At 43.3% G+C, this 131,482-nt stretch overlaps 1 protein-coding gene and 1 non-coding gene across 2 annotated transcripts; both read right to left on the bottom strand.

Annotated features, from left to right (window-relative positions):
- Positions 1-12,391: 12,391 nt before the first annotated feature.
- On the bottom strand, positions 12,392-79,175 carry CLIC4 (chloride intracellular channel 4). Its single transcript, XM_056123391.1, has 7 exons — positions 78,917-79,175; positions 34,698-34,807; positions 30,963-31,088; positions 22,601-22,707; positions 16,546-16,727; positions 13,460-15,568; positions 12,392-13,232 (listed from the first exon to the last, which is right to left on the bottom strand). Exons 1-6 carry the CDS (start codon positions 78,986-78,988, stop codon positions 15,404-15,406), a joined length of 762 nt encoding a protein of 253 aa, XP_055979366.1. The 5' UTR covers positions 78,989-79,175; the 3' UTR covers positions 12,392-13,232; positions 13,460-15,403.
- Positions 20,683-20,789, bottom strand: LOC130032281 (U6 spliceosomal RNA). The gene has a single exon (XR_008793818.1). It is a non-coding gene; the product is annotated as a U6 spliceosomal RNA (small nuclear RNA).
- Positions 79,176-131,482: the final 52,307 nt, after the last annotated feature.

Genomic DNA, 131,482 nt, shown 5'->3' with positions numbered 1-131,482 from the left:
GATGCGATCCTGAAAATCCTCCTCCTCACCTTCCAAGGAGACGTCACTAGTGACAGTTGTAGCTTCTGCCTCTGGCTCCCAATCACTCACTCCAAGGGATGCCAGTCACCTTGTCCAGAAGAAGTCCAAGCTCTTTTCCAAGTATCAGGAGCAGAGAGCGGGGCAGCTCCCACCACAGCCACGTATGTGGGCACGTCACCCTGCAAGCAGGCGGCCTCCAGCTCAACCTGACCCTCAGAGGCTGTAGCCCTGGCCCTGACCATCAAGTGCAGCGTCACACCCAGAATCGCCTGACTCTGTGGCTCCTACTATATTACTTATTTATTTCACAGGGCTGGAGCGATAGCACAGCGGTAGGGCATTTGCCTTGCATGCAGCCAACATGGCCGACCCGAGTTTGATTCCTCCGCCCCTCTCGGAGAGCCCGGCAAGCTACTGAGAGTATCTCGCCCGCCCGCACGGCAGAGCCTGGCAAGCTACCCGGGATGTATCCGATATGCCAAACACAGTAACAACAAAGTCTCCAATGGAGACGTTACTGGGCCCGCTCGAGCCAAATCGATGGACAACAGGAGGACAGTGACAGGGACAGTGACAGTATTTCACAGTGCCTGGGATTGAATCCAGGACCTTATCCTTAGTGCATGTGCTCTACTGTTCACACATCCACAGTCCTTATCCCTAGAAACCATGACAAAGAATAAATAGTTTCTTAGCTCACCAGATTCTGGAGCCGTTTACTCCACAGTCATAGAAACCCCATGCCCTGTACTATGGAGCGCCATAGAATAAGGAGTGGGTATGAACTATGGCTCACATGAATGTGGAAGTGATTTCCACAGATGAAATGCGAAGCGACTGAGGCCAGCTACCAAGGAGGACATTCATGGTGTGTTCTTTGACACGAACAGCCCAAATTAATCTCTGCTGTTGAGGTCACTGGAGTTGGTACCTTGTGGGAGAGGATATGGAGAGACCCCTAGCCAGGGGGTCTCCAGATTCTATCCAGGCTCTCATCCATGGCGGGTGGGGGTGGAGGGTGCTGTTTAGTTTGCAAACTTCATCAGTCATTACAGGTATGATTTGTGCCCTCATCTGGATACACCAGAGTCCAACAGAAAAAGATTTGCAATGAGCCTCGGTAGACAGTATGCGACGGAGACCTCCGCTCCAGCTCTGCTAAGCGGAACGGATAGACCTGCCGGGACCTGAGTGCTGATTTGCAGCCCTGAGAAATGCACACACGCAGGAGGGCAAAAATGGAGCGTTTGTGTTGGGAGACAGGCATTCTGAGTAATGTAAAAACCCATTTTTTTCCCACTGAAGAATATATGAGACTGTCCTGTCAAGGAGAATGAAAAAAGGGGCTAGGAGGTATAATACATCTCCACAGGGTGTCTAACCAGAAGCTGAAACACAGTCCTCTGAGAGGTATGCTTAGTCTGAAAGTTTAACCCCCTGAGTCACTCGTTTCCAGAGCTCTTACAAGTCCTCCAGGTGCACTTTCTCAGGTGGAGCCAGTGACTGAGAAAGGTGGAGCAGGCAGCCCACTCCAGAGGTCCCTGCTCCAGGGACCCAGGGAGGAGCTGTAGGGGGCAGAGAGGTAGTGATGGGGCCTGTGAGAGGGGAGCAGAATCCTAGGGTAAGAGGAAATCTGAGGCCTGGGTGAGTCTTTCAGGAGCTGATAGGATAGCATCAGAGAAAAATCTCACTTCCCAAGACCCAAAAGAAGAAAACAAAGAGAATGGTCCGTGTCACTGAGCTCCGACTAGATTTCCCTTAACTGATTTTCAAAATAGGGTCTAAACGCTTTGCACAGAAATCAGACATGCCGACATTCAAGGGTTGTCCTGAAGAATTATTTTGTTTTGCAGCTGCCCCCCTAACCCCACCCCATCTCAAAACCAGTGACTGCTCCACCTATGATCCCCACAGCTCAGTATTACGAGACATTTCTGGGGCTGGAGGATCACACAGCGGTTAAGGCGTTTGTCTTGCACGCAGTCACCCCGATGAGATCCCTAGCTCCACAAATGGTACCCTGAACTGCCAGAAGTGACTCCCAAGCACAGAACCAAGAGTAATAAGCTCTGAGCACCATCAGATGCAGCTCAACACCTCCACCTTGCCAAAACAAACAAACAAACAAACAAAAAAAGGTGTCTCTAATCTCGCCCCCAAACACAAATCCAACCCACAAACTCAACACTATCCTGCTGACCTCCAGCCTAGACTCCATTGTACTCAACCTGGAAACTCCCCAAGCAAATGCCCCTCACATGGGGTAAGACTTTCACATTTCAGAGTGGGGGAAGAAGCCACAAAGAAAATATTGGACAGATCTACGCTATAGGAAAAAAAAATTCCAGTGTGATCAAAAAAGCACACACCAGATTAAAAGATAAACAACTAGGAAAGTGTTTGCTGCACAGGCAGATGGCTGGAACCCTGTTTATAAGAGCCACATACACACAGAAGCTCATGTGCCCGTGGATGAAAGGGCAAAGGACATCATAAAAAATGAATCTAAGGGGCCAGAGAAACAACAGAAATCAGAGTATACATACATACACAGAATCCTGGTTAGATCCTTAACACCTCATCTCCCGCCCTCCTGCCCATTGGGTGTGGTGTAATAGCACCTTTTGAGCATCCAGGGCAGCCCAGTGTAATAGCACCCCCTGAGCACCCAGGGCAGCCGAGTAGTCCTGGCACAGCATCCTTGGGCCCTAGCACTGAACCAGCCAGCCAGGGTGACCAAGTATTGCTGGAGTGACCCCAGGGCTCCATGAACACTGCCTGGGAGAAGCCACCCCACTCTGGAAAAAGAGCCAAGAGGCACTGGAGGCCGGTGCTCAGTGTGAGAACATGGGTGTCAGGGCAAAACCATCGAAGCAGTTGGAGTGCAGGGAGGGAGAGCAAAGGGGCCACCGAGGAAGCAGTCAGAGTGCAGTGCAGCTACCCAAAATCTGGAAAATGTTCCTGCTTTTTGTTCTCATTTTGTCAGACCCTTTCCTGAGAAACTTTCTGGCAAATAACCCGCTGAGATTTTTCAATCTTAAAACAGCCACACTGGAGCTAGAGCCCAGTGAGTCAGTGGGGCGGACTTTTGCCTTTTAAGCAGGCGACCTGCGGATTCGATCCCCAGTATCCCGTATAGTCCCCTAAGCACAATTTTACTCTGCCAGGAGTAATTTCTGAGTGCAGAGCCAGGAGTAACCCCAAAGCATCTCAAGTCTCTGATCTCTGAGTCTCTCTCTTGCTCTCTTTCCTCGCTCTCTCTCTCTCCTCTCTCTCTCTCTCTCTCTCTCTCTCTCTCTCTCTCTCTCTCTCTCTCACACACACACACACACACACACACAGACGGCCACACTTCTGGCTTACTTTTCTGTTGTTTCCTTGGTAACTTTAGGACTGAAACACAGTGAGAGATGGAGAGATGTCTGTACCGATGTCCCCACAGAGCAGAGCCTAATGAACTACCACAAACACCCGCATCATCCAGCAGAGGCTGAGTGAGGTGACTGAGAAGTGTCCATGGGACTAAAAGTAGTCTTCTAAGAGTCAAGTTTCAGATACTTTGGGAAATATTTATGATAAATAGATTTGTAGAGTGAACTCAAAAATTCTTTTTTTTAAAAATTTTTATTAGTGAAACACCATGAGGTACAGTTGTAGACTTACAAATTTTTGTGCTTGGGTTTCAGTTATTAAACTCGAAAATTCTTTATGAAAAAAAAAAAAACTTAAGCAAAGGCCAGAAAACACACCACAAATGGGTCACAGTGGTGACTTTGGGGGAAATTTGTGCCTGTGCTACTTTATTCTTTTTTGTACTTTCCAAAATTTCTACAATGAGCAGAATCATTTCAATAATAATTTTAACTGGAGAGTTCTGCTGAAGTTTAATTCAATGTATGTTATAGATTCTGTTATAATCTTGAGATCTTTGATACAACTTGAGTTTACCTCTATTTGAGTTTTTCATATTTTCTTTATGTTGATTGTTCATGGAATTTAAGATTTCAATTTTGGTACTAACCTACAAAATTTGTATTAACCACTTTAGAATGTATGATGACACTTGGGAAAAAAATCTTGTTTCTTTTGCAATAGGAGTTTTGATATATATATTAAGTTCAACTCATTGATTATTTCTTTAATGCCATTTTATTTTCTTGTTTATTTGAATAATCTGTTCATTGCTATCAGTGCTTTATTTTGATCTTCTACAAGTATATTTCTACAAATTTTTATCTTGATGTATGTTAATAATTATTTTGTATATTTGGGTGAACCCACTTCATGCATATAATTATGTTTACAAGTAAATATATTGACCGTTATGTTTCATGGCAGCTTAAACCCTTCATTAATATTTTTCATAAAATTCTAATATTTCAAATATTAAAAAAATAATAATTTTAAGAAGGTTAAAATAAAAGACTTAAAACAGTTATTCTCAGGGGGCCAGAGCAGTTGTGCAGCTAACACACTTGCCTTGCATCCAGCCAACTCAGGCTTAATCCCAGGCACCCTTGTGTTCCCTTGAGCCCCACCAGGAGTGATACCTAAATACAGAGCCAGAAGTAAGCCCTAAGCACTGTTGAGTGCGGCACCCAAACAAACAAAAATTATTCTCAGGGCTGGAAACAACACAAGTTGTAAAGCGCTTGCCTTGTATGTGGCTGACTCCAGTTCAGTTCTCCAGAATTGCTTAAAGTCCGCCCAGCACCAACAGGAATGCTCCATGAGCAGAGAGCCAGGGATAAGCCCTAGTACAAGTAGGGTGCGGCCTTACCTCCCTTCCCAAATATTCTCTTTGATACACTGTTGATTTTCCTAGTGAAAAGTCAGTCCCTTTAAGAATCCACACAAGGTAAGGTCAATAAATATTCGTGAGTGGACAGTTGAAGAGTACTCTAGTAAGTCTCCTGTGAATTGTTTCTCGCCTGCTTTTATTGCCTGGTTATTTGTGCTTGTGTATTTTCTCTCTTGTGATCCTGGACACTACTGGGAAGCAGAGATCACGTGTCTCCATCCATCCGCACAAGCAGTGCCTGGCACCTAGGAGGTGCTCATCATGTTATTTTTAATGATACACAACTCAGATTGTGCATCATTAAACTCAACTCAGACTGTATTTCAATGAGAGATTTTTTTCAGTTCTTGGGTTACACCCGGAAATTTTCAGGGGTTACTCCCTGTGCTCAGTAATTACTCCAGAGAGTACTCAGAGGACAGTATAGGACGTCAGGGATTGAATCCGGGTCCACTGTGTGCAAGGTAAATGCTGTACCCACTGCACCATCATGAGAGAAAGATATTTTAGGGGCTGGAGAGATGGGACAGGGGCTAAACACTTTCCTTGCGTGTGACTGTCCCCAATCCTTGGCATGGCATGATCCCCTAAGCACTGAGGAACAGCTCTGAGCACAGAAGTAGGAGTAGCCCCTGAGCATCACCAAGTGTAGTGCAACACCAAGGATATTTTAATTTTGTCTTTTTGTTTTAGTGAAGTAAAAATCTTATTTGGAAAAATGTAAGGGGCGTGGAGGGAGGGGGAGGGGAGAGAAAGGGAGAAGAAGAGAGACAGAGAAGAGGGAGAGGGAGAGAGGGAGAGAAGAGAGAGAGAAGGAAAGGGAGAGAGAGGAGAGAGAGAGAGGGAGAAGAAGAGAGGAAAAAACACATCACAGGTAGCAATGTGGGCAGCAGGGATTGCATCAGAAGGACATTTCAAAATGTGATACAGATTCCGGATGTCAAGGATTATTTAGCACTAGTGGTAGCATTTTTGTTTGAAGGTCACACCTGGCTCTGTGTTCAGGGGTCGCTTTTGGCAGTACTCAGGATAGAACCTGGGCCTCCCGCACATATCACATACTCCAGACTTTGCACAGAGACCTGAATTTGATTCTTAGAACTGCACGGTTTTCTGGTGCTAACAAGTGTGACCCAATGGCCCACCAGGCTGAGTCACACCACAATGTCATGCCCTGCATGAAACTATTTCCAGGAGTGGCCTCTGGGCCCCTGAGTACTTTGTGGAAAGCCTTCCCCCCCGCAACACACACACATACAGACACAAAAAATACTATTAAGAAATCAGTACTGGGACTGGAGCAATAGCACAGCGGGTAGGACATTTGTCTTGTATGCAGCCGACCCGGGTTCAATTCCCAGCATCCCATATGCTCCCCCAAGAACCACAAGGAGCAATTCCTGAGTGCATGAGCCAGGAAAAACCCCTGTGCAACGCTGAGTGTGACCCCCCCCCCCAAAAAAAATCAGTACTGTGCATCCAAGAGTTGGGCTTAACCTCATTTTAGATAGTTTTGCCTTTATTTCCCATTTTAAAATAATTAAACTGAAAAAGTCAATCTCAAGATTGGAACAAGAGCCATAATACTCTTGGAATATTTGGAGAGATGCGGACTGATTCCTGTGCCATAAACTCCCCAAAAGAATGAGACAAAAATCAGTGAAAAAAAAATTCTAAGAGAAAAGACTGAGGCAGGGGGAGAGGTCTGACTCTCCTCCCTCTCCTTCCCCTTCCTTGAAAGGAAACCCTCCCTGTAGCTAGCTGCAGGAGGCGCACTGGCAGCTCCCAGACCTCTGCAGACCACAGGGAGCTACACCTGCATCTCAGAGCCAAGGAGGGAAACAGGCATCCTCTGCCCCCCTGGCCTCCAGAATCCACCTCCCTAGCCAGACCCCTGCCTCTTAGGGGCTGTGTAACTGTCACGAGCCCTTTAGTTCCGCTAACTTTCCCATCCCTGGCCAAGAGTGGTGGAAGCCAGAGCTGGACATGGCTCACCGCTGTCCTCCCGAGCTTCACACCACTGAGTGTTCTTGGGTCACCCTGCAGCTCCTCCCCTGCACTGAGACATCAGCCTCCCACTCATGTGGAATTGAATGGAGGGCACCGAGTTCAGTGAAATAAGTCAGAGGGAGAAGGCACAAACCAGATGATCTCACTTCTCTGTGATCTGCAGAGAACCAACAGGAGGGGCAGACAGCATCCATGACAAACTTTGGGCCCTGGACTACAAAGGGGGGGGCTGGGGGGAGATGAGGAGGGAGCTGGGAAAAAGAAGTCAGACTAGAAGTGATGTAAGGACAGTGTGGAGGGTCGGGGTGCTTTGGGGGTGGCAAAGGTGCAGTGATTGTCTACGTTAAAATCATAAATGTTAACACTATTATAACCTTATTACTTCAACTGCAATTTCAATAAATAATAAAATTAATAGAAAATAAGCAAAAGAAAATAAGACAAGAAAGTAAAAAAAGAAAGTCTCCCCCCAAAATGTTTTTTAAATTTTAACTGCAGGGCCAAAGTTACAGTACAGCAGATAGGGTGCTTGTCTTACATACAGGTGAAGCAGGTTCAAGCCTTAGTACCCCCATAGGATTCTGGAGCCCCAACAGGAGTGACTCCTGAACCAGGAGTGAGCTCTGAACACCACCAGGTGTGGCCCCAAAACAAAAAAAAAAAACCTGCTTTCAATCCAGGGATGCAGTTCATCCTGGGGTCATGCCCAGGTAGAGCTCATGCCTTGTGTGTGTGCACCCCTGCGTGCCTGTGTGTGTGTGTGGCCCTAAGTTTGATCCCTGGCACTGTATGATCCCAAGCACCACTTGGTGTGACCACTCACCTCAAATAAAAAAAGAGAGAAGAGAGGAGACAGGAGAGGAAAGCGGGGGGAGGGGAGGGAATGAGAAAAGAAGGGAAGCGGGGAGGAGAGGGGTGGAGGGGTGAAGAGCGGAGGATTCAGTTTGCTGAGCCTCCACTGTTCAACGTGTCTCCTAGTGCCTAGGAGAGCTCTGGAGCCAAAGTTGTATCACCAGATCCTCACTTGGTGACACCAGGCACTTCTCTCTGTGCATGTTATCTAAGAAAATAATTGTAAAACGTGATCATCACTACCACAGCAGACGGGGAGGAAAGGTGAAAGGGAAACCTTTGGGAGGCTGAGGTCATTCCCTTCTGGCCTTCTCGGACGGACGCTGTCACCTCCGGGTCCCCAATGCGTCTCCCTTCCCGCAGGCAATGGTCTTTCCGCGGAGCCGGGCCCGCCCGCGCCGCCCGCGCCGGCAGGGGCACTCACAACCCCTTGGGCCAACGCCTACAGGGACCGGGCGTTAAAAGGACTCTCTGTGCCCTGGGGTGGGGGGAGGGAGGACCTCCAGGACTAACCACAGCAAAGTCCCTCGCCCTCGCCTCGACTCAACTGCCACCAGACCTGCTAGTTTTGCTTGCGAAGCGCTTCCTGCGGACGCGCCACGGCTCTGCAAAGCTGATCTGCTGGAGGCGCGCGCTTGTTTTTGGATCTCAAGGCAGCCAAAGCCCAAGGGCATACTGACCTCAAAACGGGGGCGCACCTCCAAAGAAAAGAGGGGTGGAGCCGGGGCTAATGGGACCTCAGGCCCGGCCTCCAGCGGGCGATAGAGGGGGAGGCGTAGGTAAGTGGCTGAGTCTGCGAGCCTCTGTGCGACACAGGAAGAAGGGAAGAAGGTTGGAGCCGCCTTCGCAAAGCGCTGCAGCAGCTCAGGCAGATCTGATAAAGAGGAAGGAAGCCCAGGACGCTGCTGAAGGGAGCTGACAGCTCGCCAAACTGGTGGGCTTCTGCAGCGGCCACCACGGTGCTTTGCAATAGCGGGATTTCAAAAGCAGGGAGCCAGCGCCCCCTTCCGGTCACGTTAGGACTTGACCCATCTGTTGTGAGGGAGGGCTAATTTAGGGACCAATTTAGGGACGAGTTAGGCTCCTGCTTCCTCCTTGAGGGATGAACAGTCTTGGGGGGTGCCTGAGTAATCTGGGACCTAGACCCCTTCATTCTTGTTTTGTTTGGTTTTGGGCCACACCCGCGGTACTTAGTGCTTACTCCTGGCTTTGCGCGCAGGGATCACTCTTTTTTCAGTGTTCGGGGTATCCTAGTGGGTGCAAGGCAAGCGCCCTACCAGTTGTACTATCGCCTCACCCTCCTCCCTCATTTTCTTCCCTACTGTCCTCATTTCTACAATCTAGGGCCAAAGATAACATATCTAAATTCTTAATTTCAGATTTGTATTTTTTGTTTCAAAAATGTTATTGGTATAATTTACAAACTATAAATTTCAGTCATTTCAGGTGGATTAAATCAACTCTATAGAGTTGTACCACCAATAACATATTTTCTCCTTTTTAAGTATGTATCTCAGGGGCTGGAGCAACAGTGCAGGGCTTAACAGGTGCTTGCCTTGCACATGGCTGACACCTGTTCCACCCCTGGCACCACATGCAGACTTCCAGCAACTCCAGGAGTGGCTCCATGGCCAGGATTAAACCCTATGCACTGCCAGGTGTGGTCCTCAGACACATGTATATATACTAAGTATATTTAATACATTATATATACATGATGCTAGGTAAATTTAACTTTTGTCCAAACACAAAGGAACACAAACATTACTTTGCCAATCACCTGTCAATACATTATTCAAAACTCCAGCAAGTCAGAATTTTTCCCTTTAGTTTCTGAAAATTGGGACGTAAATTTACATGCCATTAAATTTTTAATGTATTTACAAATCTGTATGATGTTCACTGTTATTTAATTTCAGGACATTTCATCATTCCAAAAAGTACTCATAGCAGTTACTTCTTTCATGTACTATCGCTTTGCCCTCTTGTCACTTCAGAGAAACAGAATCCTCTGGCTGTTTGTGCCTGGTTGTCCTTGCTACGCATTTTCTGCATGCGTGTTGTAGCATGTTGTGAAGCACATAGCTATCAGTGGGCTGCATATACAGCAGCAATCCCAGCAGCAACCATAGCTGAGGTGTTGAATTGGCTGTGCTATCTTTGTGTAATTACACTCAGATATTCACACAATGAAATTGCCTCATGATGCACTTCTCAGAATGCATTGTCATCATGGGGAAAGAGAGACAGTACAGCAAGCTGGACATTCCCCTTGTATGCAGCAGACAACTAGGATTCTTTACCCAGAACAATATACAGTCTCCCCACCAAGGACAGGAGTGATCCCTGAGCAGAATCTGGAGTAAGATCTGAACACTGTGGGTGTGGGCCCCACTACACACACACACACACACACACACACACACACACACACTCCATTTTCTATTAGATTGAGCCAAATAAATAGCCCTATACTTTATTTTACAACACTTTTTAAAAATAAGCAACAATTTATTACAAGTTTCTAAAAATTCATAGTGTTGGAGTGATAGCACAGCTGGTAAGGACATTTGCCTTGCATGCGGCCGACCCGGGTTCGACTACCAGCATCCCATATGGTTCCCTGAGCACCGCCAGGAGTAATTCTTGAGTGCATGAGCCAGGAGTAACCCCTGTGCATTGCCAGGTGTGACTCAAAAAAGCAAAAACTGAAAACTCATATACATGTCAACAATTTCCTATTTTTTACTCTATTTTCCTCTAGAGGTAACCAATATTACTAGCTTTTTAAATTTTAGTTAATATCGCATGTAATATTATTAGTCTCTATTCCTCAATCTTGTATTCAATGGGCTGGAACGATAGCACAGCGGGTAGGGCGTGGCCAACCTGGGTTCGATTTCTCTGCCCCTCTCAGAGAGCCCGGCAAGCTACCAAGAGTATCTCGGCCACATGGCAAAGCCTGGCACGCTACCCATGATGTATTCAATATGCCAACCACAGTAACAAGTCTCACAATGGAGACGTTACTGGGCCCCTTCGAGCAAATCGATGATGAACGGGAGGACAGTGCTACAGTGTATTCAATAATTCTATTAAACTTTCTCTTTTCTAATAGGTTATTTTGAGTATCTTCAATACATGTAGATCATCTTCAAAGAACCATCAACTGGGCCAGAGTGCTAGTACAGTAGGTAGGGCACTTGCCTTGCACGTGGTTGACCAGGGTCTGATCCCCAGCACTCCATTTGATCCCCTGAAGAAATAAGCCCTGAGCACTGCTGGGTGTGACCCCAAAACAAAAAGCTGTCACTGTCCTCCCGTTGTTCATTGATTTTCTCGAGCAGGCCCAGTAAGTGTCCATTTTGAGACTTTGTTGTTACTGTGTTTGGCATATCGAATACGTCACGGGGAGCTTGCCAGGCTCTGCCGTCTGGGCGAGATACTCTCAGTAGCTTGCCGGGCTCTCCGAGAGGGGCGGAGGAATCGAAGTCGGGTCAGCCATGTTGGCTGCGTGCAAGGCAAACGCCCTACCCGCTGTGCTATCACTCCAGCCCAAAACAAAAAGCAAACAACCAAAACAAAAAAACCCACGGTGAGCACCTGAAGGGAGCACCAAATAAAGGGTGTTTGGAAGATCCTCCCAGGAGGGGAGATGCATGTTGAAAGTAGACTATGGACTGAACATGTCTGCCACTCAATGCCTCTTTTGCAGACCACAACACCCAAAAGGAGAGAGAGAACAAAAGGGAATGCCCTGCCACAGAGGCAGGGTGGGATGGGGGGGATGGGGGTGGGAGGGATATTATCCATGGTGGTGGAAAATGGGCACTGGTGGAGGGATGGGTATTTGATCATTGTATAATCAAAACCCAAGCACAAAAAATTGTAAATCTACAACTGTACCTCATGGTGTTTCACTAATAAAAAAAAAATACGCAGGGTGGTTCTGTCCTCTGGGAAAACAAAGAGCAGTCAACTATTCACTTTCTTTTCCATACAAAGTTCTTCAAAATAGAATTTCAGATGTACAAGTGTTCCCATTTCCAAACCCAACACCCTATGAGCCATCCCTCCACCAATGACCCCTGGTCCCCCGCACCCAAACAGTCCTTACTTTTATTGATACTTTACTGCATTGACAAGGAGGCTTTTTAATAAATTAGCAATGGAAAGTACCTGAGTAACAGCTGCCATAGACGATAATTCTTTTTCCTGACCAATGAGAGCTTCTATTTCATATTCATACATGAAAATTGGTGTAGGTTCTTAACAGGCTTTTTTTTTTTTTGAGGGCAGACTGGTGTTCTGGCCCATACCGGGTGGTAATCAGGGCTTATTGATGGCTCTGCGCTTAGGGATCATTTCTGGCAATGTTTGAGGAAACATAATGGGATGCCAGGTATGAAATCGGGGTCAACCGTATGCAAGGTACTTACTTGTTGTACTATCTCTCCAGCACCCTTAACAAGTATCTTTATTAAAGTTTTTACTGCTGATCCTATTTTGATAAGGATGAATATCATGAACATTTTAATCAAAGTATGTTCATGAACATTTTAATCAAATTATTTTATGCACCTATGGAGATGATCATGATTTTTGTTCATTATTTACTAAATCACCCAAAGGGAAAAAAACAGTCTCACGCAAAACTTTTACCTCAATTTATTTATTTTCATGAAGAAGAAACCAAAGAACCTTCTATGGTAGTGAAAATATACTTTATTTTTAATACAACAGCTGCCAGCAACATACTGGTTCCAGAGAGAAAAAAAAAGGTTTTTTTTTTCCAAATAATTCTAAAGAAAATACTCCAATTCTGTCCAAAACTAGGATTTGGGAAAAGTTAAAAGCTTCTCATGACAAAAATACAATTGTGATGACCAACATTAATCTGTAAATTATCAATGCAATCTTTTAAAAGTTCACATCAGTAATGAACGCTTTTGTCTCTTTTAATCAAATACAAATTATAGCCAGTGTAAAAAAATCAATAAACTTGATGAAATGTGTATGAAAATTATCATGAAAAAATACATTTTCATTTCTTCTCATTTTTTTACCTTGTAAATATTTTCTAAATGGGTATTTTTTAATGCAGAGTTAAAAGCTATCTACATGAACTTTGATTCAAAACTCAACAAAAATAAAGTCAAAATGTCTAAATTCTAGAAGAATCAACTAATCCTAATTCTAAATGTCAGGAAACTCTCAATTGTATACAAATTGCTCAAGGGTTTAAGATAAGTTATGCAAGCCAAAGTTACTAACAAATAAAATATCATCTGCATTTTACTGTAAGTCAGAAATCCTATCAAAAGGAGGTAACATAACTGTACAGAAAATCTACATCTATATAAAAAAGTTATATCAACTGAAATAACAGAGCTTTCCAATTGTTTAATACAAAAATCTCTCAAAGTCCCCCACGAAACAGTGAGCATTTTCATTTAATATCCAATCTCCTTACTGAAGTGGAATAGAAATGAAGCAGGGAGGAAAAGATTCAGTAGCTGAAAAAATATCATGATTTCAATTATGTCAACTATACTAAAATATGGGCTGGAGCGATAGCACAGCAGGTAGGGCGTTCGCCTTACAAGCGGCCAACATGGCTGACCCGAGTTCGATTCCTCCGCCCCTCTCGGAGAGCCCGGCAAGCTACCGAGAGTATTGGATATGCCAGACACAGTAACAACAAAGTCTCCAATGGAGACGTTACTGGGCCCGCTCGAGCAAATCGACGATCAACGGGAGGGCCTTTACCTTTACCTTTACTAAAATATGAATGACTGTGATAAGGCAAAATACTACATGAACTGCCACGAAAACTTTTGTGCCCCAAGTCTCCCAAGATTTTAAACTATGATCCTGCAACCAATTATGAGGGAAGATGCCTATCATAGAATCATCCTTTTTACCACTTCTGTCCATTTGTCAATCTTAATTCCATTTGGCTGACTTTCCTGATAAAACTATGACTTGTCTTTCTATAGAGTTCTGTCTTCATCAAAATCATCAAACAAACCTGCCTTCCTAGGATATCCTGAGATAGCTAAGTCTAACCTTTTGATGAAGTGGAAAACAAAAGAAATTTTGAGAGAGAGAATTCAAAGGGGAAATATTCACAAGCGAGTTTCAGACTGGTTTTTTTATCACTCCATTTTGAGCTACATGACTTTTTTTTTTCATTAACCCTCTGCTCTGTACCACTTAGTCCACTTGAAAGAACAGATGCCAACATCTCTTGACTCTTTTTTTTTTTTAATCTTTTAAACTATGAAGCAAGGTTCAGTAAACACCAAGTTGTCACTACTTTAAAAGCAGGGAAAAAAAGCAGGGGAAAAAAATGATGGCTCCCAGTGTACTGTACTGGTGCAGATGTGACATTTGTACCCACTGAAGCAACTGTTACAGTATTTCTCAATAACCTCATAATGCTTCTTGCTAGAGCCAAATAAATCATCATCCAATATTTAATTATAAAAGGGAGTTTGATCTATAAAAAGAAGTTCTAAGAAAGATTAGTTTCTTAGAAGTTAGGGCTGGAGTGATAGCATAGTGGTAGGGCGTTTGCCTTACAAGCGGCCAACATGGCTGACCCGAGTTCGATTCCTCCGCCCCTCTTGGAGAGCCCGGCAAGCTACTGAGAGTATCTCGCCCCGCACAGCAGAGCCTGGCAAGCTACACAGTAACAAGTCTCATGATGGAGACGTTACTGGGCCCGCTCGAGCAAATCGATGAACAACGGGAGGACCGTGACTGGACCGTGACCAGAAGAAAGATTAGTTAAAGAAATCTCCCTGAGCCAAGTGGATACAATATGGAGCTCTTCTTATCTTTCTATACCAAGCTAGTTTCTTCCATAAAGCCAGGGCTTACTAACAGTTAAGATATCAAAAGGGGAAAAACTTTGCCATTTTAAAGCAATATACTTGAAATTTCAAAAAACATTCTATAAGAAATAGCACTTCTTAAACAAGCTAGGTATAAAAAAAATTACCAAAATATATCTTAAGAATATATCCCTCCCTCTAAACTTTCAGCTGCTATCTGATGTCAGTGTTCTAATTGGTTTAAAGGCTTATTACATGCTTTTAAGTAAATTAAAATCCACATAGAGTGAAGTAGCAAAATGTGTTGTGACTTTCTGTAGATTTCCTCCGCTGGCCCTAATATCCTTTTAGTACATATCCAGGACAGACTAAGTTGAAAAAGATTTTAATACAGTAGCGATCGTTTCATACTCTTACTAAATAATATAAAATTCCCCCAATACATAAATATTCCTTGTACCATGTATTATGCACCAGTTTGGGATTAACTGATGAGTACATGGCTACTATTTTAGCAGTTAACAGTTAAACATTACACCTCAAAAAGTTCTGCCATCTATACATAAGGAATGGACTGAGCGGTGAGAGCTCCAAAGAGGGCAAACTACCTCTAAAGTGAAAAGTTTGTGATGGAGTGTCTCCAAATGATAGGAGAGGCGGATAAAGATGAGGCGAAATAGGTAAAAGAAATTTGAAATAATACTGCTTAGGAGTGTATATTTCAAGACAGCTACTATACCTTGTCTATCCTTTGTCCTAATCTCGATTAACTGCATGATCATGCAAAATAAAATTCAGACTTCATAGGAAGGAGCAGTCTGTTAAGAAAAGCCATGTTCTTAGGGGAAGATGAGAAGATATCTCTCTTACAAGTGCTATTTTACTTGGTAAGTCTTTTGGCTACATCGCTATATGCTATTTCGACCTCCTTATCACTGGGGCAGGTATTGGTAAACTCATCTCTACTATAAGCATTAGTTAAGTATCTCCAGATGCCAGTCATTCCTTTTGGAATATCAAAGTTGCGATATTTTTTGGCCACCACCTGAAACACAAAGGGATAAGACATCAACATTTATTTTCCATGTAATACAGACCAGACATAGTTCCAACATTTGGGTAAATTATTGATTTTGTGGAAAAAAGACTGCCACTTTCATTCTAACTAGAAGTGAAATAATGACAAGATCTGTAAACTATACCAGACTCAGAAGTATGACAGTGATTACAAAAGCCAGCCTTAGCTATCCAGAGACACAGTCAAGTATAACCCACTGGATAAATACTTTAGACACTGGTCTAGGGATGGAGAGGCAGCTCAAAGACTAATGGTCATGCTTGCATATTAGAGCCCTGGGATCAACCCTCAGCACTGCACAGTCCCCTAAAAAAGTACCAGAGAATATGACTTTCAACACTGAGTTAGGAATAAATAGCACCTGAGCACTGTTTGTGTGACCCAAAAGAAAACCACTACTTTTTAGAGGATTTCTTTGTTTTCTGTTTGAATCAAGTATGTGCCTCCAATATGTGCTCAGCACAATGACTATCTCTCCAGCCCCCCAGGTTTATTTTCAAATCTGCTGAGTTTTTTCTTGATCTTTATTTTACCACGCAAGTACTATTTATAACTTCTACTTAGCACAGTATTTCACAATCAATGCTCAATTTTTTTTTTTTACCATGAATGGAAAAAGATCACAGAACCTGACTAAGTCGGTGTGGCAAATTCCAATTCAAAGTCATCTACTTCATCTTTAAATTTATGTAGAAAACAAAAAAGTACCTTCCTTTTCAAATGTCCCAATTTTAAGACATCTGCATTTTTTCTACTTCATTTAACTCTACGGTGTCTCAACTGCTGTCTAAATAGCATTAGTTAGACTATTTGGGGTTCCTAGGTGTACTCAGGGAAATCAGAGAAGTCTTGTGTACAAAGGAAAAACTTAGTAGATAGAATGTTAGCAAGCAGAAAACTAGACTTGAAGTCCACCCACAAGTCACCACATCCTATTGACCTACCTTGACAATATGCAGTTTGGGCAGCAGATTACAATCGGCTAGTGTCATCTCGTTGCCATCTAGGAATTTCCGTGTAGAAAACTTGATGTCCTCCATACTATTCTCATCAATTTCATCAGGGAGGGGAGAATTCAGATATTCATCCAGTTTCTGGAGTGTTTTCAAAAGACCCCTCTCCAAAGCTGAAAGATAGATCACATTCCAGAAGATCTATCACATACCGTTCACACTTATTAAGAATGTCAGAATAGGGGCTGAACTGATAGTACATTTATATAGCATAACCAACCTGGGTTCAATCCCCGGCATCCCATATGCTGCCCCAAGTACCACCAGGAATGATTCCTGAGTACAAAACCTAGCGTAACCCCTGAACATTGCCAGATGTGAGCCCCACACCCCAAAAAGAATTTTTTAAGAGTATCAGAATAACAGGTATAGTGTCAAAAACAAAACATAATTAATTATCTGATATAAAGTTTATCATCTCCATATGGAAAAGCAAACAACAAAGATACCAAGAAGTACTGAAAAAGAAAAATCATTCAGGGCCAGAGCAATAGAACAGGAGATAGGTCACTTTCCTTGCATGCAACAGACCCGGGTTCGAGTCCCATATGGTCTTCTGAACACTAACAGGAGTAATTCTGGATGTGGCTTCCCACAACTTTAAAAGCCAAAAATAAACCAACATTAAACAATAAAAATAAAGAAAATGTCAAGATTCACCACTAGAAGGCAGTAAGAGGCCAGCAGAAAGTAATTCCTTGTCCTATGAGTAGTTTCAGTGCTATTCTTTAATACTTTTATGCTGGCATGTCAAAGAAGATACATCAAAAGCGCTCAAAAAAAATTGTAATAAAGGCCATATAATCAACTTGAAATTGCATGAATTTAAAATTTCTCATGAAAACCAAATCACCGTTTTGGGCCTCTGAGAAGAGAGCAAAATTCAAATGATTAATATTCTCCATTTCTTTCAAAGATAATCATTCTGTCTCTCACTCAGAAGTGTGAGAAACAAATACTCTCACATTAATGTAAATATAAACTGGCATATATTTTTCAAGAATAACTGGGAAAAACTTATTTAAACTCCAAATTTATATTTATACCATTGATTTTGACTAGATACTCATACAAACTTTTTAAAGAAATGAGTGCTGGCTAAGCCTTATTTCTAAATTTTGAATTTATAGTTTCTTGCCATGTACGAAACCATTTTTTCCCTACAAAATAAAATGACAAAACTATTTATAAGAACATTCACTAGCAGTATTATCAGTTGTAATAAAATACACTCAAGAAATCTAAATATCTGCAAGATAATGTATAAATAAAAATCCACATGGAATATTAAGCAGTACTTCTAAAATATTGAGTTGATTTATATTTTTACATGGAAGGAATTCTATCACACAATACACAAAAAGGCAACTGCAGAATATAATTACATGAATAAATTTACATACTTTTGCAAAATTACATTTAAATGAAAAGGTTAAATGATGTGATTTAAGAGGGGCACTGAGATTTCATTGATTTTATTTCTATTTTAATTATTTCAATAAGCACACATTACCCTATAATATAATCTAAATGAGTTAATGCAGCAGAAAAGGGTTACTCTAATAAGACCACATCTATTTGTAGAAAACAGTAATAATTCACGATGAAGACAACAAAAATTATGATTATTTACCTGGCTAAAACTATATTTTACAGTTGCTATTAGTTTTACTAAGGGTTAATCTTATACAACCATTTTTTAAAATTTGAGGTATCACAGTTTAGAAATAGTATTAAAGTCAATATTTTATGGTTGCAGAGCACTACACATAACCGATTTTTAAAAGGACGGATAGGTATACTATGCCTCTTCCTACCTAAAATGAAAAACAATCATCAATCACCATCTGGTTACAAATGCTTTCCCAGAAAGGAAGAGGAACAAAGGGTGGGAGGAAAAAAGATATTAAGAGGGAGGAATAAGAAATCTGGAATAAAAAAAATAAACTGCTTCTGCTTAAAGATATAAATCATAATATTATGACCTATGTCTCAGAACACATAATGGCAGATCTTTACCACTGCTCAATTCACTAATTCCTTAAGAATATTCATAGCTAACAGCTAATGAAGTACATACTAGTTAACAGCTGAGCACTTAGTTACTATTATATAAATTAGCAAATTACAATACTATCAAAACTCAGATCTAGGACAAGTTATTCCCTATCCTTCACCATAAAAGGAATTAACCACTTGTTTTTCTTTTAATGCTTCAAAAGCTAACATTCTTACTCCCAATAAACTTAAATATTTTACCAAAATATTTTCTATTGTATCTATCATCAGTGTTTTCCTTTACAGTAATCTTTGAATCTTATTTGTTGACTTGTCCCAAAATCTAAGCACCACATTTGGTTTCACTTTCACTAGCCCAGCACTGTGACATGGAGTCTTAAATCTGTGCTAAAATCGGGTTCTTAAAATTGCGCTAACAAACTGAAGTTTGTAAAACACTTAACAGTTACTACTCAAAGGCCAAGCTATTCCCATTTATGTGAAAATGACGACTCCATCTCTATGTGAGTTATTTACTGTTTAGATTAAAACAACAAGTTGAATCACTACTTTTCAGACTGTTAAGATTTTTAATTGCACTAAACAGACAGATAAAAGAACTGCAGAACTGTAACCAAAAAAAACACATAAGGGAAACCGATTAAGTTCCTAAAATAACTAAAAACAGTGTTCTGAAGTCTCATGGCAATGACAGGCCCCTGTGGGGGGGACACTGCTTGGCAACTGGAATTTTATTTACTAGTAGGTAATTTAATATAAAGTGTCCTAAAATGGACGATCTGTCACCCATTATATTATTTTTGTTCTTATTTGTTTGAAGAAGTGTTTCCCAGAGAAGGCTATACAGTTTTCCTTGACTAAGAAGCTAAAATTGCAAAGTTTTTTTTTTTGGGGTGGGGGGATAGGATGGACAGACACAATGTGGATGAGGGGGTGCATGCATGCGACACACACACACACACACACACACACACACACACACACACACACACACAGCCTCAAGTGTAATGGAGGGGTAAGGATTTCTGTTTGTTCACATTACCAGGGAGGCATGAAGTGATTATCAATTTTTCTGTCAAGGAAGTGGCAGGCCAATTAAGTTTGGGAGTCTCTGTTTAACAGCATTCTAAGGACAGTTAAGAGTAGGTGGCTACTTAAGACAGTACTCAATTGATAGGAAAAAATAGAACACAAACTTATACTTATGTGAGTCACTTTCTCCCTACCCCACCCATCCCCCAAACCAATTGGTCTGTTTTAGGCAAAGATATTTTATTCCCCTTTTCCTCACCACCAAGTGGCAAAAGAAATTTAGCCACCCTCCAGCTTCCAAAAGCCACATAGAGAAATAAGAACATTATGATTTAAACTAAGAGTTCAAAGAACAATGCAGCAAGAGCATCTGGGTATAAAAGGAAACAATGAAAAGAACCAAGGCAGCCTGCACTGAGGAAGGGTAGAACAGGAAAGAGTCTATGGATAGGAGGAGCTTCAATGGAATTGTTTACTTGTTATAGAAAAGTGCGTAGACAAGAAACATTAGTTAAGAAAAAGGCCAATTACTAGGGAAAATTATTCCCATACAAAGGAAGAAACTGGAACACATTTAATAGTGTAATCCAGGCTTGGCAACTAAGAACTTCCCCTTTTCTCCTTCACAAGAGAACAACATTTCTTGGTTGAGTATTATTCCAAAAGTGATTAAAATTCAATGCTAAATTATAAAATACTACAATTTAAAAACTTGATAAAAATATAATAGCCTGAATTGCTTGGATATCTGCCTACTGAAACACCACAAGGGAACTAGCAAATGTTCTTTTAAGATGTTTGTTATTGCCTAACCAAGACTCTAGTATTTTTTCCCCTTTGGTATTTTTGTTCATTTACTGCCACAAATTTCTGTCCAAAGAACTCCACCCAAAAATAAAAATAAAAAGGGGTGAGGGGCAGTGAGAGACAGAGAACAACAACAGAAAAGAATTCCACCTAAATTATTCAACTATTCAAACCAATGATGAATCAAAGTATCTTTTTTTTTTTTTAAAAAAAGATGTGGAACGCTTCACGAATTTGCGTGTCATCCTTGTGCAGGGGCCATGCTAATCTTCTCTGTATCGTTCCAATTTTAGTATATGTGCTGCCGAAGCGAGCACTGAATCAAAGTATCTTTAGATAGCACTCCACGGCTTAGAAGCTGGCCTCACATGCTGCGGGAAAAGGCAGCTGGAATAGAGAAGGGACCGCTAAGTGACTGATGCTTGGAGGCTCGCTCGGGATGGGAGATGCGTGCGGAAAATAAGACTATAGACCAAACATGTTGGCCACTTACTACCTGCATTGCAAACCATAACACCCAAAAGGAGAGAGAGAGAGAGAAAGAGAAAGGGAATGTGCCTGCCACAGAGGCAGGTGGGGGAGGATAGGGTGGGGATGGCGGGAGGGATACTGGGAACATTGGTGGGGGGAAATGTGTACTGGTGAAGGGATGGGTACTCGATCCTTTTATGACTGAAACGCAATCACAAAAGTTTGTAAATCTGTAACTGCACATCATGGTGGCTCACTAAAAAATGTTTAAAAATTTAAAAAATTAAAGAGACTATATCTTTGCCCTAACAAAAATTGCAGACCACATGAAGTCATAATGTAAACAAAAATACAATAAAGACTATTTATGAATAATAAAAAAAAGAAAAAGAAAGTGTCTTTAGAGCTGTCTTTCTGGATACTGCTGTAACTTTTAACATATCACAGCAGTAGGGCATTTGCCTTGCACCAGGCCGGCTCAGCTGAGCTGGGTTCGATTTCTCCGCCCCTATTGGAAAGTCCGGCAAGCTACCGAGAGTATCTCGCCCACATGGCAAAGCCTGGCAAGCTACCCGTGACGTATTCGATATGCCAAACAGAGTAACAACAAGTCTCACAATGGAGACGTTACTGGGCCCACTTGAGCAAATCGATGAACAACGGGAGGACAGTGCTACAGTGCAGTGCTATCTCTATATACAGTTTTCCCCAAAGAAAACAATGCTTAAAGAAGAAAAAAAAAAAGGAAATTAAATAAGTTTCATTAAATGGGACCTCCTTCAAAGTTTACCTTAGCTATACGTAAGCTTGATAGACTAACACAGGCATTCCCTAAACATATTTTGGCAAGGTTGGGTTTTTTGGTTTTTGTCTGTTTTGGGGCACATCCAGATGTGCTCAGGGTTTACTCCTAGCTATGATGCACTCAGGAATCACTCCTAGCACGCTCAGGGAACCATATAGAATGCCAGGGATTGAACCCAGGTTGGTCTATGTTTCCAGCCCCTAGAAGTGTACTTTAATTTTTAAAAAGTGTGAATCTATATTCATCTACCTAAACAATTCTTACCAAATAATGACTTAGCTCTAAGTCTTAGTTATAGGAGATGCAGAGAAACCTGGAAAGTTTGAGAATCTAACTGATACTCAAAAAATTCACCAAGTTGAATTTAGTCTGCTGACACCCAACAGTACATAGAAGATTTAGTAACCATTTAAGTTAGACTACATCAATAATCTATTTTAGCCACTCAATCCATTACTTTCAATACACCATTAGCTAGTTCTTTGTATAGCTATAGCTCCCTTCATCGCAGAAGACTATGAAAACTAATTCAATTCAATAATCATTTTATCACATATATATCCTAAGCATTCTCACTTTTAGATAACACACACACACATACACACACACACACACACACACACACACACACACACACACACACCCCTCCCAGCAATTTAAGGATTTACCCTGGTTTGTCATCAAACCTCTAACAAACTTTTTAAATCGGGTTTTAATACTCATATAAGTATCTGGATTCCAAATTATTCATTTACAATCACTTTCATCATATAAGGAATTTTGAGGTAATGTGGGGGCATCATAGCGTGATGTTGAAAAAAAAAGCAAACAAACAAACAAAAAACCCTTTACCTTCATTAGCCTCTGGCCTTGAATTCTTGATATAGGCAGAGAATTTAGCAAAGATATCCATTCCAGCCGTATTTGATTCTGGGTGCTTTGGTGAAAGCTTTAAGTACCTAGATAGAAAAAGTGATGATAATTTATAGTTTCTCAAAGATAAATTAGCATAAATTTGCTCAATAAATAAACTATTACACTAACAGTTATGGCCAACTCTCTAACAAATACCATTATCTGCTATCCATGACATTCCAAAGATGTGTTTTTCCTTAGGAAACCAAGTTATACAGTGGTTTTTTTTTTCAAATATCAATATTCTTGGCAACCAAAGAGCATCCACACTCCACCTCCACTTTGTGTTATAAGTTAAAATGGTGGGCAAACAAATCTACTTGCTCAGAGATTTGTGCAAAAAAAAAAACAAACCTAAGGGTCAGAGAAATAGTACAGTGAGTAAGTTGTTTGCCTTGCATGCATGTGACCCAAGTTGCACCCCTAACACCCAATAAAGGTTCCTTAAGCCTGCCACGCATGATTCCTGAGCGCAGAGCCAGGAGTAACCCCAGAGCACTGCCAGTTGTAAAAGAGTAAAAGGAAGGAACTCTAGCACAGCCAACCTTTCTTTGACTATGGCCCCTTCTGTCCTTATTTACTTCATGTGTCACCCTGTCATACTAATTGGTCCCCAGGTCTCATGCTGTACTCCCTGCCCCCACCATAACTGATACGATGTTCACCAGCGGGAGTCGGGGGGAGGGGTCAAGCGCGGGCACAAATATGGCCCCTGGTTGAGAAACGCTGCTGCAGAGTAGTGCTGTTGAAAGGAACTTTTTGTGAAAAAGGAATTATTCTCTACTAAATTGTTCGATATGGAAGCAATTAGTGGTATGTGGCCATTTGAATATGAATTTAAATAAACCACAAATCAAGTTAAAAATACATTTCCTCATTTGCCCTAGTCAGCATTTAAACAATGGGACATTCTCAATTAGCAATGCCAAGCAGTATGTTGGTGTGCCATGCCCTGTACAAACTCTGTGCAGGGATCTCCTCTGGAGCATTCTGATTGTCCATAACAAGTTAAGGACAAAAACAGCAGGAGGCAGAGCATAATTACCAATCCTATTGTCAGGACTCTTAAGAAACCTCCCACGTATTAAAACTGTACAGATGACACCAGGAAACAGAAAGATGTCAGAAATTGTTAACAAGTACTCTGTTGTGTTGGCACAATTTTTCTAGTTTGAAAACAGACATTCGTGACCTGTCTGCTTTCTTAAAAAATAAACCACAAATAATACATTTTACACATTTAGATTTCAAACACACATGATCTGGATATTTCACCCTCAAATTGGAAATACATGTGAAAAAGCTCTTTTCTTCACTCTTCCTTTCAACAATTCCAGTGGAGCTAGAGTTAGAAAGATTCACACTTAGAATTTCTTTAGGGGAAATTCGTCAGCATAAAAGCCCTGTAAAATGTAAGACTTTGGAAAAAGTCTTACATTAATGATTTAGATTTATCCTCTTTTACCTCCTGGCAGGGTGTGTGTGTGTGTGTGTGTGTGTGTGTGTGTGTGTGTTTTCAATAAGGGCATACCTGGCTTTGCTCAGGGAATCAACTCCTGGTTGTGCTTGGTGGACCAGAGTTGTTAAGAATCAAACTTGGATCAGCAGCATGCAAGGAAAGTGCCCTTCCTGCTGTACTCTCTCTACAGCCAATAATTTTTGTTTTGAGGGCCACACCTGGTGCTTAGGGCAACATATGGGGGGCTGGTAATGGAAGGCAGTACATGCAAGCCACTGTACAATCTCTCTGGCCATCAGCCAAGATTCATCATATTTCTTAAAGATGCTGTTATGTGCTTTTTTTTAAATTAAGAGTGAAAATGAGCCACTTTGGGGAGGAGATTAGTTTAATTGCAGTTTTATATTTCTATTTCGCACATTTACTATTTTAAATTCAAAGGAGATAGTCTTTTTTTTATGAGGATATTCACAAACATTTCTATTTATTCCCAAACTAATTTTCTTTTTTTTTTAATTTTTTTTTTTAGTGAAACACCATGAGGTACAGTTGTAGATTTACAATTTTTTGTGCTTGGGTTTGATTATACAATGATCAGATACCCATCCCTCCACCAGTGCCCATTTTCCACCACCATGGATAATATCCCCCCCCCCATCCCCCCCCCCCCCCTCCCCCCCCCCCCCCCCGCCTCTGTGGCAGGGCAATCCCCTGTGTTCTCTCTCTCCTTTTGGGTGTTGTGGTCTGCAAAAGAGGCCTTGAGTGGCAAACATGTTCAGTCCATAGTCCACTTTCGACATACATCTCCCCTCCTGGGAAGATCCTCCAAACACCCAAAGGAGATAGTCTTTAAAATTGGACACGGCACTCTATTTGTAAGAATATAAAACATCTATTGTTCAGCTATACTCAAGTTACCCTTCTAAAAGCTCTCATTTCTATGCATAACAATTTCCTCTACAAATGAAAGGTTTACACAGCAAGTTTTTTCAATGAGAAATTATAGCTAAAAAAAAAAAAAAAAAAGAAAGAAAATTAGGGGCTGGGGCGATAGCACAGCGGGTAGGGCATTTGCCTTGCACATGGCCGACCCAGGTTCGATTCCCAGCATCCCATATGGTACCCTGAGTACTGCCAGGGGTAATTCCTGAGTGCGGAGCCAGGACTGAGCATTGCCAGGTGTGACCCAAAATGCAAAAAAAAAAGAAAATTATAGTAAATTAATTTCACCTATTTTGTATTCAATAAGTATCTTTCTCATACTAATTACAGAAAACTTATCCTCTCCATTTTTCTCTTGCCTGGGCTGAAACAGTTAATCCCAGGTTTAACATTCTTGAGCTTTCCTTAACTATAAAAACAACCACATTCCAGTTTAAATGTTTTCATGGCTTATAACACCGTACCTTCACTAACTCATTCCAAACAGAAAACAGAGCAAAGAACATAAACGACTATTCTGCACATTCAGTCTTCCACTAGACAAGTTTTTTTTTCAAAATTATCCTTCTCCCCAATCAATATCTAGCTGCACCTATCTTTTTCTAATGAAGCTTCAGAATTCTCAAAATAACTCGGCAAAATAGGCTTGAATTCCAAATATTTTGCATATTTGTTATCTGTGTATATAACCGTTATCCTATTAAAAACCTACTATGTGTCAGGCTTTGTACTAAGTAATGAGGGGGTATACTGATTATATAAAGCAAACTTACTAGAGATAGATAAGAATGAAGAACTTGCATCAACAATTCCTTATATTCATAGGCAAATACATACTATAAAAATTCATAAAAGATATTGCTCACTAAAGCAAGTTATTCATTCCTTCCTTATGCAGAGACTTTCAATGGACTGAACACACTCTTTCCATGAGAACTGAGTTTGATTCCTGCACCAGATGTTTCCTAGAGCACAACCCTCGGGACCCAGCACAAACCCCCAGCAATCCCCCAGTTTTTAAATAGCCCAAAAAGCAAAACAAATACACACAAGACCCTATTTTTCCCCTTCCAAGACAAAATAAACTGTTAAATTTATACTATTAATTTAATGCATACAGTACAACAGCTACAAGAGACCATTTACTTTAATCTTTCCTTTTGTCCAAAAGGAAATTATATTCCAGAAAGTTTACATACTTGGATCCCATTGGGGCCATTAAAAGTGTTGATGAAATGAAACTGAAGATTTCTGTTCCCAAATACAAAGTTGTTTTAGCTTTTCACTACAGATCAAGTTTTCTACAAAAGGACACACAAAAGAATGTCGGACCCCTTCAGCTTGATGCAGAAATGCCTCTGGACTTTGCGCCTGGTCAATTTCACTACATCTCCCCGCCCCCATGGGACCCTGATGTCACGCCCACAAGCTGCCCCTGAGGACTATTTAAGCTCATTAAGCCTCATGATCCAGAGACACAAAGATCCAGAGACACACAAAAGAATCTCAGAACCAAGCAGCTGGCTGTAGAGAGATCTCCAGACCCCAATTATCTAAAATTTTAGATTTCTAGGACACCCTATGTTATTTATAGCGGGTAATACAAGTAAATTATCTAGTATCTGCCTGTTCGGCAGGTTTGAATGGTGGTGGGAAATTCAAAATAAATGGTGGTGAGAAGGTGTGGTGGTGGTGGGACGGAATATTTCAATTTCAAATTATTGAATATAATCCATCATTGTAGAACAACCTTATGAAAATTTTTTTAAAAGTTCTCTACAAAAGATGATATATATTCTAAACCAACAGGGCTCAAATCCTTTGCCAACTTTTTTGCATTTCCACAAACATGGGATTTGAATAATTCAATTATTATTATTAGTCTAAGCACACAATGACAAAGAAATGATTTCCCATTATTGTGAACATTCATTTTAACATTTAATGAAAGAAAGGAAACCTCTTAAGAAACTACCAGAGCTTGGGACACAGCTGAGCATGCAGGGGCCCTGGGATCAAATAACAACACCAGGGTCAGAGCAATAATATACTGGGTAGGGCAACCGCCTTGCATGATCCCAACCTGGGTTCAATCTGCTACATCACATATGGCCCTAGAGCACTGCCAGGAGTAATTCCTGAGTGCAAAGCCATCAGTTACCCCTGAACATCACTGGCTGTGGTCCTAAACAAAACAAAAACAAATAAAAATATCAAATAACAACACTGGGGACTGGAGCAATTAGTATAGTGGCTGACCTGGGTTCAATCCCCAGCACCATATATAGTCTTCCAAATTCCACCAGGAATGATCCCTGAGCACAGGGCCAGGAGTTAGCACTGAGCTGAGGTGTGGTCCAAATGATAATGAGACTGCCCAGTGCTACATGGACCACAAAGCATTAAGCTGGCAATAGTCCCTTGGGTTCAAATCAACCTTTATTCCACATTAAATGAGTTGATGACAGTAGACTACCGAAGACTATATCCAACTTTTAGTACAGAACTGTTAGTAGATAACTGGGACATCTCCTTTCGTACTAATAATGGAATGAACACTAGTTAGTCTAATAAATTATCCTTGTACATTCAGCTCACACTGTATTTCTCATTTTAAAAAAGAGAAATAACATTTTACAGAATTATCCTTCAAAATTATCTAACGTCCTTCTATCCTTTTATCAGTTAAGCAACCACATATACAGGCCTAGTACAATCAAAAATCCTTGTTTAAAGTTTTGAGAACTTTTTTCTGAAGCAAAATGGCTCATTCAAATAAGGGAACTTTAAAAACAAAGAAAAAAATACCCATAACCCTCAGAAGAAAACCCGCAGCTAACACAGACCAGCATAAGTTCCTTGATCTAAGCATTCCATTAGTTTTCAATTCTAAACTCTAGACAGTTGCCTACATTATAGTCATTGTGATTCAACCAGGAAGTGCTCACATAAAAAGCACTTTGTTCTCAGAATCCACAAATGCTAAAAACATGTTATTAAAAATGCTAGATTCAAAAGTCCATCAGTTCGTACAACTCTTCTGCCTTTTCTCCTTATCCAATGCAGGCAAGAAAAACAGAGCAGAAGGATTAGCAATTCTTAAGGACTCAAAGACCAGCATGACCTCCAAGGAAAAGGCAATAAACCAGGGTAGTCCCTGAATTCCCTAGTACAATAGAGAAAAGGAAAAGGAATGCCTAGTGGGGGTCTCAGAAACACTTCCTTCTCCAGAAAAAAATGGTTAGTAGGTAGTCCTGTTGGGTCAGCATTTCATGTTAATGGTAAGAAAAAGCACACCTGAATGTAAACATGCTGCTCCAAAGGATATAAAAGAAAATTCATCACAAGTTTTACCTTGTGGGGTTGGAGCGATAGCACAGCAGGTAAGGCGTTTGCCTTGCACGTGGCCAACCCTGGTTCGATCCCCAGCATCCTATATGGTCCCCTGAGCACCGCCAGGAGTAATTCCTAAGTGTAGAGAGAGCCAGGAGTATCCTTGTGCATTGCCAGGTGTGACCCAAATAGCAAAAAAAAAACAAAAACAAATCTAAACACAAATTTGACCTTGCCCCTTCTTGAAAGGAGTCACTGAATTAAACTCAGGGTCAAGTAAACTGTCTTTGATTTTTTTTCTTTCCCTTCTTCTAAGCTCCAGCTAGCCTTCAATTTGGTGCTGACTAAAGTACAATTACAGACTTACATTCTAGCTCTTTTATAGAAACCAAACAACAAAATGAGGAACAGAAAGAGACTACACAAAACATAGGTTTTTGAAGTCATGTAAACCTGGTTATGAAAATTAAGCATTCCTGCTTTGCCACCATTAATTGTGAAACCTTGGACAAATTATTTGGATTACTCACCTTCAATTTCTTCATCAAGTCTTTGAAAGGATTAACTGAAATAATCCACAAAGCCCAGTACACTGCACATAATTGCTAGTTAATAAAAGCAATGGCATTTGCAACATCAAAAATAATCTCTTCGACCTAAAGTGAAATTTTAAAACCTTTTTTAGAAACTCTCCCTTTTTTCTTGGGTTGGTTGGGGGTGGAGGGGAAGGCGGCGATGGAGAGGCTAGGTTGGGGCCATACCCAGAGATGCTCAGGGGTTACTCCTGGCTCTGCACTCAGAAACTATTTCCTACGGTGCTCAGGACTCTATGAGATACTGGTGACTAAACCCAGGTCAGCCACATGGCAAGGAAAGCTCCCTATACCTGTACTATCTCTCCAGCCCTAGAAACTCTATTTGAAATATAAAAATAAAAACAAGGAAAACAGGCCGAAAGAGAATTAAACCTTCCGTAACAGAAACAAACTTTAAATTATTAAAACTAAAAGAAAAGACTATCATCTATATGAATAAATATACCGAAGCAAAGTGGAGCTAAAATTTCTCTATGATATAAAAATCAATAGAGACTACAGCCAGAGGTAGAACACTCACCTTGCATGCAGTCAACCTAAATTCAATCCCAGGACCACATGGTCCCCTGAGCCCTGCCATAGTGGTCCCTAATGCAATATATATGGGCTAGAGAGATAATACAGGGGTCATACATTGCTTGCATAAAGGAGGTCCAGGTTTGATCTCCAGCACTACACAGTTGTCTGGGAACCCCAAGAAGCAACCTCCAAGAACAGAGCCCTAAGTAACACTGTGTGGTTGAACTCCCCATGCCTCCCTCGAAAAAATAAGAAAAAAACCTTTCCTGATTTCATTTTCTTTCTCACACTGTAACACCTCTTCATCCATATTTAACTATACTTTCTGATAACAAAGTCTTATTCACTACTGCAACCACAGGGTTTTGTTTTCAGTAAACTACTTACTGAATATTAAATAATTGCTTTATAACTGTAACCCAATAATGTCATTCCTGGGATGTTTATCTGGATACAGAGCATACTAGTCAAGTTAGCTAACAAGAGAGGCATGGACCAGAAGCATTTTCACTTTCAGCATAATAGAACTAGAAAATCTAAAAGAAACCAATAGTTTTAAACCTATTGCAGTACGGTATAAAATTGCATAGTTGCAAACTAGGAAATAGGACAGCATACCTATTATTGGAGCATATAATGTAGCTATTACTCCTTAGCTGTAATGCACATTATAGGAAGAAGTTGAGTAATATAAAACTAAACCCAAGAACAAGACATAACAAACTAAAACACCTCCAGGAAATAGAGAAATGAAAATTGGATCATAGGGAAACATTCTAAAAAACCAATTTTCTTGGGAAGTAGCTTTAGAAAGTTACCTTTAAAATCCCTAGCAGTACTATACTACTGAGTAGATATTCTAGCTGATCCCATTTAAACTTTTCTTTCCTCATTTCTTCACCTCCCAAAACTTGTATTTGGGACTCGTATCCCTCAAATAGTCTATTACACATGCCACAAACCCATTTGTACCATCCATATACTCTATTGCTTAGTCACAATCATACCTTTCTTTAGTATGTCTTAGTGGTTTTAGCTGGAAACCATTTCTGACATCCGTGTAACATTTATTAAAATGAATGGAGAGAAAGAAGCCAATCATTTTGGCTTAATTTTTATGTGAAAGGGTTGGAGCGATAGCACAGTGGGTAGGGCGCTTGCCTTGCTCGCAGCCAACCTGGGCCGACCTGGGTTTGATTCCTCCATCCCTCTCAGAGAGTCCGGCAAGCTACCGAGAGTATCGTGCCCGCACAGCAAAGCCTGGCAAGCTACCCGTAACGTATTCAATATGCCAAAAGCAGTAACAAGTCTCACAATGGAGATGTTACCGGTGCAAATAGATGAACAATGGGAGGACAGTGATTTTATGTGAACAGAAAAATAAAGCTTTTAAGAGATGGCAGTATTTCCATCTATATTTTCTTTTTTCTTTTTTTCCTTTGATACTCACTTGGGAGGGCATAAGACTTCTTCAAGAAATTCTTCAATCTTATTTACATCCGTTTTGACTTCATTGTTGAAAGTTATAAATGGTGGGTGGGTCCCTGGAGCCAAGTTCTGCAAGTCTGCAGGCTTCCTGTTAAGCAAAATAGTGGTCAAAATATGCTCATTTAAAAAATTTTAACCAAGAAGACAAGAATACATTACATTTTGAGTGGTCGTAAATAGGATAACAGACAATAGTAGTTTTTCCACTAAATATAACAGCTACAATAGTACTCTAAGAAAATCTCCCCAAAGCATACTTTGTGAATATATAATTAAAAGTTTTATTTTAATGAAAAGAAAAAGATCACTCTCACTCCAAATTTAACTGAGGAGCTCATGAAAAATGGTAGGAAAGAGTGAGGCAGGAGAGTTAGGGAAATAAATTTCTTGTAGGCCAGGATTGAGCTCAGCAGTAGAGCATATTGTTTGTGTGTAAAATGCCCTGGGTTTGATCCCTGGTATCTGTCCCCTAAAAAGAGACTAATTCCAGTCTCCAGAGGAGTAACAGTGTAACAGGTTAGTTGTCTGCCTTTCAAATGTGTAACACCAATCTGAAGAATTAGAGGACAAAGCTAAATTAAACAACAACAAAACAATCAGCCAAAAGCAAAATTCGGGGCAATCTAGAGTCAACCAGATTAGATTTTTACCAATCAACAATTGGATGGAGAAGCCATATGTTTGAGTTAGATGGAACTGCTGTGGATTAGGAAAAATGTTAAGAGTCAATGCTTATATAACATGGTGCTCTTGCTCAAATGGATATTGACAGAAATTTAAATGTAGTCTGGGTCCTGGCACCTTTTTTTAAATTTGAAAATTCTCTAATACAATTGCAGCAAGAACCAAAAATTAGGTTTAGAATTAAGGCTGCAATGGCAGGCACACAACGGGAGACTGTTTTGAGCCTCTCAAGGGTATATGAATACCACCAGCATAGTGATTAACTCCAACTGAGCGTCAAAAAGAAAGTGTTACATGTGGTAGCAGAGCCAGGAATTGATGTCTTTTCACAGAAAGAAATGTCATGTAACAATCATTTTTTCAAAGCTTAGAGTGGGTTTCTAAATGGTTCTCAGGAGAGTTCTACTGCTCTCCATGGATTTGTTCTAAAATCAGTACTTTTCACAAAGGAATTATGCAATTATCAGAGAAAGCAAGAAAATAAGGATTATGAAATTGGCATTTGTTCACAGCTTTTTAAAAGTTCTATTTAAAGCTTTTGTATTAAGAATATATTATGAGAGGTACTTTTTACTTCAAGATATTCTGTTCTTCATTAACCTTGGTTTGTTTGTGTGTGTGTGTGTGTGTGTGTGTGTGTGTGTGGACAAAGAGGTTTTGGGCCACATCTAGTGGTGCTCAGGGCTTACTCCAGGCTCAGTGCTTAAGGATCACTCCTGGAGGGAGTCCAGGTCCCATATGTGGTGTTGGGTGTAAACCCAGGTCAGCCATGTACAAGACAGTTGCCTTAACCCCTATATTAACTCTCCTGTGTAACATTTATTTTGTACTGAATTTTTAATAGAGCCAATATTCAGACTTCTGGATTAACTTCTCTTTGAAATCTTATAAGACTACTCACTAAAAAAAAGGTTTTTAATAAAAAAAAAAGACTGCAAGCATTTACAAGTATGTAAAATCACTGGAAAGGTCTGGAAGAACAAAGAGCAAACCTAAATGCAACAATCTCTATGAGGGAAAGCCAATTACTAGGGGATGAGGATGGAGGAAATTTGTTATGTACAACTTATATACTTTTAATTACCCTTAAAAAGCATTTGTTAACATGTACTGCAGACGTAAGAAAACTAAAAATATATATATTCCAATTTTTAGTGTTCTCTCCAGTTGATTTTAAGTAAAGCTCGAGGAATATAATTTTTGAGAGATAATTTTCTCATTAGAAGGCTAGGCCCTAAATTTTTCATCTTACTTTTTATCTGGCACTTCTTACAAATAGGACACATTTACCTTTAAACATAAATCTTCAAACATTAAGGAACTTATAGAAGAGCAATTTCTTTAAAACTTTGTGAATATAGAGTGAAATGAAGAATTTTAAAATAGTCATTATGCATTCCTTTTCTGAACCAGATTCCCATCACTTATGGCACTATTACTGCTGTGTAATACAATCAAGCACTGTACTGAGCTGTTCAAAGGTTTCTCTGAAACAGGGCGTCAACTCACTTTCACTAAGCCAAAAACGGACATTGAGGAATGCATGTATTTTAAGACATTGTAAGGGTGTGTGCCTGGTGGCATGGTCTATTTTTAGAAGTTTAATAGGGGAACTCTGAATGTATTCAGGGAGGAAAAAAACTGTAATGAGTGATAGCTACATATTTAAATTTGTTTTTACAACAGCTCTGCCCAACATAACATAGGAATGCTTCCATAAGAACTTGTCTGTTTTTTATTTTTTGTTACAGCCTGGCCATGCTTGGGGAACCATGTGGTGCCAGGGATCAAACCTGGGTTGGCAATATGCAATGCACTCTAACACCTGTAACTTATTCTTTCCAACCCTTAGAGGAGTAGTTTTGACTATTAACTATTCTCCACGGTTTATCTCCACATTCACATACATGACTTCCTAGAGTACTTCTTGGCATGTTTTCAATAAATACATTTTTAAGTTTGCAACCTCTCAAATAAGCACACTAGCAGTAAAGAACAAATTTTAAGTACGCTAATTTAAAACTAGAGGTGAGAATACAGCTGACAGATAACTCTTATGTGATATCACGTAGCATAACATAAATAACCTTACCATCAAGCAACGTGATGTCCATATTTACTACTGAACACTGTTCATGTCTTAGCTGCTTAAAACTATGTTGTTAAAAAAAAAACTATGTTGTAGCATTTGGGTCAAAAGGAAAACATTTTCATTGACAAATCCTTGATTTCATGTTGGCATATAAAATAGTTCTTTAACTTTGGTATAAAAAGGAAAACAAAAAATTAAGTATGAATAATCTTAGACTGGCTTGCTAAGGAAATAGTCCTTGACTAAAAAATGACTCTTTTTGTAATAATTAAATGAACCAAACATGACAAAGTTTTTATTATACAAAATTCCTGAAAAGTTAATTAAATGAAATAGACCACAGCAGTTTTCAGCCTCCTAAAATCCCATTCCTCTCTAATCAAGTTCCAGATTATGGAGTCCAATTATTTAGCATATGAGACTAAGAAATTATCTGTCTAGAAAATTTCTTATAGTTTCATGTTTAACTATGGGATCAGAGGTAGGTAGTACAGCAGTTAAGGATACTTGCCTTATATGTGGCTGACCCAAGTTCAATACCCAGCACTGCATACGGCCCCCCAGAACAGGAGTGATCCCTCAGCACAAAGCCAGGAGAAAGCTCTGAGAACCATCAGGTGTGATCCCCCCAAAAAACAAAACATAGTCCCATATTTAACTAGAAAATCAAGTTTCACTGTATCCACACTACAACTGAGATAATGGTGCTCTCTTAAAATTTCAGGTAAGGTGAGTTTGTTTTTTTTAAGAAGAATGAATGGCTACATGCAATTGACATTATGATATTCATGACGCTGAAGTTAAATTTGTACATAAATAAGCTGAAGTTTCACACAATGCATTTCCTTTAGAAAACAAAGGAATGAGAAAAGATCATGAAGAATTTATTTAAGTGATCCTAAAGAGCAAAACAAGTCTTACCTTTTCAGATCAACAGTTGTAACACTGAAAACAACTCCTTTGAGCCAAAGGATCATGAAAAGCCTCTGGGAAAAGGGACAGTTTCCTATGCTTTCACCATCACTGCCAGCCTAGAAAACAAAATAAACATTAAAAAACATGGTCAAGTTGAGAGTACTTATAAAGATGAAGCTTTTTCTGAATTATAATCAAGAGTGTAAAATAATGGGAAAAAGTTGCACTGTTAAGGGTGGAAACACAACTTTTAAATATTTTCCTGTTTTATTTATGTCTGTCTTCTTTAAAAGAGCCAGTCAATTCTAAAAAACTAGAAACTGAGCTCCCATTTGACCCAGCAATACCACTCCTGGGAATATATCCCGGAGAGGCAAAAAAAAAAGTATAGTCGAAATGACATCTGCACTTGTATTTTCATTGCTGCACTGTTCACAATAGCCAAAATCTAGAAAAAAAACCCGAGTGCCCAAGAACAGATGACTGATTAAAGAAACTTTGGTACATCTACACAATGGAATACTATGCAGCTGTTAGAAATGATGAAGTCATGAAATTTACAAACAAGTGGTACTACATGGAAAGTATCATGCTAAGAGAAATGAGTCAGAAAAAGAGGGACAGACATAGAAAGACTACTCTAATCTGGGGAATATAAAGTAACAGAAGGGGAGACGAACACCCAAGAATAGTATAAGTACCAGGAGGTCTGCTCCATGGCTTGGAAGCCGGCAGCACATGCTGGGGGAAAAGGCAGCTAAGACAGAGAAGGGAACGCCAAGTAAAGGGTGTTTGGAGGACTCGCCCAGGATGTGAGATGCGTGCTGAAAGTAGACTATAGACCGAACACGATGGCCACTCAGTACCTCTATTGCAAACCACAACACCCTAAAGGAAAGACAGAGCAAAAGGGAATGCCCTGCCACAGAGGTGGGGCAGGGTGGGGGGATGGGGATGGGAAGGCCACTAGGTTTATTGGTGGTGGAGAGTGGGCACTGGTGGAGGGATGGGTACTTGATCATTGTATAACTGAAACCCAAGCACGGAAGTTTGTAAGTCTACAACTGTACCTCATGGTGTTTCATTAATTAAAAAAATAAATTAAATAAAAGAGCCAGTCAAGTACATAGGTGCCCAAAAATATTTTCTGCAATGATATAAATTATATTACTACTAACCATCTGTGACATATATATGAAATTACTTTAAAAAGTGGCCAGTTTGGGGCTGGAGCAATAGCACAGTGGGTAGAGCGTTTGCCTTGCATGCGGCCGACCCAGGTTCGATTCCCAGCATCCCATATGGTCCCCTGAGCACCACCAGGAGTGACTCCTGAGTGTAGAACCAGGAGTCAGCCCTGAGCACCGCCAGGAGTGATTCCTGAGTGCAGAACCAGGAGTCAGCCCTGAGCATCGCCAGGTGCCAGGTGTGACCCAAAAAGCAAAAAAAAAAAAAAAAAAGTGGCCAGTTTGATCAAACTTGAATTCTTTATTTTGTTTACCTTTAATTAATGTGAATTTAAATAGCTACATGGCATTAATGGTTACCAAACGGGACTAATATGGCCTAATAATCCCCAACCAGATATATGTATCCTTGTCTTAGGACAAAGACAAAGTCACCTATGGGGTTTATAAAACATTCTCATTCTATAAGGCAACATAAAAAATGGACTCCTTCAAACATATATGTTCTTTTAATTCTGTTAAACACACTAAACATATTGTAGATAAGTCCCTTGTTCAATAGCATTATTTTTCCACGAAAAGTCTGAAAAGTAATAAATAATTCTCAGGTGGAAAAAAAGGGAATCTTGGATATATGCATGTCTCCAAAGAGTTCAATAATTACCAACAACCTCACTCCCATTTTTAAAAATATTCATTATAAAAAGGCCCATGTCCTGTTTTACATGTTACTTAGAGTGCAAGAAAATAACAAAAGCTAGCCATATAATAAGCTACTTGTAATCATAATGAATGAAGCTGCTGACTTCCTTGAGTTCAATGATGAAGTAGAACTTTCCTAAATATCAAAGTGGCCCAAGTATTTAATTCCATCAAGTCTGTGCCAGATTTTAAAAGAAGGGAGAGTGAAGAAAAACCCCAGATGGAAGTAGAGAGCAGCACGCTAGAATAGAAAAGCTTTCCAGGGGGCAGCACTGCACCTCTTTACCATGTATGTGATCATAAAGACTGTAGAGTCAAAAATAACTTTCAACAAATCACCCAACGATGCTACTAAAGAACTGCTCATTATCTTCAAGGAATCTCAGAAACTCAGAAGCCATTTCAGAAAAAGGCTGTATTATGTATTAGTGAAGTCATTAATTCTTTTTTTTTTCTTGCTCTTTGGGTCACACCCAGCAATGCTCAGGGGTTACTCCTGGTTCTGCACTCAGGAATTACTTCTGGCAGTGCTTTGGGGGACCATATGGGATGCTGGAGATCGAACCCAGGTTGGCCGCGTGCAAGGCAAACGCCCTACCCGCTGTGCCCTACTCCGGCCCTGAAGTCATTAATTCTTACATGAACAGGAATCTTGGGGGGTAAGGCAAAAATTGAGTTACCTGATTTGGGACCAAAGAGAAAGTACTGTGGGCAAGAATCCTGTCTGCATGCAGCCAAGCCAGGTTCAATCCCTGGCATTTCATATGGTCCCCTGAGCCTGCCATGAGTGACTGCTAAGTACAGAGCCAGGGGTAAGCCCAAAAAACCCAAATAAATAAATAGATAAACAAATAAGGATATCTAGGTTTTATGGTAAGTCTGATATGAAAGAATTCCTGAGACTGAAGGTCATGGAAATTTCATTTCAGGTATAGGTCCCCAAGATGATGACAGGGTAAAAGCTGGCCATACCAAGAAACTCTGGTACGAACAGGCAGAATTCCTTCTTCAGAGACAAGGAAGTTTACAGGAAAAAGTTGTCCTCTACCCACCGCTGCCTTTTTGATCATCCAAATACAATATGGAACATCAATACTATAGAAGTTTTACAGGTAAAAACATTGTTTGAGTCTGGGCCAGAAATATAGTACAGGAGTTAAGGTACCTTCTTTCTTGACCCAGTTCAATCCCAGCACCACAAGGTTTCCTCCAAGACTGCCAGGGAAGTCCCTAAGGCAATAGAATTGGAAGCTGCCCCTGAGCACTGTGGTCCCAGAACACCCCTTCAAAACATTTTTACAAATTGCCTTTCTATATAGTTTGAGAATTAATATTCTACACAGAGTTGTGGGGCTTATTTGTGTGTAATTGGTGGTGGGGTAGGGATGGGGATGGGCCACACCTGATAATGCTCAGGGGTTGCTACAGGTGGTGCGTAAAAGAATATGTAGTGCCATGGATAAATCCAGGCTTCCTGCACAAAAGCTTGCACTCAGCCACGTTAAGCCGTTTCTAGCCCCTAGGTTGTAGAGTCAGATACCTATTTTTTTTATCATCATTGTTGTTTTGATTTATTCCACCCCTGGTTTTAACATGCTTAACAGTAAAAGTATAAATACAAGAACAAGTATACCAAGTTTGAGAACTGCTTAAAAAAGGTTAAGTTTGGTAGATAAGAAGTCTGACTCAAGGCCTTCGTTACAGCGTTTAATCTATACAGTTAATTATAATTTCCCAAGCTGTCAGAGCTGTGCTAAAATAATTAAATTGGTTTTTAAAAAAGATGTTTTAAAGACACTGCCTAAAGGCTCTTGGAAGAACATTAAACTAAAGGCATCTTGGAGATATACTGTGGCAGGCTGCAGATCAAAACCACAATTCCCTCCAATAGTCTGTAGAGCCACCCTGAGGACAGACAAGACAGCCTGGGAACATGGACTGCTTTCTTAAACTGGTCACAATGCAAAATATTTTGTTTTCAGAGCTGACCATCCCCTTGTCTACAATTTTCTAGGAAACTACCAAGCTACTCCTCTTTGAGATGGATCAGAAATTTTACACATCTCATCTCACTCGTCTATCAAACTCATGACAATTCAATTTCGCACTGCCATGTGCAAAATTTACCAACATTTTAATAGTTGGTAAATTAATAGTGTTAGAAATAGTGTTAGAAAGTGTTAGAAAATTGGAAACTACTAACTGATATTTCATAAAGAATAGGGAAATATGTTAAAAATTCAGATTTTTAGAAGTTGAATTCAAAAATTTCTTCCTTTGGGCCGTAGAGATAGTATAGTAGGTAGGGTGCTGGCCTTGTATGCAGCCAATTTGGGTTTCACACTTGCCACAGCATACGGTCTCATGAGCAGAGAATCAAAAATAAAACCTGAGCACTGCTGGGTGTGCTCCCTGGCCACCCTCCCCCAAAATAATAATTTTTCTTTTAATCCAAGTTATACTAGTAAAATTCCATTTCAACAAAGTTAAAGGAACTTTAGTTTGAAGAATGTTGAATGCAATCTACTGGTGCAAATGACAAAGGAGAGTATTATTGGGCTGGGGATGTGGTTGGGGTAGTGTACCCTGCAGGTGTAAGGACAGGGGCTTAATTCCTGTCACTGGTCCCCACACACCCAAAAGAGAGAGACAGAGACAAAGAGGGAGAGAGGGAGAAGGTCTTATGGCAAAGTTACTGCTAGAAGTAGTAAAGCACAGATGGGTATGGTTTATACAGCGCGCACACACCACACCCCCACCCCCGCCCCTGAAAAAAGTAATACAATTGAACAACAGCATCTAAAAAATGTGCACTTAAACTTCTTCACTGCATCAAACAGTAATATGTAGTCAGTCTAGGCGGGGAGAGAGAGGACAGAAGGTAAGGCACATGTCTTGCATTAGGTGCTTTGGCAACAAACCTGGTTCAAACCTTGGCACTCCTGAACATAGCCAGGAACAGCCTCTGAGCAACACTGAATATGGTCCAAATACCCAAAAATAAATAAAAACTGAAACACTACAGAAACTGAGTTTCCCCATCCCTGCACCTTTTGCCATTGAGTTGATTATCCTCTAGAATGTGTTTTTCTAAATATACTGTTTTTTCTTTTTAAAAAAATCTGACTGGGGCCTAGAAGGCAGGGTGAAGGCACCTGCTTGCCTAGCACATAGCTGATCCCAGTTCAATCCCCAATGCCGCATGTGGTCCCCAAGGACTACCAGGAGTGACCCCTAGGCAGTATCAAAATTAAGCCCAAGCAACACCAGGTATGACCCAAAAAACAAAAGGGAAAAAAAATCACGGGTGTAGCGCAGCATTAGAACCTCAATGTGTGACATCTTGAGCTCAAGCCTGCCATTACAAATGCAAAGTTCTGGGTGTAAGCCTTGCACTCACTGGGCCCTCAATTCATCTGTGGCACTACATCGACCCCTCAAGCACTACTAGGAAAAACTCCCAAGTACACAGTTGGGGAGACGACTCTGAGCACAGACAGGTGTAGCCCAACAAAACAAAACAAAAAATCCTGTGAACAACTAGTATGAATAGCTTCAAACAAATTTTTAAAAAAATTGCACACCTCAGCAAAGAATAGTGGAGAAACAGAAATTTAAAAACTGAAAAATGTAACTGAAATAAAAAGCTCAGAAGATGGGCTCAACAGTCAATTGGAGGAAACAGAAGGAGAAAAGTAATGTACAACCACTGAAACTACCAAATCTATACCACAGCAAAAACAAACTGAAAATTTAATACCTCTTATCATTTCATATTCTGGTGTCATCTTTAAGTTCAGTGATCCTTATCTCATTGACTAGGGGGGAAACTTTTATTGAATCCTTTTTTTGGTCTGTGCCTGTTGGGTGTTCTGAAGTTGGTGGGTTCTATAGTTTCAAGTCTGAGATGTATGAAGCAATTAAAATTTAAAAATTAACCAGTCCCATCTTTCAGAAGCAGAATCTAAGAACTATTAAATTTTCAAATGAGGGTCCAGGGTTTTTATTACAGGTGTTAAGGTGCTTGCCTTACATTCCACCAACCCAAGTTCAAATCTCTGGCACCACACACAGTCCAAAAAGCACCACCAGAGGTGACTCCTCAGCCTAGAGCCAGGAATAGCCCCTGAGCACCACAAAGCACAGCCCCAAACCAAATTAATAATAATCACAAAATAAAAGCAAAAGAAATAAGATATGGATATATGTTAGAATCTGAACTTTGAAAATTATGCTAAATGAACAGAGTCAGTCACCAAAGTCACAAATGTGATCCCACTTATGTCTAAAACAGGCAAATGCATAGAGACAGAAAGTAGCCCAGCAGCTACCTGGAGATTGAGGGTAGGGAGAAAGGACAAGAGGGCTGGTGGAGGCCTGCTGGTAAGTACAGGGTTTCTCTTAGGAGTATTAAAAAAATATTCAAGAATGACTCTGGTGATGGTTGCAAACTCTATCGTTATACTAAAAACAACGGCACTACATGCACTTCAAATAGGTGAAGTATATGATATAAAAATTGTATCTCAATAGAGCTGTTTTAAAAATACATAGATGAGGGCCAGATAAATAGAACAGCTTGTAGGGCACTTGCCTTGCACTGTCTGACCCAGATTTGAACCCCAGTACCCCACAAGGTCCCCTGAACCTGCCAGGAGTAAGCCTTGAATCCATGGCTTTGGGGTATAGCCCCAAAATCAAAAATAAAACACAGAGGCATAGATTACAAGTATAAATATACACACATTGGGCAACACTTTACTGTGGAACACATGATTTTTAAATTATGAATCCACATTACAAGAAGATGAATATATATATAATGTTTTAATATTATAAATAAAAAAAAAACCTTAAATAAACCAGTGACTCGAGGAAAAAATACCATTTCCAAGTAAAGAATGAGCCTGAACATTCATTTCAGTTTTGTTTTTATGAAAAGGGTAGTTTTTGTCTTATTTGCTATCTGGGGTTCTTCACACACTCACTATTTATCATACTACTCCCTCCAGACCTCTTTTGTAATTCTTGCATTGCCTAACACCAGTATTTCAACAGAAACTGCTGGATTAACTCCTACACTGCAGAACAGGGTTCAACAGTAGATGCCATAAATATTTTAATGTTTTACTAAGCTAAGGTTAAGGAATTGCTCACTTAGAAAACTCAGATTAATCAGTTTTTAAAATAGTCAGAATAGTCAGAATTTAAATCATCCAAGAAGAACTTTAACTTCATTCCTCTCTATTTTTCTGTTTATGGGACTAGGGATAAGAGATAATGATGACATGGGGAAGAAAAGAGAAGCTGGGATCTAAGGGTAAGAATGGACCACTAACCATTAAATCATTTCCCTTGACACTATTTCTAGCGAATGTGTAGACAATATGTCATCAAAAAAAATGCACTGAAAGATTTTAAGGCCCATTTATCTTTTGTGTGCCCAAATTAACTGTCTGGATACATAAATGGCTTGTTTTGATATAGATTAAATTAAAAGTCACAGAACAACTAAATAAATGGACAAAGTTCCCTGGCCTCTATTTCTTTAGGAGTTTTGGTAGAACCATGGTATATGCGGGAATTAATAAGATTTTTAATCAGATCTGGAGGCTAAAAATTAATAAGATTTTTAATCAGGGCTGGAGCGATAGCACAGCGGGTAGGGCGTTCGCCTTACACGCGGCCAACATGGCCGACCCGAGTTCGATTCCTCCGCCCCTCTTGGAGAGCCCTGCAAGCTACTGAGAGTATTCGATATGCCAGACACAGTAACAACAAAGTCTCCAATGGAGACGTTACTGGGCCCGCTCGAGCAAATCGACGATCAACGGGAGGGCCTTTACCTTTACCTTACCTTAATCAGATCTACCTGAATTTGAACTGTGACTTCACTATCTACCTATCTGCTGTGCAATTTTCAGTAAATTACTTAAAACTGTAAACTTGACTTCCTACAACACAATTTTATGGGAATCAAAAAATTTAGGGCACACACAGTTCCTGGCAATACATGGTAAGAGTTTTGTAAATGTTACCTGACTTCAGGCACACAACTCAAGTCCTAACAATAGGTTCTTCAGCTCAAGTGCTTAGTTATTAAACTCCTACATTATTCTTTCAGGAAATGAGAAGTAAAACAAATCTAAGTATCTTCTACATAATGTTCTTCTAAATGACATATTATGATCCCATGCTTTAAGAAAAATAGCAAATGTGAAGTTCTAATTCTCAGTCTGCAAATGAAACAGAATTACACTGATCTATATTCTCAGTCAAGATAATATTTTTTTGAATGTCAAAAAAAAAATCTCTGGTCATGCAAAGAATGTATCACTGCTTCCTGGCCACAATTATATCATAAACTTAATTAATAAAGTCAAAGAAAATATAATAGAAGAATGACCATATCACAAATTCTGCCAATATTAGACAGTTGATAACAGGATATGGAAAAGACTTCAGTTGCTACCACTTTCTTCAGGATAACCAACTCACAAAGTCTACCTTACAATTAAGTGTCTGTACAATTATAGAGAGGAATTGTTAGTTTGAAACTACATGGGGAGACCCAACTACTAGGCTCGGAGGGAACTCCAGACAGAACTGTTCAAGAACTCACATGAAGCAGACTGATGATGCAGATCAGCAGTACGGCACTTGCCTTGCATTTGCCCCGTGTCCCCCATTTCCACCAAAAAAAAATAAGAATCAATTCAACAGTTTACACAGAGGGTGAGAAAGTAACAGGGGCTATGCATGCAGCCAAACCTGGCTCCATCCCTGTTCCATGGTCCTGAGCACTAACAAGTGCGACCCCTTTATTCCTAAGCAAGAGTCGGGAGGAGGCTCCAAGCACTGAAGGGTGTGGCCCAATAATAAAAAGAATTCATATGGAACATTTCTTTGCCTCATTGAAAAAGAATTCTCTACTCTCCCAAAGCAAGTTCCTGACATGTACTAACCTAGTTAATCTTTATATACTCTCTCTGAGGAGAGGATGGTGGTTAAGAGTCAGACTGCTGACAACTCCACCAGTTCCTAGCTATGACTTTGAAAAATCAATTTAGTCTCTCTGGGTCTATTTTCCTCTTTAATAAAAAAATAAAGGGGGGGCTGTAATGATTGTTGGGGAGAAGTGAATGAATACATTAAAAGGCTTGGAACAGGATACTGCTTAACCAGGTAATAGGGAAGGTATTATTTATCATAAGCCCTTTCATACTCTTGGATATTTGCACTATGGACATGACTCTGATTCAAAAATTTCTGAAAGCAAAAACCTTCCTATCCTAACCATATGAAGATTAAATAAACCACAGGTTATAGAGCGAATGTGAAAGAGTTCTGAAGATGAAAATATCTATATAACAGAAGCAGCATTCTCAAATCTCAGGATACATAAAACTCCAGAAGGAAGTGGGTTTAAAATAACCAAAAATAAATAAATAAATAAAATTACCAGTTCTCACCTCCAGAAACTCCGATTCGGTACGCCTGTTGATGGTATCCAGGAATCTGACTTGTTTTATTTTTGGGGGGTTATACCCTACTGTATTCCGGCCTACTTCTAGCTCTGCACTCCAGCTCACTCCTGAAAGCACTCAGGGAACCATATACTGTGCCAGGACTGAACCAAGACCACCTGTGTGCAAGGCAAGTGCCTAATCCACTACACTATTATTCCCAGCTCTGGAATCTGAATATTTTAAGTAGCACTGCACTGTAGCACTGTCCTCCCGTTGTTCATCAATTTTCTCAAGCAGGCACCAGTAATGTCTCCATTGTGAGACTTGTTGTTACTGTTTTTGGCATATCGAATATGCCATGGGGAACATGCCAGGCTCTGCTGTGCAGGCGGGATACTCTTGGTTGCTTGCCGGGCTCTCCAAGAGGGACAGCCGCATGCAAGGCAAACGCCCTACCCACTGTGCTATCGTTCCAGCCCAAACATTTTAAGTCTTCAAGAAATTCAAATTCTAATGCATCTAGTCAGCAAGCCATACTTTAGTAAAATGACATAGAAAGTATGCCCCCCCCCCAAAAAAAAACAGAAAAGAAGTGTACTCCATGGTTAAACTTTTAATTTCCTGGGATGCCTTTTGGACTCTGCTCTTTGCAGGCTAACAACCTGATCACTGTTAGTCAAATCTGGTAAATAACTGTCTCCTCCCACAGTTTAATGCCACCCTACTTGCAAGACTTAAACCAAACACCCTAAAGTCCCTTAAAAGCCTAGACAACGGCATTCAAGAACATTTTTATTTTACACAAATTACAAAGGAGAGACAATTCTCTTTTAAAAAGTGAAAACAGGGGCCGGAGTGATAGCACATCGGGTAGGGCATTTGCCTTGCACACTGCTGACCTGGGTTCGATCCCCGGCATCCCAAACGGTTCCCCAAGCACCGCCAGGAGTAATTCCTGAGTGCAGAGCCAGGAATAACCCCTGAGCATCGCTGGGTGTGACCCAAAAAAGCAAAAAAAAGAAAAAAAGTAAAAACAATATAATTAATCTGACTTGATTTAGGACCAATAATAAAAAAATAGTTAACAATTATGGTGATCCAGAGATCAAATTCTTAATGGTATGAAATACAGTATTGGAGCAATTAAATTTTCCATCACTGTACTGTACTTATCAGGAGGAAGGAAAAAGAAACAAAGATTCTTGACTTATAAAATAGACTAGATTTTCCACTTAGAAGCCACTTTCACTCTCTGGGTCTTGGTTTTCTAGTCTGAACAGGGGAAGTTAAGGAAGGTGGAGAGTGACCTATTGAAGCAGATGTAACTATAATGTTGTTACAGAAGTCATATGCCTAATCTTTAGGAAATATACACTTAGGCATTTAAGGGAAAAGGACTACAATACATGCAACTTACTGGAGAAGGACCAAACAATAAAGCAAATGCATGCAGTAAAATGTTAAAAGATAAACTTGATTCTATTCTTGTATCTTGTCTGTAACTAAACTGTAGCTCACTTTTATCATACTATAATCTCTAGGGGCAGATAAAAATCAGTTTTTCAGAATTAAATATATATTCACCTATCAACCATGTGAGAAACTACACTACATACTGGAGGCTCCAGCAATGAACAAATAAATGAATAGTTCTGCCTTTTTATTACGTGTGGTCTGTAAAATAAAATCTTAATAATTTAAAATTTGCAAACACATTATAATCAAAATCTCAGGGGCAGAACCTGAGAGACTGAACAGCAGGTAGAGTGTTCGCCTTGCACGTGTGGATCCAGATTCAATCCCATATGGTCCCCACTGAGTGCAGAGTCAGAAGTAACCCCTCAACACCGCTGGGTGTGGTCCCAAAACAAAAACAAATAAAAAAATCTCTGGGATTAAAGCATCTGCCGAGGACAAAAACCAGTTAACCAGTTCAATTCTTGGCACAACGTATAGTCCCCCAAGCACATACCTCATAGAATTATCTTTTTTCAATAATATTTGTTGAGATACATGTTTGTTTTCAATAGTGTTTTACAAAGTTATTCATAATAGAGTTGTTTTAGGCATAAAATGTTCCAACAACAATCCCACCACCAATTTCCCTTTTCCTCCACCAATGTCCCAGGTTCCCTCCCAACCCAGAATTCCCCCTTGTAAGAAATCTGATAACTTTGTTTCATATTATGTGGCCCAATAAAACCTAAAGGAATGGCCAACAGAATTATCAGAAAATTAATCAACAAGGGGCTGGAGCAATAGAACAGCAGGTAGGGTGTTTGCCTTGCAAACAGCCGACCCAGGTTCAATTCCCAGCATCCCATATGATCTCCAGAGCACTGCCAGGGGTGATTCCTGAGTGCAGAGCCAGGAGTAACCCCTGTGGATCGCTGGGTGTGACCCAAAAAAAAAAAAAAAGAAAAAAATCAATGAAAATCCATTTGTGATGATTACTGCTATATGTTTTTAATCTTTCTTAACAGAGTACAGGATAACCATTTGCACCATTAGAGAGTGCCATACTCAATGCCACATGATGGGAAGTTTCTCCTCCTTTAAAGGAGCTCTTTTAATGCTTCTTGCAAAACTGGTTTCAGGGCTATGAATTCCCTAAGCTGTTGCCTATCCATGAAGCACTGTATAGTTCCCCATGAAGCACTGTATAGTTCCTTGAAATCTAAATGGTAATCTAGATAGATTAGAGCATTGCTGGTCTTCCGCCCCAGCGAGGCCAAGAGATGCCCCCTATGAGCGGCTCTCCAGCACGGCCATGGCCTGAGAGGCACACGAACCTAATTTGGAGCCCAGTAGCTTTAGGCAGAAATGTGAATGGACTATGCATTGAACTATGCCCCCGTGCTCCCCTGGGAGGGAAGGGGTGTCTGTCTCTTCCACCTCTCCCTGCCAACACGGTCTTATTGGACAGCCAGGTATGAGCCGGAGGTGAAGGAGCAACTGTAACCTCAAGGAATGGGGGGTGGAACCGGCACGTCCTTTCTGCCCCACCAAGGCCGAGAGAGTTTGTCCCCCAAGAGCGGCTCCAGCACGGCCATGGCCCCAGAGGCACACAAACCAATCTTGTAACTATACGGCTTTTGGCAGAAATCCCCCCAGACTTAACTAGTAAAATATCAGAAATCCAAAATCGCTATTGCCTCCATGCAACACCATATGGTCTTCATAACCAGCAATAGAAAAAAAAAATTATTTCACAATGCCTTTTCAGCATGTCTGATTGTTGGAAAAATTCCAAATAATAATGGTGCATCTTTTGTCAAAATAATGAATGTAATCAAAGTAGAGAGAGAGTTAAGTGGAAATCACCTGCCTCACAGGCATTGGGAGAGGTGGGATGGGGGTATATTAGGGTTCTTGGTGGTAGAAAATATGCACTGGTGAAGGGATGGGTGTTTGATCATTGTATGACCAAGACTTAAACCTGAAAGCTTTGTAACTTTTTTCACGGTGATTCAACAAATAAATTAATTTTAAAAAACGTATTGCTGGTGGTGTTCATTTCGTAGAGTGTTTATACTATGTCACTGTCACTGTCCTCCCGTTGTTCATCGATTTGCTCGAGCGGGCCCAGTAACGTCTCCATCGTGAGACTTTGTTGTTACTGTGTTTGGCATATCGAATACACCATGGGTAGCTTGCCTGGCTCTGCCGTGGGGGCGAGATACTCTCAGTAGCTTGCCGGGCTCTCCGAGAGGGGCGGAGGAATTGAACTCGGGTTGGCCATGTTGGCTGCATGCAAGGCGAACATCCTTCCATATTCTTCTGGTTCTGGCTCTTATCTCTCTCATCTTATAGATCTGCCATTTATCTTACAGGCTTTCCTTTGTATACAAGCTCCTTTTTAAATCTTGCTACATTCAATATTCTGTCTCTATCTTTAGATCTTGTCATTTTGAGTATAATGTGTCTTGGAATTTTCCTAATTGAGTCTATTTCTCTGAAACCCTTCAGGTACAAATCCCAAATCTTGGATCTCGGTGCCTGTAATCCTCAACTCTGGGAAATCCTTATTGATGAGTTATTTAACTCTGTTTCTTCCTCACATTTGCCTTCCTGTTTTTCAGGGACTACAATGATTCTGATATTGTTCCTCTTAAACTCATCCCATAGTTCTCTGGAATGCTGTTCATTTCTTTTCAGACTTTTGTTGTCCACCATCTATTGCTTTTAGAAGTTTCCTCCACCTCTTCTTGGAGGCCCTTGATCCGTTGCTTGATTTCTGTTATTCTGCTATTCAGAGCTCCTACTGACTTTTAAATAACCTACCATGTTCTTCATTTTCATCGTTTTTAAGTATAGCAGTTTTTTCATTTACACTCATACTTTGTTTTGTTGATTACCTGTGATATCATTTTTTTTAACTTATTGAACATCCTTTTCATAGTGTCACTAAAGACACTGTCTAAGGATTACTAGTGTTGTTTATGTCTTTAGTGATGTTTTTGCTCATTGAGCTTGGTGGGCTTGGTGGGCTTCTACATGTTTTCCCCATTTAGTTTTCTGGTGTTCCTTCTGTGCTGGGGGTGTCTTTGTAGACTATACAAATACAAATACTATATAGTCTTTGTAGACTATACTTTGTAGACAAAACACCTACTTTGCATATCACCCATGGAAGATAATGAGGGCTTAAGCTGAAGATTGCTCTCTGTATTCTCTGGGATGGTGGAGCAGCAAGCAGAGGTTGGGAAGGAGTTACAATGTGGGCCCTTACTATGGCACAGGTCAGGTGTGGAGGCTGGTCAGATTCACCTGGAGTAGGCCCAGTGATTACTACCCAAAGGCAAGCCTCACCTGAGATGATGGTACAACAAGCAGAAGGTCTCTCATTCATAGACTATCTTATAGAATATCTCTTCCCTCTGATCAAGGTCTATGTATGTATTTCAACATTCAGCACATATACACTAAAGACCTATATCCGAAGGACTGTAGCTAGCCCTAGGGAAACAACTATGAACAGAGACTTTAGATTTGACCTCATGAGGCCTATGAGATAGTTCAGGATCAAGGGCATGGCTTATAGCACTCAGAGAATTGCTGTGTACAGCACTGGAGAGCGCTGAACTGTCTGGAATCATTAGCCAAGTATCACCATGAGAGGCCCCCAGGGCCCCTTGAACACTGGAAAGTAGGGGAATAAAAGAGGATTTGACCTTATGAAACTGAGATTTTGTAAAGAAAAAGATAAATACATCAAGTTAAAAATTATAAATTGCACTAAGTGCCTAAAGAGAAATAAAGTACTAGGAGAGGACAAAGAGCACCTACTTTAGATAAGATGGTCATGAGAGATCTCTCAGAACAAGAAACCAGCCATGCAGAAAGTGATTAAGGGACAAAACAGTGATATTGGCAGAGGCTTGATCATTAAAGAATTTCTAGACTAAAGTAAGGAATTTAGAAGTTACAGGGAAAATAACTTATCGATTCATTTAACAAATATTCATCAAATACTTTCTGTATGGAAAGAAATTATTTGTTTTTGGTTTTGGTTTTTTGCTTTTTGGGTCACATCTGGCAGTGCACAGGGTTACTCCTGGTTCTGTACTCAGGAATTACTCCTGGCGGTGCTGGGAATCGAACCCAGGTCAGCCCCATGCAAGGCAAACGCCCTACCAACTGTGCTATTGCTTCAGCCCCTAGAAAGAAATTATTTAACACAACAGTGAACAGCAAGGACTGTGGATGCAGACTGACTGTGTGATATATGGGTTTTTCTATGGAACCATCTGTGTGACAATGAGCACATTACTACTTCACTTAATCACTTAACTTCCCGTTAGTCGTCGATTTGCTCGAGCGGGCGCCAGTAACGTCTCCATTTGTCCCTGTCGCGTGCTAGTGTAGCCCAATGGCATCTCTTCGCTCCGGGAACATGGAGGGCCTCAAACCGATCGTTCATGACCTTGACAAAGAAGTCTGACCATCTGGTAGGTGGGCGGCCACGCGGTCTCTTGACATCCCGTGGAATCCAATCAGTAACAGCTCTAGTCCAACGGTCGTCTTTAAATCTCATTACGTGACCAGCCCATCTGATTTTCGACACCTTGGCAAATGAGACAGCGTCCCTGATCCTTGATCGTCGACGGATGTCAGAACTCCGGATTCGTTCTCTCATTTGAGTGAAACGTGATATTCCAAGCAGAGCTCTTTCTATTCTTCTTTGGGAGACCTGAATGGCGTTCTCATCTTGTTTGCGAAGGGCCCAGGTCTCTGAGGCATATGTTAATGCAGGAAGAACAGTGGAATCAAAGAGATGTGCCCGGAGCCGGAGGTTCTTCGTCCTCTTAGCTATTTCTTCGACGTTCTTGAAGGCGTTCCAAGCCGCTCTCTTCCTCCTGCGCAGCTCGGGTGCCAGGTCATTTGTCATGTTGACCTCTCGACCTAGGTACACATAGCTGTTGCATTCGGAGATGGTCGTTCCATTGAGAGCGAATGGGGCGTCAGGAACAAGGCTGTTTCTCATAAACATTGTCTTCGTAAGATTCAGCTGTAGTCCTACCTTTCCACACTCACGGTCAAAGTCGGCCAGCATTTGTGCCGCTTGGCTGATGTTTGGTGTTATTACTACAAATATGTAAAATGGAGAATAACATCTAGTTCACAGAAATCTTAATAAATTAGTGAGTTATAATATGAAATATGAAATCTCTTATAATACTGCCCAGATATGGTAAATGCTCAGCAACAAAGTAAATGTCAAGTAGAGAATATCCCTGACTTCATGGAATTTCATGGAACTTGGGATAGAGTGTGTACTGGGGACAGAGAAGGGGATGATGGGATATCCTTGAAGGGTTCTGGTATGCAGTGACATGAGGGTAGAAGCAAGTTTATACTTTAAAACAATACATAAAACTTGCTACCAGAGCTGGAGAAGACAGTAAAGGAAGTGAGACACTTGCCTTGCATGCAGTCACTTCTGTGAGATCCTGTCCTATCCACAGCACCACAACTGATCTCCTAAGACTCGCCAGAATAACCCCTGCTCACCAAAGGCTGTGCTCCCACCCTCATACCCCCAAAAAACAAACTTGTGGCCAGAGAGAGTACAGGAGGCAAAACACCTACTTTGCATGTAGCTGACAGTAGTTCAATCCCCAGAACTACAAATGGTCCCCCATGTTCTGCTAGGAGTAATTTTGAGAGGGAGGAAGGGAGGAAGGGAGGGAGGGAAGGAGGAAGGAAGGGAGGGAGGGAGGGAGGGAGGGAGGAAGGAAGGGAGGGAGGGAGGGAGGGAGGAAGGAAGGAAGGAAGGAAGGAAGGAAGGAAGGAAGGAAGGAAATGACTCCTACTGTTTTGAGGGATGAGAGTAAGTCAAGGGGGAGGAGCAGGTCCCATCCCCAGCAGCACATGGTCTTTCCCTCCTACCCTACCCATCACAGATCTTAAAGCCCCTGAACACCAAATGGGAGTGACCCCAAAACAAAAAAGTGGGAGTGAGGATGTGCCTACACTTAGCTGCAAGAGAGAATGGCAAATCCCAGGCCTGAAAAATAGATCCCTGGCACCCAATATGGTCCTCAGTCAAGCCGGGAAATGATAGAAGTAAGTTCTGAGCCTGCCGGGTGTGGCCAAAACACAAAAAGGGAAAAAGAAAGACATATTGCTTTAAAGATAACCACAGAGCTATAATCTTAGCTTGAAAATTATTCTCTTGACTGGAAAACTACATACCAAAATTAACAATATTTTCTTTAGGACACCTTGGGGAAAACAGCAGGATGACTAACTTCTTCTCTGGAAGGAATTAAGAAAATATTGACACATGATATATAATCTTATTCCTGTCCCTAACTGCTGACAAAATATTAAACTACTTCTACATGACTGAGTTTCTTTTGAAGTCCTCTTCTGAATGCCTGAAAAAATACTAAATGCATAGTAATCACTCAAAATCTAATAGTTGAGGAGACTGACAAAACAGTACAGCAGGTAAGGTGTTTGCCTTGCATGTGGGCTGACCAGAGTTCAATCCACAGCACTCCATATGGTTCCCCGAACAACTCCAGGAGTGATCCCTGAATGCAGAGCAAGGAATAAGCCGGAGCACTATGGATGTGACCCCTGTCCCCCCCCCACACACACACATTTACTAGCTGAAATAATACAGGGAATTAGTACTTTCACTTTCTATTACATCCTTGAACTGCATACGCAGACTATCAGTGCTAAAGTCAAATCTGTAATATCACATCATTTGTTTAAAGTGTCAGATATGCAATATTAAAACTTTTCATCTAAGAAAAGAACCATAAACAGAATTTTTTCTAGAATGTGCAGTTATTCACCAAAGGCCTAAAATGGAAAGAATAAGGTCTATTATCTCTTTAGAACAAATTATAAATTAGAACAAATTATAAATCATAAAATTTTAAATACTGAATGAGAAGGCTAGAGCGATAGTACAGAAGATAGGGTGTTTGCCTTGCACACAGCCAACCCAGTTTCAATCCCCAGCACCCTATATGGACCCTGAGTCCATCCAGAATGACCAGTAAATGCAAAGTCGGACATAAGTTCTGAGCACTGCCAGATGTGGCCCCCAAAGAAAGAAGTAAAGAAGGAAGGAAGAAAGGCAGGCATATATGCAGGCAAGCAAGCAAGCTAAATGAGAGCCCAAAGAGTAGCTCAAAAAACTGAGCAGTGTTCTGCATGAGCAAGGTCCAGGTCTGATCATGGCAATACATGGTCCAGTAAGCACTGCCAGGTGTAGCACCAAATACAAGAAACAAAAGATCTAATGAAGAGAGAGTTAAATAACAATAATAACAATTAAATATAACTTAAAAAAAAAGATTACCAAAAATGTAAATCTCTTCTTTTGGGTCATACCCCGTAAGTGCTACTCCTGGCAGTTTGAGAAGTCAAACCAGGGTCAGTGACATGCAGGGCAGGCATCTTGTGCCATCTATCTCTTTCTGGCCCAAAAGTATAACATCTGTTCCTGTCTTGGATAGATAAATCAGTCCTGATTTTTCTCACTGCTAGAATCAACTAGAGGGCGGGAGAGAACGTAGGGCACTTGTCTTGCACACAGGTTGATATAGGTTCAAATTCTGGGACTGTAAACAGTCCACAAACCCACCAGAAAGAATCCCTAGGCACAGAGTCAAGATTGTAGCATATAAACAAAATCAAAATCAACTAGGGTAAATGAAAATGCCATCTTACCTTGCAAAAAGAACAGCTAAAATTTAATTTACTCTTGGTAGCTTGCCAGGCTCTCCAAGAGGAACAGCGCAATTGAACTCGAGTCTGCCATATGCAAGGCAAACGCTCTACTTGCTGTGCTATCAGTCCAGCTCAGTCTCATAATATAAACACAAATATAAAACTGTTTTCCTCCCATGTAAGAAAACTGAAATGTAAAGAAAAGGTAACAGAGGTAATAGAGCTAAAGAGTGCTAAGACTGATAGTATGGATGAACCACAATTGTTATATTTTCTAGCATTCACACTTTAAAAAGCTAAAAGATTCTAGGGACGGAGCTAGAGAATAGCAGGTAGGAAGCCTGCTTTGCACTCCGACTAACTCTGGTTCAATTCCCAACACCTCTTTGGTCCCCTGAGCCCCTCCGGTGTGATCCCTTAATGCAAATCAGGAGTAATCCTGAGCACCACGGGTGTGTCCACAAAAAAAAAGTTAAAAGATTAATCAAATATATTGAAAGTGTTATATATATTATTTTAACATATAACCAACAGTTATATGTATTACAGTCTTCTTTGTACTTGTCTTTAAAATCTTTGAAATCTGCCATATATTTAAAGTATATCTCAATCCAAAGAGGGTCCAGTTGACACCTACATATGCTTCAGAGGAAAAGCCTCTGAATAACCAAAACCAATGTCACCAAGACCGAGTAATAAACGGTCATGTACCTAATTCATCAAATTCAATACACAAACACTCAGAAATTATTCAGTTTTTTGTTTTGTTTTGTTTTGTTTTGTTTTTTATTCTCCCAAGTAGTGTTCAGGAGACCTGGGGGCCCCGACTGGCTGCTTGGGCCATACACTGACTGCTAGGGATTACTTAGGCCACTCAGGTGGAGCTCAGGGAACTCCAGGACTATACCCAATCATTCATGAGGTGCCACACAGAATCAGAGTCAGTCGTGTGCAAGGTATGAATCTACTTAATCCCTGTACTCTCTGTCCAGCATAATTTATTGTTTCTGGTTTACCAAACCACAAAATATTACAGTATAAAACTAAAGGAAATATGGTATGTATCAGTAGAGCTAATTTTGTGAAGGGAAATAAAAAATACAACACCACCCCCCCTTACCCGCAAGCACGCACGCGCGCACACACCCACATGAATGAAATCAGAGGGAGAAGGACAAAAATTCGATCTAATTTGTCTGTGGTATACAGAGACAAAACAAGGGAATACACCTACTGAACAATGACAAACTTTGATCTTGATTATAAAACTCAGATTACCAAGCAATTGAGCAAGGGGTGGGGGAAGAATGAGAAGACCAGGGGTGTCACATGGACAATGATGAAGAGCTGTGGGCACTTTGATGGTGGTTGAGTGCGTAACTTTGCATATCAATACCAGAAATTTCAACACTTTTATAACCATGTTACTTAAAACTGTAATACACAGGGCTGGAGAGATAGCACAGGGCTTAAGGTGCAAGCAGTCAAAACTGGTTTGATCGACGTTTACAGATCTCCTGAGCACTACGAGAAGTAATCCCTAGCACTGCCATATATGATCCCAAAACCCAAGAACAAAAATCAAACAAAAAGATAAATGAAATAAAATTATAGAATCAGGAAAATAATACTAAAGAAAAGTTTAAGAACAGATGTTTCAAAAACCCACGCATATACGCACACATAAAAGAAGATACCAGCTTGAAAAACTTAACTCCTGAAGTTCTTTAGGAGAAAATGTAAACAGTCTTACCTTAAGAGCTCTGAAGGTCATTGCTGCATCACTGAATATGTATTCAAAAATGCTGGCATTATAGCACTTTGTGTCTCTGAGGTGAAGGCCATCAAACTCAAAGCATCAAAGGCATGTACTCTACCACTGAACACAAGGCTAAGTCCTAAATTAAGCAATTGAAGAATTAAGAAAGCTTGAACATACTGGGGGAATGGGACTACACCCTGTAGTATGAAAGGCTGATCCCTGGCTCTGTTCTCACGTATCATTCCTGATAGTGCTAGGGAGAATCTTAAGTGCTGCAGGGTATTGAACCTAAGTGGGCTGCATGCAAGACAAGCCAATGTTTTTCATTCTGAGTTTCAGAAGAAGAGGGAAGAGAAATATAAAGTCACCTATATAATTAGAAATTTAAAAACCAAAGAAAAGAAAAAAATTTAAGTCACTAAAAAAATACAACTGCATAAAAAGGAATGATTTTCATGAAAGCTTAATTCTCATCAGAAAGAAAAATTAAATTTTTATTACAAATTATAGGAAGGGAGAGAAGGAGGAAGATAAATATGGAATAACATCTCAAAAGTGCTGAAATAAAACAAAGAAATAGCTCAAAATTCAGCAAGAATTCTTTAAAGAATGTAAGTAAAATGGAGGCATTTTTTCAGTTTAAAAACTAAGTAAATGTTTGATAAATAAATATTTCAGTAATATGGAAAACTAATGTACTATAGTGACACATGATTCTTATTTAATAAAAAAGAAGTATGTGCCCTTTGCAATTATCCTCACACCAAATATATCTCAAACTTTTTCCTGGAACCCTCTTTCTTTTAATATCTTCTAACCAAAGATAAATGCTCTAAAGGCCAGGGTCTAGTTCTGTTTATCAGCAAAAAACAAATACTTTGGGGGAGGGGATCAGTCAGTAGAATGCTTATGCAAGTTAAAATCTAGCAGCCCTCCTTCGTTTAGAGGAGTTAAAAAATACACACACTATAGTATAAACTATATTCAGAATCATACGCATGAAAGAATACAACAACAAAAATACTTCTCTTCCTCCACCTATGTATATAGCAGCTACCTAACTTTAAGTGGATGAGAGCTATTTCCCTTTAGCCAAAAAATATTCAGACCAAGTAAGCAATTTTACCTAGAAATTACAAGAATTCAGCAATTGAGAAAAAAATTCAAATTTCTATTTAAAAAAAAATCTAAATTCTCCATAAAGCTTCTTGTTGTTTTGTATTGTATTGTATTTGGGCAGCACCTGTCTGCTCAGGGCTTACTCCTGGCTCTGGGCTAGAGCGATAGCACAGTGGGTAGGGCGTTCGCCTTACACGCGGCCAACATGGCCGACCCGAGTTCGATTCCTCTGCCCCTCTCAGAGAGCCCGGCAAGCTACCGAGAGTATTCGATATGCCAGACACAGTAACAACAAAGTCTCCAGTGGAGACGTTACTGGGCCCGCTCGAGCAAATCGACGATCAACGGGAGGGCCTTTACCTTTACCTTTACTCCTGGCTCTATGCTCAAGATCACTCCTGACAGTCTTGGGGTACAATATGTGATGTCAGAGATAGAACCCAGGTCGGCCACATGCAAAGAAGAGTCCTTACCTGTTGTGCAATCACCATGGCCCCTAGAGCTTTTTTTTTTAAGAGATTATATACTTTAGGTAAAACAAACAAAAAAAGTAATCCGTAAAATAAATGAGATACTGAGAAACTCTGAAGACTGAATTATTTAATACATATAAGCACAGAAAATTTGCATCAGATAAACATCACATTACAAACAGCATTTTGGAACTCTAAAAAAACTGAAACAATGGTTTCACAATATAAACAAAGAAAAACTCTAGTCATAAAAAATGCTACAGATGGGGCCAGAGCGATAATACAGTGGGTAGGGCTCTTGCCTTGCACATCCCCAGCATCCCATATGGTCCTAAGCATTGTCAGTAGTAATTACTAAGCACAGAACCAGTTGTAATCCCTGAGTATTGCTGGATGTGGCCCCTGCCCAAAAAAGCTACACATTTCAATATGTGACATTTGAACTCAGTAAACACAAATGATTCCATCTTTCTCTAATATCTTATAAAGTAATAAAGTTAAAAATATATTTACTATATTTATATAAATATATGCATTTATATATAAATATACAAATAGATTATATACATACTTATATGTATAAATATATAAGGTTAAAAGGCATTAAAAATAATTTTTAATTACATATACTATATATTACTTATGAAAGTTAAAATTCAAATTTTGTGAGCATCTTCTTAATTGGCCTAACATAAATTTCAAATATTTGAATACAACATAGCTTGTTTATATGACTGATTTTCTTTAACTTAAAATCTCAATGCCAAATGCCTTACATATGATAAAAGCAAATTTAAACTTAGTTGTCTGATGCAACAAGCAAAATCTTCCCTTTATTTTAGATATATTGATTTGAAAAACAATATATTTTTCTTGGCCAAAAAAGTCACTATTGAAATAGCTTTTATTTTCTGGCAAACTGTCCAATTACTGGTTCAATTTACATGTTTTTTTTTCTAATATACTTATTATTTCTAATTATTTAGGTGTGTTGAAACCTCAGGGGTCAACTTTGCATCCAAACACCAAGGACTAAGGCAATTTGATTAAAAAATAAATAAAACATCTGAGCTGGACCAATATCATTTCTAAGGAACACACCCACTTTGCAGATGAGAAGAACTTGAACTTGATCTTCCAGTTACATAATTTGAAGATTCTAGCCCTCTAAGCCCAATCTATTATTACGTTTAGATTAATGACAATCTCGTGAGTAGCTAGTCATAAACCCAAATTACATGTCTCAAGTTCAATAACTGAATACTATTTTTATCTCTGGTATTTTATAATGAGGCAAGACAAACAAAGAACAAATTTAGTAGTCTCTTAAATGTTTCTATCCCTTGAGTGTGCATATCAATTTACCCAAAAACTCTAATAAATATTAAATGAATTCTCTCCTATAAAATGAACCTTGATAGAGATGGAAAAGATAAAGAACCTCTAATATCCTGAATTCACATTTTAGTCTTGAAAAGCATGCTGATAATGATTCTGGTGAGCAACATGCTGCAATAAAGTGATCTCTGAGTGCAGAGCCAGAAGGGTTACACCCCTGAGCATTGCCGGGTATGGCCCAAAAACACAAAAAATTTTTTAAATCATAAACACTGTCCTCTCGTTGTTCATCAATTTGCTCGAGTGGGCCCAGTAACGTCTCTATTTTTTTTGAGACTTGTTGTTACTGTGTTTGGCATATTGAATACACCACGGGTAGCTTGCCAGGCTCTGTCGTGCGGGTGAGATACTCTCGGTAGCTTGCCAGGCTCTCCGAGAGGGGCGGAGGAATCGAGCCCGGCTCGGCCAGGCTGGCTGCACGCAAGGCAAACGCCCTACCGCTGTGCTATCGCTCCAGCTCTAAATCATAAATAAAAATAAATTAAATTAAAATTAAAATTAATTCCTTATTTAAGAACATTTGATTTGGCCAGACAGAAAATTCATTGCCTCCTTCTGTTCTACTACAACTCTAACCAATCAGAATCCGATTACCACTTTATCACTTAGCCACAAAATCTGACTTAATAGTGAAACTAAATGGTTATAAAAAGAAAATACTATGTACGGGTCAGAAAGATAGTACAGAAGGCAGAGTGTGCCTGTGGTTCACCTGGTTTCAATACCTGGCACTCCATATGATCTTCCAGACCCATCAGGAGTAATGTAAGAGCACAGAGCCAGGAATAAGCCCTGAGCATAGTCCATGCAGGCAAAAAAGTAAAATAAAAAATCCAGAGAAAGACAGAGGAAAATACTACATTAAATTATGTTTGTTATATAAGGAAATTATGTAAAAATATATGTAAAGTAAAAATATGTGTGAGAGAAGAATATGGGGCAAAGAGCAATAGTACATGCAGTGAGAAAGGCATTTGCCTTGCATGTTGCTGACTGGGGTTTGATCCCTGACACCACATAAGGTCCCCTGAGCACTGCCAGGAGTGAGTCCGAACTCCTGTGCATGGCTGGGTATTACCCAAAAAGCGCAAAAAAAAAAAAATTTATGATAGGAAGCCGAAATCATAGTATCATATCATAGTACGGCAGGCAGGGAGTTTTGCCTTGCATGCAGCTGACGACCCAGGTTTGATCCCCGGCATCCCATGTGGTCCCCTGAGCGCTGCCAGGAGTAATTCCGGAGTACAGAGCCAGGAATAACCCCTAAGCATTGCTGGGTATGACCCAAAAAGCCAAAAAAGGAAATAGAATTGATGATAGGAAAATGACACCAGGGTCCACTGCTCTGCATTGTAGCACTGTCCTCCCGCTCATTAATTTTCTGCAGCGGGCACCAGCAACATCTCACAACAAATTGTGAGAGTTGTTGTTACTGTTTCTGGCATATCGAATACATCACGGGGAGCTTGCCGTGCGGGAAAGATACTCTCGGTAACTTGCCTGGCTCTCCAAGAGGGGTGGAGGAATCGAACCCGAGTCGGCTGTGTGCAAGGCAAATGCCTTACCCACTGTGCTATCACTCCAGTCTACAAACTAAAGAAACTAATATACAAACCTCGCATCCAGAAAAGGTATAAGTGATTATTCTTTACATACAAAGTTAATTTCTTCAATCTAGTTGGTTGGGGGGGGGGGGGTTGAAAGTTGTTGGCTTTTTTCTTTTCTTTCTTTTTTTTTTATCTAATCATCATTTTTATTAATAATGCCATAATACTATATTAAAATATCTCTAGTACTCATAAAAACATTTACAATAGTAAAACTTCTTTTACCCTTCCCTGTTCTTTTGCCTTCAATTTTGTAAAAACCGCATTAAATACATTAATTCAATAGATAAAACATAATTAATACCTCACATAAAGATTATCTGTAACTCTAAATCATAATTTACTGTCATTCTATCTGCGCATCTTCATAAAATAAACAGAAGGGGAAAAAAGAAGAAATAGATTTAATTTTTCTTCTTATCTCGGAGTCAGTGGTCAGATCTGCAGTGCTCAGGCTTTATTCCTGGCTCTGTGCTCAGGGAGTATGATTTTGGAGCCACATCTGGTTGTGCTGAGAGTTGCTCCCCAGACAGACACGGCAGTACCTGGTTTTGAGCCTGAAGCGAGGAAAGCATGTGCTCCAGCCCTTCTAGCTTCTCCCTGGCCCTGTGTTTGTTTTAAAGAAAAATTCCTTCTAAGGGCCAAAAGCAAGCAAACCATAGGAGTGATTAGTGTGGTAACATTTTAAGTGAGTCAAAAGAAAAAAAAAAGTAGATCCAAAAGCACTGGCTGATCTCATTAGCTCTGCTTAAGGAGCTACATAGATATGACTTCACTCCTGAATTACACGTCTATATTTAGTTTATACCTAATATGGATAAAGTCCTGAACTAACAGCCATTTCCTCTCTCTACAAAAAGAAACTTCCTTGCTTTTTTTCTATCAACAATGCAAAGATTAGTGTATGCTTTGAAGGAGGAAGTTTTAAAGAACCAAACTATTAACAAAAATTTAGTATTCGATTGTTGTTAAAATGGGAACAGCTTTCGCACTTCTTAATTGGAAAACAGTCCTAAAATCAAATACAAGATGTTCAAGTCAAGTTCCTTAAATTTATAAATAAACCCTTTAAAGTACTTTACAAAATACTAATTAACAAGGACCCCAAAATGCAAAAAGGTACAGGTAATGGAAATTTTAGTTTCATTTCAAATTTAACCAAGAGAACTGAAAGCAATCAAATTCATCTAATAAGTCATACAGTCTCATTTAGTTGTTTGTCTGTTTTAGAAATATCCCTACACACCCTCAGAATGTCCATTTCTTTTTCGTTTTCTGCATGATTGAAAGTAGCAAATACAGAAAATATAAATCTACTGGGCAAAATTGAAGTTTCTAATAAAGGAAAAAATATACAAACAAACAGAAAAATCTTCAATGGTAAAGAGTCAGGTCCTGGTTTTAAAGACACAGATAATCAGTCCTGCTGCTCACCAGCAGGGACCTCCGGAATCTCAAGTGCGATGCAGTTTTTATAGTGCCTATTTCAGAATTTAGGTGAGGATTAAGTTAGCAAACATACGCAAAGGACTTGGTACAACATGCCTGGATGATAGCAGGCATTCAATGATGTTATCTTAGAGCTATTATTCTGTCTTCAACAGAAGAACAAAAACTCATTGCTAGTTTTCACATCACTGTACTCTCTTCACCAAGGATTAAAATAGTTTCAACAAACTTATGAAATTATAGGGAACGGAGAGATAGAACAGTGGGTAGGGCGGTTGCCTTGCACACGGCCAACACGGCTTCAATCCCCTAAGCATCACCAGAAGTAATTTCTGAGTGCAGAACCAGGATAAGCACTGAGCATTGCTGCTGTGGCCCAAAAACAAAATATAAAACAAAAAAATCAAGGGTACATGTGGGACCCAACTCATATGCCAGTACCACATGCCCCTCCACCAGTGCTGAAGGTCCATGAGCACAGATGGAGTCTGAGCACACAGAGCCTAAGCAACTCCATACACTTTGGTCAACCTGGCTTCGTTGGGAATGATCCCAAATAAGCACCTTGAGCACTTCTTGGGAGCCGCTATACCCCTGCCCCCCCCCCAAAAAAAACTAAGCATAAACCAATTTCATCTTTACTATCTCAGTTTCTTCTGTTGTAAACAGAACTTAATCTTTCTTAGACATTCTGCATTTCCCACAGAAAGTCTTAAAAAAAATGCTAATAAGCACAGACCAATTCAACTTTGTAAGTATATACTAGAATAAGGAAAACTGAAATGCTCAGAGAGATAAATGAAATATAAAGACAAAATTCAAAATTCATGGGACCAGAGAGACAGTACAGTGGATAGAGGGTCTGTCTTGCATGTGACCAAGTTGGCCTTGATTCTCATTAACCCATATGATATCTCCGAGCCCTGCCATGAGTGATCCCTGAACACAAAGCCACCCCTGGGTATGGTTTAAAAACTCAAACAAAACAAAAAAGCAGTACTATTTCTTGTAGGTTAGTTTTTAGCTACAACTCCAGAAAGAACTGCTGAGGCAGATGGTATAATATGACAAGAGTTCAACCTGACGGTTTTGTAGCCACACTTAGTAAATAAAACTAACAAGATCACAGCCCACAGAAGTCAGTTAATTCAGAAACAAATTCAAATCTAATCTTCGATTTTTCTTATCCGAAATCTGCTCTATTTTGAGTTGTAACCAGCAGAGAGCAACATCCTAGTGGTTGAAATCATATATATTAAACAGAACTAACCATAGCCTAAAATGTCTTAACAGTCCTACAGGCCCATACAATAACAGTAAGCCAACAACACTTACAATGCTCAATTGTTTTCCTTATATTAACTCTTTTAATCTTTATAAAAGCTCAAGTGGTAGATATTATTACCCCAGTGGAGAAATTAAAGCAACTAGAAAAAGGTAGAACCAGGACTGAAACAGACTACATGGATCCTGAGGTTCATGGTGCTTTTCTGGTTTGGGTTGGGTTGGGTTTGGGGGCCATACCCAGCAGTGCTCTGGGCTTATTCCTGGTTCTGCATTCAGGGATCACTTCTGGCAGTGCTCAGAGGACCATATGAGGTGCCAGGGAGAGAACAAGGGTTGGCAACATGCAAGGTAAGCACCCTACCCTCTTATATTTCCAGCCTTTGTCCATCTTCTTTACTAGTACACTATGACAACAAAATAAGACAAAGCCAACTTTCCAAATGACAGCTCAAGTGCCTACTTGAAATATCAATTCTAACAATCTTCATTCAAGTCTAAAACTATTTCAGACTTGAAACTCTTTCTTAGTGCCTAATAGGGAATATAAATCCTTCAAGTCAACAATCAATCTTGGCTCTGACTTTGGGATTTCAGGACTCAATATAAATTGCAAAGGGTTCTTGCTGAGTCATCAGAACAAAAACCAACTCTTCATCTCAGTAGATGAAGAGTTGGTTACCATCACTTCTCAAGGGACAGAAAATTGCACTCTCCTCCAATCTTCTGCATGGGGGAATTTTCTCTGTACATTTTAACAGATACAATATGGTGGATTCAATTCTTCATATTCAGTATGAAGTTGTTTTCTTTTTTGCAGTGCCATGGATCAAATGCAAAGTCTCAAACTTGTAAAACAACCAGTGGGTGACATTCCCAGACCCAATGGAAGTCATTCTGAGACACTAGATCAGAGGTTCCCATACTTATTTAGCCTACCACCCCCTTTCCAGAAAAAAAAGGGCTCAGTAACCTCCCCCCCCAAACTCCAAGCCAAAACACCAAAAGTGACCCCCATTTGCATGCAAGCCAACTATTTACTGCCCCTGGATCATTCCACAATTCCCCACACCAAGGGAAATAGATGACATTATCCATTTTGGAGAAAGAGTGCTCTAAATCAAACCCAAATATGAACTAAGGCCAGTGTTTCATCACACTATTTCTCCAGCTTCTTGTATGATTTCGGGCAACTCTTCCTTGTTCAGTTTCTCCTACATAAATAAATAATGTATAATATAATGTATATTATAATCTATAATATACTGCACATATAAAATACACTTTTATACACTCGTGTATTTTCTCCTACATTACTATGCCAGTTCCTGAGAGTAAGGAAGTTCCTTCAAACTTGATCAGAACTAGATCCTTGGCATTTTTCTTATTCTTTCACTCTACCAACAAAATCATCTTTGATACTTTGGATGTCATATCAATATTTTATATACCAAGTACAGCCTGCCTAGATTGCTTTGTGAGCATCAATTCTGTGTGTCCCCAACCTTCTACCAAACACCTCCCCCTGACATATCATCATCCTACACTAACCACACCAGAATGAACAGTTTGTTCTTCTTCTGTTTCAATAAAATGCATCTCTATCAACCAGTGATTTAATTAGGAGCTCAAGTCATTTCTCACACTACTTTCTCACATAATTCCTTGCTCAGTATTTTCCTAATCATTGCATCTTCAAAATCCATTCCCTTCTCTCCATCACTACCCAAATCCAAGCCATTATCATCTTTGACTGTAATGGCCTAAAAGTAGGGTTTTGTTCCCCTTTTTTTGGAGGGAGGAGGTGAAATTTAGGATCTCACCATGGAAGCTAAGTGCTCCACCAAGAAAATATCCCCATGTCCTTTTCTTCCCACTCTTGACTCTTCATTTTCCAGAGTGGTCAGAATGCCCATCTTAAAAATGCAATTAAAACAGAATGCTCGCTTATGTTCTTACTTGGAAACTGCTCTTTTAACTGGAGACTAAAATTACATGACATATCATGACCTCTCTGATGCAGCTCATCTATTCCTTGCTCTACACATTAGTCATTCTCTGAATTAGTTCACTATTTCCAGACTTTATATATACCAACTCCTCCCATATGAAATGGTCTTCTTGTCAGTCTTCTAATTATCATTCATCCTACATGTAATTTTTTCAAAGCCCCCACAAAGTGTCCATCTAAATGGTTTCCTACCATCCTTTCTCAAACACCAAATTCTTATCCTTAATGCAATTACATATTGTCTTATGTACATACGTGTATTTTCTATATTCATTTTTTTACTCTGGAGCCACACCTACACCAGGCTGTGCTCAGGGATCATTCTTAGCACTGCTCCGGGGGACTGTATGCAGCATTAGAAATTGAACTAAGTCTAGCTAGGCACAAGAAAAGCACCTTACCCTCTATTATCTTGTTCATTTTTGGTGAAGGCTAGGGGGAAGGTGTGTGTTGCTGGGGGGGGGGGGGGGGGCAGGGGGAAGTGAATTGGGCCACATTCAGAGACACTCAAGACTTATTCTGTACTATCAGGGTCACTCCTGATGGTGCTCAGGGGACCATATGTTCATATGTGGTAAGTACAAGGCAAAAGCCTTGAACTCTGTCCCCTCCCCTTCCTTCCCTCTTGTTTCCTCCTCTTTTCTTTTCTTTTCTTTTCTTTTCTTTTTCTTTTCTTTTCTTTCTTGAGGTGGAAGAGAGTGGATCACACCAAGCTGTGCTCAGGGCTTACTCCTTGCAGTGCGTGGGGAAACATGTGGCGCCAAAGATCCAACTGGTGTCAGAGTTAAGTGCCTCATCCAAAGTACTATCTCTCCCAGCTCCCAAACCACTTAAGGTCTTAATTCAATTGAATTTTGAAAACCATGAAAGACAAAAGTCACTGTGTTATCCAGATCAAAGACAGTGCTGAGAACCTGACTATGATCTACCATGCTCGTCACTCACTTTGACTTTTTACTAGGCTACATAGTGAGCTCCTTGAAGACAAAGCACCTATTCTTTCTTCCTTTTTTTAATCTATTCAGCACTTAGTATGTAGTAGGCATTCCATGTTTGTTTCTAAATGATACCTATGCTGTGCCTAGCTATTCCCATACAAAGTTTGTAGTGGGCCAAGGAAGTAATCTGTGGTAGAGTACTTGACTTGCACATGCTTACATGTGAGAAGCCTGGGATTCAATCCCTTGCACGATGTCAAAAAGTGATTATTCTATCTTCCAACTATAAAATCGGCATACATTTAACTAACAGATATTAAAGGGGGAACTCAATAATTAAAAAAAAAAAAAAAACCTTCCAGAACAGATTTTTCCCAAAGGGCACAAAGGAAGGCCTATCTCCAAATCACTTAATTAATATTTTATAAGCAATTCTAATTGTTGACATATAACTACTGACACTCAAGAGCTTGCTTTCCATCCACAAAAATGAAACAGGGTAAGTGCTTTTAGTGGTGCAGTACAAACCTATGTACAATCTTATTTTTTTTTTAACAAAACCTAAATAAAGTAAAAATATCAATTCAGGGGGCTAGAGCGATACCACAGCGGGTAGGACGTTTGCCTTGCACGCAGTCGACCTGGGTTCGATTCCCAGCATCCCATATGGTCCCCCAAGCACCGCCAGGAGTAACTCTTGAGTGCAGAGCCAGGAGTGATCCCTGAGCATTGCTGGGTGTGACCCAAAAAAAAGCACAAAAAAAAAGTATCAATTCATTTAATATTGACAGACTGGACTTCACAAAACAAATGTACTGTTGTCAAAAATATTAAAATGTTTTATATAAACAACAATAGTTCTTTTGAGTTTATAAAAATAAATTAGGATATATAACCAAAGAGTAAGTAATCATTTCTAATAGCAGTTATAAGTATTTTGTTTTGTTTTTGAGTCATACATATAAGTAATGTTTTTTATTCTTTTGTGTTTTCTAATTTTTATTTAATAAATACATGTATCTTTATGATTTCAGAAAAAACCTTTTTTAGAGAACATATACCAGGGCTGAAGTGATATTACAACAGGTAAGGTGTTTGCCTTGCATGTGACCAACTAGGGTTCAATCCCCAGCATCCGATATGGTCCCCCAAGCACCACCAGGAGTAATTCCTAATCAGAGCCAGGTGTAACCCCTGAGCACTGCAGGTTATGGCCCAATGGCAAAATAAACAAAGACCATAGTACCTACACATGAATATGCTAGGAAACAAAATATGGCATTACCTTTTAAATTCACTGCCAATACTTAAACTAAAGTTAGATACTATTCTTCCTGACACCACACACACACACACACACACACACACGAGAGATAACACAGAAAAAGTAAGGCACTTGATTTGCAAGTGGCCAATCTCAAACCTCAATTCACTGTCAGCACCCCATATTGGCCCATACACCACCAGGAGTGATCCCAGAGCAGAGCCAGAGCTCTGAACTGCATGGTATAACCCAAAACCCAAAACACACGCACACACACACACACACACACACACACACACACAACACACACAGATAACACAGAAAGTAAGGCGTTTGATTTGCAAGTGGCCAACCCCAATTCACTCCCAGCACCCCATATTGGCCCACACACACCACCAGGAGTGATCCAAGAGCAGAGCTCTGAACTGCATGATATAACCCAAAAACCAAAACCAAACAAAAGAAAACAGCATATTTGCAATCCGCTGACTGATGACAATTCTAAAATTCAAATAGAATGTGTTACTGATACCCAAAAATAATTTTTAACATGATTTACTGAGAACCATCAAAAATCAATATACATTTTTATTGGTATATTCCTTCGGATAGAACTAAGGACTTCACACATGCAAGTATGCTCTACTACTGAGTTACATCTCTGGTCCCAAAATTTTCATTTCTTGTATCTTATCCCCCTTTTCTCTTGATTTGTCTATATGCTCTTGGATCTGATTATGACTCTTCCATTTTCCTAAGTAACAAAACAGCCTAAATTGGTTCACCTGATTTTTGTAATTAAAATTTCATTTTAGGGGCTGGAGGGATAGTACAATGGGTAGGGTGCTTGCCTTGTATGCAACCGACCTGGGTTCGATCTCCAGCATCCCATATGGTCCCCCAGCATTGCCGGGCATAATTTCTGAGTGCAGAACCAGAAATAATCCCTAAGCACTGCTGGGCGGGGTGAAAAAAAATTCTTTTTCATTTTAGTAACCTAGCACCTGGTTTCTACCTCCACAATAAAGTAACTGGTTGTTAGCCAAGAATATGCATACCCTTATAAGTTCTTAATTACCACAGCTTTCATCTAATTGCTCAGTTTTATTCTCTCCAATGTTTTGTTCAGATTCTTGTTTTCTTTTGTTACACATATAAATAGCTATGCTGCAGTATTGTAAAATTCAGTACTTAAATTATTACAGATGATTTACAGCTTTACAACTATTAATGAGAACTAGATTATTTTCAAAAGCATTAATTACTTCACCTGTAAAGTTGGAAGTAATAGCTTCATTACAAAAAGAAAACCTGTTGTGCACCTCACAGGAGTCCACTGTAAATCAGCTCTGAGAAAAGAGTATCTATAAATTAAAGCATGCTCGGGGGGTATGGTGCCGCCAGCAGGTCAATCTGTACCTGTGAGGCGAGTGCATCAGCAGTCTCATGGCGCCTTCAGACTTCCAGATACCCCAAAATTGCTGCTGTGCCTTTGGCCAGACCCCAAAAACTTGGGGCAAAGTTTACCAAGAAAGTAAACGGCCAAAAATTAGGTATGTGGGAAACACACCCACAAACCACCTCCGGCTCAGCTATATAATTGGAGGCAAGGCCTCTTTGGTTCCTGATTGAACTGCTTCATGGACATGATCCCAGAGACTCAGAAACGAATCTCAGAACCCAGTGGCTTTAGGTAGAAATGCATCTGGTCTCAGCAGTAGGCTACCGGTGCTGGGCCAACCCAAGTGGGAATAGGTTTCGTGCCCTGGCCTACTCCCCCTGGCGGCCCAGTGGCTGCCATCCGTCTGAGGCCACTGGATAGTCACATTTGGGCCCCCAGTGACTAGACACACAGGGCCTCACGGGATGAGGGTGGAGCCGGGCTTGTCCTCCCCACCCCAACGAGACCCCAAGTCATCGCCCACGAATGGCCTCTCTGGCTCCTGATCAAGCTGCTTAACGGCCATGATCCCAGAGACTCAGAAACAAATCTCAAAACCCAGTGGCGTTTGGCAGAAATGCATCCGGACTCCACAGTACGTTACTGTCGCCGGGCCACCCCAGGGAGGAAAGGGTGTTGTCCCTCTGCCTGCTCCCTCTTGGCGACTTGGTGGCTGTCATCCTCCAGAGGCCATTGGACAGTCAGGTTTGGGCCCGCAGTGACGAAACTTGTTGGGTCTCACGGGTGGGGGGGGGGGGGGGGGGTGGAGCCGGGCCTGTCCTCCCCACCCTAACGAGACCCCAAGTCATCGCCCACAAACGGCCTCTCTGGCTCCTCATCAAGCTGCTCAACGGCCTTGATCCCAGAGACTCAGAAACAAATCTCGAAACCCAGCGGCTTTTGTCAGAAATGTGTCCAGACCCCGCAGTAGGTTACTGTCGCCGGGCCACCCCAGGGGGGAATGGGTGCTGTCCCTCCGCCTGCTCCCTCTTGGCGACTTGGTGGCTGTCATCCTCCAGAGGCCATTGGACAGTCAGGCTTGGGCCCGCAGTGACGAAACTTGTTGGGTCTCACGGGATGGGGGGGGGAGGGAGGTGGAGCCGGGCCTGTCTTCCCCACCCCAATGAGACCCCAAGTCATCGCCCACGAATGGCTTCTTTGGCTCCTCATCAAGCTGCTCAACGGCCATGATCCCAGAGACTCAGGAGCAGATCTCTAAACCCAGTGGCTTTTGGCAGAAATCCCTCCAGATTTAAGTGGTAAAATTTCAGAACTTCAAAACCACATGGCCCTACTGCAGCCACACGACATCATATGTTATTCATAACCAGCAATAGAACACAAATTGTCTATTGTTGCCTTTTCAGCAGATCTGAGTGTTGGGGTGAAATCTTAAATAATGGTGGGTCTGGTGTCGAAATAGTGAATGTGATCAAAGTAGAGAGAGAGTAATGTAGAAATCATCTGCCCCACAGGCAGTGGGAGGGTGTTTGATGGGGGTATACTGGGATTTTTGGTGGTGGAGAATGGGCACTGGTGAAGGTACGGGTGTTTCATTGTATGACTGAGACTTAGACCCAAAAGCTTTGTAACTGCTCTCACGGTGATTCAATAAATAAAATTATAAAAAATGGAAAAAGAAAAAAAAAAGTAAGGTGGAGTTCATGCACAATTCAATCAGCTAATCAGTGGCTGAATAAATAGCAGTACTCCTACAAAAAAAGAAGAAAAAAAAAAAACATGCTCGATGAAATGAGTTTAGCCCTGGTTCTAATACTGTTACTTCTTAAAAATGCTAACATTATAGTTTAAGATAACCTCTGGCATAACTTTTAAGTACATTCCTATATCTATATCGTTACTTTTAAAAATTTATTAATCGACCGATACAGCCCCTGGTTTTATATTTTAAATAAAGAGGTAGGGGAGAAACTGATACCAAATAAGGTTAATTAATATTCCTTATACTAATACCTGGGCTGGAGCAATAGCACAACGTGTGGGGTATTTGCCTTGCACAAGGCCCACCCGGGTTCGATTCCTCTGCGCCTCTCGGAGAGCCCAGTATGCTATCAAGAATATCCCGCCCACACGGCAGAGCCTGGCAAGCTACCCATGATGTATTCGATATGCCAAAAACAGTAACAAGTCTCACAATCAAGACATTATTGGTGCCTGCTCGAGCAAATCTATGAACAACGGGAGAACAATACTACAGTGCTATACCAGTACCTAGTACTGAGCACTGAAAAATAAGTCAAATCTCAAAAAAAAATAAAAATAAAATTAAACAGAGGAATGAAAATTGCAAGAGAATTCACAAAGTGGTACCCTAAACTAAATTTAGATTTCTGTTAAATCATATTTGGATAGTTTGTAAGCATGACTTAAATGTTTTTTCTTCCAGAAACTCCCTTTCCGTTCTCTACAAGACTCTCTGAGCAAATCCATTCTAATTCATTCTCTCCATCAAAATCCTTTCATAATAGTAATATTAATGGCCGCATCCAGTAGAGCGGGAAGGAGGTGGAATGCCTTTTCCCTTGAAGCCACTCCAAAAGAGATTCTTGCAGGGGATGCAAGCCCCAAATAGAAGGATGGAGGAGAATGTGGTGCCTGGTTCAGACACAGGGCCTCGCACAAGCTAGGGAGTGTGTTGACTAATTGTACTATCTACCCCAGCCTGCCTTTAGCACACTTCCCCCCCTTCCTGCTTAACACATTTTCCTTTTAAGGGCTGATTAATTCCCTATTCAGGAGGCACCAGAACACTCACAGTCCAACTTCTCTAATGAAATAGGAAACGGGAAGTTCTTGCTCACTATCCTTTACTGGCTTCTAGGTATTTCTGAAAGCATCCTTTCAAAACCAGCTGTAACTTTTCATTAACAGCCAGATACTCCCTATTTATACCATATTGGATTTCACATGTGTTAAGTCTCCCCTGGCACTGAAAGCTTCATCTCTCCCCACATTAGCATGGCTCTGTTGTTTCTTTCTCTTCAGTATCTTAGTTAACCAAAACCATCACCTTCACCTTATCAAGAGAGGCAGCATCTTTAGCAACAGTCCAACAACAGACCCCAAGAACAGAGTTTCTATTAACTTCACTTTTTTTTTCAAGATATTGTTTAAACATTAAGGGGCCGGAGTGATAGCACAGCGGGATAGGGCGTTTGCCTTGCACACGGCAGACCTGGGTTCAATCCCCGGCTTCCCATATGGTCCCCCAAGCACTGCCAGGAATAATTCCTGAGTGCAGAGCCAGGAATAACCCCTGAGCATCGCTGGGTGTGACCCAAAAAGCAAAAAGATATTGTTTAAACATTAAACATGAATATTAAACATTTCACTTCATCTAGACATTATGATATTAAAGACTGGTTTTTAAATCTAAGTTTTTCTAAACAGTCTCCTAACCTATTTATCAACCATAGATTATACATTCTATGAGAGAAGGACTTAAGTGTTTGTTTCATCCCAAAGTTTAGCATTTACTTGGCAGACTCACAGTTACTGAGGTCAAATACTTAACAGTCACTTTGTGGGGGGGGGGGGTGGGGGGGTGTAGGTAGGTAGTTGGGCTGTTGAGTTTACTCATAGCTGTGGTGACAAATCATAAGGAGTGCCAGGGATTGAACCCCTTTCAACCTTAATGCAAGACCAGTGCCTTAACTCCTCATGCTCTCTATCCCCAACAGTCACTTTTAATAATTCCTTTCTTTCCTTCCTTCTACTCCTGGCATGTTCTAATGTTGTGTTCTTGTCTCTGCATCTCCACTGCCCCTAATTTGGTACAGCACTATTTCTTGCTCACACTATAAATGGTTAACTTCACATTCCAATCTCATGAACTGCTGCCCTCTGGAAACTTCAAATAGCAAATCAATTCGATTCAATGCAAATATTGTCTTAGTGTTGACTTAACTCTATTCAATCATTAAAATAAAGTTATCAGGGGTATGGTGCCGCCAGCAGGTCAATCTCTACCTGTGAGGTGAGTGCATCAGTTGCCTCTTGGCGCCTTTAGACTTTCAAATACCGCAAAATTGCTGCTGTGCCTTTGGCCAGACCCCAAAAACTTGAGGCAAAGTTTACCAAGAAAGTAAACAGCCAAAAGTTAGGTCTGTGGAAGACACACCCACAAACCACCTCCGGCTCAGCTATATAATTGGAGGCATGGCCTCTCCTTGGTTCCTGATCGAACTGCTTAACGGCCAAGATCCCAGAGACTCAGAAACAAATCTCGAAACCCAGCAGCTTTTGGCAGAAATGGACCCCGCAGTAAGGTTACCGCCGCCGGGCCACCTCAGGGGGGAAAGGGTGCTGTCTCTCCACCTGCTCTCCCTTGGCAGTTTGGTGGCTGCCATTCTCCAGAGGCCATTGGGCAGTCAGGTTTGGGCCCACAGTGACGAAACACACAGGGGCCTCACGGGATGGGGGTGCAGCCGGCCCTATCCTTCCGGTCTCAACAAGACCCCGAGTCACCGCCCACGAAAGGCCTCTCTGGCTCCTGACCAAGTTGCTTAACAGCCATCATCCCAAAGACTCAGGAACAAATCTTGGAACCCAGTAGGTTTGGGTAAGAAATCCCTCTGTTAAAATTTCAGAATTTCAAAATCGTGCGGACACTACTGCAGCCACGCAACATCATATGTTATTCATAACCAGCAATAGAAAACAAATTGTCTACTGTTGCCTTTTCGACATATCGGAGTATTAGGGTAAAATCCAAATAATAATGGTGGGTTGGTGTCAAAATACTTAATGTAATCAAAGTAGAGAGAGAGAAATTTGGAAATCATCTGCCCCACAGATGGGTACTGGTGAAGGTACAGGTGTTTCATTGTATGACTGAGACTTAAACCCGAAAGCTTTTTAACTGCTCTCACGGTGATTCAATAAATAAAATTATAAAAAATGGGAAAAAAAATAAAATAAAGTTATCAACATTGTTTCCTATAGAAAAATTTTCATTTATCTGTGCTTTTCAAAATGGGAGACTAAGGCCAGTCTCCTCTCCTGAATCCTATTTAAAAAGTCCATATTTAAGAATAATACACTATCTGGGCTGGAAAGAGTACAGTGGGTAGGGCATTTGCCTTGCACATGGCCGACCCAAGTTCGATTCCCAGCATCCTATATGGTCCCCTGAGCACTGCCAGGAGTAACTCCTGAGTACATGAGCCAGGGGTAACCCCTGTGCATCACTCGGTGTGACCCCCAAAAAAAAAAAAGAATACACTATCAGAGGCTAGCAAAATAGTGCAAAGGTAATATGCACAGTGACAATCCAGCTAAATTCCTGGCACTGCATATGGTCCCCCGAGCCCTGCCAGAAGTGATCCCTGGCCAGAAAGCCAGGAGTAAGTTCTATGTACCACTGGATGTGGACCAAAATTAACAATAATGATACACTATCATCAATACTACATATTGAATACCTATCAAAAATAGGCATTTAGGGCTCGATCCTTGGCATTCAGATGGTTCCCCAAGCAGTATCAGGCATGATTACTGAGTATAAAGCCAGGAGATATATATATATATATATATATATATATACATACACATACATATATAAAACCATTGGCTCATACCCTGAGCATCACTGGGTATGACCCAAAAAAATTCTTTTAAAAAAAAGAAATAATATTACATCACATACCAAAGTTACTAGTGGGAAGTAGGGCAGCTGCAATGTCAAAAGGAATTGAACTTGGGGTGCTAGAGCGATAGTGTAACAGATAGGGCGTTTGCCTTGCATGTGGCCGACCTGGGTTCAATTCCCAGCATCCCATATGGTCCCCTGAGCACAGCCAGGAGTAATTTCTGAGTGCAGAGCCAGGAGTAACCCCTGTGCATCACCGGGTGTGATAAAAAAAAAAAAAAAAGAACTGAATTTATATGAGCAAAAGAAAATTCCCTAAACCCTATCTTTCCTAACTTCTCTCATTTGTGGTTTAACAGTTAATATTTACTTTTACCCAACAAACACAAAGAAATGTTTCCCAAAATTTGAGTATCACCAAGAAGAAATAATGGTGGAAAATACAGTAGATATATAGAAGGACTAGACGTATAAAATAATGGCTTCAGGGAGGTAGAGGGTATTAAAATTAAAAAAAAAAATCACAAGAAATTTTAAAGTTAGGCAAAATTCTACAAAAGACCAAGGTTCATTCCGATATCCAGGATCTAAATAAGTAGCTCCCAGATAGAGAGGGGAACACCAAATAAAGGTGTTGGGAGGATCCTCCCAGAATGGGAGAAGCATGCTGAAAGTAGACTATAGACTAAACATGATTGTCACCCATTGCCTCTTTTGCAAACCACAACACCCAATAAGAGAGAGAGAACAAAAGGGAATGCCCTACCACAGAGGCAGGGTGGGATGGGGGGGTTGGGGGTGGGAGGGATACTGGAAACCGTGGTGGTGGGAAATGGGCACTGGTGGAGGGATGGGTATTTGATCACTGTATAATTGAAACCCAAGCACAAAAATGTGTAAGTCTGCAACTGTACCTTATGATGTCTCACTATTAAAAAAAAGAAAAAAAAAGAAAAATAATTAAAAATAAATAAATAAATAAGTAGCTCCCAATTTCAATACATGACAGGCCATGTAGTGACAGCAAAAAGCTAAGAAGGAAACCATCTCATTTCCCATACTTCGTACCCTCTTATATCCTAGTCAAGCAGAACAAAAGAAGTTATTGTCTAATTGGAGAGATCTGCATATAAATATATGTATGTAAAATGGCACAGAATAAGTGTTTCTTTGCTTTCTGTGGGACAATGTTCTGAGTTTATTATATACCACATACATTAACTAGTTTATTCCCAAGAGATTAGTCTATTAATATCCCAACTGTGCAGTGAGTCACAGAGAGGTTTAAGTAATGTGTCTTGGGACACACAAATAGTAAGTGGACAAATTGGATTAGAAACCCAGACAGCAGTCAGATAATAAGGAACCTCATACCCTTGTTACAGGCTTTGAACTTCACTCTATTGGTCAGTGGTTTCCACTGGGAGTTGTACGTCAAAATATATACATCTGCCTGGGTCCTGATGATGACACTGTTAAAGATGATGACCTTTGTATACTTCTTTTACGACCCATCCTCTAGGTGTTGGGAGTCAACAAAGCAGAAATAAAGAACTGCTACCATACAGCTAATCTGAGTCATTGGGCTCATAAGCAGACAACTCTAAAAACAAGGAAGAAAAAGTAGCTGAGTATAACCACACTAGTTGGGAAGATCCTAGCCAATTTCTCTTTTTTATGTTTGTTTTTTGTTTTTGATCTGGGTCACACCTGGCAGTGCTCAGGGGTTATGGCCGGTTGTACTCAGAAGCGACCCCTGTCAGTGCTCAAGGGACCACACATGGTGTCAGAGATACAACCAGGTCCAGTATGGTATAAGACAAGGGCCTAAACTCCTACACTATCTCTCCAGCATGCCTTCTCACACATTTAAAACTACCTACACCAGTTATGTTAAATATCCTTTACATTTGTTCAGTTTTCTGCTACAAACTCAGATACATCTTGACACAATAATACTGTTCAACAACCTAGACAACCATGACCTTACCCTGGTACTTTATTTCCCCAAACTCAGCAGCTGTCTGACACTGTGGTGATAAGGATCAACTTGGGGCTCCCACATACAAAGCATATGCTCCAGCCCTTTAAGTCATCTCCTTGGTCCCTGCCCTCTCACTTTCTAAATACATTTAAAAAGGCAGAGTCTCCTGCCCTGGCTGTCCTTACCGGGGCCCCTAGGAGGGGAGCGGATTGAGTTTCCCTCCCCTCCCAAAGCAGAGCCTCAGCAGCCGAAGACCTCTGGAACCAGCCACAGTCATGCTTAAGACCATTCTCCACGCGTTTGGATGAGCCGCACGCATGAAGGAACCAGCAGAGGAACCCAGGCATGTGGGACCCGGGGCTGAAATCACCAAGCCTGCTCGGATTGGAACTGGGCCTCCTCCATCCAGATCCCCCATCTTCTAGTAGGTATGCACACCAACAGCCCCCAGCGCCGTGTTACCCCATTAACTTCCAAGACCCAGAGACTATAAAACCCAGCTCCTGGAAGCCCGCAGCCGCATCCTCTTATTATCTAGTTTTTACTCTTTTGAAGAGCCAGGGAGGCTACTGAGAGTATTCTGCCTGCCCGGCAGAGTCTGGCAAAGTCCCCGTGGCGTATTCGATATACCAAAACCCAGTAACAATGATGGGTATCATTCCCCAGACTCTGCAAGAGCCTCGAATATGGCACTTTCTAAAATCTCAGTGCTAGGATGGAGATGTTACTGGTGCCTGCTCGAGGAAATTGACGAACAGGATGACAGTGATACAGTGAAAAGGGTATTTTCCACTACATGCATTTGCCACAAAAGCTTTCAGGAGAAATACAGGATACTCTTGACACCACAATTTACCTAACCTTCTTTTTTTTAACTTTTGAAACAACGGTCCTGATTTATAGCAATACCAAGTTATACCTATGCTGAATCACAGAACAGCAGAAAACATTTTTCCTCTTACTTCACAAAAAGAACTTGACCAGAGTAACCCAATAAGTAACTACAAAACTGTGCTCGAGGACCAGGATGTGGTTTAGTAACCAAGTTCATGCCTACTATGTATGAGACTTGGGTTCGATACACAAAAACAGAAACTGACTTTAGGGGCCGGAGCAATAGTACAGTAGGTAGGGTGTTTGCCATGCACATGGTTGAGCCAGGTTTGATCCCAACATCCCACAGGGTCTCCCAATCACCGCCAGGAGTAATTTTTGAGTACAAAACTAGGAGTAACCCCTAAGCATCACAAGTATAACCGAAAAAAAAAAGATGTGATTTTAAACCTGGTTCTCTGCCATGAAGTCCAGTGAGAAAAACAGCTAGAATGGTAAGCAGTATGCCTTTGGACCACAGATAGTATAGGGGTTAGGGCGCTTGCTTTGCATGAAGCCGAACTTGGTTCTACTCCCTGTTCCACATATGGTCCCCAGAGGTCTGCCAGGAGTGAGTCCTGAGCTCAGAACCCCAAAAGTAGCCCCTGGGTTTGGCCCCCCCAAGAAACAAAAAAATAATGGTTACGAATGTAAGAAATATAGTCGTAATAACTACACCAATAGTTCCCTGTTACTATTTCCTTGCAATATCACATTTTCATAATTTTTTTTAACCTTTGGAATTTTTTAAGTTAAGTGTATCTGGCAAATAAGATTAATTCAATACAAATAGGAAAATTAGGAAGGAGCATGCACATTATTTAAATTTGGGAAACAATGCACCATTCTGTACTCCTAATTAAAGAGTTAAATCCTCATTAAGTAGAGAATTAAGAGCACTGTGATCTTCCTCTCATATGCTTCATTTCTTTCTCATGCCTTTATTGGTTTGGCATGGAGCATTTCATACAATGCTGGAAAAAAAAGCCATTACTCAAAGTATTTGTAATCTAATTCGAAATTTAATGCTACTCCCTTAGTTTCACTATTAAGTATCATATTTTTACAGATTTTTTTTTAGTAGATACACTATTTTTGAGTTTACGGAGCGATAATCTCTGACTCCTTTTTCCAAGTTGCCTTCTTCTACTTTTTACCTTTCTCTTATTTCAGGGTTCCTTCTGACAGTCTCTGCAATTCAAAAAACTCCATCTACCAAAGTAACCAAAACTCCGCAGTCTTGGGGTTCTTTCTATGCCTGCCTGCTATTTAAGGTCCTCAGCTGAAACTGCTAAGTGGGAGGGGGGGGTATGAAAAACAAAACTAAAACATTTTTATCTTTTGCTGATCCCTTCTTTCCTCTCTCAAATACACCTAATTCGGTGCCTTCTGGTCTTCAAAACAAAAACGCAGGGAAAAACTTGGTCTAGACTCCTGCTAACTTTCCAGCTCCGAAAACAGCTCTGAGCAAGCCTGCTGACGCAAGCGTCAAGGATTTTACAGAAGTTTTGAAGGAGGCTGCTGGATCCAGATGTTCCTAACTGCTCTCATTCGCTGAAACCAAAGACATAAACGCGGTGGGTAGGGTGGAGGCTTGGAAGACCGGACTACTGTTAGTCTGCCAATCGGGTAGCTCAGGATTTTAAAACTGAATTGGCCAGAGCCGGGAATCAACCCTGGAGAACTCCAGTAAGAATTCTCCCCCGCATCCGTTTTTCTTCCCGGACGCGAGCGGCAGACCCAATCCTTGCCCCGGCAGCACCGCCGCGGGGAGCAGCCAGGAGGTTGCATCAGACGCAACACTGGGCGCTTGAGAAACAAGAAAACCAGATGGTGGTAAAATACCTCAGACAGGAAAACCCCAAGCGGGGAATCTCGGGCTTTTCCGGAGGCTCCTTTCTGGATTTTTTTTTTTTAATTTTTTTGAACACAGCATCGAAAATCTAAAAGTTCCAGTTTCATAGCCACGGGCAGCGAAACGTTCTTTCCGCGAGTTCTGCCCGGCGCTCTGGGGCTGGCTCCGGGCTGCGGCTCCGCGCGGAAGGGTTTCGGGGCGCCAGGGAGCGGGAAGAGTCGGGGGGCGCGCACCTGGGGCGGGGGTGCCAACCTCCCCCGGTCCTGGGGCTGGGGGCTTCCAGGGACCGAGGAGGTGACGCGGGACCACGAGCTGGGTCGGCGCGGCCGGAGGCGAGGACCGACGCCAGGGGCGCTGGCTTTCTGTGGGGGCCGGTCCCACCCCGGCTTCTGGGACCTCCGGGAACGGGAAAGCGCGGGTGGGCCGAGACAATGGGCCGGGGGCGCGCGAGCGGCGCTTCCCTCAGCCCCGGGGGTGCCCGGCGCCGCGCGGGGGGCGCTGCGGGGGTGCCCGGGTTTCGCCCGCGCCCCGCGCCCCGGGACACCGCCCCCCGCGGCCCCACGGCGCCAGCTCGGCGACGCGGGACGGCGGTCGAGCGCTCACCTTGACGAAGAGCTCGATGATGGGCTCTTTGTCCTCCTCCTTGAGCCCGTTCAGCGGCATCGACAAAGCCATGGCCAGATCTGTTGCGCTCCGCGAACGGCGCTGGGGTTGGCGGCGGCTGCTCTCGGGGGTCTCCGGTGCGGGCTCGCGCCGCGCGTGCCTTCTGGACAGTCCGGGCGTCGAGCTCCGTTCAGCTCCGGCTCTTCAGCACCGCCTCACGCCCAGCGCGCGACTCCCAAGCGGCCGCTGCTCCAGCGGCTTCAAGCCACGGGGCGGGGCACGGGGCGGGGCTTCTCTGGGGGTGGGGCCAAGGCTGAAAGTCTCGGGGCTCTCCGGAGGAAATGGGATGGCCCGACCGGAGCTCCGGGGCGTGGTGTAGGGCGGGCTCGGAGAACCGACCATTCCTGTGCCTGAAGGCTGATTAGGGGGCGTGGCCTGAGGGACGTCCGGACCGCCCGGCGGGCGTTGGGCGGGGCTCCGGGCCACGCCTCCACGAGAGACGGGCGGGGAACTCCCCGGGCTGCGGAGCCTGACACCGCCTCCCTCCGCAGCGCGGGCGTGTCCTCGCAGCTGCTGCTGGCGCGGCTCCAGGTGACCTCATGCGTTCTGCCGGCTGGAGGAGATGGGGCTGTGTCTCCTGCCATCTTTCCTCCTTGCAGCCTCTCGGGATTCTTCGCTCTTTTCCTCAGCGGCCACCTCCCTAACTGTGTTAGGCGAAGCTGTTTCGCACAGGACAACTTTTCGGAAAGTTTGCATTCTCTTAGCAACACCTTTTTCTTCCCCCCGCTCATCCCCCCCCCCCGCTCTGATTTCTTCGTTTTTCCCTGGACTCTCCGTCTCTTCTGTCTTGGGACGAACAAGTTATTTATGAGTTTCTGCTGTGTTCCGGGCTCTGCGCTAGGCCTGGGGCGATAAACTATGGACTGGATCTCTCGCCTTGCGGAGGCTACAGAGACAGCCTTCAACTAAAACCCCAGTGCCTAAAGGCTGCAGAAAACTCCAAAGCGTTGTCGGGGTTCTTTCTCTTCACCCCAACCCCCACTGAATTTGCATCAGAACTATCTGCGTGTGTGCTCTATGCAACCCTGGATACTCAGTTTTCCTGTTATCCTTTTCCCTTAGTAAGAGGTCTTTTTTTTTTTCTTGAGAGAGAGGAGGGGGCTTGGGCCACACCCAGCTGTGCTCAGAGCTCCAGGCTCTGTGCTATGGAATCAACTCCTGGCGGGCTCAGGTGACCACATGCGATGTCCCAGCCGAACTCCCCCGTCCCGTCTCCCCCCCCAGACCCTCCCCCCCCCACCCCACCCCCCGTCTGCTGTGTGCAAAGCAAGCTTCTTACCCGCTGTGTCTAACTAGCTGTACAATCTCTCCAGTCCCACGACTTCACCTTTTAACAGTAACAATGTTTATATAGGTGATCTTCAACCTGGGGAAAAAGGTAGACAGAAAAATATTTTCTCCTCTTCTGTGGATTATGTTTTCATTCTCTTAATGAAGTCCTCTAATGGACAGAAAAAGATTTTTTTTTCCAAGTTCAACTTAGTTTTTCATTCATTGCCTGGGATTTTGCTGTCATATTTAATATGTCATGGTCAAGCATAATGTCTTAGAAGTTCCCCCCCCTACACACACACACACACACACACACACACACACACACACACACACCTCAAAAAAAGTAGGCAGTAGCTGAGATACTTGGAGTTGAACACCTCACCTCGTCTGGGTTTACTTCTGTAGACCGCCTGGGGGGAAAGTCACCCCCTCTGGAAACACTTGTTTGTTTCCTTCTCCTGACTTTTGCTCATACTTGACTCAGCTGCTCCTCCCCACTTCCCAGGTTAGTGAGTCCCAGGAGGATCAGACAGAGTTCCTTCTCCACATCCTACTACTTAACACACATCAGAATGTTGAACAAACCAAATGACTAATTGCATGGATGGCAACTTCTTCCTCTCCCAGTCCTGTCGCAGATTGCTCATATTTGCCTAGAAACTTGTTTGTTTGTTTGTTTCTATTTTATTTTTGCGTGGGAGCCACACCCTGCAGTGCTGGTAGATGGATGGGAACCACTAGCTGTGTCCAGGAGGTAAGGGAATTACTTGATGGACCTTGGGGTACAGGGAATGGAATTCAGTCTTTTAATATTCGATATCTCTCTGAGTGCTGCTCTTGGGACGTTTTTAAAAGAGACATGTAGCACATTCTCGAGAATCAGACTGTTTAAGGGCAGCACGAAATCCCTGAAATCCCCAAATTTCAGTTTCATTTCTAGAAATGGGTGGGCCATTACTGGTCCTCGCCATAACACAGGTCCTGCTCAGTGGAGACTGTTGTCACTACTGTCCCTGTCACCCTGCAGGCTACAATGCAGTCATTTCATCTCCTTAGTGACTAACTTGTTGGTTAAAAATAATAACAGCCTGTAGGGAGCTCCCCGGATAGACACTAGAGTCAAAAACAAACTGAACCACCTGGTTGAACTCTCATCTGAACCCAGAGTTAGTTTTTCAGGAACTCATGACCTGAGCCAAAGTCCCTTCCAACCTCCCTCCCACCCCCCACCCCAGCCTACCTGAAAAAGAACCAAAAGAGAAACCAGTTCAAAGCGGGTTCAAGCCTTAAAAAAAAAAAAAAAAATCAATGGAACCTCAGATTGCCCTGAAACAAAGAAGTTAACTCAAGATGCTCCTGTTCTCTCAGGTGTACCTTAGGATTTATCAAATTTGATTTGAATCAGCAAATAGTCCCTCCCTGTGGTGATTGTCTGTGGCAGGCCCCATGCTGGCTTAACAGCACCAGATGTAGCATGAGCACAGCCTGAGGAAGACCTGAGGAGCTGACAGTCTTTCATGTCTCACTAAGGAGTTGCACCCTGATCTCCAGAGGCAGCCCTGACATTCTCCTCCACAGAGCCCTGAGCTACTGGGGGTCTGAGGCTCTGATCCAGAGCCTGTTCTCTGAAGCCTGGTCTCCATCACTCACACCTGTTTCTTGGTTTCATCCCAGTGTCACCCATAGGAATGTGCAGTGCAAATCTGGAAGAGGGTTACACGAGGAGAGAATCAGGATGTTTTTGCAAGAGGTCCACATATACTTTGCATTCAAGCTTCATCATCCGAGGTTGAAATGAGTGCTCATTTTGCATCCTATATTCTCCTGCCTGTTTTTATAAAACATTGACCGTGAAGAGAGCTGATGTGTTTTACACACATATTCCTCTAACTTCATCTCTTACACTCTCCCCTTTTCTCTCCATTCAGACACACTAATTTCTTTGCTGTTCCTTAAATGAATGAAACATATTCTTGCCTCAGGGCCTTTGCATGCACTCTTCTCCCTCTGTCCCTCACTCATCCCTCAAAATTCTTGCTACTCCCATTTCCTGACCTCCTCCGTCTCTTTGGTCAAACACCACTTTGTTCAGAAGTTTTCCTCAAGCCCACCTTAGTCAAGTTTGCACGCTATTCCAGCTCATCTCATCTCCCCACTTTCTCTCCACCGTTATCTATCAATACATTCTAACCCTCTGATACATATTTTCTCTATTTTTTTTTATGGTTTTGGGGCCACACCTGATTGTGCTCAGGGTTTACACTGACTCTGTGCTCAGGGATCACTCCTGGGCATGTTCAGGGCACCATACAAAGCACCAGGGATCAAACTGGGATCAGCTTCATATAAGACAAAAACGTTAGCCACTGTACTATCTCTCTAGTTTCTATATTTTCTTATTTATCTGCATATTGTCTGTCTCCCCTCACTAGAACATAAACTCCATCGGGGCAGGTATTTTTGTTTTATTTCATTTATGACTATATTCCCAACAGAACAACACCTGGCATGAAGTAATAACTTACAGAAGGAGTGCATGTGCAAAGCCCAGTAGCTTCCTGTACCCCTAGCATGGCTTTTGAAGGGTCCTGATTTCCTAAAGAAGCCAGGTATTCTGTGTTTGTTTATGATTGCCACAATATAAGGAGTAGTCTTTTCAAAGGACAAGATGGTGCTTGCCAAAAGTCTCCCTTGAGCCGGAGGATAGTACAGCAGGTGGGATGTTTGTCTTCCACATGGCAGATCTGGGTTTGATTCCCAGCATCCTATATGGTCTCTGAAACACTATTAGGAAATTAGGAGTAATTCCTGAGTGCAGAGCATGAAGTAACCCCTGATTATCGCCAGATGTGACCCCCCCCAAAAAAAAGCCTCCTTTGATGACACCCTCCCTAACCTAAGGTCCAAACTCAACTCTGCCATCTGCAGTCTAGGGAGTAGAGTGAGGGATTTGCCTACAAACTCTGGAGCCACACTGCCTGGATCCCAATTCTGCCTGTCACTTATCAACTCAGAGTAATTTCCTTACCCTTATTGTAATTTATTTTCTCACCTGTAAGGTGTGTCTAATTAGCATACCTGTAAGGTGTGTCTAATTAGCAAACCTGTTCATAGAATCACTGGCAACTTAATAACCTTTGCAAAATGTCTGGGATAAAGTGTCTTAATAATCTTTGCAAAGTCTCTGTAGGGACTAGCTGTTAGCATTATACTCATCGCTCCACAATCTTTTTTTTTTTTTTGCTTTTTGGGTCACACCCGGCGATGCACAGGAGTTACACCTGGCTCTGCACTCAGGAGTTACTCCTGGCGTTGCTCAGGGAACCATATGGGATGCTGGGAATCGAACCCAGGTCGGCCGCGTGCAAGGCAAGCGCCCTACCCACTGTACTATCTCTCCAGCCCCATCTGTCCACAATCTTGACCCCCAAGCTCCCACACTGCATACCAGACACCTAGCAGTTCCTCATGGTATTTCAGAGAACAGTTTTCATTGTCTCCATTTCACAATTAAGGAAACTAAAGGTCAGAGAATATAAATACAAGCTGGGAACATGGTGGTGGTGAGATTCAAGTCCACAACTGTTTCATTACTACACTGCAGTAAGTGGAGGGTGGGTGAAAATAGGCTCCTACATATCCTTTAAAGCCCAAGTCAAATATCCCTCTAGTCCAAGGAGCTTCTCTGAGCCAGGATGGTATGATACAATTACTTATGTGAGCTTTTCCTAGCAAACAGCCTGCTTTTGAATCCCTGTTAGATCAAGTTGCTTAACTCAAACAACTTTTCTTAGCACTCCAAAAGGTAAAAACAGGAGCCGGAGAGATAATAGATAGGGCACTTCCTTGCTCTCAGCTGAACCAGGTTCGATTCCCAGGATCCCATATGGTTCCTTGAGAACCACCAGGAGTAATTCCTGAGTGTGCAGAGTCTGGAGTAACCCCTGAAGATTGTTGGGTGTGGCCCAAAAAAACAAAATGCAAGAAACAAAAGAAATGATCCCTGAATGCAGAGCCAAGAGTGAGTCTTGAACACAGTCAGGTATTGCCCAAAAACCAAATAATAAAAATAAAAAACAAACAAAAAAAGGGGAGGGGGGAAACACAGAACTAAAATCCTAAGGTGACTGTGAGGATTCCATGTTCAATGAGATATTTCATGAAAAGTATTTCATAAACATTAACATTATTATTATGCATGTTGATATCTTCTTTGATATAGGATGATAGTTTTTAAGCATAAATAACCTTGCCACGCACGCCTTTATTATCTTTTTGTTGGTTTAGGAGTCATATGAGTGCTCCCAGCAGTGCTCAGGGGACCATGTAGTACTCAAAATTGAATCCAGGCCTCCTGTGCAAAGCATGAGATCTAGCCCACTGAGCAATTTCTCCACATTGGAGAAATTTTTTAATTTTTTGAAAGTCCCTCCTCTCCTCTCCTTTCTCTTCACTCGTTTTATCCCTTTTGTTTTTTAAGCCATATCTGTAGGTGCTAGGGTCACTCTCAGCAGTGCCCAGAAGCCCAGGTGCTACCAGCATTGACCCCAGGCTTCCCGTAAGGAAAACTTGCATGCCCACTCCTTTAGTCATCTCTCCAGCCCTTTGTTTTGCTCTTGTTGATGCAGTTGGCTAAGCCTGGCTGTGATCCGTACACATTTTTAGCCTGGTGGTGTTCTCCAGATCACACCTTAGGCTGCAGTGCTTGCAGACTCAGCCATGGAGCTTACAGGTGGTTGCATTCCTTTTAGTTGTGCTGCTTGCACACATGTTCACTATAGGTCATACTTGAAGTTGAGGCTTACAAGTTATGGTTGTGGTGCGTGCCATGGGGTTGCTGCAGAACTCACACATGTGCTTGCCAAGGGCCACACTTCCTGGAAATGATGCTATTATATCTTTTTAGTTGGGATGCTCACAAGAGGTCACAACCCTTTCTGTGGTGCCTACACACCCCTGGCAATGGTGTGAGCAGAAATCGCATGCAGCTCCAGGATTCACAGACAGCAGGATTGCAAGGAGGATGCTCCATGTGTGTGAGACTTTTGAACAGATGACTGAGAACTTGAACTTGTGACCAGAGAGATAGTACAGTGGGAAGGGTACTTGCTTTATACATCGCTAATCTGGATTTGATCCCCAGCATCCATATGGTCTTCCAAGCACTGCTAGGAATAACCCCTTGAGCATCACCAGATGAGACTCCCAAACCCTACTCCCCCACTAAGAAAAAAAAGAAAGTTATCCATAAGCCAGAGAGTTAGAACAAGGGTAAGGCCTTGCCTTGCACACAGCTGACCCAGGTTCCATTCCATCCCCAGTACCATATAAGTTCCCTTAACTACAGCTAGAAGTCATCTCTGACTACAGAGCCAGAGGTAAATCCTGAGCATAGCCAAAGGTGGCCCAAAAAAACAAACAAAGGCACAAAGAGTCATCTTTTGCTTTTTTTAATTTGTTTGGGGGCCACAGTAGGCAGTTTTCAGGTACTATTCGTGGGCCTATGCTCAGGAGTATCTCCTGGCAGAGCTCTGGGGACTATATGTGGTGTTATATTTTGAACCAGCATTAGTCACATGCCAGGTAGGGCCTTAACTACTGCCAACAATTAGAAACTTCCTAAAAATGAAGTGTGTGTGTGTGTGTGTGTGTGTGTGTGTGTGTGTGTGTATGTGTGTGTGTGTGTCCCTAGTGGTGCTAAGGTGCTAAAGAGGCCTGGGGCCTATTTCCTGAGATTCTCAGACAATCTACTGGCAGTTCAGTGCTAGGGCCAGATTTCTCCAACCCTGCAGTGTTAGGGGTCATCAGGGCCACCCACCCCAGTGGTGCTCAGGGGCCTCCAGGTCTACAACCTGCAATGCTTGGAGGGTCATCTGGTACGTGGAATCAAACAGTGGTAAGTTGCATGCAAAATATGTGTCCTAACCCTTGTACTGTCTCCTTTGCCCAGGAAAGTTAATATTTTTTTAGATCAATGTCTTCCTGGGCCAGAGTCATATATGGCAGTACAGTGGGTCGGGCACTTGTTTTGCAAGCAGTCAGCCTGACATCCCATATGGTCCCCTGAGCCATATGGTCCCATATGATCCCCTGAGCCCTGCCAGAAGTGATGCTGAGTGCAGAGTTAGGAGTAAGCCCTGGGCACCTCTGGATGTGGCCCCCAAACAAAAATAAACACAAAGAAAAAAGTCAACGGCTTCCTATGCGCAAATTCCCACCTATTAGAAACGTGAACAGGAGAAAAGAACTAAGTGATTAAAAACAATAAAAAATATATAAGTATCTGAGAAGGGACTGAAAAGACAATTGGCAGGGAGCTTGCCTTACATGGAACTGACCCGGGTTCAGTCCCCAGCACCACATATGCTCCCTATAGCACTGCCAGAGGAGATTCCCAAGCAGAGAGCCCGGAGTAAACACTGAACGCAGCCATGTGTTACCTAAAAACAAATCAAAAAGAGAAATTTGAGAAATAGGAAGGTACCTTAATGACATGATACGAGTTCTATTTTTAAAAAAAGTAGTGCTTTGAAAAACATGTACATACATGAGAGAATATATGTATATATGAAGCTTTATATATGTGTATATATGAAACTTTATATATATAAATGTATATATATATATATATATGTATGAAACTTTTTGTGAGTTGCACCCACAATGCTCAGCTTAGTCTGGGTTCTGCACTCAGGAATCACTCCTGGCAGGGCTCAGGTGACTACATGGGATGCCAGGGATTGTACCTGGGTCGGCTGCGTGCAAGGTAAGTGCCTACCTGCTGTGCTGTGCTCCATCCCTCACTTAGAAATTTTGAAAATGTTTGAATACATGAGGCATGGGCTGGAGCGATAGCACAGCAGGTAGGGCGTTTGCCTTGCACATAACCAATATGGCTGACCCAAGTTCAATTCCTCTGCCCCTCTCGGAGAGCCCAGCAAACTACCAAGAGTATCTCACCCGCATGGCAAAGCCTGGCACGCTACCTGTGGCATATCCAATATGCCAAATACAGTAACAAGTCTCACAACGTCTCTGGGCCCACTCGAGCAATCGATGAACAAGGGGAGGACAGTGATAGTGCCATGAGGCATAATTTATTTTTCATAAGGAAATCAAAAATCATCCTATCGAGTATCCATTAACCCAAATGCAGTGTTCCCATGTATGCTCCTTGAGTACCTGATCTGTACATTTGCACTTTCAGAACCATGTATCATGTATGTGTATTCCACTGGAAGGACATTCAAGCCAAGGCTACAGTCCTTGCCACAGAGAGTAACTGCATCATATGGGGACAGACATTTATATTTGTTTACTGATACTTTTTTGTCTCACAACTTTACTTTTTTGGTCCTATGTGTATGTATTTACCGTCTAAAAAGTGATTTAATAAGGGCCAGAGCAAGAATACAGAAGACAGAGCACTTGTTTTGCATGTGGCCAACCCTGGTTTGATCTCTGGTATCCCATATGGTCCCCTGAGCACCATCAGGAGTAATCCTTAAGCACAAAGTCAGGAACAATTTGAGCATTGCTGGGTGTAGTTCCAAAACCAAAAAAAGAAAAAAAAATCCCAAAACTGATTTAATAAAAGGGGAATAGGGGCTGGAGTGTTAGCACAGCGGGTAGGGCATTTGCCTTGCACACGGCCGACCTGGGTTCGATTCCCAGCATCCCACATGGTCCCCTGAGCACCGCCAGGAGTAATTCCTGAGTGCAAAGCTAGGAGTAACCCCTGAGCATTGCCGGGTGTGACCCCAAAAGAAAAATAAATAAAAATAATAAAAGGGGAATAAAGATTAAAAGCACAATCTGGATGCAGTGGCTATTTCTTTTCTGCACAAGAGTGCTGTGACCTGCGCAGGCTCGACCTGCCACCATCATCTTGGTCTCCTTCCAGTCACACATTTGAATGGAACCGAACTAAGAACACCCACATCTGTGTCTGATGCTTTTCCACTGACTCCAGCTGCTGTGAGGCTGCTATGGATCAAGATCACTCACTCTTCCTCTCATTCTCCCCCTCCCCCACAAACACACACATTAAGACCATTTGTACGCAATGCAGATCTGTTCTCCTGGGAGCAGAAACCCTACCCTCAGCCCCTTTCTGCCTTGCTCCCTTGGAGACTGTCTTGGGAAAGTTACAGGTTTCATTCTGTCACTTGGAAGCTGCTCCGGCCAGGAAGGGAACCCGAGTTGACTGAGAGCCAGGGCCTTAATTGGATTGGATCCCTATGAAGGCCATTAGCCTCTTGCTGCAGCTTGGCAGGGAGGAAATACTTCCTCCCCCATCCCAATCCCCACTCACACACACCCCAGCCAAGACCTTCTCTGCCATACCCCCAAAATAAGGTACTGTATTAAGTTTCCAGTTATGATTCTTCTCCTTTCCATCTGAACGGCCTTTGACTGTTCCCAGACACTAGCAAAGACTATCAGTATTGTGAGGAGTCTCATTTGCTCTCTTTATTCACTCCTGCCACAAATCTTTCTAGAAGGCCTACTATGTAACGGGCACTATTCTAGGTCCAGGACAGCTTGCTTTTTTGGCTTTCACAAAGATTCCATTCTGCTTAGGAAGACAGACAATAAACCAAGTATCCAAGCCAGTGTGCCCAGAGCTGGAGGTAAGAAGAGCCCCAAGAGACTGTCAGGGGCCAGAACCGGATGTCAGGCACAGCGAGCAGGCACGACCTCTCTGAGAAGATGGCATTTGACTGAAGTCTTGGAGGAAATAAGGGTGACATTTGGATAAATAGTGCTCTCATAGAACAGCAAGCACAAAGACACCTAAGCAGGAGTTTCCTTGGCGTGGTGAAGAAATGGTGGAGAAAAATGAGAAATTCCAAGTGTAGATAGTTGTTGGCTTATTTGTCTAGACCTCCTACCACCAATTCAGTGACTCTTGTCTAGTGAACACTGAGGAGGAGAGCAACAGAGGTTTTAGAAAAACCTTTTTGAGGGGAGGGGTAGCAATGTGGATGAGGACAGGTTCATGGAGAGTGTGGTGTTGAAATGCTGTAGGCATGAAACCCTACCATCAGCAGTATTGAAAATCATGGTGCCGAAAGTAAAAAATATTTTTTCAATGTCAACCTCATTATAAACACACTTACCTTAACTATAGCAAATGTAAAAGATTTAACTTCAAATAAATATGAAGATTAAGAAGAAAAAAATTTTTCTTCATAAGCTGGGAGAAAGCTTGGCAGACGGGAGTGCATGGTTTGCATGTAGGAGGTCCCAGGTTCTAGCCCCAGCTCCACATGGTCCCATGAAGCCAGGAGTAGCTCCCAAGCACTGTCAGTTGTGACCCAAACATGAAAGAAAGAAAGAAAAAAAGAAAGAAAGAAAGAAAGAAAGAAAGAAAGAAAGAAAGAAAGAAGGAAGGAAGAGAGAGCAAGGAAGGAAGGAAGGAGGGGAGGGAGGGAGAGAGGTAGGGAGGGAGGGAGGAAGGAAGGAAGGGAGGAAGCAAGGAAGGAAGGAAAAACTCTTTTAAAAAACTGAGACAGTGGAGTTCATGCCCAATTAAATCAGCTTAATCAATGGCTGAATAAATAGTAGTACTGCTACTTTGTAAAAGCACTGTAGTACTGTCCTCTCATTCATCAATTTGCTCAAGCGGGCACCAGTAACGTCTCCATTGTGAGACTTGTTCTTACTGGTTTTGGCATATCGAATACATCACGGGTAGCTTGCCAGGCTTTGCAGTGCAGGCAGAATACTCTTGGTAGCTTGCCGGGCTCTCTGAGAGGGGTGGAGGAATCGAACCCAGGTCAGCCGCGTGCAAGGCAAACGCCTTACCCGCTATGCTATCGCTCTAGCCCACATTATAAAAGAAAAAAAAAAAAGAAATCTGAAGCTGGGACTGGAGAGATAGTACAGTGGATATGGTGTTTGCTTTGCATGCTACCAACCTGGGTTTGATCCCTGGCATCCCACATGGTCCCCCAAGCTCACACCAGAGTGATTGCTGCATGTAAATACAGGAGTAACCCCTGAGTATTGCCGATTGTGGACCAAAGACAAATAAACCAAAAACATTCAACTTAGAACTAGAGAGATAGTACAGGGGTGCTTACCTTGCATGTGGAAGATCCTGTTTTGATCATCAGCACCACATATGATTCCTCCAAGCACCACCAAGACTTGGCCCTGAGCTCAGACCCAGGAATAAGCCTTAAGTACAGCCAAATGTAGCCCCCAAACCACCAGCATTGACAGCTTTAATTTTACTGACCCCTCCTTCCCTATTCTCCATGGATATTGCTGCTCTGGTCACTGGGGTCACACACATGCTTAGCTGTGTGGCTCAAACACTTGGTGGCAGGGCTGTCACTTCCTTAGTTGTGGTGATCACACATGAGCTTACCAAGAGTCACACTCCTTGCTACACTGCGCACATGTCTTTTTTTTTATTTTTCTGGCCCACACCCAACTGGTGGTCAGGGGTTCAGGGTTAAGGGCTTAGTGCTTCTGGCTCAGTGCTCAGGGTCACTCAGGGTGTTGCTTGGTGGACCATTTATTGGTAGGAATCAAACCCCGGCTCCTGAATGCAAAGCATGCATGCACTCCAGTCCACTGAGCTATTCCTCTAGTCATTTTGTTTCCGTTGCTGCATCCTCACATACCGATTTGCAGTGTTACCGGAAATAATTTGTGGTACTAGGGATCTTAGGGAACAGAGTCCCCCTGACACAAATAGCAGAGCTGTCAAAATCTTGTTGGGCATATGCAAGAGGCACTAGGAATGAAACTATCTGCCTCACGCTTACAAGGCAGATGCCTTAGTCACTGAGCCAACTCCCAGCCCCTCAGCAACATCATTTATTTATAAATATATATATATATATTTTACAAAATTGTTCATGATGATTTGTTACCTTTAATATTCCAATACCAATCCCACCACCTTTGCACCTTCTCACAACTATTACTCCCAATTTTCCCAGCCACCCCTTTAACCTGCCACCATAGCAAAATAAACTATTTAAGACCCTCAATAGTTTATTTTATATTGCGTGTCATAAGTAACTTGCTAAAAGAATGATCAAAAAATGTTTCCTTAGAAGAAAATTAGTGAAGATTGTTGGATCTCATTATGGAGCCATTAAGCCCTTGTATAAGAGATTACTAAAATATTGTTGTAAGTTAAGCCTTCTGTTCTGCAACATTATTTAATAACTGTAACATTCTGTTACATAGACAAACTGTTTTATGTGAGAAAAACTTTTTGTTTTTTGTAAAAATTAAATAAGATGTTTGTTTGCAGTGCTGGAAATCAAAGTCAGGGTTACATACATGTGAGGCCTGCTCCAAAGAAAATCTACTTGTTCATTCGTTTTCCCAGAGAGGGCTTCACCCAATAGTGCTCAGGAGACCATGAAATCCTGGGGCTCACACTCAGGGATTCTACATGAAAAGTATGTGTTTCAGCTCACTGAGCCATCTTTCACCAGAGGTGAGTTGTCCACTTCCCAGCTACTTCCCTGCAATGCTAGAGCAAAAAAAAGTCAATCATTCTTTCCTGCCATAAAGCTTGACTTATGGAAAGATATTTCTCCACCATCTTGGTCATTGGGCATTCACAGTTCATTTATTTGGTGCCCTGAGGCCTGAACAATTAGTCTTTTGCTTCACACTAGGTAGCAGAGGGGGCGTTAAACGATTTGAAATTCAAGCAGTCAACTCTGTGTGTGGGGTGTGTGTGGTGTGTGTGTGTGTGTGTGTGTGTGTGTGTGTGTGTGTGTGTTAAGAGCTAAGAAGTGCTCTTCGTGCTGCACAAGAACAAATGAGCTCCTCGCTCTGAGAAGTCCATGTGAGGAGGGCAAAGAGAAAAGCAGCAGGTCTGATGGCAATGTCCCAGGCCTCAGCTACTTCTCTCCCTTGCTGGTATCTGGAATGATGTCAACAACACAGACTTTGTTCGTTTGTTTCCAGTATGAAACAGCCATTAATCGCACCTAGAGCAACACATATTTGGACCAGAAAGGCCAGTGAATGCCCTCAGAGGACGGTCCCTAGCAGGACAACAGCTTTGCCTGAGCTGATCATATCAAGAACCAAGAGTCCTGAGGCAGGAACCTCACACCTATTTTTCATCTTTTAGTGCACAGGTGAAGCTCTGCAGGGTGTCCTTTCTCCTCCTGAACCCCATTGTTCCCTTCAGCTTAGATCCACAAGTGCCACATCTCTTCACAGGACAAACAAGGGAGTGAGCAGTTCACGGGCCTCACAAATCAGCCCCACATAATGCTGATTTGTCACACCAAGAGTTCCCTTCCCATGGACTGAGGGCAGTTAGGGTGAGGGCGGGTGGGAGGAAGAGTTACAAGGACAAAGAAAAGTGAAGGGGGGCAGCACCTCTTCCTTTGGATCAGAAATAAACACTACTAGAATCAGCAGGAACAGGATATTTACATGACCTTAAAGCATCCCACAGATAGCAGTATCCTTTGCTAGGGAGAAAATCGTATTCAAGAGTGGAGAAGACAGACCATCTCCTAACTGGATGATCCAAGTAGCAACCCCCCACCTCCACTTGGCAGGCACCAGGTTTGTCTGGAAGTGACACCCAGAGGCACACAATATCACTTTTGTGATATTCCTGCAAATGCATAACCTGAATCGAATGGTGAAGAGATGCCAGACACTCCCAAGTCCAGCAACATCCTATAAAATAACAGGGCAATGTTCTTCAAAATGTCAATGTCATGAAAGGCAAAGTTGCTGTTCCAGAGGCAAAACACAGGATCTCTAAGTATAACACTCAATATTGGCCTGGAGCCAGTACTGAGGGAAAAGAACACAACAGAGAACCTTACTGGTTGAAGAGACAAAATGGACATATGGGGAGTAGATTCAAGTATTATATCAATGTGAACTTCCCTGAATTTCATTGCTGAACCAAGTTTCTAAATATCCTTGTTCTTAGGAAACACATACTATGATGTCAAGACAAGAACTCGGAATGATTATACATGGGTAGGGCGTTTGCCTCACAAGTGATTGACCTGGGTTCATTCTGCAGCACCCCATATGGTCCCCCAAGCCTACCAGGAGCGATCCCTAAGTGCTGAGCCAGGAGTCAGTCTTGAGCACTGCTAGGTGTGGCTCAAAAACAAAACACAGCAAACAAACAAAGAAGCAAACAAAAAAAGTCAAGGGGACCTGTAGAAATAATCAGCAGATAGGGTGTTAGCCTTTTATGCGGTTGTACGGCTGACCTGGGTTCGATCCCCAGCATCCATATAGTCCCCTGAACACTTCCAGGAGTGACTGCTGAGTGCAAAGCCAGGAGTAACCCCTCAGCATTGCCAGGTGCACCCCCCCAAAAAAAGTAAAGGGGATAAAATAGTATTGATGCTTACAATCTATAATAAAATGTTCTAAACCATACTGATATGTATATCTATACCTAGTTAATCTATCTTCCCAATTTCTCTGATATTTATGTATTGAAAGAAGAATAAAAACTAAATGTGGTCAAAATTGACAAAAAGAGGGGATGGAGAGATAGCACAGTGGGTAGGGTGTTTGCCTTGCACGCAGCCGACCTGGGTTCAATTCCCAGCGTCCCGTATGGTCCCCTGAGCTCCTCCAGGAGTAACACCTGAGTGCAGAGCCAGGAGTAAACCCTGTGCATCACCAGGTGTGACCCAAAAAAAATTTTTTTAAAAAATTGACAAAAAGAAAATAATGGCACATCCAGGTAAAGGGTATTTTAAAGTTTAAGAACCAGAGAGACTATTGCAAACTACAAGACCCTGAAGGAAAGAGTGAGCAAAAGGGAATGCCCTGCCACAGAGGCAGGGAGGGGTGGGGGGGGGGGGATGGGGTGTGCGGGCGGGAGGGCTACTAGGATCATTGGTGGTGGGGAATGGGCACTGGTGGAGGGATGGGTACTCGATCATTGTATAAATGAAACCCAAGCATGAAAGTTCGTAGGTCTACAACTGTACATCATGGTGTTTCACTAATGAAAAAAAATTAAAAAAAAAAAAAAAGAACCAGAGACAGGGGCTGGAATGATAATACAGAGAGTAGGGTGCTTGCCTTGCGTGCAGCCGACCCAGGTTCGATTCCCAGCTTCCCATATGATCCCCCAAGCCTTCCAGGAGTAACCCCTGGGCATCACCAGATATGGTCCCAAAACCAAAGTGCACCCCGCACCACTGGAAAAAAACAAAACAAAACAGAAAGAGTACTGGGTTAGGATATTTGCCTGGCATGCTGCTGACCCTAGTTCAGTCCCCAAGGCCTCACATGGTCCCCTGGGTACAGCTGGGTATGATTTAAAACCAGGAATATCCCCTGCCAGCTATGATTCAAGCACTGTAGCACTGTCCTCCCGTTGTTCATCGATTTGCTCGAGCGGGCCCAGTAACATTATAAGACTTGTTGTTACTGTGTTTGGCATATCGAATATGTCATGGGGAACTTGCCAGGCTTTGCCGTGCGGGCGAGATACTCTCATAGCTTGCTGGGCTCTCCGAGAGGGATGGAGGAATCGAACTCCGGTCGGCCTCGTGCAAGGCAAAAGCCCTACCTGCTGTGCTATCGTTCCAGCCCTATGATTCAAAACAAAATAAAAAGGATATTTAAAAGTTTGAAATTTGAGGGGTTTTTTTTTTGGTTTGTTTTTTCAGCCACATTCAGTGGTACTCAGGGGTCAAAACTTGGACCTCTCTTCCCGAGGCCTTAAAAGATTTGTTTGTCTGTATTGTAACTTGCAGCTTTCCTATTAGTTTGCATTTATTTAAAATTCAAATAAACATCACAGGCATCCAGAGTAAAAAGTTGAACTCCCAACTGAAGTGATTTTTCCTCCTGGAGAGACTGAGGAGAGGCCTTGTTTATTATGACTTGTCTCTTCCGAGGAACTTTTTCTGTGGGTTGGTTGGTTTCGCTTTTGTGAATAGCCAGGAAGAACCTCTTAGATTCCCATCTCGGGGGCCCAAGGTCTCTCCCTCCTGGAAGGCCAGCTGGGAAACCTCACCCACAGGCCCCATGGAGAGAGTCTGGGCCTCTGGGAGCCTCCCCCCGCCCCCGCCCCCTCGAAGTGAAGGAGGAAGGACAGCTCTGCCCTTTCCAAAAAGTCATGCATGAGTCCTCTCCTGGCCCGAACTCCACCTCCCATTGTCCCCAGCGGGGCAGGGTTTCTAGGGAACCCAGACCCACCTTTTCTGTTTCCTGCTTGTCAGGACTTTCAGAAGTCACCGGTCAGCCTGTGGTAGACTGTTGTCTTTTCCAAAGAGGCACTGTATCGTGGGTAAGGAAGAGTGCCCAGGTCTGGCAGTGCTAACAGGTTACCAGCTAGCAACTCAATCAACACCAGACCCAGTTTTCTTGTCGGGTAAGTGGGTGTGCTTGTGAAGATCCAGTTCCCCTGGATGGGTGACGGGTGACAAAGGAGCTTCCCTGGCAACAGGATGGAAGATGCAGGACGCGTGTTATAGTCCTCTACACCGTCATAGGATACAGTTTTGATAGGAAAAGAGAAGAAGGAAGGGCAGGTCACAGACTGGTGAGCGTCAGAGAAATCAATAAATGCGTCCCCTCTGGTCCCTGGAGACTCACTAGCAAAGGTTTATGAGTGAGGTTCCACTTGTTCTTATCTTAGTCTTTGGGGAGAAGAACAAGATAAAGACAACTGTCCCTGCCCAGAGCTGCTGGTTTAAATTTTTTTTTTTAATTTTTATTTTTAGGAGCTGGAGCAATAGTACCGCAGGGAAGGTGTTTGCCTTGTATGCAGCCGACCAGTGATTCCCAGCATCGCATATGGTCCCCTGAGCACGGCCAGAAATGACTCCTGAGATCAGAACCAGGAGCAACTCCTAAGCAGGTATGACCTAAAAAGAATTCCAGGTATGACCTAAAAAAAAAAGAAAGAAATTTTTATTGAAGAGCTGTGATTTACAGAGATTGTTTATAATATGGTTGTTTCAGTCATACAATGTTCCAACAAAAATTCCAACATGTGACTTTCCTTCTCGTCCCTGGTTTTAAATTTTGAATTCTGCTCTTCAACTTTTTATTTCATTAGTCACAGGGGCAACATGCTGCTTAATTGACTGCTTGAAACCAATGAACGGCTGGAGCCCTGGGTTTGCCTGTGACTCTGTGCAGTACCCTCAGCACTGGCATATGTGACCCAAACACCAGAACTGCTGATGGGATAGTTTGTGTAAAGTGCTCAACCAAAGTTTGGTATTACTGTAATTATTGGCTACAGACCTGCCCTCCCGGTATGCCACCTGACCAAGAAAACTACAAATTGAAAAGCAAGACCTCTTGGAGAGATCAGGTAAGGCTCTTGCCTTGCACATGGTCGACCTGGGTTAGATTCCCCGGCACCCCATCTAGTTCCCTGAATTCCACCGGTAGTGATCCCTGAGCATAGGACTAGGAGTAAGCCCCGAGCACAGCCAGGTGTGGTGGCTGACCCCCAAGACCCCCAAAATTAAAAGCAAATTTTAAAAAGACCCGAAGCTGGAGAGAGAGTTCAGAAATCAGGAGCACATACTCTGTGTGCGAGAGTTCTGGGTTCTGTCCCCAACACCAGGTGGTCCCCTGAGCACCCCTAGGAGCCACCCTGAGCAATGAGTTGAGAATAGTGCCTGAGGGGCTGGGGTGATGCACTTGCCTTGCACACCACTGAACCTGGTTTGATTCCCAGCATCCCATGCGGTCCCCTGAGCACCACCAGGAGTGATTCCTGAGTGCAGAGTCAGTAGTAACCCCTGAGCATTCCCGGGTATGCCCCCCCCCAAAAAAAGAGAATAGGCTTGAGTCCCACCAGGTGTGGTTCAACTGCTTCCCGCTCCCAAAAAAGGGAAAGTTTCTTTATGAAATGGGACACACTTGTCACTACAAGTACCTAACTCAAGCCTTAGTCATAGAATCTGATTAAATGATGCATGAAAGCTCTGAAGTAGCCCGGCGTTGGGAGTTTCATACGTCACATACTTCACAAATACTCAAGCAATAGTTATTGTTTGAATGGATTATTCCACTTAATAGAAGTTTTCTTTTAGTCGTCTCAGTAGTGCTCAGGGGCTACTCCCAGCACATTGCTTGTAAGTCAGTCCTGGTATTGTTTAGGGGACCACAGGTTCTGGGGATCAAACCCAGGCCTCTTGTGTGCAGAACAGTGCAGAACATGTGTTCCAGTTCTTTAAACCATTGGTCAGCTCTTGATTTGTTTTTTTTGTTTTTTTGTTCGTTTTTGTTTTGCTTCTTGGGGTCACACCTGGCAATATTCAGGGCTTATTTCTGACTCTGCACTCAGGAATTACTCCTGTCGGTGCTCAGGGGACCATATGGGATGCTGAGAATCAAACCTGGATCAGCCTCATGCAAGGCATATGCCCTACCTGCTGAACTATCGCCCCAGCGCCTTGATTTGTTTTTATTGTTTTTGATTTTGGACTACACCCAGCTGTCTCAGGGTTTAACCTCCTGACTCTGAACTCAGGGATCACTTCTGGTAAGGTTTAGGAGATCATATATGATGCCAGGGATCAAACTCAGGTCAGCTACATGCAAAACAAGTGACTTACCCGCTGTACTATCTCTACAGAGAGTGTTCTGGAATTATTTTGGATAACTTTTTAATATATACCAGGCCCTCAATAAACACCAGGCCTTCTTTTCTAAATTTTATTTTATTTTTATTTTTTAATTTAATTTTCATAAAGTTGTTCACAATAATGGATTACATTCAATCTTTCAACACCGATCCCACCACCATTACACCTTCTCACCACCATGTTTTCAAATTTTCCCACCACCACTCAAGTCTGCCCCAAAGGCAGATGCTAGATAATTTATTTAGGATTGCTTGTTATGCATAACAAGCCCCATGCTCCTGAAATTCTAAAATTTTAAATAGTCCAGAGAAATCTCTGCAACGAGCTGCTTGGTTCAGAGATTCATTTGTAAGTCTCTGGATCATGGTGGTTAATGTGCTTAAATGGCACCTGGAAGCAGTTCATGGGTGTGACAGCAGACCCCATCCCTACAGGGAGACAGGAAGGAGTGGCCCATCCCTGATCCCTTGAGGCCTAACACCAGACCTTCTTGACCCAGCCAGAATGTCAAGTAGTATTTTAGTGTGAGAGACAAAAGGGGAATTCCAAGAGATCATGTGAAGGGTCAGAGAGAGAGCTCAGTGTAGGAAGTCTGGGTTCAATCAATCCCTGACAACTGCTAACAACCCTCCCCTGTAGCATAGACCTAAGAGTTGCCCCTAAGCACCCTTGGGTGTGGCCTAAAACCTAAAAACAAATAAAACTCTAAATATCATCTAATATGAATACAGATGTTACCATAAACTGGGCGCTACTTTAAACATTTTATCAGTGTTAAAGTTATGCAATCTTTATGACTGCAAACCAAACAGTATTTTATTTATTTGTTTATTTATTTATCTATTTTGGTTTTGGGAGCCACACTCAATGGCACTCTGGCTTTACTCTTGGTTTGATCTTGGCTCTCATCCCGGGGATCAAACCTGGAGGGTCTTAGAATAATATGTGGGCTGGAGTGATAATACAGTGAACAGGGTAAGTGTCTTGAACACAGCCTGTCCAAGTTTGATTCCTGGCACTGCCAGGACTAATCTCTGAGTGCAGAGCAAGCAGGGCCCTGAGCACTGCCAGGTGTGTAAAAATAATAATTCTTAAAAAGGGAGATGGTGGAACAAAGCGATAGCATAGCCAGTAGGGCATTTGCCTTGCATGTGGCTGACCTGGGTTTGATTCCTGACATCCTATATGGTCTCCCAAGCCCTGCCAGGAGTGATTCCTGAGGTCAGAGTCAGAAGTAAGCCCCCAAACAAACAAACAAATCAGGGATTGAAACTGGGTCTCCCTCACGCAAGGCAAGTGCTCTTCCTGCTGTACTATCACTCTGGTCCTAAACAGTATTAAAAAAAAAAAATTAAGGACATAAAAACAGTATTTTATTGTTGTTGTTTGCTTTTTGTTTTTCCTGGGCCACTCATTGTTCTGGGCTCTGTGCTCAGGACAGGGAACCATATGGGCTGTAAGGGATCAAACCCAGGTCAGCCCTGAGCAAGGCAAGCACCCTATCACTGTAATATCTCTCCAGCTACATTAAACAGTATTTTATAAATAAGAAAAGAGGCACCGAGAGATTAAGAAATTACCTAAGTCTCACAGTCAATGAGAAAATGGCACAGTTAGTATTCTGTAATAGGGAGTCCAAGAACATTGAGGGTCCTGAGAGAATGAATCAAGGAGAGCTTCCTGGAGGAGGACCCATCTAAGATGAGGTCTGATGAATAGATATTATTAGCTCAGCAGATGGAAAGAACTCAGGTTGAGGTGAAAGAGTAAGTAAGCCCAAAAGGTGTTGACCATCAGTCTGAGCTGGAGTAGTAGAAAGCATGGAGCTGGGTAGGAGGGCAGGGGCCAGCTGGGCCTGTTGGGAACGGTCTGTACTGCCCTGAGTAATAAGCCTCTCTGTCGTGCAGAGGGGCAGTGAGCAGCCAGCAAAGCTGCCTGCCCAGCTCAGGGTCTTCCAGGCTGATGGGATGGGGGCTGTGGTGTGTGAGAGAGCGTGTTAGTGTGGCCACCGGGGGCTACCTGAGGCCAGCGGAGGGGCCTCGTGACAGCTGTGATCCCTGAGCTTCCGGGGCCCACTCTGGGGTGCACACTGCAAGTCAGCCATTCTCTCAGACCCAGGTTCTGTCCAAGATGGTGTCTGCTAGAACCGGAAGGGTGAGGGTCTGGCACTAGGGGAGGAGTCTGAGATGCCCAGGATGAGACTCAGGAGGCATTTGGTTCTTGACTTAAAATGGAAACCCCACGGGCTGGAGCAATAGCACAGTGGATAGGGCATTTGCCTTGCATGGGGCTGACCCAGGTTCGATCCCCAGCATCCCATCTGGTCCCCTGAGCACTGCCAGGAGTAATTCCTAAGTGCATGAGCCAGGAGTAACCCCTGTACATCACTGGGTCTGACCCAAAAAGCAAAAAAAAAAAAAAAAAAAAGGAAACCCTTGAACTTGTCATCTAAGCACGTGGTCAGAGATATCAGTGATAATTCAAGTGCAGGCAAGCAGCCCCCTCCTGCCCCCACCCACCCTCTCACCCCCACCTCCACCCCCAGGCGGCTATGCTTGATCATTTTCCTGGGTTGCCTTCCAAAGACTGTGTGGATGCAGAGGTTTATGTAGATCAAGTCCACAGAGGAATTTTAATAATGCATTTGAATGTTCTTTTCGTTTTGTGTGTGTGTGGGGGGATCCATTAAAAAAGTAAAATATGTTTATTGTAAAGAACTCTGAAACACAAAGTCCAAAAAGCAGAACAAAATGCTAAGCTGTAAAGACGCTGCTAACATTTTCAACTCAAGCTTTTGGTTTTTATGAGAAAAACAACCTTTGAATGACATGGTAAAAAGCAGCTCTGGTGCTTGGATGGTATTTGAAATAACACATTATTATTCCTTCAAATGAGAAGCCAGAGGGGGTAGAACTCAGGCCTTATGAAGACCTGCTCTAGTCTCCTGTACACATCAGCACCTCCACCTCCTCCTGCCTCTCAGGCCGAGGAGAGACCCCCACATACACACTGGAGAGCAAACCTTGATTCCTGACTGTCTTCCAGCTGCCAGTTCCCTGCTACAGTCACATCAGCTGCAGTGACTCAGGGGGTGAGTCACTGGCCTGATGACCCTCCCCACTCTCCTCCCTGACACCCCCATTCTTGCTGGGGTGGGGGTGGGGAAAGGTGTCTGGGGAAGGATATACAGCTTGAGGCGTTAGGCTGCCCTGTTCTGGATTCACACCCTAGCTCTGCCCTTCTGCCAATTACTTGGATCTCACTTTCCCTCTCTGTAAAATGGGTGAGTAGCTCTACTTCCTCACTGCAAGGTCAGGAGTGAATGCCTTGAATGAGTGCTCACAGAAAGTCAGATAGCCCTGACCACTCCCCTCCCTTCCAGTGCAGTAAGCTAGTACAGAGGAATGAGCCCTATCTCCTCAAGACCCTGCCACCATCCTCCTCTGCTGGCCTATTTGCCCCCCAGCCCCAGCCTCCCCAAAGTCCACAGATCTTTGCTCATGATCTACCCTCTGACCCTCTTCCCAGGCTTTCCTGGCTAAGGAAATCTTTCTCACATTCCAGGATTCAGAGGCGAAGCCACCAGGGACCCTCCCACAAACACACCTCCACCCTCAGTCCAAATAAACCTCTTCCTCCCATCTGCCTGGACCCTGACTGAGCACATTGTATTGAAATTATTTGTGTGACTCAAGGGCTCCCCTGGGTCTCCAGCTGACAAGGATCACCAGCTCATTAAAGTCCCATTCAGTCCCCTCTGTGCCTTCCCAGAGTACCATCCAGACTCCCCTGCTTGTGAGAAAGCTTGTCCCTCTCTCAGGTCCAGGGTGGGGTCGGAGGAGGCTAGGTCAGTCAGCTTCTGGCATTATCTAGTTTTTGTGATTGGTCCCAGGATGACTGGGATTTCGGTGCTTGCCTTGCATGTGACCAGCTTTGGTTGGCTCCTCAGCACCACACATGATCCCCTGAACACCACCACGAGTGACTCCTGAGCACAGAGTCAGGAGTAAGACCTGATTTCATTTGGGTGTGGTCCTTCCTCCCCCTACCCCCCAAAGAAGAGAAAAAGAATAACTTCTCTTAGACTAGATGGATACGGAGAATAGGAGACAGAATGTGCCCGGGACTTAAGCTGTAATAGAACCACCAAGTCCAACTATGCTGAGGCCTGTAATGTTGGTTAAAAAAAAAAAAGGTCCTATGATGTTTCAGGTCTCAAGCTGTTGGTGCCCTCTTCACTGATCAGGAACATGTATTTAGTTAATGAGCATATACTATGTGCCTGGCACTTCTGAGAACTTGACATGAAGAAAAGTATTTAACACAACTACCTTATGAGGTGGATGTGATCCATATTGAAGTGAAAACATTTTCTGGAGCAAACATGCTGGGTTTTCCAAGCTCTGCTTCTTAACTGTCAGTGTAGCTGCTTAATCACCGTATGCCAAAGTTTCCTCAGCTGAAGAGAAACTCCTTCTGAGGACTGTAGTCAGGATTAAAATGGGACAATACACATAAGACATCTATAGCAATGCCTAACACATACTAAGTGCAGAAACACTCAATTCGGTGTTATTAAATCCCATCTGACAGAGGATATCACTATGCAGATTCTGTTTTACATAGAACACGCCAATTCCTCCAAGCCCAGATACAGCACCTGCCTGGTGAGACGCCCACAGCAGAGGGGAGCCTGCCTCCCACACTGCAGCCACCACCGAATGACACTGTCCCCATCCTCCAGGTTCCTAGCCACCGTGGGTCCAGGACACTGCCCTCACCACCCCCCACTCCCAGTGTACCCCTCCAGGAGCTGGGTTGTGGTGGATGAAGGATCCAGAAGGTTGGTGACAGTGAGCAGAGCCGCCACCCACCCTCTGAATTTGTGCCTGATGACTTTCTTCTTAAAAGTTCAGGCAACATTGTCACCGCCCTTCCCCTACTGCCCTCTCCCCCCCCCCCCAAAAAAAAAACCTGAAAATAAAGAAATTATGAACTCTTTCCATAATTTCCATAAAAAAGGAAATTATGTGCCTTTCTTCAGGTCCCTTTCTCTGTTTCTTTGCGCATCCTACTTGTAGGGCTCAAACCTCCCCCTTCTTGCCAAGGCTGCCCTGACTCTCCAGGCCTCCTGGCTGCTGCGTAATTTATCCTCTGGGCCATGCAGAGACCCACAGCTTCCAGGAAGGCAGAGACATCCAGGGTTCCTCTGACACAGTTTTCCTGGCCCCAGCCTGGAGGAGGCCGGCGAGTGTCCGAGGAAGGAAGGAGGGAGGGAGGGCGTGCGGGCCCGGCCCGCCTGTGAGTCAGCTCGGAGCCAGGCCTTGCTCGAGGCCCTTTCCTGGCCTCTGCTCCGTCTGGCTCCAGTTCTGGAGGAGCAGCAGGAAGTGAGCTGCGCCCAGGCCATTTGGGGACTTGGCGGAGTGGCAGGTGCTGGCAGGCTGGCCCCTGGAGGCTAGGCTCACTGCTCAGTCACCCACCTCTGCCAGTGAGTTCTGCTCACTCCAAGGAGGGGATAATCCCAGAACCAACCCTACACGAAGGGGACAGTCAGAACAGGGGGCAGGATATGTGGAGTCTGAGAGTCTCGGAGCATGTTGCTTTACCTCCGCCTCAACTGCGTCATGTGTTGGAGATAAAAGAGAGGTGGGGGGAATAATTGCCCGCCCAAGGAGTGATTGTATTTTTAGGGTTTTGGTGGCCACACCCAGCTGTGCTCAGGGCTTATTTGTGTGTGGCTCTGTGCTCAGCAATCATTCCTGGCAGAGTTTAGGGTATGGGGGGCAGGGGACAGAACCAGGTCAGCGACATGCAAGGCTATTGCTGCCTGCTGCTCTTTCTCTCTCTCTCTCTCTGCACCCTACAAATGCCTTTTAACCATTAAGCACTCAGAAGTGAGCCTGGGGCACAAAAAGCACCTGGTCAGTGTTGAGGTCCCAGCACGTGCCAGGTTTTGGCCAGGCTCTGGGGCCATAGTGTTAAACAAGAACCAGGATATTGGGTTGGGGGGATGGTATCAGTGGGTGGACCCCTGGTGGCCCCTAACACCAGAGAAGGGGAAACCCTTCTCTCCCCTAAAAAGAACAGACATAGGAGCTGCCCTTCAAGAAGAGGCACTTGGACTGAGTGAGTAGGTGGAGTGGAGCCCAGGAGATGGTACTAGTCAAGCATAAACTTCACTGGGTGAATTCTGGGGAAACTGAGGTCTGGGGAAGAGCAGGTGGTCATCCTAAGAATCACAGCCTGGAGAAATAACAATGAGTTCTCAAATGTATGAAGCACAAGACATTATTAATAGTTTTGCCAATGTTCTCAGTGCTGCACATTGACGAAACATTATTTTTTTGGTCATTGTTCCCATTTTGGGCTGGAGCAATAGCACAGCGGGTAGGGCGTTTGCCTTGCACGCAACCAAAATGGCTAACCTGAGTTCGATTCCTCGGCCCTTCTCGGAGAGCCCGGCAAGCTATTGAGAGTATCTAGCCAGCATGGCAAAGCCTGGCAAGCTACCCGTGATGTATTCGATGTGCCAAACATAGTAACAACAAAGTCTCACAATGAAGACGTTACTGGGCCCGCTCGAGAAAATCGATGAACAATGGGAGGACTGTGACAGTTCTCATTTTACATGGGAGTAATAAGCACAGAGATGTTAAGTAATGTGCTAGAGGTCACACAGCTAAGAAAAGGCAGAGAATGAAGTGAATCCCAGGGACCTCAACTCAGCAAATAGCAAAATGAGACTAATACTTCATTGTCATTACAGAGAAGTAGCAATGCATACAGAAAAATGCTCATTTATCTTCACCCCACCAGGTAAAGGTCTCATCACTGTCCCCCCTTCACAGATGAAGTGGGCTCAAGAAGATTACAGTTTTCCCTTGCTCTATGAAAGTAGGATGTTGCTACTTAGGGTCATTGCCAGGGTTATTTTGGGCTCAAAACCTTTTTCCATGTGAAATGATCATAAGGTCTCAAGACCCCCAAATTAATCTGCTAAGTCATACCCATTAGGAGTGGTTCTACTTTTGCCTAGCAGGGAGGCCCGCATGTGATATGTTTGGACTCTCACAACCAGGCAACAATGGAGCTGGGGTTTCTAGAATCTAGGTTACCCTGCCATGTAGCTCTTAATTCCCAGCAGCTGTCCCTGGGCCTGGGCCGTCCCCCTCTGTCCCTCCTGGGCCCAGAGAGTGCGTGCCCAGAATGCAGAGACCACGGAGCCACAGTCCGGACAAACGGGCATTATGAGCAGATTGCCTTTGCCAAGCTGAGAGAGCCCCACAGCGAGGTCAGTGCCAAGTGGACAGAGGCCCTCCAGCTTGACCCCAGAGCCTGGCATTCTCTCGGCAGACTGGACTCCCTGGAGCTGAGGGCACACCAGTGGCCACAGCAGTGATCAGCTCAGCTGCCATCTTCACACACAAGATATGAAGGTTAAGCTTCACTGAAAAAAAAAAAAGTTCTAGAATTTTCTTCATTGACTCAGACTGCTTGGGTTCCAACCCCAGCTCTGCCACTTCCTAGTTGTCACCCTCAGGCAGGACTGAACCACTCTGAGCCTCAGTTTCTTCATCATTAGAATAAGGATGATTGTAGTACTTAATAATAATAAGGATAAAGTAGCTAAATGTGCTAGGGCAATAAAGTACTTAGGACAATTCCTAGCATAGAATTATCTAAATAATTTTTTGTTTGGTTTTTGTTTGGGGGCAGCTACACCTGGCAGTGCTCAGGGCTTACTCCTGGTTCAGGAATCACTCCTGGAGGGGCTTGGGGACCCTATGAGGTGCCTGGGATGGAAAACTTCATGTGTAAGGCCAGCACACTCCCTGCTGTGCTCTCTCTCCAGCCCCTGTTTTTATCATCACAAAGAATTTGACACTCAGGTGAATTCTAGGACTGGTCTCCCCTGACCCAGCTTCGCAGGGGGTGAATTTTGGGGAATCTGGACTTTAAATCCACCTGTTAGACTCGAAAGCAACCCTCTCACCACAAGCTTGGGGCATCAATAGATGAGTTGGAATTTGAGATGGAAGGGAGACATTTCAAGTTGAGGAAGGAGCATTGGCCCAATGTGGGCAGAGGCTAGAGAGGCCTGGTACAAGTGCCAGAAGCAGTGGTCCAGCCAGATCCTGACTAGTTTGATGGTAGCTCACCTCATTCTACTGGCAATCACTGAGCACCTAAAGAAACAGGGAAATCTCACACCATCTTTGCCCCTGGGGAGCCCAAACATCTAGTGGGGGCAGTGACCTGCAAGCAGGGAGTCACTGTGATCTTGCCAATGCTGGTTCTGGTGCAGACAGGAGCAAGGGGCCGCTCCCTCTGGCTGGGAGAGAGGAAGGCTCTCTTGGAGGTGCTGGCATGGGTGCTGGACCTTCAGGAACTGAACAAATGCAAAACGAAGTAAGTGGGTTCACCCCCCCACACACACACACACACACATCCCTCCAGGCAGAGGTTCCAGCCATTGTCTCAGGATTCTGAGTGCTTGGGGAAACAGCAAGTGCCCTGTGTCCTGAGTCACTGCGGGGCTGTGGAGACAGGGAGGGCAGCAGTGCAGAGACAGAAAACACAAGCCAGAGAAGTCTACATTGAAAACAAACAAACAGACAAACAAACAAACAAAAAAACTTTTTGCAGGGCAAGAGCAATAGTACAGTGAGTAGGGCGTTTGCTTTGCACGTGGCTGACCCAGGTTTGATCCCTGGCATCCCGTCTGGTCCCCTGAGCATGCTGGGAGTGATTCTTGAATGCAGAGCCAGGAACAACCCTTGAGCACTGACAGATGTGGCCCCCAAACAAAAACAAAACAAAATTGAAAGGAAACGTGTTGACTCAAAAATAAGTGGACTGGAGAGATAGTTCAGAAGGCAGGGCCCTTGCCTTCCATGTGGTTGACGTGGTTTTAATCCCCGGCACTGTTCATGGTCCCCAGAGTCCCTCCAGAAGGGCTCCATGAATGCAGAGCCGGGGCTAAGTCCTGAGTACTTCTGGGTGTGGCTAAGACAAAGTGAGTGATTCCATCTATCTGCCTTAGCTATAGTGAATTCGGGTCCTGGAGATGTTACCAGAATATGGCACCCCCTCTCTGTTCTACCTTTTGTTGGCTTCACTTATGACGAAGCCCTTCTAAAGGCTGCAGCTCCAGACCCACCTCTCCCAGCCTAGCGGAATGAGGGAAAGATTCTTTTCTCCAAACACTTAAATAGGTCCGAGAGCCAGACAGATAGGACAGGAAGTAAGGCACCTGCCTTTGCACCTGGCAGATGTGAGTTTTATCCCTGCCACTGCATACGGTCCTCTGAGTCCCACCAGAAGTGATCCCTGAGCACAGAGCCAGGAGTAAACCCTGAGTGCCCCGTGTGGCCCAAAAAATTATTTAAAAATTTTTTTAAAATAAAAATAAATAAAGACAGGTTCTGGAATTAAACCATGAACCCTGGTCACATAATTGTGTCTGAACCAATCACTGCGGAGCAGGAGGACAGGGTAGTTGGGCAGGCTGGGATGACAGGAACTGAGAGTGGGGGAGGGGTGGCTTCCCAGGAAGAAGGGCATTTGGAGAGCAGGTGGGAGTGGGTGCAGGGTGGGCAAGGAGGGCAGGGAGACCCTGAGGTTATGGTTCTTTGAGCAGCAAGTGCTTTAATTTAAGGGCCGAATCACTAAGACGAGATTGGGGCTGCAGGAGTGGAGAAGGAACAGTCCGGGGGGAGTGGAAGAGGAAACCCCCTTAGGTGCTCCTGGAAGCCTGGGGAGAGGGGGTGCAGGAGACTGGGCTGGGGCGGCCTGCCTGTTACTGGAAGGGCTGCTCCAGCTTCAAGAGTACGTCACTCTCTTGCTATGGGCCTGCAGATGCCAGCAAGCGCGTGGGCAGAGGGCCCAACCTCCCCCCACTCCCCAGCCCCATGACTAACTCTTTCCCTCCATCTGCACCCACACTTATTGCCCTTCCCCCCACTGCTCCAGGACCCAGGAATTCTGATCGCTTTGGAACCTCCATGGCAGCCTGGCCTCTGGAACACAGGGGAGGGGTGGGGATCACCTGCACCTCTCCTCGCCTCAGCCTCTTCCTTAGTCCTCATCTCCCACCCCTTGCCCCTGGGGCTTGGGACCTTAGCCCCTGTGTCCTGGGCCAGCTCTTCACTGGTGAAAGGAGCCATTGTGAGATCAGCCTGAGGACTGCAGGCGCTGGCCAGAGCTCCAGGCTCTCCCCAGGCCCTGGGTCCAGTCCTCTGGGATGCCCCGACGGAGAGAGGAGGCCTTGAGGGGGATTGGGCTGCACTGGGGGGCTTCTGGGCCTGCTGCGGCTGGGTCCTGGAGAGGCCTGTACTCTGAGTCCGGCTGCCTCGGATCTAAGGGAGGGGGCTGGAGTGCCGGCTTCCCCTGGAAGCCTCCGAACTTTGGAGGAGGAAGGACTTCTGCTGCCTTTGCCAAAAGCTTGCTGCCTTTGCCAAACTGGAAGTCATGGTGTGCTAGACAAGGTCCCCAGGGACCCGGCCAAGCCTTGAGAGTCCTGGAGGGAGAGGCAGGGCACGGAAGGCCATTCAGGAAAGGTTATGAGGTTTGGGAGTGGGTGGTGAGAAAGGGAGGTGCTCAGCATTTGGCAATTTTACTTCAGACTGCAGAGACTTTCCCCTCTGAGGCCTGAGTGATGGTATGACAGTCACCATTGCCGAGTGTGGACTCAGGGCCAAGAACTCTACATGCTCTATCTCATTTAATCCTTCCAACAACCATAGAAGGAAGGTGTGATTGAATCATAGGATTGTCGTCCAGGATGTTCACTGTGCAAGGAACCCGGCACTCTATTTACCAACTGTGTTTCTGTAGAAGAGTGTCTGTAAGAAGATCCCACTATCTCTATTTGACAGCTGAGGGAAAGTATATACTGAGGTGAAAAGACTTGTTTAAGCTTCATTAACTAGTAAGTGAACATATCTGGCCCTAAAAAGCCAGACAGTCTGACTCCCAAATTCCACAATTAATTATGGTGCACCCTGTGTGTAGGTCTGTTTGCTCACACTTTCCTCTTTTCTCAAGAGTCACCCCTCAGAGTCAATAGTGGGCTGAGAGGCAGGACCCCTGAGTTGTCCTCCTGACTCTACCTCTTTATATATATATATATATATATATTTTTTTTTTTTCCTGGGAGTTGGGTGGTGGTGCACTCAGTAGTGCCCAGGGCTGACTTATTCAAGCTCTGTGCTCAGGGATCACTCCTGGCGGGGCTCAGGGAACCATGTGGGTTTCCATGGATCAAACCCTGGTTGACAGCATGCAAGGCAAGTGTCCTATCTGCTGTCCTATCCCTCCAGCCCCCTCTACTTATTAATCTCTCCCCACTTCTTTCTCATCACTAAAGTGAAAGTGTGTCTGGGGCCTTCTTTCTTAGAATGGGGATGGTAGACTCCCCTTTCTGCCTGACAGCAAAGCTCCCACACCCGTACCTGACACCTTGACTCAGAAATGGCCCACCTCCACAACTAAGCCTCATCAGACTGCCTAGCCACCAGCTTGTTCCAGATCTATAGCATATGCATTGGCAGCTGTGTGACACCTTCAAATTTCATAGTACTGTCCACTCAGTAGGATCGCAGCAAATCTGATGGGAAAGTCGCCGAGAAGCCCACCAAGCTCAAGGAGGCTAAACAATAACCCAGGAGGCTCAGCTGGCACCAATCAGCACAGTAGATCCTTGGACAACAACTTTAGGGACATTATTGGGAGATATAATAATTAGCACAAATCGACTCTTATTGATCTAAACTTTGATAATTCCATTTGCGTTTGTGTTGTAACAAACAGTGCAAAGTAAACTTGTGTCTGCAAGGGGATAGGTTGGGGTGGTGGGTGGGAAACGGGATAATTGGGAGGGAAGGACACACTGGGCAGGGGATTGGTGGTAGAATATTTAATGCCTGAATCAACTGTATTATGAACAACTTGGTAAATCACAGTGTTACTCGAGCAAATCGATGAACAACGGGAGGACAGTGCTACAGTACAACTAAAAAAACCAATAAAGCAGAAGTGTGGTTACAGTTCCTTAAACGTATGTATCCGAGGACAAGAGAGGTGGTGTAGGGTTAAAACAAGCTCCAGTTTGATTCTAGCATCACATATGTTTCCCCAAGTTCCGCCAGGACAGATCCCCGAGCACAGAACCTGGAGTAATCCTTGAAAACATCTGGATGTCGCTCAAACCTCACCCCCAACCATTTAAAAAAAAAAAAAAGGAAAGGAAAGAAAAGCAAGCAAGTAACAGAAACTAATTCTGGTTTACTTAAGCAAACAAAAGCAGCAAGCAAGGTATTGGAAGAAATCTGAGAAGAACTGGGTCTGTGCATGGATAGGAAGGAGGTGTTCACTGAGGCCCAAGAATCCAGCAGAACCACAGAACGGTTCTTTCAGGCCAGCTGCCCACTGATGAACCAGACCCCATTAGCAGCAGAGGGCACGGCTATAGCAGGTCATACAAGCCCTGTCCACCTCAGGGCAGAGTGTGCTCTTTGCAGGAAATGCACAAGAACACCCCAGGGCCCTCTGAGAGGTGTGAGAAGGTTAAGGGTCAAGACTTTGTTGCTGACTGGTTAAGTGTCCTAACCTGAGCGGCTTCATCTAGGAGAGAAAGGGTGGTGCTGAAGGCTGCTTTTCTCTCAGGAAGCATTAGCAGCCCATCCCCGAGGAATCTGCTCTAAAGGTGTTCCTGGGAGCAGTAGCTCAGCTGGAAGGAATGAATCGTGATGGGTGGAATTTCAGGCATCCATGAAGACGAAGTTGGGTGGGGTGCCGTGTGGATATGCCAAGTGGAAAAACACGACCTCACCTAGGAGTCTGAGCAGGGAAGGGGCCACAGAAGTACAAAATGTTTGTCATGAGAGGCTTTCTGAGTCAACACCCCCTCCCACACCCCCCGACACACACACACACACACACACACACACACACACACACACACACACACACACCCCGGTCAGGGGCAAGAGATTGGTCACGACTGAGACATTGTTGGAAGGGCTCTAGGGGGAGGAAGTGCGGACAGCTCAGGGAGAGGCCATGGGAGAGGCCAGGGGACATAGGGTGGGGTGGTGGTGGTGGTGAGGTGATGCCCCACTTGTGCCACAGTGTCTCTGAGGCTAGAACATGCAGCAGACGGAGGCATTGTGCAAAGAGGATGCTCAAGAAGTCGTGACTACATGGCCGTGGTGGGGTGGGCCATCCCTTCCTGTCTCCCTGCCCCTTCCCGGTCCTGGCTGTTATGCCCACGAACTGCCTCCAGCTGCCATTTAAACTCATGAACGGCCTTAATCCAGAGACTCACAAATGAATCTCAGAATGGATTAGCTCCCTACTGAGCTGTCTCCAGACTCCAATCATTTACAGTTTTGGAATTCCAAGAGTGAGCAACCACTTTGGGGGCCCACATAACCTCTCATTCATAATAAGCAATAGAAAATCAATTATCTAGCATCTGCCTGTGGCAAGCAAGCTTGAGTGGTGGAAAATTCAAAATAATGGTGGTGGAAAGGTGTAATGGTGCTATTGAACTATTGAATGTAATCAATTAATGTGAACAACCTTATGAAAATAAAATTGAAAAATTGAAAAAAAGAAGTTGTGATGGTGCTGGAGAGATAGGACAGTGGGTAGGGTGCTTGCCTTGCATGTGGCCAACTCAGGATTGAGCACCAGCATCCCATATGGTCACCTGAGTACCGCCAGGAGTAATTTCTGAGTGTAGAGCCAGGAGTAACCCCTGAGCACTGACGGTTTTCACCGACAAACAAACAAACAAACAAAAGAATTTGTTATTGGTGGCTGGGGATATGTATCAGTGGTAGAACACCTGTTTTAAATATGTCCTGGGTTTAATTACTGGCTTCACGTGTTGCTCCAAGTGACTATATGAATGACCCCCAAGCACCAAGCCTAGAGTAGCCCCAAACACATAGTCTTCCTCACCATTTGATGTTGGAAAGTACAAGTAGTAGATACTCACATTCCAAGCACTTTTCTAAGAGTTTCTCATGTTGGGGCTGGAGCAATAGCACAGTGAGTAGGGTGTTTGCCTTGCACGCGGCCAACCCAGGTTCGATTCCCAGCATCCCATATGGTCCCCTGAGCACCGTCCAGGGTGATTCCTGAGTGTAGAGCCAGGAGTAACCCCTGTGCATCGCCGGGTGTGACCCAAAAGGCAAAAAAAAAATAAAAAAGAAAAGTTTCTTATGTCTGCACCCTTCCAATTTTAAAACAACACAGGTACTATTATAATTATTCCTATTTAGAGCAAAGAAAACTACTGGAAACAATGGTGATGGAGAATGGGCACGGGTGGAGGGATGGGTACTCCAATATTGTAAAACATTGTATATATAATCATGCACGTTTGTAAGTCTGTAATTATATCTCATGGTGATTCATTGCAATACAAAAAATTTAAAAAAGAAAAAAAAGAAAACTAAGGTGCAGAGATATTACCACCTGCTGAGAGATATGCAGCTAGTAAGGTAGATGTAGCCTTTGAACCCAGACAGTCTGGCTCAAGGATTGTTAAGCATAACACCTCCTTGAATAAGTTCCCAGGGGAGGGAATGAATGTGGAGACAAAGGAAATTTACAAAGGGGTGAAACAGTCCAAATCCCAAAATTCCCTAATAACGGTAATTTGGGGTTTCAGACTCCGCCAATCTTTATTTTAGAATCATAAACTGAGGGTCCAGCAAGAATCTCTCTTTTTGAACGACTCTACCAACAGGTTCTTATTTTGACGGCGACACCTTGCAAATGCAATAGTGAGTCCAAAACTGATCTCCTTGCTCATCCTCTTCATCTCTTCCTGATTTCAGCTCACAGTGTCACTGAGGAATTAACCAAGACATAAATATTCAGATCAATCAGCCTTTGTTCTCTCTCTCTTACTCTTTCTTTCTCTCCTAGAGGATAGTCTCTGAGTCAACTCCTGTAGGTCACAGCAGAAATTCATGTCAAGTTCATCCAGGTGTTACCTTGGGCATTGTCCACATGTATCAGCCCTTCCTCCCCAAATCTGTAAACCTTCATGAAAAATTTGCTCTCAAGGGCCAAAGAGATAGTACAGGGGTTAAGGAACTTGCCTTACATGCAGCTGAAACCAGATCAATCCCCAGCACCACATATGGTGTCCTGAGCACAGGGCCAGGAGTAGCCCTGAGCACTGCCAAGTGTGGCCCAAACACCAAAATAAAGTAAAATAATCACCTATCTCTTACCTCCTAATCTTTCAGACACTTTCAAGGAGAGGGTCTATTTCTCCAGACAACTTCTAAGCAAGGTGAGTGCTCTGCCACTGAGTCACACCCCAGCTTCTGAATTCTTCGTGTCCTTTCGATCTAGACCCCTTGAAGGCCCTTCCTTCTCTCTTGGCAGCTTAAAGGTGGGGCCCTGCCCTTTACTATTGATTTTTCCCTCTGCAAGATGTATAGTTCACAGACTCACCGTGACAGATGATTGGAGCAGCTGTGTGCAGATGACTCAAAACAGAACTCCAGCTCTCTAGTCTCAGAAGTTTCTTTGCTAACCCAGATCCTGGTCCTCTCTCCTTCCTGACTTAATCTTCCTATTGAGTTGCCACTTTCATCTTCAACTCACTCTGCAATTTTATCACTCTTTCCTTCAAATCCCACGGCCTTGATTTCCCAGGACATTTAAGATTTCCGCCCTCTCTCTTTTCTAGAACATCTCTATTCTAGGGCCCTCTTGCACAGTTACAAAGTCTTATTAGTCAAGAATCTGCTAAGCTGCAGCTTCTCCTTTAGAAGGGATTCTCTTGTCAAACAAGTCCTCTCCTCCACTCTTGTTGTCGATGAACCCAAGAGATCCTCACCTCAAACTCATTCTCTCCCAAACCTTGCTTCTGGAGCAATATTTCTTTGGGGGCGAGTAGAGAGAGCAGGGGTTAGGGGTTTTACCCAGCTATGCTCAGGACTTACACCAGGCTCTTGCTCAAGTATTACTTCTGGTGGTGTTTGAGGACCCACATATGGTACTGGGAGTTGAACCTGGGTCAATTGCATACTAGACAAGTGCCTAAAACCCCTGTACTATCTCTCTGGCCACTGGAGCACTAATCCTTAACTAGGTCTGCTGTAGATGTTTTGCAGAGGCAGTGCAATCAAATGTGTGGGAAACACTAAAGTGCATCAGCACCATCACATAACTCTTCCTTCCTTCCTTCCTTCCTTCCTTCCTTCCTTCCTTCCTTCCTTCCTTCCCTTCCTTCCTTTCTTTCCTTCATTCTTTTTTTTTTCTTGTTTGTTTTTGGGCCATACCCAGTGATGCTCATGACTTCCTCCTGGCTCTGCACTCAGGAATCACTCCTGGCGGTGCTTGGGGATCATATATGAGAAGCTGTGATTGAACCCAAGTCAGCCACGTGCAAAGCAAATATCCTACCCAGGTAGGTAAATATCTGGCCCCCATATAGCACTTTCTGTAATCAAAGGCTCCCTCCTCTCTACTCAAGTCGGTGCTACTAGAGCCAATAGCTACATGAGTTTAACTAAGGGATTGGAATATAGCTGGTAAGACTGAGGAACTCAATTTTTATTTGTATAGATTTTCATTTGGATATTTACACCCAGCAGTGACTAACATGTTACTGGCTCAACGTCTTAAGTGGAAGGGGGTGGGTCTGGAGAGAAAGTACATGGTAGGCACTTGCCTTGCATGTGGCCAACCTGCATTCTAATCCTGGCATCCAATATAGTTCCCTGAGTCCCACCAGGAGTGATGTCTGAGCACAGAGCCAGGAGTAAGCCCTGAGCAGTGCAGGGTGTGGCCCAAAACAAACAAAAATATCCTAAGAAGAATTTAGTGGTTTTTCCCCACCAAATTTAGCTAAAGAATCTGTTTCTGGGTTTTGGTTTTTAGTGAAAAAAAAAAAAGCCCCCAAAATTAGCTTCCTTTTTGCAGTACGGAAAATGACCTTCTGGTCCAACTCTGACTTAACAAATGGGGAAGCAGATCAGAGAAGGGAAGAGACAGTTCCCAAAGCCATACAGCAAATTAGATGCCCAACAGAAACTCAAACGTAGAGCTCTTCCCCTTTGTTTATTTCTACCTTTCCGGGCTTTTGAACACCTTTAAGTAAGAGCTGAAGGCAAAAGCCAGAGAGCTAGTACAGGGGGTAAGGCACTCAAACATGGCTCAGTCTTTCAATTCCCAGCACCTCATATAGTCCCTTGAGCATTGCCAGGAATGACCCGTGAGCACAGAGGCAAGAGTAAGCCCTATGCAAAGTTGGGTGTGACCCTAAAACAAAACAAAACAAAAATAGCTGAAGCTGAAAGGAAAGGCAGACTCATTTTGTTTAGCCAACAGCTATATGACAGATTTACATACTCTTTTAATCGTCTTGATCTCTGGAGGAGGTGAAAATTGGTACTCCCAAAATACACATGGGAAAACTGAGGCCCAAAGGGACTTGTCCAACATGACATCGTGGCCATTGGTTAAAATTTGCAGGGCAGTGACTAAAATGTGTAATCAGCAGGAAAAAGGTGGGGAAACACCAGGAAGGAGAAGAATCAGCCTCTGTAAACAATGAACAAAGAATTGGGGTGGGGGTAGGAGCGTGGAGAACTGGCCAGGCTCACAGGAAAGTCAGGATAAGCAGAGAAAACTTTTGCAAGCAAAAATTATCCCAACCATCACAGTCCAGGAATGGGTGGACCCCTGGTCCTTGGACAGACATTCTATAGGCTGGCTGGTAACCAATGGTGGTAGTGGGGAGAATGTTCTGGCCAACCAGGGCAACCCTGATGAGGAGGTGAGTGAGAGAACTAATGAGAAACAATCTCATAGAGGGTTTGCATATTTAGGTCAATACTACAGCCACAGACATGAGCAAAGAGGGATGCCTAGTTCAAAAGAACGAAAGAGTTGAGAGAACTTCAAGCAGGAGTGAGTAATAAGGGACAATGGATGGCATTGTGCTGTGGTTGTGGTAAGTGGTACCTTTTGTCTGGGAAGGGAGTAGTGGGGGCTGGGAAGAAATTGGACTTGCAGTTGCTTGACTGGTCTGGAAAGGCGTTGCTTCCTTGGCCTCCCACAGTCAACACTCCTCCACCCCCATTCTCAGGGCCTTCTCCCACAGTCCTAGGGCCACGGAAGGTAGCCGCTGGACAAGGAGCAGCTCCCAACCCTATGCTGACCAATATGATTCACTCCTCAAATTCACTCCCAGAATTGGAATGAGACCTCAATATACTCAGTTTCTTTCAGATGAGTTTCTTTGTTTGTTTATTTTGGGGTGTCAGGGACGACTCTGGGCTTAGTGTTGGTGATGGAGATCAAGCTCTGGGCTCCTCATGTAAAGTTAGGGTCCCAGGATATTGAACCATGTGCACTGCTCTCTTTGGGGTGCTTGGACTAAGGGGGCCTATGAAGCTGGGTCTGAGCAGTAAGGAGCCTTCTGAAAGCTTGTGACCAGAGTAGGGGAGTAAACTGGTGACTGTGCAGGCCAGATGGGCAAGATAGGGGCAGGTAATGTCCATCTTTATTTTCTGGGTTTGTTTCTGACCCCTTGGAAGCTCTGGCTGCACTTCCTGGCCTTGGATTGCTCAAGAATCCTGCCATGAACCCTTCTCACATTCGTGGTTCCTGCTGAGTGGTTTCAGACTTAGTGATGAGAATGAGGTATGTGTGTTTGTGTGTCTGAGTACCGGGAGAAAGCCATGAAATGTTTCAGCTGCGGGAGTTGATGAGCCTTTTGAGGGTTTATCCTTGGATGTTGGCAAGTCACTTTTCTCAACCCCTAGTGGGTTTTCTCATTGTGATGTGAGAGTTTAAAATCAACGCTTCTGACACTGCTTCTACTGCAGTGCTAAATGCCTCAAAACCCACATTCATTCAACCAATCACATTCTTCTTCCAAAGACTATGAAATGCTTACTGTGTGCCAAGCATTGTTCTAATAGGGAGTAAGGCAGTCAAGAAGACAAAAATAGGGCTGGAGCAATAGCACAGCGGGTAGGGCGCTTACCTTGCATGTGGCCGACCCAGGTTCGATTCCCAGCATCCCATATGGTCCCCTGAGCACCACCAGGAGTAATTCCTGAGTGCAAAGCCAGGAGTAACCCCTGAGCATTGCTGGGATGACCCAAAAAGTAAAAAAAAAAAAAACCCACAAATCTTTTATGCCAGATTTGGCCTCAGTTTCTTTATTTAGAAATTGGACTTTATTTTTAATCACTTTAACTCAGTTGCATCATTAACTTTGAACCCAGAAAAACTTAATACCTAGCCACTACACAATACTGACTCTAACCTTAGCCTTATCTCTTGTCCTGATTCTAACCCTAACCTATTGTAGCATAGAGATAATCCTACCAAAATTTAACTATTGCCCTATACTTAACTTGAATTTTTAACTATGAATACAGAAAAATCTAACATGCAATACCTACAGAAACCTAACACTAACCCTACTTAAAATCCTTACCAGTTGTAATCCTTATTGAAAGTTAAGTATAGGGCAATTAATAAATTTAGGCCCATTGGTAGTTTTAGGCATAGTCTAAGGTCAGGGTTACTATAAATTAGGGTTAGGTTAGGATTAGATACCTGAACACAAAATCAAGGGTAGTCCCTGAGCAAAGCCTACATACACAATGGATTTATATTTAAAATTCATTCTTAACATTAAAAATAGCTAACACCTAACACCAAAACAATCCATAACTCTAAGCCTACCATTAACCCTAATCTTCATCCTAATCCAGTTCTTGTGCTATACCTGACTTTTACCTAGGCCTATACCTTTGAATTAGCCACAATTTAACAACCCTAAAATGTTTATCTTGCATTTTTAAAACCTAACATCTAACCCCTACACAAACCTAACCCTAGCCCTAACCTTAATCCTGATTCTAATCTTAACCCTATATTAACTCCCTAGCCTAGATTTAATCCTACTAATTAGCCAAATTGAGCAATTGCTCTATATTAAACTTACATTTTAAACTTTGAATAGCGCAAAACTTAAAAACCTAACCCCTAAACAAATCCTAATTCTAACCTTAGCCCTAATCCTGATTCTAATCCTCACTTATATCAACTCTGACCATCGCCTATTACTAAAACTAATAAACCTAAATTTACAATCTATACATAAAAACAGCAAAATTTGACACCTAATCCCAACACAATCCCTAACATCTAACCTAAACCTATGCCTAATCCCTATCCTAACCTAGCTCTTATACTAACCCTGGTCTTTGCATAGGCCAAGATATATGGATTAGCCAAAATTTAACAATCATATAATACTTTATTTTAAACTATGAATACAGGGGCTGGAGTGATAGTACAGCAGTAGGGCATTTGCCTTGCATGTGGCCAATCCGGGTTCAATTCCCTGCATCTCATATGATCCCCCAAACACCACCAGGAGTAATTCCTGAGTGCAGATCCAGGAGTAATTTCCGTGCATCGTCAGGTGTAACCCCAAAAAGCAAAAAAAACCAAAACAAAACAGCCCCGCCCCCCTCCCCATGAGCGGCTCTCTGGCACAGCCATGGCCCCAGAGGCATACGGACCTAATTCGGAACCCAGCAGCTTCTGGAAGAAATGTGAATGGACTATACATTAAGCTATGGCGTCGTGCCCCGCCCCCCTGGGAGGGAAAGGGTGTCTGTTTCTTCTGCCTCCACCCTCCCCAGTGGCACCGCAGCTGCCACCTCAGAGCTTATTGGACAGCCAGGTGTGAGCCAGCGGTGAAGGGGCAACTGCGGCCTCATGGGATGGGGGGCAGAACCGGCACATCCTTCTTGCCCAGCCAAGACCACAAGTTGCCTCCCACGAGCAGCTCTCCGGCATGGCCATGGCCCCAGAGGCACACAAACCAATCTTGGAACTATGCGGCTTTTGGCAGAAATCCCTCCAGACTTAGTTAGTAAAATATCAGAAATCCAAAATCATATGGTCTTCATAACCAGCAATAGAAAACAAATTATTTCATGATGACTTTTCAGCAGGTTTGATTGTTGGGGGAAAATTCCAAATAATAATGGTGCATCTTTTGTCGAAATAATGAATGTAATCAAAGTAGAGAGAGAGTTAAGTGGAAATCATCTTCCTCACAGGCATGGGGAGGTGTGGGATGGGGGTATATTTGGGGTTATTGGTGGAAAATATGCACTGGTGAAAGGATGGGCGTTTGATCATTGTGTGAGTGAGACTTAAACCTGAAAGCTTTGTAACTGTTCTCATGGTGACTCAATAAATAAATTAAAAATAAAAAAAAAACCAACAACAAAAAACCCCAGAAAAAACAAAAACAGCAACACCTAACACCTAACATTAATGCAATCCCTAAACCCAAATCTCACCCTAACCCTGACTCTATACTAACCATGACCTTAGCCTAGGCCCAAATGTACAAATTCACCAAAACTTAACAATTGTATAATGCTTCACTTGCATGTTTAACTATAAATACAGAAAAACCTAACATCTGGGCTAGAGTGATAGTATACCATCAGAAAGATAGCTGTACTATCTGTCTAGTCCATCAATCACTCTATTCTTTTTTCTTTTTTTTTGCTTTTGGGTCACACCCGGCTATGCTCAGGGATTACTCCTGGCTTTGCACTCAGGAATTACTCCTGGTGGTGCTCAGGGGACCATATGGGATGCTGGGAATCGAACCCGGGTTGGCCGTGTGCAAGGCAAATGCCCTACCTGCTGTGCTATCACTCCAGCTCCGAATCACTCTATTCTTAAATTGCATGATTAACTATGAATATAGAAAAACCTAACACCCAATCCCTATACAACCTAACTCTAACCTTATCCCTAATCTTAATTCTGATTCTAACCTTTACCCTGTACTAACCCTGAGTCTAGCTTAGCCTAAACCGACAAATCAGTCAAAATTTTAGTTGCCTTACAACAGTTGTCTTACAACTTGCACTTTTAATTTTGAACAGAGCAAAACTTAACACCTCATCCCTAAACAAATCCTAACCCAAGCCCTAATCCTGATCCTAGCCCTCACCTGTTCTAACCCTGATGTTAGCTCATGACTAAATCTACTAATAATCCTAAATTTTATAATTGATCTATACTTAATGTTCATTCTTAACAAAACAACATCTAGATCTAGAGGCTGAGCAATAATACAGCAGGTAGGGCGTTTGCCGTGCATGTGGCTGACAGGAGTTTAATCTTTGGCACTCTACCTGGTTCCCCAAAACTACCAGAAATGATCCCTGAGCACAGAGCTAGGAGTAAGCCCTGAGCACTGCCAGTTGTGGCCCCTCCCCCCACAATAAAATAAAAACATTCAAACCTAACACCAAAACCCCTATTTGCTCCTTGACACCCCATGTTGTTCCCTGAGCACTGCCAGGAGTGACCCCAGAGTACACTCAAAGGTGAGCCCTGAGCACTACCAGATGTGGCCCTCAAGCCCTAACTCCCAGCCCCCAACTCGATTCTGTATTTAAGGTTCCTCAGATGGATTCTGGCTCCTGAGTGTAACTCCTGGAACTCGAGAGGCCGGCTGGGTGGGCCATGCTGGCTCATGGGCTCACGTTGCATTCCCAGCTCAGCCTGCCAGCTGGCCTGGCCACAGCCTGGTCCTCCCAGCCCACTGCCCTAAGCGAGCGCAGCGTTCACCTGTTCCTGTTGGGCACTCCTTGGCCCTGGGGCTGCTCACCTGGCCTCTGACTCAGCCTCCTGGCTGCCCTCCACACCCTTTGACCTTTTGAAGGGTGGGATACTGAAATACCAGGCAGGATTCAAATACCACTGCCACACTTTCTAGGTGACCTCAGGCAAGTGTGTGTGTGCATGTGTGTGTGTTTGTGGGGGTGACAAGACTACTACTAATGCTGGGGGCCGCTCCCCATCCTCACAGGTGCTCCAGCCTCTGAACTATTTCCCCAGGTCTCCTGGGCAAGTTACTTCTCTCTGCCTTTGTGTCTCCTATAAAACAGGGATTCCTCATAAGAAAAATATGGCTGACTCAGAAAACAGGAGCGTTTCTGACAGACACTTGGCCAACGATGGAACAGTGGGGTGGCTTCAGGAGCCCTTGGGTTCTTCAGGAGGAGTTGCAGTGGAGATAATGAAAGTGCCAGGGGGATAGACACGGCAGAACTTTTGTTTCAGGCTCAGCTCCTCCTCTGAGCAGCAGGTCCCTTTTGCTCTGTGGCTGACCCCTTGTCTTCTCAGCACCTCCAACCTTGAGGAAACCCCGCTACAACATGGTCCCTGGTGAGTCTTTGCCCTTCCCCACCTCTCCCAGCCCAGGTTTCATTCCCTTCCCCAGTGGCTGGGCAATGAGAGGTTAGAAGTCTCTGCTGGATGCTGCTAGAAGGTCTTCTCCCTCTTCAAAGGGGTCACAAGGGGGGAAAAAAATAGAGATCCTGGTTTGCTTCTGGAGGCCATTGCAGTTCCTGAAACTGCAGCTCTCTGCGGGGCAGTGAGGGGCAGGTGGGACGTAGTGGGAAGCAGGGAACCCGAGAAGAGGGAAAGAACCCGTGTTCTGAACTCCTGTGACCCCTGGAGTCACACACTGAAAGTTTTCTAGAACTTTGGGGTCTGGGGTCAGATAAATTGCTTGATCACATATGCCCCTTTCTGTTGGCTTTTCTGTTATTGGAAGGTGCCAGAATACTAACAAATAAGCAGTGCGCTGAGCCTCAGTTTTCCCATCTGTAGAATGGAGATAATTCCTCCTTCAAAGTTGACGTGAAACATTCTAAGAGAGAACACGTATGAAAAGTCCAGTGGTTTCCATCTAAACCAGGCCCTGCTTTCTTTCTTTCCCCGTCCCTCCCAGACCAGGTGTCCCTGGGCCTCACACTGGCTCTTCTACCTGCTGCTCTGGCTCCAGACTCTCCTGGGCTTCCCAGACCTGACTGGGTGTCTCCAGTGAGCCCAGCATAGTGGAGTCAACCCTGATGATCCGCCCTAACCGCACAGTGAGTCAAAGGAAGCCAAGGAGCTGGCTGAGACAGCCTGGACTTTGGGGCTGGCAGGCCTAGGGTCTGAGTCACAGGTGCTGCATTGGCCCTATGGGTGTCCTCACACAGATCTAGTCACTTTTCTATGTGTTTCAGCTATTTTGTCTGTAAAATGGGAACAACAATGGCAGTTGCTTCACAGACTAAGTGAACAAATGCATCCAGGTATTGGGCACCAGTTGAAGCTAAAAATGGTGGTCCCCCCAGCTGCTCCCCAGCTTCTAGGTCCTGACATGCCTGTGCCGTTGGGGATCATCTTCTCTAGATGTTTTTTGGAGCAATTGAGCCATACCTGGCTACATGCTCAGGGGCTTATATGCGATGCTATCAATGGAATCAGGGTGATGATTCCAAACGCCTTAACCCCCTACACTATGTCTGGCCCCCCAAATTTTTTTTTAGTAGTGCTTCTTCTTCATATAATCATGTGTGGTGCCAGGATTGAAGATGAAGCTCAATGGTAGAGTGCATGCCTCAGCTGCGTGAAGCCCTGGGTTCAATCCTAGCAACACACACACACACACACACACACACACACACACACTGACACACACACACACACTCATTTTTTGGTTTTGCTTTGTTTTTTGTTTTTTGGGTATACTTGGCAGTGCTCAGGTCACACTCAGGCAGGGTTCAGAAGACCACATGGGGTGCTGGGGATAGAGCCCGGTCAGTGCATGCAAGGCAAGCACTTTACCCACTATACTCTCTCTCCAGCCTCCACAGACACTCATTAAAAAAATCTTTGATGAAAGAATGTTATAGCAATGTTGTACCATTTAAGCTAAAACTGAAAAAGATACCCGATGTCTATCAGTGGGCCAATGAATAAATTGTGATATAGCCATATAATAAAATATCATTTAGCTTTTATTTTTTTAACTTTTATTAGTGAAACACCATGAGGTTCATTTAGCTTTTTAAAGAAATGTATTCCTGAATCATTTGCCAACATAGATGGATCCCAACATAATTATGTCAAGTGAGACACCAGACAAAAAGAAGTACACACTGTATATATCCATTGACATAAATTCTAGAGTATAAAACTCATGTTTAGTGACAGAAAGCAGATCAGTGTTTCCTGGAGAATGTGGGATTTGGGGGTAGGTTGGGATTTAAAAAGGCAAAAGAAAAATTTTGAGGGTACTGTGTGAACGGTGCTGTTCGTTTCTTAACCGACAAAATGGCGTGTCGGATTTCAAAAGGGAGAACATTGGGAACGACATATCCATCCTGTGGAATTTGGTATGTGGGCAGGTGGACATGGCTATCGAAGAGATCTGAGTAGAAGTCATGGATAATCTTCTCCATTGCCCTTCTGGAAGATGTGATAGATCCATCAGGACGTCGGAGGGCAGTCATCTTGGTCTTGTAGTTAGCGAAGGACAGGCGGGCGTTATGAATGCTTTTCCCGGCTTCTGCCGCATTGGCCAGCATTTCTGCTCTTCTCTCTTTGAGGTCTTCCTTGATCGCATCTCTGCACTGCTTTACAAGTTCAGACATTTGCTTGCGGTTGCCTGAGGCATATGCCAAACCATGTTGGTGAATAAGCTCAAGAGTTTTCAAAGACAGGCTTTTTTTGTGACTGTCTCTCTCTTGGCGTTCCCCGCACAATCATGGAGGTGCTGAAACCAGTTGTTCATATTCCTCGTCGATGTTGTCAACAACAGCATCTTCCCAGTTTGCAGCAATAGTGCCAAAGAGCTCCCAGTTGGTGGTCATTCTGGGAGTTCTCTTCTTAAACTTTGCAGCCCTTTCTCCCCGCTCTGTGAAGTAGAATTTTGCACGAAGGAGACAGTGGTCCGATCCCGTTTGGAATTTTGGGACAACAGTGACATCAGTCAGGCAAAACTGTCGATTGAATATGATATGGTCTCTTTCGTTGTGGAACTGTCCACCTATGTTCAACGTTTAGATTCGGCCTTCTGGATCTGTGAGTTACCATGGATGGTCTTGGTCAACATGATGAACTCAGACAGTCTCTCACCCTGTTCATTCCATTCTAGGCCACAAGTCCCGATGTGGATTTCTTTGGCTGATCTTCTTGGTCCTATCTTGGCATTAAAATCACCGACAATGATCTTGTAGAAGGTGTGGTCTTCTTTATAGAACTTCTCCAGCTCCATGTAGAACTTCTCAATTTCTCCTTCATCATAATTGGATGTTGGTGCGTAGACAACGAAGATAGAAACTGCCGGCAGTGAGCCATATCTATTCATCCGGCCCAGACAAGGTCAGACCTAAACACCTGAAGAACCTGCCATCAGCACTCATCAATATGCTGGCTCGGCTCTTCACATGCTACCTGTCTGAATGCAAAGTTCTGTCTCAATGGAAAACCAGCAGGACTGTACTACTATACAAGAAGGGAGACATCTACGACATTAGCAACTATCTCCCAATCTGCCTATTGTCTGTCATCTACAAGCTGTTCAATTGAGTCATCCTGAATAGGATTGGCATAACACTAGATGAAGGACAACCATGTGAGCAAGCCGGGTTCCGCAAAGGATTCAGCATGATTGACCATATCCACACGATAACCAAGCTCATTGAGGTTTCTCGGGAGTTCAAGATGCCACTCTGTCTAACGTTTATTGATTTAAAGAAGGCCTTTGATTCTGTTGAGATGGAAGCGGTCATTGAAACCCTAGCCAATCAGGGCATTCACACTCAATGCATCAGGATCCTCCGTGAGTTGTATTACAGGATCACTACCAGGATCTCACCATTCTACAAAGAAGTAATCATTGATGTCAAGAGAGGGGTTCCGCAGGGTGATACCATTTCACCGAAACTCTTCAGTGCCACCCTCGAGAACATCATGTGACGATTGGAATGGGAAGGAATGGGAGTGAAGATAGATGGTCAGCAACTACACCACCTCCACTTTGCTGATGACATTGTTCTAATAACACCAAACATTAGCCAAGCGGCACAAATGCTGGCCGACTTCGACCATGAGTGTGGAAAGGTCGGACTACAGCTGAATCTTATGAAGACAAGGTGTATGAGAAACAGCCTCGTTCCTGACGCTCCATTCACTCTCAATGGAATGACCATCTCCGAATGCAACAGTTATGTGTACCTAGGTCGAGAAGTCAACATGAAGAATGACCTGGCACCTGAGTTGCGCAGGAGGAAGAGAGCGGCTTGGAACGCCTTCAAGAGCGTCGAAGAAATAGCTAAAGGGACGAAGAACCTCCGGCTCTGGGCACATCTCTTTGATTCCACTGTTCTTCCTGCATTAACATATGCCTCAGAGACCTGGGCCCTACGCAAACAGAATAGCGTTGCAAACAGAATTAGAACGCTATTCGGGTCATCCAAAGAGGAATCGAAAGAGCTATGCTTGGAGTTTCACGTTTCACTCAAAGGAGAGAAAGAATCCGGAGTTCAGACCTCCGTCGATGATCAAGAATCAGGGACGCTGTCTTGTTTGCCAAGGCATCGAAAATCAGATGGGCTGGACACGTAATGAGATTTGGAGACGACTGCTGGACTAGAGCCATTACTGACTGGATTCCATGGGACGTCAAAAGACCGCGTGGCTGCCCACCTACCAGATGGTCAGACTTCTTCATCAAGATCCTGAACGATCGGTTTGAGGCTCTTCGTTTTCCTAGAACGAACAGACGCCATTGGGCTTCACTAGCCCGCTCGAGCAAATCGACGATTAACAGGAAGTCAAGTGATCAAGTGTGAACGGCTTCAAGGTGTGCATAAATATCAAACCTCAACCAATCACACACTTTAAAAGTGTCAGTTTGGGCTGGAGTGATAGTACAGCGGGTAGGGCATTTGCCTTGCATGCGGCCGACCCGGGTTCGATTCCCAGCATCCCATATGGTCCCCTGAGCACCAGGAGTAATTCCTGAGTGCAGAGCCAGGAGTATGCCCTGTGCATTGCCAGGTGTGACCCAAGAAGAAAAAAAAAGTGTCAGTTTGGGGCTGGAGCGATAGTACAGAGGGTAGGGTGTTTGCCTTGCATGCAGCTGACCCGGGTTCTATCCTCAACATCCCATTTGGTTCCCTGAGCATTGCCAGGAATAATTATTATTCCTGAGTGCAGAGCCAAGAGTAACTCCTGCTCATCGCTAGGTGTGACCAAAAAGCTAAAAAAAAATTAATATTTTGGTTGTTGGACTTTATTTAGTGGTGCTCTGTGCTCCAAAGGGTGCTAGTGGGGGAGTCTTGGCAGTGCTGGGGATCAAACCAGGGTTGGTTGTATGCAAGGCAAGTGCCTTGGGAGGGACAATAGTACAGTGAGTAGGGCGCTTGTCTTGTACATGGCCAACCCAGGTTCCATTCCTGACACCCCATATGGGTGCCTGAGCCTACCAGGAGTGATCCCTGAGCTCAGAGCCAGGAGTAAGCCCTCAGCACTGCAGAATATGGCCCAAATATGAAAACAAAACAGACAAGTGCCTTACCTCCTGTTTTGATTCATAATATGTCATTCCATAATTATGTCAGGTTTTTTTGTGTATCTTATATCAAGACGCTCTCGGTCTAATTGGGAACAAGAAAGAATCCAAGACACAAATTGTAAGATTCTGTGTGAAGGGGCTGGAGCGATAGTACAGCGGGTAGGGCATTTGCCTTGCACGCAGCTGACCCAGGTTCGATTCCCAATATCCCATATGGTCCCTTGAGCACCACCAGGAGTAATTCCTGAATGCAAAGCCAGGAGTAACCCCTGTGCACCGCCAGGTGTGGCCCAAAAAGCAAAAAAAAAAAAAAAAAAAAAAAAAAAAAAAATTTCGTGTGAAATCTCTGGGCTGGGACAGCACAGAGCAGGCCAAGGAACAACTGAGAGAGTTCAGAAAGTTAGTCACTTGCCTTATCTGTGGCTGCAACAGCCACGACCCTGATTTGATTCCCAGCACCTCATAGGATTCCCCCAGCATCACAAGGGTCACTCCTCAGTACTGGCCAGGAACTGCCCTTGAGCACCACCAAAAGTGGCCTTAAAAACAAAGCAAAACACCAGAAAAAGACAGAGGTGCACTTTGCCACACGGCTGGCAGGTGATTGTCATAAAGCCAGGATGACAAGCAGGCAGCCAAACTACTGAATGCCGCTGGTCCTGAGTTCATGGTGCTTATATGTTTTCAAGCAGTGCGCGGTGGTGCTCAGGGGCTACTCCAGGCTCAGAGCTCAGGGGCTACTCTCAGTGGACCATGTAGTGGAGGAGATCCAACCCTGGCCTGCTACAGTAAGCGAGTGCTCAGTCCACTGAACTCTCTCCAGCCCCACAATCCGTATCTCACAATGGAGATTCGAGACTCTGAGAGGGAAGACTAAACCAGAACCAGAGCCTGGCAGTCCCGAATCCAAATCCCACTGGCTTCAAGCTGTCCTCTGCATCCTCACTGCAGGAGTCTGGGTTCTGCTGGGTCGGACAGGCTGTGGGGCTGGGCCTAGACCTGAGTCCTGGAAAATGAGACCAAGCAGGACAAGGGCAGAGGCCACGAGGGAAGGACTCCAGCCAGCCCATCCGGGCTTCTCTATGGTTGATGCTGGGTGAGGCGCTGACAGACTTCCTTTGGACTGAGCCCTCTGGAATGTTTGGAACTCAGTGGTGACAGTCCAGAAGTTTCTTTTTGCTTTGAGGGCCCTGGGGCAGGGGCACATTCTAGATAAGGACTCAGGCTGCCTCCTTCCCCAGGGATTTGAATTGCGCCAAGGGTGGAGACAACTACGACTGCTCTGGGCCCCTGGCTTGGCTACCTACTTCCTGCCCTAGCTACTGCTCTGGGAGGAAGGAAACCACCATCTCCTGCTCTTAGACAAGCTCTGCAGTGTACAGAGATGTTCACACATATGCCCTCGCCAAGCATCTCTTTCCTCACATTTCAGGTCCTTAGGCCAAATTGCAGATAAGGAAATGGAATCAGCGCAATGTTTGGTTCACTCTAGCTACAGAAGAAGCCAGTGTCCAGAGTTTATTCTGGAACCCAAATCTCTAGCTTCCTGGCTTTGTCCCCGCCCTAATTCCCACCCTGTAATAGCAGGAGGAAGCAAGAGGTAGGTGGGGTCCAGGATCACAGACCGTTTGTAGGACACAGTCCAGCTCGGTTGCTTACTTTTGCCTCATCTTTTTTGCACTAATTACTTCACCTCTTTGAATTTCTACTTCCTTATCTGTAAAAGAGGGTAATAATAGTAACGGTGCATTGGGGTTGACGTGAGAATGTGGCAATGATTGTCCCCAGAGCACTTGATAAACAGCAGCTGCGACTGTGTCCCAGCCCTGGAGGTGGGCCCAAGTCTGCCCTGCAGCTCAGCCACGTCCCATCTCCTCCCTGGCTGCTGAGAGGATCAAAGAGCAAATGGAAAAAGGGCCTGGAATGTGGAAGAACCCTGATGTTGGGCTACTCCTTAAATTTCATGTATCCTTTGGACAGAAGTGACCTAAGAAAGCCCACAGGCATGAGTCCAGGCTTCTGTCCAATAAAGAGTACTAAGGCCCAGAAAGGAGCAGGCTCTTACTCAAGGACACACAGCAAGGCAGGGTGGAATGCTTCCATTTGGTCATGTGGTCCTCTCTGTCCCCTTACCTACAAAGGAGACTGACCTGGACATTGTTGCCTAAAGTTTCAGGCAGGTGCAGGAATGGAAAGTCATGTCCTGGCAGGAGCAGCCAGGGAGAGATGAGTGTGAGTGGTGAGTCAGTAGGAGAGTGTGGCTTTCTCATGGTATCAGCACGGACACCAGATGCTGACAGACTTCACTGCAGGATGAAAGCTGGCCTTTTCTGGAGCCAGGCTCTGGGCTCAGTGCTCCCCACAGCCGCTTGGCAAGGCACGTCTGGATCTGAGCCGAGGAAAATGGAAGCACTTCCCAGAAGGTACTGAGGTATTAGCCACAGTTTTTATTTTTTGCTTTTTGGGTCACACCCGACAGTGCACAGGGGTTACTCCTGTCGATGCACTCAGGAATTACTCCTGGCAGTGCTGGGGGACCATATGGGATGCTGGGAATCGAACCTGGGTTGGCCATGTGCAAGGTAAACGCCCTGCCCACTGTGCTATCACTCCCAGAGTTCTTTTTTTTTTGCATGGATCTCAAATCCCAGCACTTAAACAAAGGTCATTACTTTATATAATCTAAACATTCAGAGGTGGGTTCTCAGGTCTGATTTTGAGCAGCTCAAGTGCTAGCACCACAGCAATGGCTTTAGTTTAAAACTAGGTCATATATTCCTTGAAAAAAAGTCTAATAATTATGCGCCCTCCCACCCCCCCAGACTTAAGCCTGCATTTAGTGACCTGTTTACAGAGAATTTAAAAAAACAGAAGTGTAAATGACTGTACATGTTCACAGATAAGGTGATGAAAATCAGTGCAGGGGCTGAGGATGTGGTTCTGTGGTAGAGCAAGTGCCTGGCATGCATGGATGAGGACCGGGTTCTATCTCCAGCACTATATATATTAAAAAAAAAAGTCAGGGATGGAGAGAGAACAGGGGTTGACACTTCCCTGGAATACAGATGACCTCCCCCCACCCCTTGAGTCTCATGCACTGCATGTGGTTTCTGCCATTCTAGAAGTAATCCCTAAGCCCAATGCCAGGAGTAAGTCCAGAATACCACCAAGTGTGACCACAAAACAAAGTCACTGTTAACTTTCTCTGTCTCCATCTGTCTCTCCCTGTCTCACACACATATACGCACACTTGCTCACATCAAGTAGCATCAAATAGATAATGCTTGGTTTGATTCTTAGTTGAAGCTGAATCACTTGGAAAAGTGGGTAAAAGTTCTTTGTAATGCCGTGCAACATAACTACAACCAAGCCCAAGGGAAAGAAGTTTTGAAATTAGAATCCAATTGTACAAAAGAACTTTAGGGTAAAAAGAGAGCTAGCTGTCCAAAATTGTAAAATATTTATTTAAGATTTACTAAGTCCCAGGCATGGAATTAAGCCCACCCTGACTCAATCTTTACAGCATTAGAAAATACTATTATTGATTCTATTTTATAGGCAAGGAAAGAGTGACACGAAAAAATCGAGTTTATTTCCTCATTTATGTGTTCATCAAATAAATGCCTCTCTGTGCTGGGCCAAGGGGTTTCAGCCATAAGTTAAGGAGGCAAAACTATCACCTGCAGAGCATAGGGCAAAACTGGGACTTTAGAATGTTGAGATTTTCTTCAGAGCTCAAGTGCATGACCAATAGATGGATTCCTTTTATATGGTGCCACCTAGTGGGAAAGGTGAGAAAATTGCTGAGACAGGTGCGAGCGGTACAGATGGAGAAATTGAGATGAGTGAAATACAGGGCAGGATCAGAACTCCTTCCAGCAATCCAGATCCTTCTGTGCATAAATAACACTGAATACAATAAAACGTTAAGACTTCTTCCCACTTTTTGTTTTGGGGCCATCCATACCTGGTGGTGCTCTGGGATCACACTTGCCAATCAAACCCAGAGTTCAAAATGTGGGGGTGAAAGGGTAGGTGGAGGAGCCAGAGATAGTACAGCTAGTAGACAACGTGCCTTGTATGCAACCAAGCTGGGTTCAATCCCTGACACCAAAGATAGTTTTCCAAGTCCCGCCGGGAGTGAACACAGAACCAGGAACAAGCCCTGAGCACAGCCAGGTGTGGCCCCCAAACCAAAATGAAAAAAATAGAAGTGAGGATGTGGGGAGTCAGAGAAATAGCTCCCAGTGCTCAGCATGATCTCCTTAAAGCAAAATTGTATGGTTTGCCGGGAGTGACCACAAGTATTGCTATGCATGATCCTCCAAAACCCCAAACCTAGAAGCAAAAAGTGAACATGAGGGGGCTGGAGCCATAGCACAGCAGGTAGGGCGTTTGCCTTGCACGCAGCCAACATGGCCGACACAGGTTCGATTCCCAGCCTCCCATATGGTCCCCCGAGCACCGGCAGGAGTGATTCCTGAGTACATGAGCCAGGAGTAACCCCTGAGCATTGCCGGGTGTGACCCAAAAAGCGCAAAAAAAAAAAAAATAAAGAAAAATAAATAAAAAGTGAACATGATGCCTGGAAAGATAGCTCAAAGCGCACGTTTTGCATGTAGGAACCATGCAAAAACTCAGGAGCACTAATGGGGTTCAATACTCACACGTCACTGAAGTATTGTAGGTATGAGCCAACAACAAAAAAGTGAGTGCATTTTCTTTTATAATTAGAAAAGTTTAATAAGTAAAGTAAGTAAAGGCCCTCCCGTTGATCATCGATTTGCTCGAGCGGGCCCAGTAACGTCTCCATTGGAGACTTTGTTGTTACTGTGTTTGGCATATCAAATACATCACGGGGAGCTTGCCAGGCTTTTATTAAATGTATTTGGATTATTATTAAATGTATTAAATGTATTTGAACAGTAGAAAAGGACATTTCTCGCAGAGAACAGCAAAGGAAAAGGTAAGGAAGTGCACTATGGGAGTTCACTGAATCAGAGGCATAAGCACTGAGTCAGCCTCAAGCACCTGGCAGACACTCAGCAAATTCTGGCTGCATGGGTGGGCTGGGAATCCATACAAGCATCCCTTCCCTTTTTTAGGGGGAAGCCATACCCAGTGGTGGTCAGGGGTTACTCCTGGCCCTGTGGTCAGGGGTTACTCCTGGCCCTGTGCTCA

Source organism: Sorex fumeus, unplaced genomic scaffold (assembly GCF_029834395.1).
Source record: "Sorex fumeus unplaced genomic scaffold, SorFum_2.1 ptg000047l, whole genome shotgun sequence".
NCBI classification, from domain to species: Eukaryota; Metazoa; Chordata; class Mammalia; order Eulipotyphla; family Soricidae; genus Sorex; species Sorex fumeus.
The sequence above is the reverse complement of the archived record's forward strand: the minus strand, read 5'-3'. Positions and strand labels throughout refer to the sequence as shown.

What these genes read in the sequence shown, in the direction of transcription:
- CLIC4 (XM_056123391.1), bottom strand. Translation starts at nt 78,988, where the DNA reads ATGGCTTTGTCGATGCCGCTGAACGGGCTCAAGGAGGAGGACAAAGAG. An exon ending in GAAGTCTTATGCCCTCCCAA is followed by an intron (nt 22,708 to 30,962) that starts GTGAGTATCAAA and finishes TTTTCTATCTAG; the next exon opens with GTACTTAAAGCTTTCACCAA. An exon ending in AAGGCCAGAGGCTAATGAAG is followed by an intron (nt 16,728 to 22,600) that starts GTAAAGGGTTTT and finishes TCTATCTTTCAG; the next exon opens with CTTTGGAGAGGGGTCTTTTG.